The sequence below is a fragment of the Pagrus pagrus genome, assembly GCF_965226575.1.
Source record: "Pagrus pagrus genome assembly, chromosome: 2".
NCBI lineage: Eukaryota > Metazoa > Chordata > Actinopteri > Spariformes > Sparidae > Pagrus > Pagrus pagrus.
Window position 1 is genome coordinate 6,133,279 of NC_140186.1, and position 139,783 is coordinate 6,273,061.

General features: G+C 42.7%; 14 protein-coding genes across 20 annotated transcripts; 4 read left to right on the forward strand and 10 right to left on the reverse strand.

The window, feature by feature from the left end:
- The first annotated feature begins 8,435 nt into the window (after positions 1-8,435).
- LOC311249873 (lysophosphatidic acid receptor 2-like) lies at positions 8,436-27,045 on the forward strand. Of its 3 annotated transcripts, none has more exons than XM_084341231.1 (5): positions 8,436-8,883; positions 16,231-16,731; positions 17,701-18,195; positions 20,394-20,653; positions 24,996-27,045. In XM_084341231.1, exons 2-5 carry the CDS (start codon positions 16,476-16,478, stop codon positions 25,098-25,100), a joined length of 1,116 nt encoding a protein of 371 aa, XP_084197357.1. In that variant the 5' UTR covers positions 8,436-8,883; positions 16,231-16,475; the 3' UTR covers positions 25,101-27,045. The 3 variants fall into 3 exon arrangements, with proteins under 3 accessions (XP_084197357.1, XP_084197358.1, XP_084197359.1); XM_084341232.1 differs by lacking the exon at positions 8,436-8,883 and adding an exon at positions 10,119-10,173; XM_084341233.1 differs by lacking the exon at positions 8,436-8,883 and adding an exon at positions 16,061-16,137.
- Positions 26,664-28,972, reverse strand: LOC311272879 (uncharacterized protein; the record flags this gene model as incomplete). The annotated part of the gene is made up of 2 exons (XM_084379615.1): positions 26,664-27,641; positions 28,882-28,972. The coding sequence occupies 2 exons, from the start codon at positions 28,970-28,972 to the stop codon at positions 27,250-27,252; spliced, it is 483 nt and encodes a 160-aa protein (XP_084235741.1). The 3' UTR covers positions 26,664-27,249.
- Positions 28,973-31,108: 2,136 nt separating this feature from the next.
- Positions 31,109-33,723, reverse strand: LOC311272914 (tripartite motif-containing protein 16-like; the record flags this gene model as incomplete). The annotated part of the gene is made up of 1 exon (XM_084379671.1): positions 31,109-33,723. Exon 1 carries the CDS (start codon positions 32,774-32,776, stop codon positions 31,109-31,111), a length of 1,668 nt encoding a protein of 555 aa, XP_084235797.1. The 5' UTR covers positions 32,777-33,723.
- A 75-nt stretch (positions 33,724-33,798) lies between these two features.
- LOC311251771 (calmodulin-regulated spectrin-associated protein 3-like) lies at positions 33,799-56,427 on the forward strand. 4 transcript variants are annotated; one of them, XM_084344410.1, is made up of 20 exons: positions 33,799-34,232; positions 34,353-34,640; positions 40,019-40,272; positions 40,650-40,790; positions 43,218-43,304; positions 43,439-43,474; positions 44,026-44,073; positions 46,016-46,154; positions 48,595-48,734; positions 49,222-49,315; positions 49,412-49,463; positions 49,713-49,774; positions 49,874-49,904; positions 50,080-52,576; positions 52,685-52,806; positions 52,936-53,225; positions 53,331-53,430; positions 53,981-54,087; positions 54,177-54,295; positions 54,463-56,427. In XM_084344410.1, exons 2-20 carry the CDS (start codon positions 34,505-34,507, stop codon positions 54,793-54,795), a joined length of 4,788 nt encoding a protein of 1,595 aa, XP_084200536.1. In that variant the 5' UTR covers positions 33,799-34,232; positions 34,353-34,504; the 3' UTR covers positions 54,796-56,427. The 4 variants fall into 4 exon arrangements, with proteins under 4 accessions (XP_084200536.1, XP_084200535.1, XP_084200538.1 ...); XM_084344409.1 differs by having other exon boundaries at positions 33,799-34,640; XM_084344412.1 differs by having other exon boundaries at positions 33,799-34,640; positions 50,182-52,576.
- A 1,029-nt stretch (positions 56,428-57,456) lies between these two features.
- soul5l (heme-binding protein soul5, like) lies at positions 57,457-64,244 on the reverse strand. 2 transcript variants are annotated; one of them, XM_084381127.1, is made up of 7 exons: positions 63,977-64,244; positions 63,166-63,225; positions 61,316-61,397; positions 61,114-61,234; positions 60,883-61,022; positions 60,171-60,334; positions 57,457-59,706 (listed from the first exon to the last, which is right to left on the reverse strand). In XM_084381127.1, coding segments are annotated over exons 1-7 (1,062 nt in total). In that variant the 5' UTR covers positions 63,979-64,244; the 3' UTR covers positions 57,457-59,213. The 2 variants fall into 2 exon arrangements, with proteins under 2 accessions (XP_084237253.1, XP_084237252.1); XM_084381126.1 differs by lacking the exon at positions 63,977-64,244 and adding an exon at positions 63,863-63,953.
- A 1,700-nt stretch (positions 64,245-65,944) lies between these two features.
- Positions 65,945-75,458, reverse strand: gpr108 (G protein-coupled receptor 108). The gene is made up of 18 exons (XM_084345667.1): positions 74,871-75,458; positions 74,470-74,589; positions 73,768-73,818; positions 72,684-72,769; positions 72,513-72,583; positions 72,133-72,404; positions 71,997-72,059; positions 71,805-71,906; positions 71,594-71,727; positions 70,816-70,891; positions 70,594-70,667; positions 70,377-70,494; positions 70,146-70,276; positions 69,686-69,729; positions 69,546-69,595; positions 68,967-69,050; positions 68,490-68,611; positions 65,945-67,613 (listed from the first exon to the last, which is right to left on the reverse strand). The coding sequence occupies exons 1-18, from the start codon at positions 74,964-74,966 to the stop codon at positions 67,526-67,528; spliced, it is 1,782 nt and encodes a 593-aa protein (XP_084201793.1). The 5' UTR covers positions 74,967-75,458; the 3' UTR covers positions 65,945-67,525.
- Positions 75,459-77,509: 2,051 nt separating this feature from the next.
- LOC311272983 (pyrin domain-containing protein 1-like) lies at positions 77,510-79,344 on the reverse strand (the record flags this gene model as incomplete). Its single annotated transcript, XM_084379792.1, has 3 exons — positions 79,219-79,344; positions 77,825-78,108; positions 77,510-77,691 (listed from the first exon to the last, which is right to left on the reverse strand). Exons 2-3 carry the CDS (start codon positions 78,099-78,101, stop codon positions 77,510-77,512), a joined length of 459 nt encoding a protein of 152 aa, XP_084235918.1. The 5' UTR covers positions 78,102-78,108; positions 79,219-79,344.
- Positions 79,345-79,793: 449 nt separating this feature from the next.
- Positions 79,794-81,919, reverse strand: LOC311269341 (pyrin-like). Its single transcript, XM_084373425.1, has 3 exons — positions 81,898-81,919; positions 80,463-80,744; positions 79,794-80,321 (listed from the first exon to the last, which is right to left on the reverse strand). Exons 2-3 carry the CDS (start codon positions 80,725-80,727, stop codon positions 80,158-80,160), a joined length of 429 nt encoding a protein of 142 aa, XP_084229551.1. The 5' UTR covers positions 80,728-80,744; positions 81,898-81,919; the 3' UTR covers positions 79,794-80,157.
- Positions 81,920-82,597: 678 nt separating this feature from the next.
- LOC311266311 (pyrin-like) lies at positions 82,598-85,061 on the reverse strand. The gene is made up of 3 exons (XM_084368611.1): positions 84,966-85,061; positions 83,261-83,542; positions 82,598-83,119 (listed from the first exon to the last, which is right to left on the reverse strand). Exons 2-3 carry the CDS (start codon positions 83,523-83,525, stop codon positions 82,956-82,958), a joined length of 429 nt encoding a protein of 142 aa, XP_084224737.1. The 5' UTR covers positions 83,526-83,542; positions 84,966-85,061; the 3' UTR covers positions 82,598-82,955.
- A 1,256-nt stretch (positions 85,062-86,317) lies between these two features.
- Positions 86,318-87,649, reverse strand: LOC311272996 (uncharacterized protein; the record flags this gene model as incomplete). The annotated part of the gene is made up of 3 exons (XM_084379819.1): positions 87,565-87,649; positions 86,680-86,961; positions 86,318-86,538 (listed from the first exon to the last, which is right to left on the reverse strand). Exons 2-3 carry the CDS (start codon positions 86,942-86,944, stop codon positions 86,318-86,320), a joined length of 486 nt encoding a protein of 161 aa, XP_084235945.1. The 5' UTR covers positions 86,945-86,961; positions 87,565-87,649.
- Positions 87,650-88,154: 505 nt separating this feature from the next.
- On the reverse strand, positions 88,155-89,769 carry LOC311269142 (caspase b-like). Its single transcript, XM_084373166.1, has 3 exons — positions 89,733-89,769; positions 88,778-89,059; positions 88,155-88,636 (listed from the first exon to the last, which is right to left on the reverse strand). The coding sequence occupies exons 2-3, from the start codon at positions 89,040-89,042 to the stop codon at positions 88,479-88,481; spliced, it is 423 nt and encodes a 140-aa protein (XP_084229292.1). The 5' UTR covers positions 89,043-89,059; positions 89,733-89,769; the 3' UTR covers positions 88,155-88,478.
- Positions 89,770-95,316: 5,547 nt separating this feature from the next.
- Positions 95,317-101,424, forward strand: LOC311270214 (intercellular adhesion molecule 1-like). The gene is made up of 7 exons (XM_084374958.1): positions 95,317-95,582; positions 98,211-98,400; positions 98,834-98,909; positions 99,808-99,946; positions 100,033-100,365; positions 100,447-100,677; positions 100,891-101,424. Exons 1-7 carry the CDS (start codon positions 95,528-95,530, stop codon positions 100,959-100,961), a joined length of 1,095 nt encoding a protein of 364 aa, XP_084231084.1. The 5' UTR covers positions 95,317-95,527; the 3' UTR covers positions 100,962-101,424.
- Positions 101,425-101,800: 376 nt separating this feature from the next.
- On the reverse strand, positions 101,801-108,137 carry LOC311270204 (ubinuclein-1-like). Its single transcript, XM_084374948.1, has 14 exons — positions 107,880-108,137; positions 107,046-107,150; positions 106,790-106,888; positions 106,348-106,479; positions 106,039-106,130; positions 105,288-105,837; positions 105,093-105,163; positions 104,218-104,347; positions 104,008-104,132; positions 103,652-103,774; positions 103,361-103,504; positions 103,210-103,260; positions 102,475-103,108; positions 101,801-102,151 (listed from the first exon to the last, which is right to left on the reverse strand). Exons 1-13 carry the CDS (start codon positions 108,105-108,107, stop codon positions 102,499-102,501), a joined length of 2,460 nt encoding a protein of 819 aa, XP_084231074.1. The 5' UTR covers positions 108,108-108,137; the 3' UTR covers positions 101,801-102,151; positions 102,475-102,498.
- A 17,329-nt stretch (positions 108,138-125,466) lies between these two features.
- LOC311273241 (homeobox protein unc-4 homolog) lies at positions 125,467-131,279 on the forward strand. The gene is made up of 3 exons (XM_084380191.1): positions 125,467-126,438; positions 127,064-127,239; positions 129,731-131,279. The coding sequence occupies exons 1-3, from the start codon at positions 126,177-126,179 to the stop codon at positions 130,895-130,897; spliced, it is 1,605 nt and encodes a 534-aa protein (XP_084236317.1). The 5' UTR covers positions 125,467-126,176; the 3' UTR covers positions 130,898-131,279.
- The last annotated feature ends 8,504 nt before the right edge of the window (positions 131,280-139,783 follow it).

Consider the following 139,783-nt stretch of genomic DNA (forward strand, 5'->3'; position numbering starts at 1 on the left):
AAGCTGAGCTCGTGCAAAAGGTGGAAATGGCATCTTTTCAAATCAATTTGGGATCTTGAGGCTTTGTTTTACACCAGATGAGTCATTTTATGTTTCCGGGCGGTTGTTTCACATTTTAAAAACATGTTCCAGCTCATTTCAGTCGTTGTCTACGAAACTTCACTTGACCTTCCTTCGGCATGGGGGTGAGAAATGACGAATTTTCATTTTTGGATGAACTGCTCCTTTAAGGTTGAGCTCATTTTGACTGCTTCATATACTGTTTAATTTACAGCCATGCATCCTCTCCTATAAGATCACCGTATGTCTGTCACAGTGCTGTCCTCTGGGAAACCACGCATCTCTGAAAAGTTTCACAAGCTCAGAAAAACATCCTGGAACACTTCCTCCTCCAGTTTATGAGAAAGTTTCAAATTGCCACACTTGGAGACACGATTTTCACCACAAAGATTGTACTCTGACAAGTAACTAGTAACTAAATGTAGTGGAGAAGAGGTACAAAGGTGTAAAACATGGAAATACTCAAGTAAAGTAACTCGAATTTGCACTTCACATTTAACGACTGCAGACTGTGGAGGTGAACATGGTGTCAATGAAGCGCTGATCTGATATTAAAAGTGTAACGGTGAACTTCTCATCGATCACAGTTCTGCTCCGTGGTGGCTATTTAGTGTGAGCACAACAGGAAATAAACAAACAAACAGAAAGGAAATGAAAATGGGTCAAAGTTAAGTGGACACAAGGTTTTCACGAGGTGTTGAAGGAGTCTGGACCGGCGTGCAGGATGTACTTTTACAACACAAAAACAGAGGATGTTGTGGTTGAGGCCGGTTCAAACCAGCTGACGGCAGACAGGAATTAAACAGATCCAAAGCGAGCTCGGACTAACGCTGCTTTGCATTTTGGGACATGTTGCCTCGACCCTCAAGTGCCACACATCTGCACGCTTTGGCTCCAACGCACTGCTACAACTATGCAGACTGTTATTTAAACTGTATCCTAAACTGTGTCTGCTGCGGCCTTGAGCGCTCTGATAATCTGCCCCCTGCACTGATAACCCTGCTGCTGCTGCGAGGATCTGCTCCCTTCAACTGCTCTTTATCTTTACTCCAGAAAGCTTTGCCCCGTCCATCGCCTTTGACTTGCAAATGAGAGCCGTTGTGTATTTTCCCTTCTCTAAAAGTCAAACCAGGGCATGACAGAAACTGACTGCGTGTCCAAAACCCCCACTTGGAGGAGAGGTGAGCGAAACTAAATGTGGGAAAACTGCCAAGCGAGGCCCTGAATTTATCAGGTGAGGATGAGAAGGGGCCAACATTAAGATAAGGGATGGTGCTGATACGCTGCGCTCTCTTGTCCAGATAAGAATGGCAGAAAATATACAGGAGAAAGAGCAATGGGCTTTGAATGTGAAAAAACTGAGAGACCGGGGCCGTTGACTGGAAGTGAGATTTAGAAATGTTTCATGGAAACCAGGGAGCGTTTTGTGGCTTAATGAATAAAGAAGTGAGAGTACGACGGGCGGAGGGATGATGTGTAGTGAATGAATAGCAGAGAAGGAATGAGAAACATTAGTTACGACTGCGTGTGGCAACAGATACTCGAGAGCTGTGAGTGTTCACGGAGAGGTCATGTGATCTTCTCGTGGCGGCAGAGAGGCAGCTCTCTGCATTCTTACGCCTCTTCTGTTCAGGTCCACTTCGTTTTGCGTCTGCCGTCGGAGGACGAAGGTACATTTGCTCATTTTCCGTGCAGGAAAAGGCTCTTTTGGTTTGTGATCCTTTAATACAAAGCAAAGTCTGCTTGTTACCTCATGTCGGTGGTTGCATGAGAGCACTGGTCGTGGCCAATTACACCGAAAAGATGTTTTTGTTTTGGGTTTTCCTGTTTGAGAAGAGGTATAATTATCAAGAAAATAAACATCGTTTTGTGCAGCAGAATTGGGTTAACTGCTTCCTGACGCTCCCTGACCCCTCAGAGCTACTTTGTGATCCCGCGTTGGGAGACACCGGTTTACAAGATAACACTTCCTGCACAAGACTAGAGGTGCCACAGACAACGGGTATTGACAATAAGCGTGCCTCTTCAATCATTTCCGTTACTCTCTGTTCTCGTTTTGTTGTAGTAGGTGACCTTAACACGACAGAAAAAGAAGAAGAGAAAGCTGCAGTTAGAGTGAAGTGTGTCTTGCGGCTCATTGATTTACTACCGATGTGCAAAATCATGTCGAAACGACAGTCATGACTGGTTACTGGTCATTTCTCCACCTCCCTACACTCATATGATGAATCTTATTCATTTAACAAACAAACATACAAAGATGAGAAGAGAAGATACACTTGACTGAGAGTATCTGTCTCTAAATGTCAGCCCTGTGATGAACCGGTCATCTTTCTGGCCACCAGGTGAGTGTGAGTCCAGTGTTCCTCCTCTTTCAGCTCTGTTTTTTAGTCTCTACCGTCTCCTCAGACCGACCTCTTGAGTCGGCTGCCTGTAGGCTGAACGTGGCCCTTTAACAGCCTCGTTCTGGCCACATGGTCTTTCTGTTGGTGGACTAATTAGCCCATTTGTTATGTTGGTTGTTAAGCACAGAAATGCTCTTATTTAATTAAAAAGCTTCAAGGCAGAGGGAACTTACGAGAATCAAACTGACTCTAAGATTTCATTGTGTTCTTTCCTGTAATTCTAATAGTAATAAAGATAATAATAAAAAATAAAAAAGCATTGTTTTAACTCATTTGTATTAAGAGTTTTACACGTCATACTACTCTTCTTAAAGATAGCTGACTTGACTCGTCCGTAGCATCTGGCTCTCGAGATGCTAAGCGCTCCACTTTGTTTACTAGCTTGTCGCTACCTATGTCATTCTGCTTTGTCAGTGAACACGGCTTCCTGTTGTGTCTGGCTATGTGTGGTCTGTGACGAGGAACCGAAACAGTGAAGTTGTGTGCTGTAAAACCGAAAACAGTGAGCTGAAAGACGCTAAAATGCTCCGAACAGCCGAGGATTTGAATAAAAACACCACGTCTCACGTGTCACATATTTGAATGCGGGACTTTTATTTCATTTCCTTATTTCATGCGCGGCACTTTTACTTCTTTTACTACATAAAGAGATTAGGTCACATTTTCCATCCCTGCTGCAGCTCATCAGTCGTAGCAACAATCAAACACATCTCAAGTTGAAGCAATCTTTGTTTAAGTTGAGGCATCTTGTCTCTGCTACAGCAAACAAAACCAAAAATTCCCACATTTCCTCTTGTACTCTAAATGGCATGACCACATGGAGGCCTGCATCCGCTCATTTACATTTCTCAGGAACTGTGATGTCAGAAACAAATGTGTGCATTTGTGTGCGGCGGGGTCAGGAGGGGGATTTTTGAACCTACAGTGCCGCATGCCAGCGGCTCGTACGACTTCCCGTCCAGACTCGGATTGAGTAAGAGGGACCCCGCTGCTGTCTTCCTGTTAATGGCATTAAGAGCGGGGTCGGGGGGGTTGGAAATCACTGATGAGAGCAATCATTGGGACATCAAGGCCCTCCCACAATCAATGCCAGATGACAAATAAGCAGCTCCATGTGGGATTTATGCGCACGCCAACGCACAAAGTCACAATTCTGACTTGAACACGTTGCACAAGACCCCACATAACTCTGACAAACACACACTTGCTGACACATGCTGCTGCTCACACGCAACCCGCTCTCATGCTCTGGATCTTATGTTTTTTACGGCGCACATGGTCGCCTGTGGGAGTCGATCTGGCTGTCATTGAGTTGTTGACTCTGCCGTTCCACCACACACAGGTTGAAAACGTCCACGCCCTCCTCAGTAAATCACTCTGGAGCGCTCTGCTTTTCCTCCGGCGTTGTCTTGGGATGCACGCAACGTTTCCTCTTCCTCCCTTTTCTGCTTCCTGATCTAAAACGGCGCTTCCTTTTGTCCGTTGTGACAGCGTTCCTTCTGGAATAACCTATTGACTTTACTTTTGTATTCTTGTTTCATGACTTCCGTATGAACCCCAGAGTGTATAAATAGCATCAACGCGTTATCGGGAATATCGAGGCTTGCGAGCTGATTGAACAGACTTCCTGAGGTCTGTTCAGTGGCTGATGTTAACTTCTTACATGTTTCACACCGGCTCCAGCTGCTGCAGCGACGGCGACCTGCATCCTCTGGGTTCTGCAGGAAGACCGTGAGGTAGCAAATGAAAAATATGTAAAACATTTGAGCTAAAGAGTAAAAAGAAACAACACATCTGGATTCAAAATCGTTGAGATGCTCATCTTTCAACCCAACTGCCAGAATAAGGTTGGCGATGTACGTGTCTGCAAACCACAGATATGTCGCGAGTTAACGTTTCTTTAGGTCCGACTAAAGTGCTTATGATCTGGTGAGGTTAAGGCACAAAAACGACTATGCTAGGGTCAGGAAAAGATCGTGTTCTGCCATAAAATGCCTGTTTTGAATCCGACCTTTGCCCCTTTTGCTGCATGCCATCTCCTCCCTCTCTCTCCCTGTTTCCCATGACTCCTCACCTGTCCTTTCAATGGAGCCAAGAAAAGGCCCCAAAAAAATAATAATTCAAAAAAGAAAAGTGTCTCCAGCTCATCTGGTCTCCAGAAGCCCCGCATTTCCTTTAACTGATTTGAAAAAGACAATACTAACACCGCAGTAGAGTTTGTGCACCCACTTCAGATGCTAATGTATTTAGCTCAGCAGCTACACTGAAGATTTCAGCTTTAAAAAGGATATATTGCTTCCCCTCCACATGAGGTTGAGCAGATAATGACTGAATTTTTTAATTTTTGGGTGAACTGTTTCCTTTAAGGCAGTTTCGGTGTTGTGCGCTGGTGCAACACCTCACTCAGACAAACCTGTCGCATTGTCCTTTGTTGTGTTCGCTGTGGTCACAGAAGCGCTCAGCGTAGACCAGCTGTGTTGCACTTTTGCAAGCTTGTTTTTGAAACGGATGACTCAAAAGAATACCGAGCGAATCTTTTGCAGAGCGCTGACATCTTTGTTGTGGTTTTATGGTGTGACGAGCGAGACAGAGAGCACACAGAGTTTCAAAGCCTGCAAACTCCCCCTCCAACTGAGCTGGACGAGAAACTGAAACACGTCCGGTTGCAGACGATACTTAGAGTTAACACCTGGACGACTGAGAAGTGAGAGCAAAACTGTCACTGTACTCGTAACCATATGAGAAACCAAATCAATTCAGTTTGCTGCAACAATACTGCCGGTTCAAAGCCACGAGGCTAACGCTGATCCTAGAAAATCATCCCAGGTTTTGTCACAGTCATTTTTCTCCATCAGCTCTGAATGAATCTTATTGACCAATAAGGCGACGTACCCTGCCGTGTAGCAGCTGTTCAATGTGCACTCACACAAACAAACCTGCCATAAAATATAACTCATGCTGCCATAATAACACATTTCAACCCTTCGGTGTGATATTACATGTCTGTCCTGCTGGTGACCCCTGGCCCGGTGGGGGTATTGCGCCCCAACACGCCACATTTGTCGGGCCGCGTTTCGATGACAAACAGGTGTTGAAGGCGTGGAGGGCAATCAGCATCTTCGTCGCCATGGCGGCAGGGCGCGCAGCTGTCCGTGACGCTGAGAGGAAATCGGGGAGCGGAGAGAGGCCCTCCATGCGACAAACTGGAAACTATGACCGCTGGAGCACACCGAGGCTGCACGCTCAGACGCACGGCAGCCGCCCAGCGAGGGGAGCTGAATGTACACGTTGAACAAACACGCCTGTCACATCGCTCACACGCTAACATCCACACGCCCGGCCTCTTTGTATAAACAGGAAAGACCATCCACTCCTTCCTCGGCCCTGCTTCTTCACTCTCGCTCCTTCTCATCGTTCTGTTATTTCCTCCTCATCTCCGCTCGTTTTCATTATGAGACAGCAGTTTGAGGTTCAATAAATCCTTATTGCAGCGATATCAAGTGCAAACATCCTAAACTGTAGTCCTGCACCAAATTATGGAGTACAAACAAGATAAGCAGCTTCTTTTTTTGTTCCTGACGTCATGTGATGACAGCCTCTCTGGATTGTGTCCTGTCACCGGGGTGGTGAGCTCGTGCCCTCGTCTCCTGAATTAAACATGAGAGCCTGAGAGCCTATTGTTGCTGGAGGTTGGTGGTGGTGTTTGTTTCTGTGGCTCGCAGTGTCATTGTTGTACTGTACGAGGGGCAGATTTGGTCGTGATGAGGATGGAGACGAGGTCAGAAAGCCTGATGACTGAACGCTTCAAAGGTAAAGATCTTAGACCTTCAGCGTTTTCAGTTTTTCCCCATGGTATCGAACGCGGTATTGATGTTTTTCAAGGTACTGTATCGAAGTTAGAAACTCTGGTATCCGATTATGGGGCTGACACTCTGTTTTTTTCCGATTATCTGTATCTGTGAGTTTTCTGTCAGATCGCCGCTAAAATACGCTAATTTGAAAATATGCTTCTTTCAATGCAGCATCGTCTCACACAGCTTCGCCCCACAACAATATCTGATCTCAACTAATCGCCTGTAAACTCTGGATAACCTGAGTCTGCAAACTAGTAACTGAACGTGCCGAATAAAGTGGGAGGGAAGTAGCAGAAAAAGGAAAATACTCAAGTAAAGTACCTCAAAATTGTACTTAATAACAGTACTTGAGTAAACTGTGTTTAGGTTTATTTCATCACTGGTTGTTTCCAGATTTTCATGTTCACTGCAAACTGATATCTGTGCCAAATATCTATTTTCAGTCTGCTCGATTTCTAATAATCGGTATCAGTATCGGCCCAGAAGAAGCCGAATGGGTCGACCCCGACCTCCGAGACCCCAAAGTAACGAGTACAGTTTCTGTTTTAACAGTAAAACGAGAAAAAATTTCAAATTAAACCCAAAGATTCAGCTTCAGAGGGAGAATACAGTATTTGCATAAGGACGATGTGCTGAATTGTGTTTCTTAATTAATTTATTCGATGCAGAAAACTGAAGGGACTCGAACCATTAAATGGATTAGTTCAGCCTCATGACAAAAGGAGAGCAGAAGATGCAGCTGCTCAGTGGAGACTTAAAGAAACCTGTAATGGACAGTGGTGGAAAAAAACCACACAGCTTAATTATAATTCTGTAGTGTGGGCACTTTAAGTGGTTGTTTTGGCTTCAAGACTTCACTTACCCTCTGTTAGTTTATTTTAAAGCAGTTGTGTCATGTTGAGGTATTCAAGCTATTTCCCTTCATTCAAATAGTGGACAGTTAAAAAAGGTGACAGGAAACACGGGGGGAGAGAAACAGTGTCCACAGCTGGAGTCCAGCCACAGATGTTGTATATATGTGTTGTCAGTGACCTCGGTCTATTTTTCCCTTCATGTCATTTGTTTGTCTCTGGATTACGATTATTACAGCTCCCATACTTACAGGACGTAATGAGCAATAATTAGACAGAGAGCTGAATTTCCCAAGTCAAAAATGTTTCAGTTTGTCGTAAGTAAAGTCAAATATCATCTAGTTCTGTGTTAAACCTCTCAGTGAGCCTCATCGCCTCGCTCAACACGCGTCGCCGACACCAACACGGCGAAGAAAAGGTATCAGGACCAGAAACAGAGAACTGAATGAATGTTTGTTGACGATGTCCTCCAGCACAGCAGCCCTGCAGTGCATCCTGTCATCGGACGGTTGTACAGTTCACACTGTGTCACACTGTTGACTCAACTCCATGACAGATATCTGAGGCTGTGAATAGTGGTGGCTTTGTGTTGAACTGCAGTAAATTCAAACCTTTCCCACGTTTATTTACACTCACAAGTGGGCAGAGAAACAATGCGGTGACTAATGATTATTGTCCTTATTGCTTAGTTTATAAAACAAGAACAATAGCTCGTTATGTCTTTGAGTTGCCTTTTTTGTAAAATCAAAAGTCTAAAATACAAAAATATGAGGAGAATAATGGCAAATCCTCATCAGGAGATGAGAAAAATAGATGTTTGAGTCTCATCCGAGCTCGTTGGGGCATCCCAAGACACAAACTGGGAGTGAGACTCAAAAATATTCTTCTTCTTTTCTTTTTCTTCTTCACACATAGGACCCTTTAAAAACATTTCTTTCAACATGTCATGTTGTTCCTCACTTGAGTCGGGGCTCTGAGGACAGAGGATGTAGTCCAGCTCACTGAGCTAACTGTGCTTTTCGCTCAACATAAATCAAAATGATTTAGATTTCAGATTTGATCCACAGTCCTGTGGTTTGATGACCCTTCACAGATAACGTGGTAACCTCCAGCTAACCTTGGCCATCAATTATTCACCTCCCGCCGCTGTCACATTCATATAAACCCTCCTGGATATCATCACTGCTGCGCTCTCATTGGCTGCTCTGCGCGCCTCGTCAGCCGGCAGGGGGGCAGCTGTGGGCGGCGCGGAGCCGCTCAGGTTGGCAGCAGCGGCGGAGCAGAGAGCTCCAGGCCGCTCCTTTGTGACAGAGAGGCGGCAGCAGCAGCAGCAGCAGGAGGAGGACCGTACCGTGCCGTGCCGTGCCGTGCCGCGCCCTTTGTGCTCCTCCTGGGACTCACCGCGCGGATCATTGCGCACAGGTAACAACCGGAAGAGACGGGAAGAAAGTCCCAACACAGGTGACCGACACTGCGCACCAAGTTTTTCTGTGAGGAGGAGAGGAGACGCCGGAGTGGAGCTTCTGTAGAAACAGAGAAAAGACGATAATTGCGCTGTAATTTCGTCGCGCTTTTCTTTTTTTTTTTGTTCCACCTTGTGCGCAAGAAAGCGGCGCAGGACGTGACCTCAGGTACGACCGCACATTGTTCTCAACTCGACGAGGACTCTGATCTGGATTTACTTGACAAACGAGTTCACAGATAGAAGAAAAGGTGAGTTCAGAGTGTTTTATTTTTTATTTCTCAGTGTGTGAAACTCCTCTGCTGCGAGTGTGTTTGCGCGTCTTTTTTTTTTTTTTTGTTCCCGTGTTTTGGGGAGTCTGCGCTCCAGTCAGCGCGCTGAGGCATCTGCACCGTCTCAGAGTCTGGACTTCATTACGGCCGGAACATCTTCAGCACCGTCAGTCTGACCGTGCCCTTTTCTCAGAAACGATAACGCAACCAGGCCACTTCTGTCCTCTGAGCACATTTCATCTGTCCTGCCCTCCCTGAGTCCGGGTGTAACCGCAGCACTCATCCAGGGGGCAGACGGGAAGTTATAAAGCGCTTTATGCGTCCAAATAACACGATAAGCTTTTATGGTTCAGATTTTATTTACAACTCAGATGTTGTTGTTTTTTTAAAGTTACCTGTACAGTCCCCTGCAGTAAATCCTGTCATTGTGAAGGTTGTACAGCTCAGCTTGTGTTGACACTGTGTCACACACTGTTGACTCAACTCAACAGTTTTCTGAGGCTGTAAATAGTGGTGGCTTTGTGTTGAACTGCAGTAAATTCAGAACTTTCCCACTTTTATTTACACTCACAAGTGGGCAGAGAAACAATGCGGCGGCTAATGATTATTGTTGTTATTGCTCAGTTTATAAAACAAGAAAACAAAGCTCGTCATGTCTTCAAATTCAAAGTCTAAAATACAAAAATATACAGATTTGAGTGGCAAATCTTCATTAGGAGAATCTGAAACTGGCAGTTTTTGGGGGTATTTGTGCTCAAGAAGTCAAATGGTTACATAATTGTCACAGCAGTTGGTGATTTCATTGTTTGACTGATGACTAATCGACTTATTGTGTCAGCTCTTCATCTCTTACATCCTGTGATGCAGTCCAGTATCATCACTACAGCTGAGTGTCAGAGGTACACGTTTCAATTCAGCTTTATTTATAAACGTTCTGTACTCAGGTAGAAGTACAAATACCTCAAAGTCTTTACTTCCAGGCTCTGAAATGTACTCAATGTCTAAAAGTTAGAAAAGTAACAATCATCCCTCTGAAGGACGTTTCTGTGCACAGCTGACTGAACCTGAGTCTTCGTCACTACCCGCCTTTTCTCCCCGGTCGAGTCTCCCCCTCTGTCTGTTTCCGTCTTGTTGTGTCTTTAACGTCTGCTGTGCGTGATGAGCACTGACAGGGTGAACTCCGTCTGGTGATGGTGGGAAAAGCGGCGTGCAGCGACTGAACCGGGATGAAAACAATCGATGATTCACCTCAAGTGGATTCAAACTAAAGTAAGGATGGTTTTTGAAAGTGTAAGGAGCAGAAAGTGCAGTGGATGTGTTTGAAAAGTTGTCAGAAAAATAGATACTCAAGGAAAGAACAGATGGATGGAAAAAAATGAAAGTATTTTGTACTTCGTCGATAGTTTGGTTCCAGCCGAAGCACCTTTAGTGTAAAACAGGTTCAGTTTTAATCCTGGTTTCTTTTTCTTTGATCGAAACTAAGTTCTGGTGTAGGAATTGTGTTGGCTTCTTTTGTCTGAAGTGAAAGATGTAGAGACGCCATAAACTTGAGTCAGTTTAATGTCTGTTAACGTAAGAAATCATTAGATGTTGCGTCTTTTTAAAAGGGCTTGTTTTGTCCAACCAAATGGTCCAAAACTCAAAAGATGCATGTGTAAATCTTCACATTTGAGAAGCTGGAACTGGAAAATCTTGTTAAAATCAACTTTAACGACTGATAATCAAAGTTGTAGTCAAATATTTTCTGCTGATTTACTGTAAGTGGAGTCATTTGTCGTGTCTGACGTCGAACATGATCGATCCAGATGTGAACAGACGAGTGATGAAGGGAGAAAGACAAGAAATTACCTGGAGGACGAGGGAAAACCCTGACATTATGTACTCGCCGAAACTTACATGTGACCTGATATCATCTAAAATACTTCAGGTAAACCGCCTGCAGGGACGGTTTCATCCTGACTAATAGGATCATCAATGCCAGGGACTTTCTCTGTGCAGTTACCCAGAGCGTACCATCTGCAGCCAGCAGCTTCACCATTAGATTTGACGTCATTCATTTAAAAAATGGTCCCTAATGAAGGTCGATCGGATGAATAGCAACAAAACAGATGTTGTTGTTTGCTCTGCTGCTTTTGATGCTTCACGTCTCTTCCTGAAATAAAAAAAGAAGCCCCTCTCCGGTGGATCGACCTCATTGATGTCTCTTGGAGAGGAAGCGTCTGTGTGATTAAACGGTGATCACTGTGCGGACGACACCCGGTCAGTCCCACCGGTTGCACGTCCAGACTTCACAGCAGGACGGACGCGCTTCAGAGGAGGCAGCTAATTAAAGCCAACGCACCCGGAGAGAGTTCTCCCGCGGGGATGAGCCCAATTTCTGCTTGTACCTGGAATCAGAGGTCACAAACAGCCACTCGCAAACCACCTCCGCTGCTGCATCGGTTTTTCAGTCCCAGCTGTGCGTATGTGGGTGTAAATCTTTCCTGTTGCTGGCTGGAGTTGATGTGCTGAGGCTCCACTTTCAGAGAGGGGAAGGAGGGAGAAGAAGAAGAAGAAGAAGAAGAGGCTCGGGCGTGGCTGCTCTCTGTAATGACGGGTTTGCAATTCAAACTGGTGTTTACTGATTTGGATGGATTCGGCCCAGTCCATTCACACACAAACAGAATCACGATGCATGAAAAACACGCAGTCATGCAAACGCGAGTCGCTCGGAGCCACACAGAGCGAAAGCACCGCGGTGTCCAGAGTCAGGGGGAAGCCGATACTCTGTCAGTTTCTTCTAGAAGGGATACACAGTGAGGTCAGGGTTAGTCATGTATCCAGTCTGAAAATGTGCTGCGCTGGGAACGCTACAGTTAGACATGAGTGTCGTCACGATACTGAAACTTCGATACAATACCCTGAAAAATATCAATATTCAAGACACATCGAGGGCATTAAATTACAGATTTTTATTAAAAGTAATACAAATAAAATACAAATCTGCTCGGCTGGTAGCAGAGAACAGCAGAGAGACTGTGGTTAATTTAAGATAAGATATCACACCTTCGTTTCTAAGAAACGGGAACTATTTCCTCTTTAGATTAGTGCTGTTAAAAATAGTGTGTGAGTGCAGCCGGTTCTTGTGTATCAATACTGCAGAAGCTTTGAGACAAATATTTGGTATCTGTGTATGTATGTGTAGATATTTTTGATAACAACATTAGACTTTGATTGCGAAGCTGCTCTCACGTCTTAAATCAGCGTGTCAAACCCATTTTTGATTTTTTTTTTTTTGTGTGTGTGGGTTTTCAGGGCTGCACAATTAATTTGAAACAGTGTGGAAATTGTGATATAGACATGTGTGATACCCAGATTGCAGAAGCTGCTATGTTATGAAGAAGTACTGAGTTGCTGCAGAGACGCTCCAGTCAACTTCTTGTTTCTCTGGATGGAAACTTGATAAGGGCGCCAACAAATGCCACTTCATCATGACTTTTTTCACCATATCGTGCAGTCCTACGTGTTGTACTCATGAATCTGATGAATGAAATCTGGATGTTCACTTCTATGAAAGCTCATCGTCCTCATTTCGTGCGCACTAGAGACCTCGTCGACTGAGTGGCTACCTTCCGGTCGCGCCCCTCCGCTCACTTGAATGGGAATAAAACGATTGAACAGTGCAGCTCTTCTAGACTTTCCAAATGTTATCGGGTTATCGAGTCATTTTGCAGGGGGTAGTAGTAGTTCGGCTAGCTTGCTGCACACACGGGAGTGGTTTGAATTTCCCCAAACTGTTCAACTCTTCTTTGAAGCATTGTTGTGGTAAGTTTTGAGAAGCAGAGGACTGAACACAGGAGAGAGACGTCTTTTTGCAAGTGGACGCTTCAACCATCAACATGAAATATTTTGACTGAAGGTTGTGAGAACGGCTTCTTGAGGTTTTGCCTTTACACACTCGCACAACCTGAATTTACACATACACATCACCACGATTACGTTCACCTTCTGTGGCTTCAAACCAAGATTAAGACAGGGCTGTTGGTCACATACGCAACAGGAAAACAACTTTAACCAACTTGTTCAGAAATATCTCCGTACCCATATATATTCATATAGGAACCAAGGCTACGTGTCCCGGCTAGCATTCAAGGTCTGACGGGTGATGTAAAGAACGTCACGTGAAGTATTTTCCTACGACGGCATCATTAAGATGAATTGGTAGTCATGTGTCTGGTAACTGCATTATTACAATATGTTTAATTGTTTTACTATATTCTTTCACTTTTTAGCTCAGTTTTGGTCTCCACCAGCTTTTAAGAAACACATCTTCTTCATTAACCGTCATGAACTGCTGTGCAGGTAGTGCCGGTGGTTTCTAGGGCATTTTTGGCTTCTGGAAACGGATGTGATGAGAGCAGGTTTCTGCGGGTATTCTGTGTTTCTGATGGTTCAACATCCTGTTACTGCAGCTGCAGGTGAGCCAAACCTGCAGCTGCATAATCTGTGTTAGGTTTCAAATGTGTGACAAGAATTGTTTAGGATTTAACTACATGTGTGCACACAGGTGAGCAGTGTGCACGCTCTTATTGCTCCTGTGTTTTCAGCCTTTCTGAGCAGCATCCAAGTCTTCAGTCTCTATCTTTATATATTCTTAAGTGTGGCAGTTCAAAGTCTGTAGTTTTGTGACCTTTGGCACAAAAGCTACAGATTGGCATTCACACGACTGCCGTGCAGCTGCTTTAATTGTCTGTTTGCAATGTGCATCGGACCAGACGATCCGAGCCTGTGTTTAGGCCTCAGGGTGAACACTGAAGTGCAACTATTGCAAAGTCAACACCTGTTTTTTTTTTGTGACTACTGATGAAATAACAAACTCTGATCAGCAACAGAAGCCAAAGCTTAATGATGTTAAATGTTTTCTCAAGACAATCAGAACCTATGTGATTAAAAGTGTAGTTAGTTAATTGTATTAGATCGGACTTTTAATGCCAGTTTCGGTTCTTGACAGTTTCTCAAACCTGTGTCATGGAAACATTTTGTTTGGTACCACATGAACTACTGAGGCTCTTCGGCAGCCGGTGGAAAACACAAATGCTGCATTTCCAAATGCCAAAGGATCAAAAAATGTGTTTTGATTACATGCCTTTTTCTTACTTGTGGTGCATGCATTACCCACAATGCAACTTGACTACCAGCACTTCAGTTGGAGAGGAAACGAGGAGCCTGCTGCAGAGGTGTGATAACCTCGATAATTCATACAACACACACATACGCAGAGTGATTCCTGAGCAGCTGGAAACGGTTGAAAAAAAACCCAACAGATTCTTGTGGCTTGACAGACATCAAACACCTCCTGTTCACTGGTACTGATATATTTAGTTTTTTCCGAGATGAAGCGGTACATCTCGGTCTCAGACCGAGCTAGTTTTAGGTCAACTCCAGCTGCCATTTTCTTTATTCTGTGGCCTAACAGGTATATTAGGTCTTCAACGTAACATCGGTTAAAGTTTTGTTATTAATAGGATCTGATGGCGTCAAATAGATTAGATGAATTAGTTGCAAACGCTTTGATTTTGCAAAGACAGTTAAATTGAATGTAAGCTAAAGCATGATGCCCGGAGAGAATTTATCATTCTAGAAGATGAGGCTCGTGAGGCGTTTGAGGTTTCAGTTACCTTACTTGACATCGCAAGTGAGTCTTTGACTACGTGACTCCAACATTGATGCTAACAAAGTGAAAAGGTAAACCGAGGAGTTCACAGTTGTGCGTCCTGGTGTAGGTAGGAAGCAGAGCCGCTGTGTGCACATGACTTTGCTCCGAGGCGGTCAGAGATCAACTAGTGTTTGATGGATGGCTCCTGTCTCTGACGGGGGACGATGGCAATGTGAGAGACAAAACCCTCCAGCGCAACGAGTCCCTCGCTTCCTGCCTGCAAACCACACAGATGAGAATGTTGATTCAGTCACACGTTTGCACACAGACGTACCACAAACGCTTGATTATTATTTGAGGTGATAATATTGTCCTCCGCTGACGGTTAGTTCTTGCGTAGGCTTTCAGTCTCTTGCTACATTTTTTTCCCCCCCCACCTCCCTCAGCTGCTTCGTGCCGTTTCCTTAGTCAAACCCTTTTCTTTCTTGCCGTTGTGTCTCATCCATCATTTCATTCTTAAGCCTCTAAAGTTCTCACTCTCTCCACATTTTTCTGTTTTGGATTTGGCGTCTCTCTCCACACACCCTTGGTAGGAGAGTGGGTCACTGAGGCTCCCTCCCCTCTGCCTGTGTGTGTGTGTGTGTGTGTGTGTGTGTGTGTGTTGTGCATGTTTGGATTGAGATTGAGTTACATAGCTGGATTGTGTAATTGTGAGGTGTGTCTCTGCTGTAGGGAGCCGCTCTGCTGTTTCCATTGTTGGTGAGAGTTGAACTTGGAGCCGGCGGTGCAGTGCGTGTCGTCGTCGTGCTGCGCTGGCTCTTCGCAGGGAAAATGGAGAATGTGTGAGGGAGTGTTGTTGACTCAAAACGCACCATGTGGCTCGTACAAGTTTACCGTAAATAGAGGATTAAAGCGCGTTGTTGTTGGCCACGCTGTCTCGAAGCGAAGGCCGAGTCCTTCCCCGAGCCGTGGTTGGTTTTAATTACAGCTTCATCGCAGTCATAAAGCCTCGCGCGTTCCTGTCGTGACTTGTCAGCCTGTGCAGGTCGTTGGTCTTTGAGCTCAGGAGTAATATGATAATGATGATGACTGCTGCAACTGCTGATCAAGTTTTTCTAGTTTGGATCAAGATTCTTTAACACGACCGCTTCGTGTGTTAAATACTTTCCTTTTTGCATAAAAGCCTGTTTCATAATTACCAAACAGAAACAAAAAACGGTAAAAGTCCTCTGTGTCGGCTACATTTGCTCTTTTTATTTATTTATCTAAGCTCGGTTGGTTTATAATTCATCCTGGTGTGTGTTCAGGGCCTTGAGACACAGAATATTCTGTACCCGGGTTATAAAGTTGACAGTTTGGGCCAGGAATCGAACCACCAACCCTCCAGTTGTTGGGGGACCAATCTTCTTCTTTAACCCTATGAAAACAGACCGCGGGAGATTGTTGTTGATCCTGTTTGAAATAAAAACTATAACAGCTCGAGTGTTTGCAGCAGGAAGCTCAGACTGTTATCTCCGAGCTCATCACTTTGTACGTGCATCATGCCGTGGGATGTACGGTGGAAAAACGGGCGGTGCCGCCATCAGATTGACAAAGAAGTAAACAATAGTACATAACAAAGTGTTGAAATCATGTCATAGGCTTAACAGAAATGATTTGCTGTCTTGAACTAATGTGTCATTTTCCCACAGATTTGCGACCAGCGGATCCAGAGACCCAAACCTCCAGACGGTGAAGGCATCCGACTCCACACTGGATCCCTCCAGTCCTCACCTGTCCAGCTGATGGCATGCAGATCTCCAACCCACCTGAGAGGGCGAGTCTGAATGGCGCCCTAGACCTTCGTCTCTGCCTCCCGTTTGCAACTTCGCTCTTCTCACCGTCTTCTTCAACTCGTCACTGATCCCGCAAAAAAAAACCCGCCGGACGTCTCAACATGGATACGCAGACCGAGGACGAGCCGGGATGCCACTACAACCGCTCGGTCAGGTATTTCTACGAGCAGAGCGGCAAGAACATCAGCGACCACTGGCGCAGACGTGACTACGTGATCGTCACTCTGGGCATGTCCGTGTGCTTCATCGTCATCTTCTCCAACCTTCTGGTCATAGCCGCCATTTTGAAAAACCGACGCTTCCACTTTCCCATCTACTACCTGTTGGGTAACCTGGCTCTGGCAGACCTCTTCTCAGGTACAAGCCTTTTACCTGCTCTCCTCTCATCTATACACCATGTTAGTATAAGTTGTTTTTACTGATGTTAAAGAGAACTTTTGTTTTGAAGGAATCGGACGACTTTCGTCTTTTAGGGTTAGTGCAACACACACACACAAATATGGGAACAGATGTGATAAAAGTGTTGCTTTAATGGAGAGGTGACAGGTGTGGATGCTGGGAAATAACACAGCAGGGTACCTGGACACGTGTACGGTATCCTGCAGTGAAGCCTTCCTGTGACTGAGGGTGTTGTGACTCGCATTGTAGGCGCCTAAGAGGCCGGGATCTGCTTCGCTCATGAGGAGGGAAATGCATCATTTCATGCTGAACGTAGTGCGTGTGTGTGTGTGTGTGTGTGTGTGTGTGTGTCATCATGACAAAATGTGTGCACCTCACACCGCACCATTTATAGGGAGGATTACTACAGAAGCAGTGTTAACCGCTCACACAGGTGTTTATATCCCGTCTGTGGACAGATTTTATCACCATAATAGCGACACAACCTCACAAAGGTGTGTCGTCGAGGCAAGGGTCCTGAAAGTACACATTTATTTTACGTTGTGGATCACTGAGAGCGACAACTAACGCGCCTCAGTTGAACTGGTCGTTAAATGCTCTGATAGCACGTTGCAGGCATCAGATTGAAAACGCCAGCACCACAGAATCAGCAGTATTTTGGGAAGAAGTGGCTCTTTATTTGCAGTACTCATATTCCTCTACACTGACCTCAGTTGGGCCCAAGAATCCCACAACACGCACACACATACATCAACACGTGCAGTGTGTGAAACCAAAACAAAAATTTCAATTGAATCTTGGAGCTGAGTTTCTCTCTGTGTCATCACACTGCCTGCACAGACCTGGAACAGAAACTCGAGAGTTTGTTCCCCTCAGACCTGAAACACAAACATTTCTGGCATTAACCCCTCGCTCTCCTCTTCCCAGGTGTCTCCTACCTCCACTTGATGTTCCACACTGGTCCCTGGACCATCAAGCTGTCTAAGTACCAGTGGTTTGTGCGACAGGGGCTGATCGACACCAGCCTGACGGCTTCGGTCCTCAACCTCCTGGCCGTGGCCGTGGAGCGCCACCAAACCATCTTCAACATGCAGCTGCACAGTAAGATGAGCACGCGGCGTGTTTTCATCATCATGCTGTTCATCTGGGTGGTGGCCATCATCATGGGCCTGGTTCCCACCATGGGCTGGCACTGCCTGTGCAACCTGAGAGAGTGCTCCACCATGGCGCCGCTGTACAGCCGCAGCTACCTGGTGTTCTGGGGACTTCTCAACCTGCTGACGTTCAGCATCATGGTGGCCGTCTACACCCGGATCTTTCTCTACGTGAAGCACAAGAGCAAGCAGATGTCGCAGCACACCACCCAGATGAGACACAGAGAGACGGTGTTCAACCTGATGAAGACCGTCTCCATGATCCTGGGTGAGGAACACCTACTTTATTTTTGACAAATCAGTTTCTTTAAACCTTGACCCTGTAGTCTACTGCAAGTACAAACAACTGAGCACGACATTCAGCTCATTTAAAGTCATTTATAACAAAGGAAATCCAGTCAGAGTTGTCCGTCCTGCAGCATTAATCTTTGCCGTTAACAATGACTCAGATGTTGCAGAAACTGCCTCTGGAGGAATAACCGGCTCGGGAAAACATCTCCTTCATGTGGGCACAGTTTGGCATCAGGAAACACGGCACAAACTAGTCACAGACGTAAGAGAGAATGGAAGTGATGACAGAAGTGTTGACTAATATCACAGCTCGTACTGGAAACATCACGCAGTTGAGATAAAAAGTAGAATTTTGTATCTTTATCGAGCGTTAAAGTTCACTCTTGATCTTTGAAACAGTTGTTTGGCTAAAAGAAAGTAAGTCTCATCTCACAGCCATCATAAGCAGATGGAAATACTGTGTAATATCTCTTATTTTGAAAGTCCTGAAGAATGAGAAGCCGCTTATTTTCATTTAACGTACGTTCTTTAAGAAGACCTTGTTCATTGTAAACTGGTTTGGCCCTTCTTGGTCTTCTTCCAGCATGAAACGACAACATTTGGTGTTTGGGGTCGTAAGATCTGCTCATCTTTTAAACAATACATGGTTCATTTATAGCAGCCTCTCTCAAAGAGCGAACGGTGGTTAAACTGCCGTTGGTGTGAAAGAGTTTGAGAAACGCTGACATATAGTAAATATTTGTGAATAACTAAGCAACAGTCAAAAACTCGTCTTATCTGCCTCTTCTGGGCCGTGCAGCTGTGGTTTGATCAGATATCAGCATGCGCCTCTGTTAATCTGAAGCCATCTTCTTGCAGAGACGCTGCGACATGCTCGAAATCACAAGCGAACCACAGAAATATCTGATTGAAAATTATTCTGCTGATCTCATGCTGCTCATTTTGCACATTGTGCAAGAGATCCGGGCGTTTTTTAAGGGACACGCTCGCCTGAGTCTTCAACGAAACGACAACGCAGACAGCCTCACACATATGAGTGCTCATGCAAGCCGGCATGCAGGCTCCTCTCTTCGCTTGTCTGTACTTGTAAAAACAGACTTTACAGACTTGACTCCCCCCAACACACACACACACACACACACACACACAGGTTCACTCCTTCTCCCGCCGATTCCTCCCTGTTTTCTGCTGAACTGGCCGTGCTCCCTCGCTCCTCTGCTGTCTTTCCCAGCCTCCCCTTCTTCTCAGGCTCTCTCGCATTTTGAACTTTCAATTAAATTCCTCCAAGTTTTCAAAATGTTACTTGTCTCTCCGTCGCTCAGCAGCCGGGATTCAGCACCTCTGGCATGTGAGGAGACCTGAGCATGCCCTGACAGGGAGCCGCATAGCTGAGTTACTGTGACAGAAAACAGCCTCTCTCTGCCCGTATGACACCAGAGTGAGTGCGTGTAGTCTTGTCCTCCCGTGCATGTGAGGACTAACTTGTGTGTTTGACCCTGAGAGTGTGGACGTTTTTGTCAAGTGGGGACATCTCGGCTGTTCCTCACGTCCTCACGTTGCCACATTTTGAGGGTTCAGCTCTGGTTTTAGGTTTGAAGATAAAGTTGCATGTTAAAGGTTATGGTTAGGGGCTGAGGTATGCATTGCACAGTGTGTGTGTGTGTGTGTGTGTGTGTGTGTGTGTGTGTGTGTGTGTGTGTGTGTGAGAGTGTGTGTTACCACATAGTTTTCACATTTCCGCCTGTAGCTTGTATGTGCGCATGTGTTAGCGCTGAACGTGCTGCGAATGTGTGTGCATAATGAATTCCTGCGCAGCCTAATCGAGTATTATGATAATGAAATCTGATCATACAGACTAAACCCAGTCCACACGCTGACATGTTGTGTGTGTGTGTCTGTGTGCGTGTGTTTGCGTGTGTGTGTGTGTGTGTGTGTGTGTGCGTGTGTGCACATTGTCTACAGAGGAATTTACAGTACATGCCCCGTCTCCCTCAGCTCCCCCCTACTTCTTCACATTCTTTACAACTCTGTCTGCTCATTTTCTTTCCTCTTCGCAACTCCTCTTTTTATCTGAGACTTTCTAATGTTATTACAAGTCTTCTAATGACCTCATGTACCCTTGATCTCCCTCTCCCTCCCCTCGCCACCCTCTCTATCCCCCCCCCCCCCTAACAGGTTGTTTTGTGATCTGCTGGACGCCCGGCCTGGTGGTGCTGCTGCTCGACGGCCTGCACTGCGACAGCTGCCAGGTGCTGCGCTACGAGAAGTACTGCCTGGTGCTGGCCGAGTGCAACTCCTTCGTCAACCCCATCATCTACTCCTTCAGGGACAAAGACATGAGGAGGACCTTCAAGGAGATCCTGTGCTTCCTGTGCCGGCGGGACAGCAGCAACACGGGCAGCTCCGGAGTTCACTTTAACACCCTGGAGCACGAGGTACATTCTGACAGCAACGGAGCCGACGACAGCAATCACAAACAAAACAGCCACTCGCACTGAGGACTGTTAGAGATAAACCCCTGAAAAACACACGACGTACGACCTTGACAGCCGCTAGAGAATCAGCTTTACAGTAATGCAAGGACAAACAAGTACAAAGCAAAAGTAAAAACATCCATCTGCCAGTCAGATTCAAAGAAAACCACTCCATCGTTACAGGTCAAACAGCTATAATTGATATTTTTTACTTTATTAGCATATCAAATAAGTTTTGAAAATAATTAGACATGTGAAAGCTGTAGCTTCCCGTCAGCTTTAAGGAGTTTTTTAGTGAGTTTCAGCTCGATTTTCAGCTTTATAGCATTCAACTGTTTCGGTTCACTCTCACCATTCTCATAGTTTTCAGCTATGGCTTTTTTCAGGGATAAAGCTCTGAACGCCCCGTATACACGGCCAAACAGCAGACAGACGCAGTTAGCAAGTAGCTGCTGAACATAAACCCCTTTGTCCTCAGCGTGAATGCGTACAGTCAGCAGTCACTCCCAGGTCAAATGACTCTGCATATTGGGTATTGATCGTCTCCACCCCAGATCACCCGGGTGAACATGCTAATACTCGTCACTCCTTAGGCGCGATGCTATGACTCACGTTGAAGTTAAGGCTGAACCTCCTCTGGATGTATTCTGTCGAGGTATATAGACGGACGTGTCAGTATTTTTCTGTTGCTTCCACTAATCCCTGTTATTCTGGATTCGTGATGATGAACGGAGATGGTAGAGACCAAACCCAGAGCTTAAACAGACTGAACGTTGGTGTTACATTTGTGAGGTGGAGACAAATGCGACTCCAAATGAGTGATAACGTGCTCGTTGTAACTGCTGGATGTGTAAATAAGCAACTGTAGGCTTTAAAACTTTTATCATATCAACTTAATGAGGATATGTGTGATCGCAACGTGTTTCCGCTGCCCCCAGATGGCCAAAACAGTCAGTTATTGCAGGTTAGCAGCCCATTTGTGTTTCTTTAGTTAGACTCTGAGCCGAGGTTTTCACACTCAGTGGAGCGTCTCATTTATTGTAAGGTGCAGCGAATCAACAGGAAACACAAAACCTTTTTTTTAATATGTGCAGGGACATAAAATCCAGTTGAAAAACAGGTTTAAACACTTTGCACACTTCCCACGTCACTACAGACTTGTGAGGCTTGCCTATTAAAACAGGATTGCACCTGATGATTCACTAATGAGAGCAGATCCACTGACGGCAGCCTGGACTACACACATCTGTAATTACATGAAAATGTGGTGATTTATTGTTTGAAAGCGACTTAACCCATGTGTGTCTCACTCGGTCGCTGCTTCAACCGGATATCAACAAACGCCTCTGCTTTTTAAGTGCTCTGTGTGTCTTCCTGTGTGCATAGTAACACTGTTGGATATGAAACCTCCAACTATTAACTCTGCTGTGCTGCAGCGTCACTGTGTGTGAACATGAACATACTGTATGTACCGACTCGTTAATGCTGCATCGCTTCAGCCCGCAGTCGCCTGATGCTTATTTGACTGATGTGACATCGCTGCTTACAATGTGAACACATGTTGCTGAGCTCTGTGCTGCCTGAAAACAAAAATGCATGTACTGTACATGAATTAATGGAGAAACAAAGGGAGAGAGGCTGCAGAGAGGCCAAACACACGCAACACTGTGAGCCTGTAGCTGACACGCGCAAGAAAGAGCACCGACACTGCGGTTACAGATCTGGTTATAGATTGCAGCTAGGTGCCGGTTGCCCGAGACGTATTATCTAACACTGCCACGACCGTCGAGCAGAGATTATTATCATTGCCTTTCCTTATTTCAGTTCCTGTCACACACTTTGAGCCACACTCGCTCCGACCTGATTGGCTGTTTTGTGTCTCAAATCCTAATAATTTGTCTTTGTTTGCTGGTAACTTCTCTTCAAGATACAGTTTGTTGTGCGCAGATCGTCTCAGGATGCGCTCGTCGAGCAGAATCACGACACACACGTAACTCCATACATTTGATCCGGCCACGATGTCAAAATTTCCATGAGTCAGACTTAAGCAAAAACATCCCCCGGTGACCTCAGTCGACCTCATCTAATCTCGTAAACGGAGGCCTTAATGGTCAAACTGCTTCGAACTATAAACAGGTTTCTGTGCTGGAAATACCCGGCCGTCTTATGCAATCGTCACTGAGTTTACAGCGCTAACGTTTCTGTGTTCTCCGTGCCGTTAATGTGTGTGCGTGTGTTAGATTGCGTGCTCGTCTTGTACAGTCTCAAACCGGGTCCAGATGTGTTCTTGTGGTTGGACTGGGTCATGCTCCTCGCCACATTTCCTCTGACTTGTTACTCTGGCATGTGTGCACGCTGGAGATGTTGCACCCTGTCATTCTCTCTCTTACACACACACACACACACACACACGAACCCTGTTATTGCTGCAAGCAGGAAGTGTAGTCATATGTGTGTGTGTGTGTGTGTGTGTGTGTGTGTGTGTGTGGCCTCGTGTGCGCACAGAAAAACGTCGCTTTACACATTTATTGATGGTGACGTGCAGATTACAGAGGCAGGGAGAGGGCCGGGGCACATTTGCATCTGCTCTCGCCGTGTGTTGGTGGTAAAATACGCAGCGAGTCACGCAAATTAAAAAGGAATTCAGTCATTTGCGGATAATTACAAATCGTTTACTGTAAGTACTCTGAAAGGGGAATACTATTACCAGAAGCTATTAAAGGGATATTCAAACTATATTCTTTGTCTTCAGATTTCAGATGCAGGCGAACTGTTTGTATTGTTCAGAAACATTTTCACATTATTTTACCGTCTATTTTTGTACAATTGTTCCAACTCATATGAATAAATGCATTAATCTGCCCACACCTGTGATTTGTTTGGTCATGTCTGTCTGTCTGTCTGCTCTGTCTGCCTTTCAGCATGACTGCTTCTTTGTGATAACCGGTGATATTCACATTCGGATGAACGTGTTTTTTCAAATCTTTTTCCTCTCTTTGTTGCTAGTTTGGACACGACTAACCCATTTTCTCTTCTTTCCTTTTTCACTTCCCGTCTCTTCTTGCTACACCTAATCCCCCGTTCCTTCTTTTTTTCCCCCTCCCTCACCTCACCTCACCTCTTTTTTTTAATTTAATTTTTATGAGTACATACAGACAAAAGACACACAGTACAAACCACACAGCAACAATAACAACAACGAAACACAGACATTTCACAACAACATCACATAAAGGGGAAATATACAGTGCGTGCCAAGTGTGATTTCAGATCATATAAGACACACAGAACAAGAGAGAGAACACAGACACATTTAACTACTTTTGAAGTCCTTCAGAATAACATTTGTGATGATAATAGGCGCTTCCGCACCTGGTTCCAAGTGTCTCTGATCCTGAACCCAGTGTCATTCAACGTGTCTGCCACCCGCTCCATACCCAGGAGGTTAAAAAATTCAGAGACCCACTCCTCCAATGAAAAACATCTTGGTCTATGAACTTTCCAGTTCATCAGAATAATTCGCTTCACAGCCAAAAAGGCCAAACCAGTCATCCTCGTTTGTTCCTTCGTTTTCAGCTGAGCCGCTCTGCGTCCCAACAGACACACAGCTGGACATGGTACAATCTCAACATCAGCAAACCTTGAAATTAATTTACAGACTTCTGTCCAAAAACATTTAATTATAGGACACTGCCACAACATATGAACCAGCGTTCCCACTTGTCCGCAGTTACGCCAACAAAGGTTCGAAACACTGGGATCTATGTTTTTAAGTCTAGAGGGAGTGATGTACGCTCTATGGAGGATTTTCAATTGGATTACTCTACCTCTGACTGACTTTGAAATAGCTTTAAAATCACGCCAGATGTATTCCCACTCTGCAGATGTGAATTTGACCCCTAAGTCAAATTCCCATTGTGACTGGGTTCTTATGTTAGGGTTTGCAGAGGAGTGAAGCAAAAGCTTATACAGACCTGAGACTGCTCCTCTGTTTGATATTAAGGATCGAAGTTTTTTGTCTATCTCATAATTATAATCAAAATATTCCTTGGGGAATTTGGAAATAATTGATTTTAACTGGACATACTGAAAAAAACAATTTTTGTTTAAATCATATCTTTTTCCGAGTTCCCCAAACGGGAGAATTTCTTTGTTCTCTACAATTTGAGAAATGTCAGTGATGTTATGATTATACCACACAGCATTAAACAATGGATTCCCAGCTGCCTTAAAGGCAGTATTATACCACCTCACCTCTACTCTTGCCTCATTTTCTTATCCGTCTCTCCACCTCTGTCTGTAGAACTATAAGTCTCGTACCGCCGAGCCGTTGGAGAGGAGCAACGGGAGGCCCCTCATCCACGAAGGCTCAGAAGACCCGCCTGTCTCTTCTGAGAAGTGGAATTAACTCAAATAAACGTTCAACATACTCCAGACATGCAGACACAAACTTTAACGCTGGAATCTACCGATCTGCGTAAGCTCACATAAACAGTCCTGAAGACCTGTTTCTCCTCAGCCTGCAGGGGTCAAAAACTGTTTATTCTGTTTAAAAACTTGAGATTTTTTTTTTTTTTTTTTACCTCGATGGATATTCTGCATGTGTCTGAAGCTAAGCTAGAAGAAGAAGAAGAAGAAGTGAGCGGCCAACATGATGGTGGACGTATCTTCTGATAAACCAAGTGGCTCATTTGCGCTCCTGCAGCAGACACATGGAGGCGAACCGTCCATAACTGGGACATTTAAACGACATGGGGGGGTGGGGGACACTTCCTGTTTGGACATACATGAACCAGCAGGTTTCTCTAAACAGATGCTGGAAGAAGAAGAAGCAGAACAACTGGGACATGTCGACAGCGTGTGTGGAAGGGATGACTGAAAATGTCGCAACGCAGAAATATGTGCTCTGTCGAGGGCCGTGAGTAATGGATTCTGCTAAAGATGACTCTGCTATTGACCTCATGATGGATTAATGTGTGTGTGTGAGTTAATTGGGACGCCTCGCTGAGACTAACGCAGCCTGATACAGGAGTCCTTTAATAAATCCTCCCTTCATGGAGGTCATGCTGTTGAATCTGCTTCAACTTTGTGGTTATTTTGCACAATCATGTTGATGTTAGAGATGTTACTGTTATCTCACCTACTTTCATTCATAAAAATGGAATGGACAAAATAATAGAAACGCCTCAAAATAGAGTACATTCCCCAAAATGATCGTCTCTTAAAGCAGTTTCAACATTAAAACCATCATGAAAGGAGGATTTATTGCAGGACAGTTGTATCAGGCTGCGTTAGCATTAGCGTGGCGCAGCTAATAAACTAGAAACAGCGTGTACATATACTGAACCACTGGAGATGTGATGTCACCAGGGTTCATTTTAAGGGACGACAGACAAGTTTCAGTTGAAGGCTCCTGAGCTGCATTTTGTCATACAGAGTGGTGTGTGATCTTAACCGGATGGACAAAATAATAGAAACACCTGTCGGTATAAAGCAGTGCAGCAAAATTACGTATATCCTCCAAAATGGCCAAACAGTTGAATCAACACGTCCCTTTCAATATTCAAATTCAATAATATAACCTCCATGAAGGATCTGTGGCAGGACTGTTGATTTACACTGCATTAGTAGTTTTTTAGCTAGGTGTACCTAATGAATGGGCAACTAAGTGTACATGTGTTACTGGAAATAATCTGTTGAATGTCAGAGCGAACACACATCCTGACTTGTATAAATGAATGGATGAGATCATGTCGGTGCCTTAACGCAGTGTCAGTTATGATCCTCTGCTGCAGTTTTTCAACTCATCGTGAACAGTTTCCAGACGGACGCTATAAGCTGTTCCTTGTTTTTTGTTATATATATTTTTTTTGTGTTTTTGTTTTGGTCACCGTGTGTTGCCGTCACTGTGGTGCTTTGCATTGTAAATTGTCGTTGTGCTGGAGTGACATAATATTCATTTGTAAATTTGTTTTTTTGTGATATAAAACTTTATTTATGATCACATTGTAATTGTAGATATTATGTACAGTATTTAGAGGCAACTCAAAAAAAAAAAAGAGAAAGAAAGAAAGGAAACACCTTAAAGGGAAACAGAATGACTGAAATCATTCAAAAATGATCCAGAGCTGTTTGAAAAGGTAACCGCAGGAGAGAGCTGAGCAATAATGAAGCTTTCTGGTGAATGTGTCGATTTGTTGAATATTGACTTAAACTGATGTCACAATCTCTCTCAGATCCGACCATTATGACTGTAGCGCTGTGTTTTGGTTTCCTGTGTCTCATTTTCAGCCGTGATAATATCTGCCTTCAGTAACTGACAGTGACGCCATTAAAAACTTTGAAAACTTGTATCTCTCAGACTCTCCTGTGGCCCGTTTTCTGACATCTTTTCTTTTTGTCTTCCTGCCAAATTCGAGGCTCTTCTCTCTCTCTAAATTGTGTGTTTTCTTTGTGTCATTTTTTTTGGAGAATGGTGGACGAACGGAGGATCTCATGATCTCATCCAGGCTCTTTTCAGCCATGTTTTGCTCCATTGTTTTCTCCCTTTGTGTCCTTCAGGCTCGCAGAGGGAGAGACAACCTCTTTTTAAGTGCAGAGCTTGAAAGTTTCCTCTTCGTCTGCTCTCCTGCTTTCTCCAGCCCTCCTCCGTCCTTCTCCTTCCTCCCTGGTGAAGCGGTCTGAGTCGACCCCTTCCTCATGTTACCAAGAGAGAGCCTCTTCAGCGATATCGGCTCTTTCTTGTCTGTTGGCAGTGAGAATCTCTTCTGGGAAGCCTTCTCCCTCTTGTCCAGGTTCAGTTTATCCAGGATGTTCTTCTTCTTACGTTTCTTATTGGGTAGCGCCCCCTTCAGCCGACTCCAGGCTTTGTTCAGAGGAGTCTTCTTCTTCTTCTTCTTCTGCCAGAAAAAGGTACTTTTGGAGGAGGAGCCACCCATCAGGAGGTGACCTGCAGGAGGGAGAAAACACCTGATAAACATGATAACAGAAGCTGTGGTGAAGGTCGGATTGTTTTTTACAACAAGTACGGACGCAAGGAAACGCCATGAGGAATTAAAAATGTATATAATCATTTGTGTGGTTGGAAAACAGCCTATTTTTCATTTGTAGTTGGGAATTTCATGTTTGAAAAACATTTCTCAAGTTCAGATTTTTGTCAAATTAATAATAAACTATATTCAAGATGTTTAACTATAATTATCATCCAGAAATAGTAAATTTTCTGGCTGATGGTCACATTTTTTGTATGCAGGATGATTCGAGCATCAGTAAGTTACTTGTACTTTTACATTTTGACATGTTCTGTAGTTGTGGCCTTTGATTCTGGACGAATGATGATTGAATAGATCCTCTTCTAAATAAACAACAAGCAAAAATAAGATTTCTTGTACACTGCAACCAGCAAAGGTGTACTTAAAGATAATTGATATAGACTGATGAAAATATCAAACCACAAAACTGCACAGCAATTTGATACCAGTGCACGTTAGCATCAAAATAAGTAACACTTTTGTTAATTATATCATCTTTTATACAAACGGACCCCAATGCAGTGTCACACAAGAGGTTATTAAAAAGAGAAAGGGACACTAGGAACATTTTATATTAAGGGTACAGATGATTTACTGAAAGGAAAACTTCACCTTGAAATTAAAATGCTGTCAGCGTCGCAGCGTTGTCCTAAACAACCGAAGTAGATGGGAACTTGTTAGGAATGTCAGCAAACACCTCATCTGACCCGTCTTTTCAAATCAGTTTGGGTTCTCTGGGCTTCCGTAGACTTGGATTATACCAAATGGACTGTATGAAGCCATTTCATGTTTTGTTGTTGTTTGTTTTAAACCCAAGTCCCCATCTACTTCAGTGGTTTAGGAGAACGCTGCAACGCTGTTTTGCTGTGAAGCTCCAGAAATGTTTTGTTGACTACAAGACTTTCCATCAGCATCGGTGCGAGGAGATAATGACTGAATTTTCATTTTTCGGGGTGAACTGCACCTTTAAGTAATGCTGACAAAACTTTAAACTTAAAACAAATCGGCTGACCGAAATAACACTAAGTAAAGAAAGGATCCAACATCAAAGCTCAGAGGATGTAAGTCTGAGTTTAGAGGGAAAGACGTCTGCTCTTGTTCACACCTCACATACACACAAACACACACACAAACATAAACAAAAATGTGCATACACACCAAATTTTCCTCCGTTGTTGTTCGTGTTCGTCCTCAGTCCTGAGCTGAAAACTGAGTCTGAAGATAAGGAGCCTGTTTCCACCTTTATCATGGTGTGAGATGTGAGATACACCTACGTTGCCTCCATAAGATCCACTGAAGAGCTGGTGCAGCCTCGCTGACGTGAGGAAGAGGACCAACTGGTTCTGTGACATTCTCCTGCTTCAGTTTCTGCTGACTCAGACGGACCCAAACTATTTGGCTCTATAAAGGTCAGTGGACACATGCAGAGCATATATATATTTGTGTACATGGAGACTCCACATGTTGAACAGAAGTTTCAGGTGTGTTTTAAATCTAATGGGCCTGAAAATGAAGCAGCTAAATGGTATTCAGCCATCCTTAATTTCATTATTTACACATTTATTTTTCCTGCTGTGACATGAAAAAAAGGCACAAAAAGTTTCAAAGTTGTTTGATTCACACCAGTGTTTGTACAATCCATCAGAAAAGGCAATATTACAAGAGAAAATAAGTTAAAGGGCCGTTGTCCAGGTGCAGATCACAGTCAGACTAGAGGGCACTGTTGGTCTGCTGGTTACTTTACAGGACTAACGGATGTACGGAGTCATTTTGAAGTAAGCTTTGAATTTCGTTTGTATTTGCTACAGAGGCTGAGAAAACATCAGAAACTATGTAACTTAAGGAAGTTAATTAACAACTACTACCACCAAGATGGAGATACACTGTTCAAATTTAGGAACTGTATTCAAATCTAAATGAAATTAAAATTAACTTGTTACTTATATCGTATTAATTTTTATTAGCAAATATTAGCATTTTTAGCAAATATTAACATTTTAGCTCAATAGCTTCCAGGTCATGTGATCAATTGACTCAAAATCATGTTGGGATCATGTAACTACACTGGCTGCATGAGATACGCCTCTTGTTTTTACTTTTTACATCTCTAAATATTTTTTATTAATTTTTACATGTAAATATTATCATTATCACATTGTCATGATGTATTTTCCAGCTGGCCCAAGACGATGTTTTAAAGAGTTTTGGCTTAAGAAGTCACCCCACAAAGGAAGACTCTTTCAGTTTATCACAAATATTAGCATTAAATCATCATTTTGAGGGTACGTGGTTTTCACTGGGCAGAAAGTGTTTGAATTATGTAACCAGCAACGTAAATGATGTACAGTAGTGGAGTAGAAAGTGCAGTATTTGCCTCTGAGATACAGCGGAGCAGACAAAACTGAAGTTGCATGAAATCCTAATATGTCTACGTCAGCACTTAAGTAAACATACTTACACTTCACCACTGGGTAAGAGCCTGATACTGTGTTTTGTGTGTGTTTGTTTTCAGAATGAGGGAGAGAGACAATGTGAAAAAGGGACAGGAAGAGAGGGACAAAAGGTAAAACAAATAATACATGTGTATTCTGTTAAAATGTATGTATCTGTATAATTGACCTGTTGTTTTGTGTGTTGTCTTCTCACTTCAGAGGGCCCCATGCCTGCCTTTGCCTTGGGCCCCAAATTTCTTAAATCCGCCACTGATGACACCATGGAGAAAATGAGTTTGAATGAAGTTCGGATTCAAACTATACCACCCGGGAATTGTCTCGCTGTGAGGTGATGGAGCTCAGCTTTGTATGAAACCCTGGAATTAGGACAAGTAGAAAATACTTTGCTGATGTTTGTTTATTCATTATAAACCTTCAGTTCGTTAACCCATCCCATCAGTAGAGTCTGTTAAATGACTCTTCTACAACGATTTCATTCACTTCATCCACACAGACAGTTTGTTTGAGCAGAATCTCAGCTATGTACAGGAAAATAATGAATTATGATTATTACTTATTGAAGTTATTGGTTTCATTATAGCTCATAGTGCCTCATTTCTACATCGATTTAGACAACAACATTTGGTCTGCTAAACAATTAATGTCTAATTTCTTAAGAAATGTACAACGTGGTGAGAACAAAATAACGACAGTGAAGGAAGCTCTTTCTGAAGACTCATGTATTGGGAGAGAAACAATCTAAATGCATCAACACAAATATTCAACATTTAGACGTTTACAGTTTAATGCAGAAAAATGTCAGTTCAGCTCAACAAAAGTCATCATGAGCGGCGTTAGCCTCCATGGCTATAAAGACACAGGATGGAGCGCCGCCTGAAGAAACTCAATCATCGACAGAACAGCCAATGAGGAGAGGTCAAAGTGACTTCTGTCTATTTGAGTATACAGAACTCAGCAGTGTCTCCATAAGAGTGAATGTTCAGTCCGGCATGAAGCGGCTGAGTGAATGTGGTCTGGACCCTGTGGAGGAGAGTCATGGTTTCACAGATGCTGTAGAAGGACAGAATTCCTGCACTGTGATCCAGGTACACTCCGACTCTGGAGGACGGAGGACCTGAGACGGGAGTTTCGACGTCATTGTACCAAAAGGCGTAACTATTACCGTCACAACATAACCCCCAAGATTTATCATTTCTTCCGAATATACTTTCCTCTGACCGCCTTGCTCTGCTGATGTTCTTGTATGCGACTGCTACAAAAACCCCTCCCCCTCTCCACTCCACCTCCCAGTAACGACGTCCGATCAGACTCTCTCTACTCAGGACCTGGCACCACCTAGTGAATCTGTCTTGGAGATCAGAGTAACACTGTTGTTCCCTCATTCTTGTTGCCTTTCGGTTCCCCTTAGATAACAACAGGCGCAAGTGAGCCGTGCTCGGATCCAGTGTGATTTCACGTGAATATTTTAAGAATTCAGCTCTGGTCTTGGGCTCTGACGGTAAAACATCCACTTTAGTCTCTGTCAGTGAGATGTTTGTCCGTTTCTGTCTCAGGACGTCCTGTAGTTTGTCTCTGACCTCTGACACAGCTGCTGTCACATCCTCAAAGTACCTCAGAGGACGGATGTTGATGCTGGATGAGTGTGTAGACTCACTGAGTGCTGACAGTGAGGGGCAGTTGTGTAGAAACTGGTTGTGATCCTCTGTGTGTGAGAGCTGCTCCAGCTCAGCGTCTTTCCTCTTCAGCTCAGTGATCTCCTGCTCCAGCTTCTCCTGAAGCTCTTTGACTCGACTTAGTTCAGATTCCTGCTGCGATCTCACCTGCTGCTTCACATCAGAGCGTCTTTTCTTCATGAGACGGATCAGCTCGGTGAAGATCCTCTCACTGTCCTCCACTGTTTTATAAGCAAGGCGATTTATAACCACCACCTCCTGTTGAAGCACCTTCACATCTTTCACTCTGTCTCGGATTCTCTGCTGGATGTTTCGTCGACTAACCTGGAGCTCTCTCTGCCTCTCAGTCCTCTCTGCTGCAGCTGACACTGTGTCGTGGCCTTTATGTTGATCCATGGAGCAGAGATAACAGATACACTGCTGATCGGTACGGCAGAATATCTTCATCACCTCATCATGACGAGAGCAGATGTTCTCCTGGAGCTTCTCAGAGGGATTCACCAGCTTGTGGTTTTTAAATGTCAATGATTCATAATGAGGCTGGAGGTGTTCCTCACAGTAAGAGGCCAGACAGACTACACAGGACTTGAGGGCTTTCAGTTTTCTCCCAGTGCAGAAATCACAGGCCACATCTTCACGTCCAGCGTAGCAGTGATCAGCAGGAACAGCTTGGAGTCCAGTCTTCTTCAGTTCCTCCACTAACTCTGCTAACATGGTGTTTTTCAGCAGGACAGGCCTCGCTGTGAAGGTCTTCCTACACTGAGGGCAGCTGTGGTTTCCCTTTGCATCCTCTGTATCCCAGTGGTTTTCAATACAGTTCATGCAGTAGTTGTGTCCACAGGGAATAGTCACCGGATCCTTCAGTACATCCAGGCAGATCGAACAAGAAATCATTTCCCCGTCGAGCTGAAGTCCTTTCTGCGCCATTACACCTTTTCGAGTGTCACTTTTTTAGAGCTAAAACTAGTTTGAGTTTTGATCTAATAAACTTGTACTTGACACTCTCCTGCGCTTGGTTCTTCAAACTGTAGATCTGAAGGGGAGGGAGCAGGGAAATATATGGAAATAGTGGAGCTCACTGTGTTTGAGATAAGAGAGACGAGGGAGTGGTTGTCGACCTACGATCCATGCAGGGACAGGAGCAGCTCTGTGAATCTGACAAAGACAGCACATAAACAAAACATGTATGTAAATATGTATTGACATTTTTACCAGCAACAACTGCATCGACTGGTAACGACTGGATTGTTGTTAGCACGGCAGCATCACAACCCTCAAAGATGCTGCCACAAAACTTTACAGGTGTGAAGTTGAGATCAAAATGAAGGCTGAGATTGAAGATAAGTCTGATCCGTGCGTCATGTTGTTGAGAATTACCAAAAAATAAATAAAAAATTGCCTATGAAAGTCTGAGTTTAAACTCCACCTTAGGTCAGGTGTCTTTTGCATTTATGCCTTGATGAGGTCCTTTACTGTATGCCTGCCTATGATAATTATTCAAAGGTTTGAACGCTGTTAAGTTCATATAATTGTTATTTTACAACACCGGGGTGTTGACGATGAGTTCAGGAGTCTCACAGCCTGTGGAAAGAAGCACTTCTCTAGTCTGGTGGCACAGCAGTGGATACCTCTGTATCTTTTGCCCGATGGCAGCAGGGTGAACAGACTGTGGCTGTGGTGGATGTCTCTTTTAATATCTTAAAAGACAACATGGAGTTTTAGCTTGTTGCTGATGATGGTGGTGTCGTTTGCACACTTAAAAAATAGAGTTCTCCTTGTGTCTCGACGATGTACAGTAGAGGAGGTGTGACTGCCAATCCGAACTGTCTGGTTGTGAGGAAGCCCAATACTCAAGTCCAGAGTGTCTTCATGGGTGAGACAATTAATTAATATTAAATGCTGAAGTCAACAAACAAAACTGATGTAGGTGTTCTTCATGATTTGATTAACACAAACCTGCTGGAGACACTTGATGTGATGGAGCTAATACACTGAAACCAACCAGGATTTGGACTCTGTGGCTCAGACTCTGTGGTGTGTTTGTTTGTGTGGCCTCCATTGCTTCCACTGACTGTGTCACCTGGTCAGTGACAGTGCTGGGGGTGAAGCTGATGCCTTGCTCGAGGGCTCCCCCATGTGGAAGAAGGGGGACACTGTCACTGCCATTTACATATATCTGCAGCACATTTATGAAACTCTTATCTCAAAGGTTAAAAACAGTGATAATTTTTATTCCTCTGCACATTTATCGACTCGTTTTTGCTGCTGCTGCCTTCACGTGTGTCGTAAATCTGAACCTCGGAGCAGTACTTCACTGTGACATCCCCATTGGCCGGCATGTGACGTGCACGGGGGCGTGGAGCCGGCTGACAGCCTGCGTGAGGTATTTAATCTCCATTAACACGTCTCTGACTCATTTCTATTGACATATCGAGCCTCATCTTTCTGTTTCCATCCTCTCTGTTTGACTCTTCCTCATCGTGTCATCATCTGTATGTTTCAGTCTGCATCACAGGGTCCTCCTCCCTCTCTCCTCCTCCTCCTCGGTGTCTCCTCTTCCTCCTCCATCCCTCCTCCTCCTCCTCACATTTCCCCGGTGCTGCTGCTGCTGCCGCCGCTGCCTCCTCCGTGTGCTCCGTGCGTCGCGGCGCGGCCATGGTGGACTCTCCCAAAGCGATGAAGAAGACCTTCTCGGTGCCGGAGATCAAACCGCTGGACCAGTACGACTTCAACCGGGCCAGGATCTGCGCCAGCGTCCGGTGGCTGCTGTCGAAATCGTACGGCTCTGCAGGTAGTCTCACCGCCGAGGGGGGCTGCATGGGTGGGGCGCTCAATTATTAATCCCGCTATATATGAAGCTCTGAGCTCGGCTCGGCGTTTTATTTCGCGTTCACGGGAACCTCCAGCTTCATCCTCCAGACCTGCACAGCATCCATCCTCATGAGCCGCTTGCACCGACGCTCCTTCTCCTCCTCCTCCTCCTCCTCCTCCATGCTGTGCAAGCTTTAACATCTGGGTTACTGACGAGGAGCCAATTAACGACACGGTTATGAGGCTTGTCAGGAGGAATCTCCTCCGTGGTGCGTGATGCATGCGTGGACAGCAGGCTGGCTGTCATCGCTGCAGTGCAACAAAGCCTTTTGTCAGAGTCGGCGGCCACGTCAGGCCCGTGGAGGGGTTCACCCACCAGCCCGCATATAACCCGCACAGAAAGCCTCTGACTGGTTTATAACGTGTGCGCAGTGTCGTGTGGAAGAGAGGCCGTAAATGGGTCAAGACGGCATAATATTTGTGTCAGTGTTACGCGCGCACGGCTGCGCGGTGCTAAAGCGCGTGGCAGCGTAGTGAAGGTGACATAGTGTTTTTAGACAATGGAGGGTTTCTGCCGACAGCTGCTGCAAACACATCCACTGATACGAGCTTCATTTAGAGGAAGTGTCCAGATGTGTGTCGAGGAAAAGCAGATGTTTACTATGTGTGACCGACACACAGCAGCAGCATGTAGGATCTGCTGTTATGCAATCCAGAGTAAAAACTGTGATGATCAATGAGGCTGATAGTGTGTCAGAGTTGGTGACCCTGTCTGAGATGTTGTCTTTGGTTAGTGGTGTTACTGCATGACTTCATACTGTAGCACAGAGCTGCAATGATCAGTCGATTAATTGATTGTTTCGGTCATTGTTCAAGCAAAAATATCAAACATTTGCTGTTTCCAGCTTCTTAAATGTAAGAATTTGCTGCTCTTATTCATCTTTTATGGCAGTAAATGAAGAGTTTTGGGGTTTGAGACTGTTGGCTGGACAAAAGAAGCATTTGGAAGATGTCACTTTTCTTTTTTACTAGTGTGCTTATAGACAAAACCATTAATCAATTGTTAAAATAATCCCCAGACTCATTAGTTCAAGCCCTGTTTTAGTGTGCTGCAATTAATGATCATGTTCACTAGCTATCACAACTATCTAAAATCCATAAAAGGTCAAGAAAATATGTGTAAATTAAAAAAGTTAATTGTGAAAATGCCCCAAATGACGTCTTTAAATCGCTCATTTTGAGATTTATTGCATTTACAATCATATAAAACAGAGAAAAGCACATTTGAAGAGCTGGAGATGCTGTTATATGGCGGTTTTGTTTGATAATTGACCCAAACAATTAATCAGTCATCAGTAACTGTTGTTGATCCGCTCATTGTTTCAGCACAGTTTCTGTTTAACAGATCAGCTCCTTTTCAGGGTTCAGTCTCTGCTGACTAACACAATGATGTCGCCCTGTAGGGAATAATACCACACAATGGTAACGTTGCGAGTCTTTATGTAATGATCCATGTTATTTTGGGCAGTAGTAATAAGCTGAGACAGACTTTCATGTTATATTTGTGTGCCAGTCAGTGGGACAGGAGAAGAGAGGAGCTCTCAGCAGGGAGCCTTCATTGTTGCCAGTCAACTGGAAAATGGCCACCGGGTGCCTCATTGAATTTTAATGGCAGCCGAGAAGAAAATAGCACTAATAAAACCGCACATGTGATCCAACATGCACTGATTCTACATGACGTGGCCAGAGGACGACTTCTCTTTGAGTTTTTATGGTATCAATAACAGGTATTCAGAAAACACAGATAAAACATAACATATATAAGCAATGCTTCCGATTAAATGATATAAATAAAAATATATATAAAATATGATGAGAATAATCAAGGATGGCACTACAGATATGATCAGAAGGATAATGTGGAACTGACAAAATAAATATACAGAGAAATATAAAACTTAACTTATTAAAAATAAATATATGAACTACATTAATACAAATATCCTTAAAAAATACCACAGATGATCACAACAAATCCTGGTATAGCTCTCTGTTGAGATAATGAAACTTTTTTCTAGTTTTTAGTCTCCGTCCACCTTTAGGAGTCATTAACCAAATTAATTACCAAAAAAAATAAAAAATGTTTTGTTGTTGTGAAGCTTTGTAATTGGGACATTTCTGTGGTAGAAAGTAGTTTTAGTAGATTGTCAGTTTCTGGAAGTGACAAGAACATTTTGAATTCTGTGTACCTCCACTTCGTTGGGGTGGAGGCAGAAATGACCAATACTATAATTAAATGTAACTTTAAAGCGGCTTTGTCGATATTGTAAAATTAACAAAAGTTTATCTGATTATTACCCACTTGAGTCACTCATGTTTATGTTTTGCCAGCTCGGTGTTGTTTACTCTAAGAGTTTAAATAAAAAACTGAGTTTTTCGGTCTCAAAACTCAAAGTTAGAAAACTTTGTCAAAATAGTACAAAGTTAACCGCTAGCTAGTAAACGCAGCGGAGCATTTAGCGGCTAAAGGATCAGATATATCCTTCATTAGGTGGTGGAGACCAAAAATAGAGCAAAAAGTCTGATGATGAGTGATACTGTTGCTCTGTAACAGCCGGATGTATAAATAGGAAAATGTTGCTAACATGTTCATCATATTGCAAAAGGCGATGCTGGAAAGAGGTAGTTGATTGGTCGGTCTCATTCCCAGGTCTTTGGGTTGGTATGTTGGGCTGGCCACCAACCCAAACTGTCAATATATGACAACCTGGGGATGAGCAATAAACGATTAGTCATTTGAATCATGTTAGGATTTTCTTTTCTTGGCTTTAGATGAGAGTCAAGATACTATTTTTGAGTTTTGGACTGATGGTCTCAAAAAACACAGAATCTGAAGACTCCAGCTTGGGCTCTGGGAAATTATAACAGGCATTTTTAATGGTTTCCGGACACTTTATAGCCTATAAGGTTGTCACAATACCCAAATTTTAAACTTTGATTAAAAAATTATGAACACCTCGTTCAATACCACGGCAAAAAGTAAAGAACTAAACTGTTTGGAGTGCAGATATTATATCATTTGGTAGTGAAGTATCATGTTATCTTGTTAATAACATACAGTTTGGGGGTATTTCTATCACCTGATACTCATAAAATCCAAACGATGTAACACTGATTGTTGTTGTTGTTGTGTTTTAGCTGCACAGGCTGTGTCTGTTTTTTTCCTGATTTAATTAGTATTATGCTAAATCGGTTAGCTGCTGGTTCCTACTCTGCAGTCCAGTCTCATCGCCTCGGCTGCAGAATGGCTGCTTTCCATTTCCACCATTCCCATGGTGACGGCAGTCCTATTTCCTCCCAGTGCTGCAGAGTGTGAAAGGCGAGGGTTTAACCCCTAAACAGTGTGTGTGTGTGTGTGTGTGTGTGTGTGTGTGTGTGTGTCACACTGCAGTGGAGTGTGTGCTTCAACTGTTGTTTATGCAGTGACACAGACAGACTTTCATTTCAAATCTTTATGTGGTGATTTCTCTTCTCTCATTTGAGCAAACAGAGAAAATGAGGAAAGGAGGTTTTACATAAGAAAACAACAGAAGGTTACAGAGAGAAAGACGAGGAAGTTGTAGCCCTCGTTACGAGTCAGAGTTTGATGTGTGAGGACAGATGAAGGAAGAGAATGAGTTTAAGGGAACGAGGATTGACTGCGGTGGTAAATGGAAGAGATGTCCACTCTGATATTCCCTTTGAGAAGTCCACTCCAATCTCCAGGATTATCCCCGGCTCCTCGTGCAGCCTTCCAGGGGCTGCAGGGTTGGAATATGGGTCAGTCAGGGAGCTGTGTGTTTCTGTGTCCGGAGCGTGTATGCGTCTATGAAGTGACCCACTTGTCGTGGTCTGAGCTTCTTGCACATCATAGATAGTCATAGATTACTCTGCATGCACATGCACACACACTTGCACTTTGAGCTATTCATGCAGATGATGACATTATCTTCTCCTGCAGGCTCCCTGCAGTCACACACTGTCGCATACTGTCCCCTAATTTATAAAAAGTGGGAACACTTCTCCACTTTTTATCCTGCAGTTTAGGTTTTCTCTCTCAGGACAGATAGTACGGTGGAGCTGCATTCTCTCAGCAGCCGACTGTGTGACTTTTGTAACGTTTTCCTCGTGGGACAATGTGTTGACGAAGCACTTCTCTTTCTCAGAGAACAACGCAGGGAAGCTGACTCATTATCGCCTCTCTTATATCTGCAGCAAGGCAAGAAATGTCGTACAACTGCACCACGGACTCCATGCTTTTTATTTGTCCTCTCATTCAGCTCAGAGAGCATCCTTTAGCGGATGAGCGAGTGCCTCCTCCCGGTAATTATCTCTGCCTGCAGATAATGATTGAGAAGACTCTTTACAGCTTACGTCATCCACTGAAATATTAATTCTGAGCTCTTTTGAGTTCACAGGAACAGTTTAAATCGTCCACAGCTCTGCCAGCAGCTCTGTGAGGCTGCACTAAAATCATAACTTCAGCATGCTAACCACGTTCATGATGCTAACGTGCTGCTGATGATGAGCAGGTTCACCATCTTAGCATGCTAATATTTGCTAATTGGCATTTAAGACAGAATTAAACTGAGGCTGATTGAAATATAATAAGCTTAACAGGTATTTTTTGCCATGAACCAAAGTGTCAGACACATTTAAAGTTCAACCTCATGATGACACCAAATGAAAGTCGGGGAATCATCAAAGTCAAGGATTCGTCTTCAGGGAACCTCGAATGTCTCTACAGAAGTCTGCAAATCCATTGAGAAAATAAGTAAAAACTTTGAACTGCAGGTGGCTCAGAAAAGTTTCAAGAAACTTTCAATTTATTGAAATAAGAAATGGTATCTAGGCCTTTTTAGATAAAAGAGATTTCAACATTAGCTCGGAAAAGTCATTTTGAGCCATAACTTAACAGTATTATCACGTGTTGTGTACCGTGATTAGCCTGTAATGCTCAAAAATAGTTTTTCTTTACCTCGAAAAGTAACTTTTTGTTTTAACCCTCCATGTAATCTGCTTCAATTCAAGTGTGTTAAAGTTGTTTAAAGTTGTGTAATAGTGAAACTGTTTTTGAGTTAAGATCAACAACTTGAAATGAGATTAGAAACCGAAATGATGTCTTTCAGTTAGCTGGAAATGGTCATTTAGTGTTTGTTGAAGTGTAGAGGAAAAGTCGGAGGACTTCATCCTCTCAGGACCGTGAATGTCTGTACAATATCCACGACAATTCATCGAATGATTGATGTTAGTTTCAGTCTTGATATCACCATTCAAGCTCAACAAGACTCTCCTCTTGTCCTCTTCTTCCTTTTTCAGAAAATGTTCCTGTTGAGTTTCGGGAGCCTCTTTACAAGGACCAGTATGAACAGGAGCACCTCAAACCGTCCGTCTCCAAGCTGCTTCTCTCCCCGGAGACCTACTGCCGGGCCCAGGCCCTGCTGGCCCAGACGCAGGGGCCCCCGGCCGATAACTCCGCCCTGCTGCAGTTCCTCATCAAGAAAGGTTTCGCTCCAAAGGTCCTGGATGCAGACGTCACCGAGGAGGACCTCAGCTACGTCCCCATCAAGACGGTGGGTGTGTCGCCTTGTGTGTCGAGGAGTGTGTGGCCTGTAGTTTCTATATTTGCAATTCATCCCTCTTTGATTTTCAACGGCTATCGTGCCTTAGGTATTTATTAAAGGAAGTAGCACAGTGGAAAAAAGTGAAGAAAAGTCGGTCAGGAGAAAACGACGCGATCCTTTATTGTGTCAGTTCTAGTAGCAGTAAGAACAGGAGCAACAGAGGAAGCAGAAAGGACAGCTGGTGAGGAATAGTAGGAAAGAAGGAAGCAAACAGAGTTGTATTTAGCAAACAACATAGTAGAGAAGGTATTTCTGTTCGCCTCTGCTGATTTTAGACTTGTGTGACCAGTCAGATGGTTAAACTGTCCCTCTTGTGATTGGTGCAGAAAGCCCACCTCGCCATGATCGACGCCCTGATGACACTGGCTGCCAAAGAGACGGTGGGCAGGGTGAAGATGGCGGTGGAGGCGGAGCAGATGGGCGTCGGGGCTCCGTGGGAAAACGCTCTGCTCTTCTGGGTCAACAGGGTGAGACCACAAAACCATGGCAACAACACTGATGTCACTTTAAATAGCTGTTTGATTAAAGGACAGGTTCACTCAGGGTTTTCATTCAAGACCTCATTAAGATAAGCTTTACCAACATTTAACATTACTCACCTTGATTGTTTTTGACATTCAAAAAGCAGGACAATTCATATCTCAGGAAACTGGTCAGTAAACCCAGAGAGACTTGACATTTTCCCAATAAGTGGTCAGAAGTGGTCTTGTCTAAAATGATATTAGACATTCCTTTTTAACTTTATTATTATAATTTATTATTATGAAAAATAAAAAATAAAAAATTCTCCTGAATTCTCTTTTTCCGTCTGTGTGTGAATTTTTTTTTTCCCATCTGCGAAAACGTGAAAAAAATGCAGAAACTTTCTGTAAAAGAGATCATTTTTTCCATGAGATTTTTTTTCTTTTTTTATGTGTGAAAAATTCAGGTGAATTATATATATATATTTTTTTATATATATATATATATATAAATTCTGGGGGGGAAAAAATTTCACACATGGAAAAAAAAAAATCCTGAAAAAAAAGAATTTTTTTTCATGTCTGAAATGGAGCATAAAACAAAATCAAGACAAATTTCAGGTGTAAATTTCTTTCTTTTTTTTCAGTAGTATTTTTGTTTTTCTCATCTATGACAGCATGTAGCAACTTTCTGGAAACTTTTTTTCTCCACGTGTGAAACAGTGAAAAAAATTCAAGTGAAAATTTCTTTTTTTTCTTTTTTTCCAGTAGAATTTTTATTTTTACTTTCCCATCTGTGAAATCACATGAAAAAAAAATCCAGAAACTTTTTTTCTCAGTGTGTGAAACTGAGTGAAACCTTTTTTTTTTTTTTTTGTTAGGCAAATTTTTCATTTGTGAAACGGAGTGGAAAACATTTCAGGATAATTTTTTCTTTTTTCATATATGACACCAAGTGAATTTGTTGTTTTTCCCCAAGAATTTTCTCGTTTTTTCATGTTTGAAACAGTGAAAAAAATTCAGATTATTTTTTTTAACTTTTTTTTCCAGTAAAAAAAATGTTTTCCCCATCTGTGACAACATGAAAAAAAAACGGAAACTTTTTTCTCTCCACATGTGAAACTGAGTGAAAAATAAAATCTTCAGGAGAATTTTTTTATGTATGTGTAAAAAAAGATCCAGGGGATTTTTTTTTCATGACTGAAAGCGACTGAAAAAAATCATTTTTTTCATGAGAATTTTTTCTTTTTTCATGCATGAAACAGTGAAAAGAAATTATTTTTTTTCCTATCTGTGAAATCATGTGGAAAAAATTCTAGAAACTTATTATTAAAAATTTATTTTTTTCATGTGATTTTTTTTTCATTTTTCATGTGTGAAAAAAAAAATCAAGTGAAATTGTTGTTTCTTTTTTCATTTGTGGAACAGAGGGGTCATATCTAACACCAAGTGAATTTGTTTTTTCCCCCGAGGAGCGAGAATTTTTCTTTTTTTTAATGTTTTTTTCCAATAGAATTTTTATTTTCATGTTCCCATCTGTGAAATCATGTGGAAAAAAGTCCAGAAACTTTTTTTCTCAGTTTGAAACTGAGTGAAACTTTTTTTTTTTTTTGTCATTTTGTCAAATTATTTTTCATGTGTGAAAGGGGTTAGGGTTAGTGTGAAAAAATATTTTCATATCCAAAAAATATTTTTTCACAGTTTGCTTTTTCTTTTTTCATGTGTGAAGCGGACTGAAAGATTTTAAGTTGTAATTTTTTTTGTTCAGTAAAACTTTTTTCCCCATCTGCAATGATGCGAAAAAAACACAATGCCAACTGTGTGAAAAAAGAAATCTTCAGGAGAATTTTTTATGTATGTGTGAGGTGAAATCAGGTGAAATTTCAGGTTAATTTTTTTTCTTTTTTTCCAGTAGAATTTTTATTGTTATTTTCCTATCTTTGAAATCAAGTGTGTGAAACTGAGTGAAACATTTTTTTTTTCGTCAGGCAAATTTCTTTTTTCATGTTTGAAATGGAGTAAAAAAAAAAATTCATGAGATTTTTTTCTTTTTTCATCTTTGAAAAAAAATGAAAGTGTGAAAAAAAATTTTTTTTCAAAAAAAGGAAAAGAAATCTGAATTTTTTTTCACTGTTTCACACATGAAAAAAAGTTCAGATAACTTCTTTTCTTTTTTTCCAGTAGAATTTTTTTTCTCCCATCTGTGAAAACATTAAAAAAATCCAGAAACTTTTTTTCTCCATGTGTGAAACAGAGTAAAAAAAAAAGTTTTTGTTTCCTTTTTTCATGTGTGAGATTTGACAGGAGAACTTTTTTTCCCCCACTCGATGAAATTAATAAAAATAACTAAATAACAGAGGCGTTCATTCTGTCTCAAATTTTAATAAGATTTGGGTGAGAAAATAGTGAACTGATCCTTTTCACCCTCTACAGCTGAACCAGAAGTTGAGAGAAATCACAGAGGACGACGAGCCCCCCAAGTCGCAGACATGTACAGACCTGCAGCCTGCTCAGGACGCGGTAAAACACACACACTCGACACACTGTACGCATGATGTTTTGTGTCTCACGCTGCACCTTCTAACATCGACCTTGCTCTGCTTCTCTGTTTTCTCCCCCTGGTTTTGTCTCTGTCATGCGTCGCTCTCTGGCAGTGTCAATCCACCCGTTGGTACTGGAAACTAGTCCCCGTAAGTGTAACAACTCTCCTGTCTATCTCTGAATCTGTCCGTCTGCTATGGCTGACGTTAATGTGCCTGCTGGAAATGCCACATAACTCTTATCTGTCCCGTTAGGCCCCCCTCTGTGTATGTCATTAAAACGTGCTGACTTTTACAACTGACCGATTAGATGCCACTGAAAATGTAACTGCTTATTATTATTATTATTATTATTATTATTATTCTGAGCTGATGATGTTGTGGACACTGGGGTGTTAATGACTTCATCCGGTCATCAGTTTTCATCTCAAACTGCTCAGATGATCAGAGCCGAGGGGGAGGAGGAGATGTTGGAGAGGAGGTGAAATCACTTCCTCGCTGATTATTAAACTGCCTCTGCGCCCTCTTTGTTTATCCCCCTCTCCTCCTCCTCCACCTCCTCCTCTTCCTCCTCCTCCTCCCCCCTGTCGCTCCTCTCTCCCTGAGCAGTGCCATGTGACTTTGTGGTGTGGCGGTTCCCATGATGACCGGCCCCCTTGTCATTTATGCTTGTTTCCCTCTCTCTGCCATCCCCCATCCAGCATGCTATCGCTTTTTGTTTGAAGGAGTCGGGGAATAAGCCGCCAGTGGTAACGTATAACACCTCGCTCTTTTCTCACCCTCATCCTCCACGTCTCCCGTAGCAACGCACCCGACTGACTGACGGACGGACAGACTGACCAATCGCCACACCAACGACTGACTGACAGACTGCAAACTAATCGCTCTTCCAACCCCGAGGTTGGACAGATCAACTAAAAACTCATTAGCTTTTAACTATTTCTCCATATTTATTGTTTCTTCCTGCTTTTCTTTAAAGCGTATGTTACAAAGCCATGTTATAGGAGGCACAATCACACTGTTGACGTTTAATATCTCTTCGTCCTCCTCCAACAAGGCTGCGTAACATCCTTCAGCCTCAGTTACAGTTGATGCACATGCAGCAGTTTGTTTTGTTTTGGGTGTATTTTATCTCTGAGTGCTGCGGTTTGATTCTCATTTTGATAAAATTCACTTTTTCTTACGTGATTATGTGTTTTTTTTTATTATGTTTTTATACCTGATCAGAATCGAAGGCTCACAGTGTCGTCAGTGCCTGTTTCTGCTGCATGGACACCGGAGGACAAACAGTCCTCATTTTCACTTTTAATCACTGACATTAGTTTTTCCTTTCATTGTGTATTTTTTTATTTTTTTTGCAATGTTTTTAACCTTCACACCTCACCTTCTTGTGTGTTTGTGTGTGTGTGTGTGTGCGTGCGTGTGTGTGTGTGTATGCGCTCAGCAAACATTTGGGTGTTGAGCATCCAGCCAAGACGTCCTGTTATACTTAAAAAATAGTGAGACTTTACCCAACCATCAGCTGGAGGTTTCAATTCAGCAGCTTCATACGTCCTAAAACTGGAAATAATAAGACGACTGAGTCTGAAAACAATAAATTAAAATTGATTTACACAAGATTGAGATTCACAGGCTAAAAACAGTAAGACAGGAATATAATTTACATGTAGGTATACAGAAATGGCATGAACGTGTTTTTCATATTTAGAAAATGGACCAAACTGCACCCAAAAAAATACATCAACGCAACACTTTTGTCTCATTTTTCACAAGTTGAAGCAAAAGATCAGATGCACACAAAAAGATGAATACTCCAACAGTCCATCCACCTGCAAGATGTTCTTCTCGGATGAAGGGAACATGAAGTTGTCACTGTGGCGGGCAGATGGCAGACTGTGTGTACGGCGTCGTGTTGGCGAGCGGTTTGCAAATGTCAACGTTGTGAACAGACGCTGTGCCCCATGGTGGTGGTGGTGGTGGTGGTGGTGGTGGGCTCGTGGTATGGACAGGCATACTGTAAGCCACGGACAACAAACACGGGTGCATTTTACTGATGGCGGTGTGAATGCACAGAGATACCATGATGAGATCCTGAGGCCCAGTGTCACGGCGTGAAAAACACGTGTTTCATATATTTGCCGAGTGTAATTGTTAGTCAAATATAGCCAGCTTTGTAAGAGAGAGTCTGACTGGACCGTTATTGGACGTGGAGACGACGTCACTATGTGGCCATCCACCTCATTAACACATTGAAGTTAAGGCGTCGGACAGGGACTTTTACCAGGGACATGACGTCACTGTCCGACCAATGTTTGCTGGGTGTGTGTGTGTGTGTGTGTGTGTGTGCGTGTGTTAATTGAGGCTCTGCTGGTCTTGCGCTTCGTCTCTTTTAATTTTCTTCTCTGCAATTTTCCTGGAGTTTGGCTGGCGTCATACTTTGTGTCTCTGGTTTTATTTATTCTCCGTTAGAAGGACAACCCTGGCTGTTTGTCACTGTTCTAACTCTTAAACCTTTATCTATTTTCATGTTTGTAATTTTTCTGTATGTGCCTTATGATCCTTCCTCTCCTCCCCTCACTTGTCCATTTGCTGTTTCTGGTTCCTACCTGTCTTTGCAAATACTCTTCCTCTTTTTACCCTCTTCTCTCTCCTCATCCTTCTCCTCCTCCTTCCCTCTTCTTTCTCCCGTAGATCCGCTATAGGAAGGACAAAGTGCAGTCTAAGCTGACTCCCACTTTCCCTCTGGTGTGTGCGGTCAAAGATCTGTCTAATGGCTGCGCTATAGCTGCTGTGTTGCACTACTACTGCTCCAGCCTGCTGCCTCTAGAGGGTACACACAAGTACTCAGACACAAACACACATGCACACGTACACATTTAATGATTAAATATTTATATATATACATTATACATTATCTGATGTATGTTTCCAGACACTTAACGACTTAAATGATGGTCCCATAATTTTTTTAAAAAGGTTTCCAATAGGTAGAGCATTTCTACGGAAGCCCTGAAGGCCGAGTGAAGAATTTCTTTTTCTGGTGATCCATTTTCTAAGTCTAATGTAAATTGTTTTCTCTCTGTGTTTATGACTTTACACTGGTGGGAAAAAAGTTTTGCCATGATAATCTTTAATCTAAGTCCCTTAATTTTTTTCCCATCTGTGAAAATGTTATTTTTTCCAGAGAAAAAAGCAAAAAATTCACATGTGAAACAGAATGAATATGGTGACGGAAAAATTTCCAGGAGAAATAATTTTTTTCCCTGGACAATTTTTTTCATGTTTGAAACTATGTAAAAACAAAACAAAACATTTTTTTTCAGGAAAAGGCGAAAATTTTACGGGTAAAAAACAAAATGAAAAAAAAATTGCGTGAAACCAAGTGGAGGAATTCCCAGGATTTTTTTTTTCATGTGTGAAAAAGAGTGATTTATTTTTTTTTTTTTTCAAAAAAACAAACCTTTTTCTTGACAAAAAGATGTGTAAAACTTGGTGAAAAAAAATTCAAGATATAATTATTGTTATACTCATTTTGACCACAAGAGGCTCCTCTCCTGTGTTTATGACCTGAGAAGTGGTGGGAAATTTTTTTTTTTCCCAAGGTAAACTTTCAGGGTTCCTTAATTTTTTTTCCCATCTGTTTTTTGTTTTTGTTTTTCTGGAGGAAAAAGCAAAACTTTTACATGTGAAACAGAATGAAAATAGTGACAAAAAAATTCCCAGTGAAATGTTTTCATGTTTCATGTTTAAAACAAAAATGTAAAAACAAAACAATTTTTTTTTCTGTACAAAAAAAAATGTATTTGTGAAACTGGGTAAAAAAAAAAAAAGAAAAAGATTTTGCATGTGTGGAACAAAATGAAAAAAAAAGTTTGGGGAGGAGAAAAGACTTGAGATTGTTTTTTTGTTATGCTCATTTTGACCACAAGAGGCTCCTCTCCTGTGTTTATGACTTGACAACTGGTGGGAAAAATGTTTTGCCACGATAATCTTTAATCTAAGATTAATTAATTAATCCTTAATTTTTTTCCCATCTGTGAAAATGAAAAGCAAAAATTTTACGTGTGAAACAGAATTAAAGAAAAAAACTAAAAGAAATTCCCAGGATTTTTTTTTTCACGTGTGAAAAATATTTATTTAAAATAATAATTTTAAAAAATGTGTGAAACTGGGTGAAAAAAAAAAATTCAAGAGAAAAAAATGTTCCTGGACAATTTTTTTTTCACGTGTAAAACCAAATGAAGAAAACATTTGGGGAGAAATTTTTTTTTTTAAGGCTCATTTATTTTGTTTTTGTTTTACTCATTTTGACCACAAGAGGCTCCTCTCCTGTGTTTATGACTTAAGAACTGGTGGGGAATTTTTTTTTTTGCCAAGATAAACTTTCAGGGTTCCTTAATTTTTTTTCCATCTGTTTTTTGTTTTTGTTTTTCTGGAGGAAAAAGCAAAACTTTTACATGTGAAACAGAATGAAAATAGTGACAAAAAAATTCCCAGTGAAATTTTTTTCCCCAGGACAATTCTTTCATGTTTAAAACGAAAATGTAATTTTTTATTTTTTTTCTGGAGGAAAAAGCAAAACTGTTGCGTGTGAAACTGAATGAAAAACACATTTTCCAGGAGAATTTTTTTTAATGTATGAAACAAAATTTTAGGAGAAACTTTTTTTCCGAATTTTTTCTCAGAAAAAATAAAATAATGAGTGGATTTTGGTCTTTTGTGAAACTGAGTGAAAAAAAAATTCCAGAGAAAGAAAACACTCCTGAAAAAAATGTTGATGATTATAATACATTCTCCGCTACATGAGGTAGTGGTGCACTTCACCCTTTTGTGGCTGATAAGTATAAAAAACAAACACTTAGAAAAATGAGCCTTACAAAAAAATTTGTTTTCTCCTGCCCAAACTGTTTTTTATTTGGTTTCACACCTGAAATAAAAAAAAAAACATTGAGGAGCTCCAAAACTTTTTTTCCATCAGTTTTCAAGTCATAAATACAGGAGAGAAAACAATTTATATCAGACTTAGAAAATGGATCACCAGAAAAAAAAAAATGTCTTCACTTGCACCTCAGGGCTTCTGTACATTTCTTCTACATCTGTACAAACATTTTCTATTAATATTTACATACATTTTAATATTATGATGCTATATACATATATATATAAATATCTACAATGAATTTAAAAGTATTAGCTACCTCTGACACACACGTCCAAACACAAAGATTACATACAACATTTTAATATGTATTTTTCTCTGCTCCGTCCAGATGTGTGTCTGAAGGACACCATGTCAGTGGCTGACAGTCTCTACAACCTGCAGATGATTAAAGAGTTCTGTGAGAGCAGTTTACAGAGCTGCTGCCCTCTGGCTGTGGAGGACCTGCTCTACGCTCCTCCGGTTCTGCACGTAAGCATTATGACCGCTCACATTCATGCATCAGTACAGTCAAAGTGAGGAGCAACACCACACTAAATCATCAACGGAGGAAAAGGCTCTAGTTTATCGGATGCGATGGGGTGGACAGAAATTGGCAAGTTACTCTAACCTGGGCGCTAATGAAAGGAACCTAAACAAGCAGCTGTTACCTTTTCTTTTGCAGTGATTCAGCCATTTTAAAGCCTCAACACGTGCACAACAAGTTCCCCTGACAATATTTTGCAGGGGCACCATCACTGCATCCTGGGTTTAGGGCCGCCCAAGATGATTATGATTGGTTTAAAGACATGCAAACAAGCCAGAGCACTTCTTGCTCTATTCCAGAATGAGAATTGGTGCAGCCAGACATTTCTCCAGCAGAGTGCTGTGGACAAAAGGTCAGAGACTAGAGTGGTCACTGAGTGTGGTCACCCTTTAAGATTTTGACAGTGGTAACCCAATATGCTCTTTTCCTCAGCTGAATATCATGAGTTTCATAGCCGAGCTGCTGGAGTGGTTTGAGGTCAAGAAGCCTGAATTCGTCAAGCCCATACAGCCCGTCGACCTCACAGGTCTGTGAACACGTCCATGTCTTTGATATTATGTTGACTGTTTGAAACTGACGATCAGCCTCTGAAACTTTCCTGTCTTCTTTATATGTCTTTCAGATGTCTCAGGGTTACTAGACTGTACAAGTCCTGTCAATGGAAACAGCAACAGGTACCAGCGTCCCACTAATACCACCCACATGAAAATGGTCAGGGTAGAAAATGTAGGCATGAGGCAGGAGTCTGATTTGCAACCTGACATATACCGTATAGTGAAATAAGACCTGGTTGAGCCACTGAGGAAGTTTTAGAGAAGATTTGCCATTGGCTGACTCTACACACACACAGAGAAGTGTCACATTTTTACATTTCCCTTGAAGAGTTGTGAATGAACCACATTTTACTGTTTTTTCTGTTCCAGTGGTTCCCCTTCCTTCATCTTAAAACAATCCTTTGTGCCCATCTCCTCCCCGGTGTCGCCAGGTAAGAAATAGAAATAATTGCACAAGGTTTTTTATTTCAATGGATTTAACCAAAATAGACTTTAAAAGACTTTTTTTTAATTATTATTTGTCTTTCCAGAAAACAAAAGTTGGACGAAGAAACAAATCAGGTAGTTGTCCTGAACAGCTTGATGTGATTTATATAGTAAATGTTGTGTTACATTCATATTTTATCTTAATTTTTAATCTTCTTACTTTGGCTTCTGTGGTTTCTGCTTTTCCATTCTTATCCGGCACAACCCCATCCATTCATCCATCCCTCCATCGTCATCCACCTCTCTGCAGTCGTCCTCTGTCAGCAGTGACTTTCAGCATCCCATTTGGGCTGGACAGTGATGTTGACATTGTCATGGGAAACCCAATAGATTCTGTCTTTCGCTCTGCCAGCACTGACAGCCTCACCACAGGCATCCCTGCAATGACTTCACCGGTGAAATCAGCAGGGATGAATCATGTCCCGTACAGCCCTCCGGAGGACTTCAGCCACCTGGTCAGTGCTTCTGCACCATCGCAGCGCTCGTCCTGGGGCCCTTACTCACACACAACACCACTGGGAGAGCTGCCGACCATCGAGGAGGCGCTACAGGTGGTTCATACTCCTGGCAGCAAAGATCGGCGGAAGGGAAGGACAGCAGAGAAAGCAGGAAAAGTAGTGTTGGGAGGAAGGCCGGAGCCGAGGTTACGTCCTGAAGGAGCCCCTTCTGGGTTCTTCCTACACTCCCCAGAGGAGAATAATCCTCAGCTCAGTAGCTCGGCTCCGAGTCGCTCTGGAGTCCTCTACCGGCCTGTTGGAGGAGAAGTGGGTGATACTAAAAGGCAAGGAAGGGGAGAGAAGAGGGACAGACCAGATCGCACCTCCGATATGTCTCGTGATGACGACTCTGTTCTACGAGATGGTAGCGTTGACTCCTCTGAAGCATCCGATGAATACGCTAGAAACGCCCCGGGTAATATGCGACCCAGTAACGGTCGCCAAGGAAACAACAGTACCAGCAACAGTCCTCGCATGACAAACTTTGCCGAGCGACGAGACAGCAGACGAAGACAATCTGCCGCTCCCGGGGAGGAGGCGGCCTCTGCTCCGACCCCAACAACCCCAGGCACTCCACATACACCCTCCACCCCAGGAGGGGCACCTGGCCGCCAGGACAGCCCAGGTCCCAGAGGCCCTGAACCAGGATCTGAAGCCTGGGAGTTGGGGGCTCGTCTAGAGGAGAAACGTAAAAGCATTGAAGCTCAAAAAAGACGCATTGAAGCCATCTTTGCCAAACACAGACAGAGACTTGGAAAAACTGCTTTCCTTCAACTGAAAAAAGAGCAAGGAGAGGGAGGAGGAGCGGCAGCAGAGGAGGATAATCTTACCCTGGAGGAGCGTCTCACATGCATGGAGGAGCAACTGAAACAGGAGGAGGAGAAGGAAGAGAAGGAAAAGAAGGAGACAGAAAAAGATGGAGAGAAGGAGAAAGAGAAGCCATCTGTTTCCAATCCTCGGTTAGAGAAGCAGGTCACTTTTTCTATTGAAAGTAAGAAAGGGGCAGAGACAGTAAAAGGAGCAGAGAAAGAAAAGGGAGCAGAGAAAGAGAAAGGAGGTGAAACTGCCCTAGTGGAGTATAATGAAGTGGTGCAAAAACTGAGTGAAGCCCTGCAGTCACTACAGAAGGACATGCAGAAACTTACAGAACAACAGCAGCATCTCATGAGCAACCAAAGACCGAGAAATACACCCAAAACTACTCCAAAATCAACCACCAGAAGTAATGCCAAAACACAATCCAAAACTCCTCCTCACACCCCAACAAAGACACCACCGAGAACCCCGACAAAGACACCGACAAGGAGTACCACTAAGGCTTGGGTTATTCCTGCTACCCCCTCCGCCTCCTCTCCGTCACGGCGTTCTCAAGTCCTTGCCTCCCCAAAAACTCAAATCATCTCTTCCTCCTGCCCGGCTCCTCGCACTAAGATCCACTCGTCCTCCACTCCCCGCAGCCCCAAGCACCACCCGCGTCCCCAACATCAGCCTCACCCACGGCCTTCCGAACTCAAGTTCCCGCCACTCAACCGGGTCTTGACACCAACCCACAATGTGGACACCCTCCCCCACTTGCGCCGTGTGTCCCCCAGCAAGTGTCAGGTTCAGACCACCTCTTCCTTCCGTATCGGCGGGCCTCGGACTCCTCAAGAGTCACCTCAGCCTGTCCAGCAGCCACAGCAGGATGAGTGCGCCTCAGACACAGGCTCGAGTGAGACACCAACTCAGTTCAGCCTGGAGCTGGAGCAGGAGGAGATGGAGGCAGTAGGAGGGCTGCCGATCTTAACACAACCCAGGAATGACCGTCCGAGGGGTGCCGGTGGAAGCAGCTCCGGAGCTCCTTCCGAATGCTCCTTTGAGAGCGAGACTTTGTCCATTTCTGCTGCCTACAGCGCAGCAGGTGAAGGCGGGAGAGGCGGAGGTGCAGGGAAGCGATGCAGCCTGATCGAGGTTTCATTTTCATCTCATGGAGGGCCCGAGGCGAGCAGCGATGAGCCAACTGATGAAGGGCAGGAGTTTTCCTCCGATTCTATGAGCGACCACACAGAATCGGCTGTGGAAGCTGCTAGAGGACTCGCTGCAGAACCTCTAGACCCCATAGAGCGGCTGGAACTGGCCATGGGAGCCGCCGACTTGCCAGAACAACAGGCTGAATCCAAAGAAGAACAGCAAAGACCGACTGAAACTTTGGAGCCAAGTGGAGAACAGAATGAGCCGGGAACAAAAGGAGGAATTCAGTTCTTCTTTAAGGTGAGTGCTTGCAAAACAGAATGGATGGGGAAGAAGAGTTTTGTTTTCTATGGTCATTCATTCTGTCAAAGTATTTTGGTTAACAATCTTGTGCTTGTGTGGTTGTAGGAGGCGGTACATGATGAAGAGGAGATGGCCCAGCGTCGAGCTTTACTCTTGGAAAAACAGCAGAAGAGAACCGAGGAGCTGAAGAAGAGGAGACAGTGGAATGAGCAAGAAAGGGAAAACAGGTAACACATTTATGAGCGCACCTGCACAAAGTTGATGCATACACGGTTCTATGCATTTGTACAATCGTGAACAAAATCCAAAGCTGAGATACAATCATGTAAACATAATCTATTTTCTCTTGGTTTCAGGCCAGATTCCTCAAACAAAAGAATGGCGTCTCCCTGCAATACACCTCCTGCAGGCACAACTTCACCTTCACCGACACCTCCTGCTACACCAGCCCGCCGAGGAGGCTTTACGCGAGAGGAGTATGCGCGGCGACAGCAACTCAGGATCATGGATGATTTGGACAAAGTGCTCCAGCAGCAGAAATCAACCAATCAAGGACGACCTTCCGCTAAGAAAACCCGCTCCCGGCCTCGCAGCATGACCAGGGAGGAAACAAAGCTCTCTCTGAGTCCAGCCAAGGGAATTCCTGGTACGGTCGAAAAATTAAAAAAAGTTGTCAAATACTTAAGAGTTGTGTGTTTGTAGACGATTTCAGTGAAGCTGTTTTAATGTCTTTATATTTATGTTTCTCCAGGAGCTAAGTTGACCAAAGTCTACTCTCACTCCTCCCTCAACCTGGCAGCCACGGACGAGCCAGGGAGCAAATGTGCTGACCGCACAAAGAAACCCAACAGGTACACTGCTGGTAGTTCACCTGCCTCTTTGCTCTCATTTATACAGTTTTTAGCTACATTGTTAGCATAGCTGAAGAGCTGGTTGGTCACATTTGGAGGGTACCAAATTACTGTGAAATTGATGCTGACATGCTAAAAATTTAATATTAGTAGTTAGTAAATTATACATTTTAGCAGTGTTGCTAAACATTCGCATGTTACCAGTAACTGTGCACATGTAAACATGCTAACATTAGCTGAACTTGAGGTAAATGCTTGCTGGATGTTACAGGTTTAACTTGAGATTGTTAACACACAAAGTTGTTAACATGCATGTAATCAGACCAGCTGCAAGCTCTGGATAATATTGTGTCGCTAGGAGAACTAAACTATCCATAGTTTTGAAGATACTGACTGTAGAGATGTTTACCTTACTAAGCTAGCTAATGCTAGCCCAGGGAATTGAGGAGGTTGGTGCTCTCTTCTTCATAATCCAACTGTGAATCCAGTCTCCAGTATAATACAGATACAGTCAGAGGTGATGACGCACTGGTTCATATCTCTCCAACAGCCGTCCTGGTTCACCTGCAGGCTGTATGACACCAAGTAAACTGGTAAATCAGAACGGGGAATGGGAGAGTGGTTCCAACGGTACCTCGCCTGCCCCAGAATACACAGGTACGGTATTTACACAGTACAGTCTCTTGTCAAAATGCCTACGGTTGTACAGAAGGGTTAGCATTAACAAGTGTGTCCGTGTGTTGCAGGTCCAAAGCTCTTTAAAGAACCGAGCTTCAAGTCCAACAAGTTCATCATTCACAACGCGCTCTCTCGCTGCTGCCTCGCTGGAAAGGTCAACGAGACCCAGAAGAACAAGATAGTGGAGGTAGAGGCCACTTTGCTAATCATTTAAATCTTCTTGTGAATCCCTTAACTTGTGCATTTGTAGGCACTTAACTAGCTCACGTGTATGTCTGAAGATCCTAGAAGCAGAAGAAAACTAAAACACTCAGCCAATATGATATTTTGGACTCTTCTTTCTTCCAACCACAGGAGATGGAGAAGAGTCCGGCCAACCACTTCCTCATCCTCTTCCGTGACTCCAGCTGTCAGTTCAGGGGCGTTTACACCATGAACACCGACTCCCAGGAGCTCGTGCGACTGACCGGCGTGGGCCCACGGACAATTAGCTCCGCCCAGGTGGAGTCCATCTACAAATACAGCTCAGACAGGAAGCAGTTTAGCGCCATCCCCTCTAAAACCATGGGCATGAGTGTGGACGCCTTTACCATCCCCGGCCATCTTTGGCACGGAGGAGGAGGAGGAGCGGCGGGCGGAGGAAGCAGGAGAGCAAGCATCACTAAGAAGGCAGTAATTTCCAAGTGAGGAACGTGACACATCACAGTGACCGACAATTAAAGAAGAAATCACTGTAATCACACTGTAATTAGAGTGGAAACTGTTGTAAAGTATGAAATACAGTAGGAGGACGAGGAGGAGGAAGCAGGAGAGTAAGCGTTACAAAGAGGGCAGTCATTTCTTTTTCCAAGTGAAGAATATAACACATCTCAGTGACACATAATTAAAGAAAACACTATAATTATAGTGAAAACTGGAGTCACATATAAAAACATGCACACAGTCGAGCCTTTAGCCACGCGTGTGCATACATACACCTTACCTCTCTCGCCCTGGGACTTTACTACAAACACAAAACATTAAGAAATGATTTGTACTCCTCCTTTCTGTGCATGAAAAAGTAAAACAGCACAGCTTTCCTTTTCCTTAAACAGACGCACTCACATCCAGAGTGCACAGAGGAAGGTTTTGTAAACATGTTCAGTCGCACAAGGAAGTTACTTTTAAAAAGTCTCGATACTTATACTTTCATTGTTTAAAGTACGAACTCAAAAATGACTTTTTTTTCTTTTTTTCTTTTTCTGTCCGAAGAAAAAGGAAAGTTTACGAAGCTGTTTATTGAAAAAACACTGACTTTCATAAGACACACGATTACTGTCTGTTCCCTGTCTGGTAGTAGAGCACCAGTTTTGTACGTTAAGCCAAACAACAGAGAAAATGCCTTCTCGTGTCAGAGTGACTGGCAGGACCTTTTATCTTGTCCGAGTTACGACTGTCCATAGGTGGATTAATTAAAGCACATGTGTTTCTGCAAAAATGAAAGATAGCCATAATCATATGTCGCAGAGAGCAGAAGCGAACGTCTAACGTCTGTAAAGGTGTCCGTGGTTTTTCAGAGATGACGACCACAGCATGGAGGGTTATTTACTGTATGTGGTATAAAGCTTACTTCGAAAACAATATCACAGTGAACATTGAATGTTTGATGAAACTATGTTGATAATGGGTATATGTATGAGTTTCAGATGCCAATTAAACAACGCTGAGCTAATAGCATATTGAGGATGACGTGTCATGCCAAACTTACATTTAGAAGTACCTGCATTGTTGCGCTCTCTGTTAGGGATGGGTCCTGATGGCTGAATCTAGTTCGTATCCGGTTCAAACATTGTAAAATAATCAGATTCGTGAAGCTCTGCAGCCAAAAAAAAATCCCTTATTGAATCCAAGTTTCTCATAAGAAACGTATCAGTTTCGTCTTTGCATGTACGTTGTCTACTATAGTACAACGTACATGCAAAGAAATTTGATATTTAGTTGATATTTGCTGGATGATAAAACAGAAGAAGGAAGATAGAATTATTTCCACTGTGTTTTTTAGCTTCTGCAGCTCCAGTGAGGAGCAGACGCTGTTTTCCTCCACAGCAAAAGGAAGTTCGAGTCAGGATCGGGTTTGAAAAAACAGTACATGTTTTAACTAAAAGATGAAAATAAGGGATTTGATGAGCAGATTCAGAGCTGGATCCAGATTTGATACAATGCTATCAGGCCTCATCCTTACCTTTGTTAGAGTGCACACAATTATATTGGTGTGTTTCAGACCAGCATTCATGTATGAAATAACAAACAGACTGGATTAAACTCCACTGATCAACTGTTTCTCTGTCGTTTTTCTTTTCCTTCCTCTCTCTTGGTGTATTGTTGAGTTCCTCCTGGTTTCCTGCTCCACCCACATGTCTTATTGTTTTCTCTAAATGAGAATTTGTTATCAGCAGTCCGATGATGATTATGATAATGACGCCGACCTAACAAAGCTAGGACCGACTGTAAGTGAACAAATCGAACAATGCCTGACTTGTCCCTGACGTAGTGTCAGTATTTGCAAGTTAACGAATGGCTTAAGGATTAAGAAACATTGTAACTACAAGCAAGCTATGACTTTCTCCAACAAGTTTACTTTGTGTTCTGAAAAGATGTGAATCTGCAGCTGTCAGACATTTGCGATAAATTGCTGCTGCCGAGGTCTGATGAGGGATGAGGAGCGTCTTCTGGAGCTCAGGTTTAGTAGTAGAGCCAGGGTTGTATAAAAATAGTGTGCAGAGCTAACGGGTCTGAAAAATGAGGCCAATGCAGAACTGGTTGCAAAAAAAAGTCAGACTGTATGTAAGTTTATGAGAAAATGAGCCTATTTCTCACTTGATTTTTTTTAACTGAGTAAACAGTTTCCTAATGAGTTTATGGTCTCAAACTCTAGTTTCAATGGTCATTTTGTGAATGACTGTAAAATACTTTGTGAGTGACTCGTCTCCACAGCGCTGTATCCTCAGCTTCTCAGTCAGATCCAATCGGGAAAATCCACCCAAAAACCAACATGGCGAAGGCCGTAATGTCAAACTTAAGGCTTCCAAACAACCCAATGGGCGATGACACTGTGGGTTTACCCTTCGTTAGAGGTGGGATTATTACATTTTTGGCCACTTGGAGGCAGCACAACAAGTTAAAATACCGTATAAGAGATAAGAGAGAGCTGCTGTTGAGCCAGTGTTATTCTTAATCCCACTACCTGATGGCGAAAAAGGAAAGATTAAACATAAAACCAATACATTCAAGGACCTGCTCAGACAAATCAGAGTAATTATTCTCTCGGTTAATTAAGTCCAAAGACACCAACAATGAAATGAGTCCAACAAGAGTTTGTTTTGGTTCTTTATTGCACCTTCCTCAGAACATACAGTATGTAGCTCAGCATAGATAGAGAACGTTTTTAATTTATCGATGTAATTCATATTGCATTGGTTGATCAGGCGTGATTTTTCGGGATCTTTGGGGCAGTCCTACCACTATACCAAGAACAAAGATTAAGCTTTAGGGATTGTCGTGGACTGATTTTTCTTTTAGATGCAGATATTTACAAAGTTTGTCCAGGATTTAGCATTAGGGCAGAAGAATTAAAAGTATCCTGCAGGATTTTCTTTGGAAACTCACAAAGGTTTTGTTTAACATTCAAGGTCTTTTCTGGGTTTTTTGAGTCCTGCATTGTGAAGACGGCTCATGTGGCTCTATATGCATCATGTTACCTGTGACTTTGTGCCATATACAGGTAGAAATTATGGAAGAATACAACATCACGCTACAGTATCACCAGTCCTCAGAAGCTCTACAGGATACTTTTAATATAATATTGGAAACATTAAACACGGACTTTTAGAGGAAAAGTGAACGGAAAATTGATTCACAGTACTCAAAGGAAGCAGAGCTGTGCTTATGTGTTTGAATCTCACTGTTGTCTGAAGCAAAGTTGTCATTTTATTAATTCCTGAAGCATTTTGGTCGAAGTTTCTACACTTAGGTTTGGATTTGACTTGTGTGGAACAGATTCACGGTGAGTCAAAGAAGCTAAAACATTTTATATTTTAACTTTTTCTTTTTTATTGCTGAGCCTTTAACAGTGAAACTGAGGGAAAATCTGAGGGAAAACAACAAGCCATTTTCTGATATACCACAAATTGTGGTATAATCTCAGGTTATATTATTGTAATAGTGTTAATGTTCATTAAATTCACAAAATATGATCAACTTGCTCACTGCAATTACCTTAAAACTGATTTAAAATACTGGGACAATAAGTTTCGCAAAACATTTTTACAGGCACTTTTGAGCACAAATACTGTCAAGAAGTTTTAGTAAAAAAAGAAATAATAATAATTAGGGAAATTTCATAAACTATACTGTTCTTAAGAGCCATACAGTATCAGTCATCAGGTTTAAGGCTGCTCCAAAGATCCCAATAAATGTGCACACTGAAGTTATAATGATTCACCAACATGTTGCCACAAATATCATCAAATTAACCGACACGAATATAAACGGAGAGTAGAAGCTGGTTGGACGTTATGGCTGGAAACTATTGACAGAAATCACTAATTACAGCATCAAACTCCATTTTGAGGTGCAGCTAGAACACATTATGATAGTTAAGTTTCCTCGGATACATCGGCCTATACTGTGGTTAGTCCCAGCACACACTTTTATAATCTACCAGTTACAGATTTCCATTGAAGTCCTATTAGATGCTATGTTAGTTTTTAGCGTTAAACAGACGTTAAACGGCATCTATCCCTGCCTTCAGCTGTAGCTGGATCAATCAACACGATAACCATGGACTCTAACTTTCTAACTAATACATACACCTTTACTTAACTCTATGAGCGACAAAGTGGACGAAGCGTGTGTGTTCGCTGTTACAGGAAGCTGCTGGTGCAAAGCTGTGATAGAAACATATAGTTAAACACTAAGTGCCGTAAGAAGGAGTTGGTGTAATACATAGGAATAGAGAGATTAGGAGGAAGAGAGCAGCTTCTCCATCTATCACCCACCTCCACTGCTTCTTTTCTGTTCAGATTCCTTTGTTAATATACCTGGAGGAGCTGCTTGTATCAGTGTCGCTAATGAGCGTCGTCTGGCTCGACCTCGGCGTGACTGTCAGTATCCGGAGAGCTGTGGGCTGTGCTGTTCCACAGGGAAGCGTCAGACTGGGGCTCCAGGGACGGGCTCGCGGAGGCGGGGTCGGAGGAGTTGGAGGAGTTGGTCGTTGGGTCCAGCGGGATCTGGGCGGAGGTGGGGGTATGGCTGTACGGGGCGTCAGCGGGCATGTTGGATGAAGGACTGGGTGGAGCATCAGAAGGGGAGAGAGCTGGGGTGTCGGAGGGCGTTTGTGAAGAGGAGTTGGATGTTGTGTTTGAGGAAAGGTTGGCGGGAGTGAGTGCGGGGGCATCGGAGAGTGTGTGTGGGAGAGGCTCGGACGCAGAGTCTGTGGGCGAGCCGGTCATAGTCGGCCTGGGGGTGTGTGCAGGGGTCGGCTCCTGGGGATCTGTGCAGATCGGCTGCCCCTCGGCCACGTACCACACCTCGTTGTGCCTGTTTAACAGCTTCAAGGGACTTCACAGAGGGAAAGAGCAAGAAAGACAAACACAACCGTTAGAAGTGAGTGACGTGAGCAGTGATGTGCGTCTATATACTGGATTGTCCTGTATTGTGCTGCTTTCAGGGCGTTTCTGGGTGTAAACCTTTGGGCAGTGGGTGTGTAGCCTCCAGCCAATAACAGCACATGGCCTGTTATGGATATATAAAGAGCTGCAGGCCTGTGTGTCTGTTTGACTGAGGGCGGGGCTACACACACAGAGACACACAGAGCACAAAGGCAAACAGCAGACAGGATGAAGCGTGCTCTTTGGTTGCTTTCGCACAAAATCAGGAGGAGCTAGTTTACTTTCTAGGTCACTCGACCACTGCTGATCTCTGACTCTGTCTCAACCGTTGAGCCAGGAGGAGGGGCCATCTTTGAATGGCATGCTAACCAATAGCAACAACAAATCTTGATTATTCACAGACGCGTGTCATACCTGTCATAGCCGACGCCATAGTGGTAGCTGTGGTTGTAGGAAGCTCGAACTCTCTCCAGCTCTTTAGTCAGCAGGTGAGCGTGAAGCCTGGAGGTGACCGACAGCATCCAGCCTCCGTAGCTCCTCACGTAGACGTCCATCTCTGGCATCTCAGTGAAATACAGCTGTGGAGGGGACATGGACACAACATTAGCAACAATAACTCGTGTTGCATAACAATAATTAGTTATGGATGTATAAAAACAACAGCCTACAGTTAGCAGATGTTAGCAGTTATTCTGATAATATGCTGCCCCTATTTGTTGGGAGTATTAATTCAAGGGGGCTGATTCTTACGTACTGCACCTTTAAGGCACAAATAAATAATTAAATGTTGTTTGAACTTGTTGATTTAATATCTGTGGATATCTACAGCCTATTTTTAGATGAAATACAGATACCAGACAGCAGCACTGACACCATCATGACGCAGCTCAATCCATTTCTATTTCACCGAGTCAGTGAAAGCGGCGCCGGAGCCGGCTGCTACATACTGTGCATCCATCAACCCTCTCTATTGATCTCGGAGCAAAATTCTCAATGATCAAATTACTCACAGACACAGGAAGGATAAAAGCATTTGACCTCATGACTGGCAAGGGCAACGAGCTCACAGACTCCCGGAAAAACCGCCTCACCCTGCACCCTCCCCCACCTGTCAGGTTCGGCTCACCTTGTCATTGGTGGGCGCGGGCGGTTTGTCCTGATAGGCTGCCGGCAGCGGGAAGTTGAGCGTGTAGACAGCCGGCTCCCACATCTTGGTCTCCTCTGGGATCTTGACCAGGACAGGGGCGGTCATCTCCATCTGGATACCTGTGCAGGAAACACACACACACAGTATGAGACACACAAAATGAACACACCCTTGATGAGCGCTGATTTTCTGCCGCCGTCCGGTCCTCACCTCCTTCATTGGCTCCAGTGATGTACTGGAAGAGTCTCCTGAAGGCCATGGCTGCACCCACGCCCATAAAGTAGGCTTCGGCATCTGTTGACACCCAGCGGGTGGGGCTGTAGTGTCTCACCTGAACACACACAAACCAGAACGAGTCACCTTCATGTGTAAGGTAAAGTCTGTATATGCTGTTTGACTGGGACTCACTCACCTCATATTCATCTGTTTTGCAGACCAGCTCATATTCCAGACACTCCTTTGACTCTGTGCAGAAGCTGGTGTTGGTACTCGGTCTGTAACAGAGTGATAAAGGATAAAATTTTAGTATCAGTACACACACTAACAGGCCAAATGTATCTGGACATGGTAACTAACTACTGCGTACTTTTGTTTTTTTATTTTTTGGGTGCAGCCACAACATCCTACAGTGATATTTTAGACTTTAGTGTACTGGGGCAATTTTCCTGTTCCTGTTCCTGAATGTTTTTCTTAGTGTGGTGCCTTCACAGAGGCCTGACGTCAACCGTATCTAACACCTCTGTGATGAACTACAGCCAGACTGCATCACCCAACATCAGTGGCAAGCAAGCAAACTAGCACTTCTTAAAACAGAAGCTACAAAATGCAAAAATTGAGCGAGAGAAAAGACAGAATGAGACTCAGTAGACTGCATATCTTAGCCAAGTCCCAAAAGTCCACTTTCAAAATCAACAAAAACTCCCCATCTCGCTTTGTTGAAGAAGATTAGAAAAAAAAATGATTTGCTGGAGGCTGATTCAGCAACAAAAAGCACAAAAGGAAAATCACTATTAGTGTTCAGCCTTAAAATTCCTGCTCTGAAGACTCAATGCTCCTCCGTGTGGTCAGAGGACAGTACAGTTGATGTGAGTGCAGAGGGACATGACAACACAATGCCTTGTTTGCGATGCAGCCTGTTAAAAGCCCTGCTAGGAGAGCGGAGGCTGGTGTAGCAGCAGATTAAAGCCCTTTGTCTTGGAATGAAGTGTTCAACAGTAAGATCACATGTGGAGGCTGTAACTCAGGTGTCATGGGCCCCCACCCACACACTGGACGTTTTCAAAATGATGCAGCTCTTATGAAAATCAATGCTCTGAACCGAGAAAAGCACATCTGACACGAGGGGGTTTCTTAGACAACAAGTGCTCCACCATGTGGCGGATCAGGTGGGTGGAGAAAAAGAACGGTGCCGAGTCCAGATGGAAGGTCGAAGCAGCAGCGGTCCCTCAAAAACAGCTCGTCATTCACGGCAATGTCACCATTACAGTTAAACAATGTGCGACACATGAACATCTACGAGGATCAGTCACCCACGTGTGTTGGATTACACACAGTACACTTGTAGCTTGTGCAGGTTTGATTTATAAATGTAACTGTAAATAAAGAATATTTGTTGAACTCAAATTTGTGTGACTGCATCTTTTTGAAGTACTGTACTTCAGTAGACTACAATTTTTAGGTACTTGTACTTCAGTATTTCTGTTTTCTGTTCCACTACATTTACTTGATGACTTTAGTTACTAGTTACTTTGCAGATTGCTGCATCAGAGCCAAAGCAGCGTATTTTTAAGTTAATGTATTTTATCAGATATCAAATAAAAAAAACAACATTATCATGATAATCAGAAAAATGCTGAATATCTGATCTGATAATCGGTTGACTCATAGTATAAAGTTTATACATAAATGTATACTTTTGATTTAAAGGGCTTACTTGTTTAAAGTACAAGTGCTTTGGGATGTCGGCCGACCGGTCCAACAATCTCAAAGCCTCATTATTTGAGTTGGGAATGAGACTGAAAAATCAACTTTTCTTACAAATAGGACCTTTAGTATCAGATACTCTTACTCAAGTACTATTCGTATGGAAGAATTTCACAAAATTGATATCACATAACATTTTAACACGACATCTTTACTTTTACTCAAGTATGACACTGCAGATAAAAGTAATCCGACCCAGCCCTGGTAACAGTCTAACAGTGTCCACATACTTTTGGCCATGAGCTGCATCTTACAAGTCATCCGCAGAGACAGACTCACCCGACACTTCCTTCAGAAGAGACCACCAGGGCCAGAAAGGCCAAGACTGAGATGAAAGCCCTGAGGAAGGACAAAAGACACATCTTCATTTCAAAACGCGCTCAGCCTGCAGGGAAGCAACACAGAGACTGTCCACTGAGACAGACACGGTCCAGATCTGTTCAGATTCTGGATTTAAACATGTTGGAGGAAAAGAAAAATGTTGATTGACAGATGTGAAGCAGCTGTGACAGGCTTCGTCTGTGTGCTGCAATCCGCTGTTTGCACTGCAGAGACGAGATGAAGAGGAGAGAGAGAGAGAGAGAGAGAGAGGGAGAGAGGGAGAGAGAGAGATCTGCTGCATCATCAGCCTTTTCACAATCAAAGGCGTTTTGAGGTCACGGATGAACATCGATCCGCTCATTACATCCTCTTCATCAGCTCTTCATCAGAGCATCTGTGACTGTTTGATTTAACAAAATCACCTGATTTACAGAAAACACCTTGATAGAAAAAATAAGATTATTTATCGACGGGATCATCTTAGAATAAAATCAGCAGCTCAGTTTCATGTCTATCTGCTGCTGTATTCGTGTGTTTGCACAAGTGTTGCAGCAGGATGTAAAATATACTGAATAAAATCAGATTTCCATGCACGCACGCACGTCCGATCGATCGATAATGGCGCAAAAAAAATAAAAATAAAAATCAACTTTACCTGTCCATGACGCGGCGGAAAAGTCACTCAAATACGCATCAGCTTCAGGAGAAAATGCGCATTTTAACCTGTGTGATTTAAATTTAACATTAATATGTAAGAGCTGCTACTCACATTGTCCCGGCCCCGCGTGTGTCGGCGTCCTTTCCACCTGCCAGGGGAGCGCAGGGAGGAGGAGGAGGAGGAGGAGGTGTGTGATGGAGACTGCAGTCTGCTGCGCTCTGACGGGCGCCGGTTGGGTTTTTACTGCGGACTGCAGTGAGGACCAGCGTCCGTCTGGAGCTCGCTGCAGGAGGGAGGGGCTGAGCTGGCACAAGGCTGCACAACTAGTGGAGCAGCCAACCCCGGACAGACGATATGTGCCAGTTATAACTGAGAGCTCACCTCCAGCGTGCTGCTGCTGCTGCTGCTGCTGCAGAGAGGCGAGGGAGTCTGTTCAGGAATCCGCCATCATTAACCCTCAATGTTCAGACATGAAGGGATGGAGACGAGCCCACGTTTAAACTGCTCTTCTGATGTGGCTGTGACATCTGTAATACAGCCAACATGACAGGTTAAAATGGGAGATGCACCTTAACTAGACAGCTCACTTTAAAGGACCATACCGCTGTAATTGGGGTGTTTTCCTTCTTAAAGGAAAAATTCACCCAGAAATAAAGATTCAGTCGTTTTCTACTCACCTTCATGCCGATGAAAAGTCAGGTGAAGTTTTGAAGTCCACAAAACATTTCTGGAGCTTCAGAGAAAAACAGTGTTGCAGCATTTTCCTAAACGACTGAAGTAGATGGGGACTTGTTTTAAAGGTGCACTATGTAGTTTTTGGGGGAGATATTTCAATCAGAAGAGACAGATCTTCATTGTTTCATGCCTAAAGAAACTAAATAAACAAACTGACCTTAAAACAGCATGAAATTGTGTTGTACTTTGTTTATATGTGGCGGACCCTGCCACCTTTCTAGCTTCAAACAGTGTTCTGGTGACCTCATTTTCCTCTGAGAACAGCTCGTTTATTCAGTTATGGAAAGTTTGTGTTATCACCTCATTAATGCTGTAAATGTTACAATTCTGAGTTTGGATGTCTCCTCAAAAACTACAGTGCTCCTTTAAAAAGTAGAAAAACACTGAAAATAAAAACAAAAAGGCTTCACAGCTCATCCAGGGTAACAAAAGTCTCTGGAGGTCCTGAGACCTCGTATTGACTTGAAATAACGTTATCTTCATCCTCGATGCACGGCCACGTTAGCATCCACTGCAGAGAAACTGTGCACCAACGCTTTCTGGCCGAGCAGTGACACTGAAGAGCTCGGCTGAAAAAAGGGTGTAAAATAACGCACACTTGCTCTAATCCTCTTCTATAATGACGGAGCTTTATAAAGTCTGAGGAAAACATTTGACTTTATGTCACTTTTCCAGGCTGAAAACTAAAAGAGGACAGAGCTGTTACTATCAGGGCCCTGAGGCTCTGGGATGACCTGCAAAAAGAAACAAGGCTGTCTGAGTCAGTGTCTACTTTTAAGTCTCTACTTTTGTCGGAAAACACGTCCTGATTCGATCTAATCTGCCTGCATATTTTATATGTTGTATATTGTTTAATAATTTAGGTCTGAATATTTGATAATTGATATTTTATTTCATTTAATCTAAGTGTATGAGTGTATAAGTGTTCTATATATTATTATTATTGTTAAAAGATATGCATGATGGGATGTGTGGATTCAGCGTTTATCTTTTTAAACGTTCCTTTTCTTTATGGAAATGCAAAATGAGTTTTCTATAAGCTCAGACTTAGAGGTGCAGTGTGGAGGATTTAGGGGGATCTATTGACAGAAAAGGGGCAAAATATTAATAATTATGTTTTTGTCAGTGTATAATCACCTGAAACTAAGAACTGTGATGTTTCTGTTACCTTTCAATGAGGCTTATGTATCTACAGAGGGAGTTGGTCCTCTACAGCAGCACAGAACAGACAAACTGGGCCCTTCTCATTATTAACGGCTGTCCTACACACTGGACCTTTAAAAAGATAAAATGCTTTAAGACAAACATGACATACTGTATACACGCACACATAACAGCTTCATGTGAGACCTTTCCAGAACACCAGCTTTATTGTGACAATTCACACAGATATCAAACAGCTCTCTGTTACAAGCACAAAATTTCCTCTGTTCAAATGGTTTACAGACTGGTTACGCCCGTCCCCTCAGGTACACAACACCGACACCTGGAGACACAAGAACAGTCTGTAAACACTGTACAGGAGTGTCTGTGGTTCTCAGTAGTCTTTTTCCTCGATTCCACGCGTTTTCTCGTCGTCTATTAAAAGGAATCCAAAAAAATCTCATCGAAACTGAACCTGTGTCATTACAGTCTGAAGCACTGTCTAGAAAGCCTCTACGCAGTTCTTATGAAAGTGTTTATGTGCCTCCTTTTAGTATCAACAGTCTTCTTCTTCTGTAAATTATTTACAAATGGCCGTCAACCCCCCGCCCACCGCCCCGGCTGCACATGTTTCTGATCTTTCATCAATGAGTCGTTAATAAAATAAGCTTCACATCAAGAGCAAGAAGGTAAAACCAATAGCAGAAAATTAAAAATAAAAAAGATCAGTTAGGTCACTTCTCCGCCCGGACTGGAACAGCATGGCCATAAAAAAAAAAAAATAGTAACACAAGGCCGTCGATGAACACAAGTAGGGGCCACTGCTCTGGTTATTTCAAAGAGTGATGGGAACACCTGCACATGTCACCGTCTGGGCTGAATTCACAGAGATGTCAACTGACCTCAACCAATCAAAAGCACTAAATTACAGCAGCGGTCCACCGTGTGACGGACTGGGACTCTCCAACACAAACAATAATACTGAAATATAACATTTCAATATGCAAGAAGTAAATATATTGAAATATACACCCTCTTAAGTTAATATATTTCAATATACAAATCAAATATATAAAGAACAAAGTAACTGCACTGTACTATGTGGTGATGAAGGTGTATAATGACCGATGGGACTTTACTGACCTCTGAACTGTGGGAAAGAGAGTAAGATTGTTGTCTAAATTTTAAATACATACTGATTAGCCTTTTACCTGAGTGTGGGCCATTGTCTCCAAAGGGAAGAAGGAAAAAAAAAAAACCGCTCTGTCCAAATCTTGTGTCGTCTCACATTCACACACACACGTACTCACTTCACACACGACAAGGTACAGCTAAGAGGCAGAAGTACCGTTTTTTAAATATCCGATATAAACACGACGGAAAGCAAGTCTTTCTCTGAAATGATAATTATCTTTGGAGAGAGAGAGAGACAGAGAGAGAGTATGAGAGAGAGAGAGTGAGAATGAAAACTAAAGATTTCCTTTCCATATCTCCACCCATCTGTGTGGCAGGAGTCGTCTCCTTCTGAAACCTTTCAGAGTTTCTGGGTGGAGGATTTCCGAGGAAACAGAGAGCGTCCGACAAAGTTAGTCTTTTATTTTTTTTGCATAGCCAGACAGTGGCCACGACCACGACCACTGCAACCACTTAAAGAGTTTCAAAAAAAGGAAAGCCGTCACTGGGGGTGGGGGAGCCTTGGTCCGTGTGCACCCCTTTGTATCAGCTGGCCTGGGGATGATTTGTTGGGTCCCCCCCGCTCCCCCCGAAGATGCAGCTTCCCGCTCACAAGGTGGATTCTTTCTGGCGATCGCGTCCGTTACACGTTTTCTTGACTTTGGAAATCCCCTCCAGTGCGCCTGACTCAGTCACTCTGGACGCAGGGAGAAACAGAGAGGAGCATTTTAATTTAAGATTTAGCCTTATTATAGATCTTCAGCAATACAAGTGGTGCAAACAGGAAATGGTATCAGCTGATGCATGACTTTTCATTAAAAATGTAATAAAATGCAGGCTAAAATAAACAGCGTAAGCTAGGTGTGCTCACTGTCTCCATTATCTAGCTGTTCATGACACCCTGAGCGTGATGGAGAAGGATCTCAACTATTTATATCCATGTGTTAGTAGGTTTTTAATAGAACTGAGACTCTATTAGAGCTATTCTATGGAGACAAAATATCACGTGGCGTCCTAACAGCTCGTCTACACTGTTACAGAAGCAGCAGATTAACTGCTGTAGCTCAGGAGGTCAAGCAGGTCATCCACTAGTCTTGCATAGCCAGAACTTTCTCCACAGCGCTGAGTCGGCCCTCGAGGAAAAGGTCTGGTAGATAACAGCTGCTTGCTTGTTTAGGTGCTTACCATTACCAACAAGGTTAGGGTTAGGGTAACCTGCCATTTACAGTGTGTAGTTTGAAAGCTCTGAGGTTGCTGTTGTTGCTTTCCACAGCGATTGGGACTTTGACACTGGTGACATACAGATAGTGGAAGGGGGGAGAATGCTCCAGTGTGCCAACAGTCTACATCTGGTGAGTCAGACTATTTTTCCCATTAATCCCCTTCTGCCACATGTTGAAGTGTCCTTGGGCAGGAAAAGCACTAAAGCCCAGGCCAATAATCTTTGCCCAGTAACTCATGTGCGAATGAGTGAATGAGAGGCAAACTGTAAAGAGCTTTGGATAAAACAGCTTTACAGATGAATCCATTTCCTGTGTGGACGATGTGTAAGAATGGAAGGTATGTAACTTACACTTCGTCCATCTCAACATCCTCCTCGTCCAGGGGAAGCTGGAGGTAGGGGTTATTGGACGCTGGTCTGAACTTGTAGCCCGTCAGCACGAAAAAGATCAGAGTAGACACCTCCACCAGAAACTGAAGAAACAAATGAGTGTGTTAGAAGACTTTTTAAGAAATGTGCACCAAAGCCAAAGCTGCTCATTGTTGACCTCGTTCATAAAGTCGATTTAATCAGTGCAGCTTGAAAATGTTCCTTAAACCTCCGATAGGAAAACGGTGTTCATGACGAATGGTAAACAATAAAGGGCTTTTAAATATTGAATGTGTTTGCAAACACCATACTAGCACACATTCAAATAAAACTTGCAGCCAACTCAGCCCGGTCATTTCTGGCAGAATAAGGAACAGGAAGTCTTTTTTCTATAACAAACAAGTGCTCTTCACAGTAATAAAGTCAGATTGATATTGCAGATAGTTGTTCATGTCTTACCTCGTAGCACCACTGCCACTGGAAAGGCATAGTGACCTTGAGCAGAATGGCTATGATCCTTGTAAAGTAGATGTAGCACACGATCTGAAAATGATGAAAACAGCATTTCAAAAACCTGCAGTTTGACTTGAAGTAACACAGTTTTTATTCTAAGGAGAATTTTCCTTTTACCAACTTGCTCAAGGTCAGTGAATCTTGCTTTGTGACAAAGTATAATGGGAGACATTATCACAAAGGTCAAACAGTGTGTGGGGTTTGTTTACAAAGCCTTTGTTCTGGCTCTGCAGCAGTGACTCTGCTGAATGAGAAGCACCGAGCTGCCGTGCCAAACACTGTGACTCAGTGTTATCTGTTGTAAGAATAAGGCTCGACATCATTCAAAAAAATCTTCAAGCCACATCAGCAACATCATCAACAACTTCAGCATTAAATGTTGCCAACACGAGGGGATTAAGATGTCAAGCTATCAAGCTTGTGGTTGGCCATTTTAATTTCACTGGAAATCTAATAATGGTGAGATCTTCAGGATGGGAGGGTGGATGACAAGAAAAATAGAGCTGAGCTCAACTGTACTCTTACCATCACGTAATAATGCCGGAAGAGCTTGAGCTTCTCCAAATTCATGGCGGCTGAAAAAGACATAGATCAAGTTTAATTAAAAGCATTACAGTGTGTAGGGCGCATAAACTCTTTTTACTGTAACGGATCAGGAGTCTTACCTTTGCCATCGGTGCTGGAAGCCTCTTGTAGATGACGGATGGACCTATAAAGACAAGAATATTTGAGAACAGCAAAGACGGATGTGCACAGACTGATAATATGGGCTGGCTGAGAAGAGGGCTGGACTAACTTCTGTCTGGCTGGTTATGCTGCTCATCCAGCCCATCATCACACCTGCGTTCAAGCCTTTTGGTCTCCTGGTAATCCTACTACTTTCTTACTAATGTCAGTAAGTTAAATATATTTATTAGTTTACAAAATGCACTGAATATGGGCAGTTTGGCTGCTGTACCGTACTAAAAGAGTGCCTTTCTGCCATAAAGATCTTCTTATCCCAGCTAGCCTCTGTGGAAACAGCCAGCTGCTCATACACTAGTCTCAAACTAATCTATTTTTTTAAATTGGAAAATGTACCGGAAACATATTAAACAGACCGCACACACACACACACACACTGACCAGACAACAGGGAAAAGGATGGCTCCGCAGCAGATGAGGTCGACCAGAAAGAGGATCTCCTTCCACAGATAGTATTCACTGGAGCCTTCCTCTGTAGACTCGATGATGATGTAGGCGACATTAGCCAGGACCTGGAGGACGGCAGGTGAGAGGGTCACCAAAACAAATTCACTGAGTGTAAAGACTCATACACAAGTCGTGTTTCTCATGCACACACACACACACACACACCTGCAGGGGGATGACGATCATGAAGATCTTCTTTTCCTTGTCAGACAGGATGTATTTAACAAAAGCCCAGCCGGTGCCAATCAGCGCCAGGGTGATGAACAGGAGAGCCCCCTTGAGCCTGGAAAGAGCATCAACTGTTTATATAATAATAATAAAAACACACAAAACAGAATCGTTAATAACTGTAGACTTCATATCCTGAGGAAATTGTACTTACAAGTGTGTGATATAATACATGACGGCCCAGCCTTCAATAGGATGCCCCTTAGTGTTGATGAAGTGATAGTTGATCTGAGAGAAGTGAATAAAATGACAGAGTTCAGGTGTGGTGTGAGCACAGTGAGCACTACAGACAGAAAAAAACAGAAAATGCAATAAAAGCCAAATACGAACATTAAGAAGGACACAATAATCTGCTCCATGGTGACGGTGCACTTACACTGTGGAAGACCAGTGATATGGACTTGGTGAAGGCCAGCGCTGCCATCAGCCAGTGGATCTTAAACACACTGTACCTGTAAACGAGCACACAAGAGAGGATGTATTTTATATAGTGAAGGGTTTTTACACATAGTGTGAAGTCAGTCTGACTGCTCAAGTGTCAGTATGGTTTTGCGGCCTAAGAATGCTGTGTACTAACAAAACAAAATAACTGTCACACCTCGAGCAGAGACATTTTGTTTTCCCTATGGCAAAAAAAAATACAGTCAGACGCACTAGTACTTTCTGACATTTACTGCACTGCTCTGTTGACGTGCAGCACCAATTTTGGTCCAACAAGTATTTAAAAAGCTGGTCTTTCAGTAGATTGGGTAGATCTTCACAGCAGAAATTGAAATGACTGTATTCCATGTCATGGAGATAGCTCAAAGGTCCTGGTGTTGGGCAGACAGGCATACTGAACTGAGCCATCATTGAATACACTTGTGCTTTTCCTGCTATGACAAGTGTCCTCTGTGAAAAAAAGGTCTACTAGGCGGAGATGGATGGACATTTTGTACAGACAACCATGTTACTGTCAGGATGATAGTTGCTGTAACAACTTAACAGGAGGTGTAAAACATGACACTGCAAATAGTGGGCGCAAATAGTGAGGTAGCCCTGAGAGGCAAGCGTCCGTGCCTTTCACCGACTCTGCAAGTTGATCTTTAAATAAGGAAGGTTACAATATACTGATACACAACACCGCAAGCCTCCATGTGAGTGCACCTGTGTACCTGTGCTTCATGAGCGTGTACACCCAGATCATGGCAGCAGTGAAGAAGACTCCAGCCATACCAATGTAAAGGCGGGACAGAGGAATTTCTGCTGCAGACAAGTAGCCGCCTGGATTCTTCTCCGTCACTTCCAACTGCGGAGGATACGTTCAGGTTAACGCGAGCACACACCTGAAACACGCACGTACTAACACAAAATCGCTCGACTTACAGCGAACGAGTAGGGCAACTTGATTCCAGGTTTCCTGTTCTGACAGTAGTGGAACTTGAGGCTGTACAGACCCTCCGCCAGCACGCCGACCACCATGTGAAACTTTGGACGAAACAACAAATGTCACGCAACAGGACACCACATCAAACAATGTTTCCTAGATCATTTAATGGTTAAGAAGGGTCTACTTACACTGAAGTTGTAGGCGTCGTTCATTTTGTCCAAAGCTAAAATCAGTTCGCTGTTCTTTACCAGCTAGAAGAAAATAAGAGATTAGAAATTGATTTCATGAATAGATCACACAAACAGACACACAAACACCTCTTACCTGGAATGTATTAGTTTCCGTCACTTTCTTAGCCTCTACTGCAGGCACTGACTTTTCATTTTTTTCTTCTGGCTTGTCTTCTGGCTTGCCTTCTGACTTCTCTTCCGACTTCTCTTCTGGCTTCTCTTCTTTTTTCGCTTCCTTAGGTTCTTCAAGCACATTGTTCTTTTTGTCCCCGTCCAACTGACTGCCTGGTTTATCTGCACTTTTGACCACATTGTCTCCTGGTTTATCAGCAGGCTCAGCAGGAACATCCCTGGTTTTCCTCTGACCTACAGGAAACAAACACAGGTCTATGACACACCAAGCTACATGGCATATTCCTTAGCTTTCAAAAGGTGGTGCTAGACTCGAGCTATTTAAGTGTAAGCAACACTAACCTTTAGGAGGTTCAGCCTTTTGCTGTGCGGTTAAGGTGTTGTCTTGCTCACCCATAACTTTCACCTTGACACTACACAAACACAACACACACATATAATACAGTCAACCTTCACATTAGCTGTCAGAGCACTGTAATACACGTCTCAACACTGGTGCAGAAACATACACACCTGAGTGTGTGGATATCAATAAGAAAAAGAATGAGAGGCTCGTTGCTTTTTGTGATGGTGAGCGGGCACGTCTCTGTCTCCTCGGCCTGGAAAAAATAAAGTCACAACAAATAGTCAAATGAAATATTTCAGACCACTAAACATAACCTGTAATATCCTTAATCTGATGTATTCAGAGACGAAGGCACTTTTAAACCCAGCACAGGGATGTATGTCAGACACTGGCCAGGCAGGTTCGTGACAGTTGACCTGCCTTCCTTTAGTGGAGCGTCAACTCTCTAGCTGGGATGGAACCAGAGCTGGTGCGGGAGGTGAAGCGGTCCCAACTCGATATAGTTGGGCCCACCTCCTTGCACAATGCCGGTTCTGGAACCAAACTCCTGGAGAGGTGCGTGACTCTCTCCTTTTTTGGAAGTTGCCCAGGATGAGAGGCTTCGGGCATGTGTGGGTAAACTCATCAGCCCCCAGCTGAGCACTGCTGTGTTGGAGTTCTCCGAGGAGAGCAAGAGGGTCACCTATATGAGAACACGAATTGCTCTCGATATTCATGGACAGGATCTCAAGGTGCTGCAGTTTAAGTATCTCGGGGTCTTTGGTGTGGCGGTTTGGTGTGGCATCAGAAATTTTTGTGGCTGTTCCTACCCTCACACACTGTCATGAGCTTTGGGTAGTGACCGAAAGAATGAAAGTGTAGATATAAAAGGCCGAAATGAGTTTCCTCTGTAGGGCGGAGACTCTGCCTCAGAGAAAAGTCAGGAGCTCGCACATCGGGAGGAAGCCTGAAGGCACTGCTTTTTCAAAAGGAGCAAGCTGAGGGGGTTTGGACATTTGGTCAGGATGCCAACCAGGCACCTCCCTTAGGACTGGGAGGAGATTCAGAGGGAAAACATATCTAATCTGGCCTGGGGACGCCTTGGGATTCCCTAGAAGCAGCTGAAAAGCGTTGCTGGGGAGAGACATTTGGACTACCCTGGTTAGCCAGCCAGCAACCACCACAACCCCACCCCAGATAAGCAGAAGAAAATGGAGGGATGGATGAATGATTAAAACAAGATTATAAGTTTTTATGATTGAATGTACTCACTGTGTAGGACAAGACTCCATTCACACGTGACCGGGAGAGAGTGAAACCAACCTAAAGAGAGTCAGAAATGTGGTCAGTCAGTGTGTGAAAAGCGCCACCGTCCAAAGGCCAAAGCAAAATAAGCAGTTCAAACACTACAGGTGAAACCATCCACAAGCTAGAAAGCAAATTACTGTAGTTCCCTTGTTGTGTGCTGATGAAACACATCATCACTCCACCAAATGACCTCAGGGGCAAAACCACCAAAGTGTGCCCTTTGAATACTCAAGACAAATAAAGGCAAATATTAAATAGAGATTTTCATTTTAAACCTTCATTAGACAGTAGACACATGAAAGCTACAGGTTGTTACTGCACCAGGACAGTGTATGTAGGATCGACTCAAAAGCACCCATGTTCATGGTAAAACATGAGTAATGGTGTGTTTTTAAAACGGCATGAGTGGAGTGAGTGTACATGTCAGAATAAGTTTTATCAGGCTTTGGCTACACAAGCATCACTTACGTAGGCTAAAAGTATTGTTGGTCTGGGTATTTTGCAGGATTAACTGATAGAAATAAAATTAGAGAACATCACCAGCCTTATCCTTTAAAACTAATATAAATGCTCATTTTAAAGAGCATGAATCCACCTCTTGCAAACAGTTAAAGTTAGCTGCAGCTCTCATAAGTACACACAGGCACAAAAACAAACTCTCCTTACAGGGTGCGTGCTGTAGTTCACCAGCTGTTCTGGGATGCGCAGAGACACCAGGTTGACGTCCAGAGTCCCATTAGCATAGAAACCGAAGTTGTTGAGGTCGACGGCGAAACGTGTTTCATTCTGGGAAGAGGCACAAACATAAACAGGAAGAAGTGAGCTGCTGTGGCGGACAGTTACATGTTAAGTTAACGGGCAGAAAAGCTCCGTTACGTTACGTTAAGTGGCGTTTAGTTCATTTTCTTAAAGCAGAGTTTCATAATGTCACAACAGCACGACACTATGTTTAAACCATCGCCTGTCAGAGCTAATTAAAGCAAACTACTTAGCTAAAAATGACGTCTAGCGTAATACTACGTTAGCTCCCTAGCTAGCGTAACTCTCGGCTGAAATAGTGGCCTTACCTTTAGGGTGAGCTGGTGTATCCTTGCTTGACACCCAGCCAGCAGTAGTAGGAGTAAATATCCAGCCACGACACAACCTCTATGTGCCACAGCCATCGCCAGGCAGTAACCAACTTGCTAGCGGCAACTAATGCTAACGTTAGCTAGCGACAATCTTGCCAGATGGCTAAGTAGCAAGCTAGCAGGCAGTCCCAGCAGGATACGAGTACGAGCTACAGTGATGCTAATCTGTAAATTCAGTGTATCGGCGCACTAATTACGTCGTTAATCATCAAGCTAGAAGAATAAACGTTATGTTTTCCGATTCTTTTGTGCTTTCATCGCGCAGGGTAACGGCTAGCCTGTAGATGGCAAACTCTCGCTTCCTGGTCGTGAACCCAAGAACAAAACATTGACCATGGTGCGGACAGATGCGTCACCCGCCGCAGGCTCGCATCCGGTACACGATTCAGAGCGAACCGTGCAAAAATAAAATCCACAAAAAGTAGGGAAAATGTGAGTTACAAACGTCTCTCGACAAGAACAGCCTGCAATCGTGTGTTATTTCTCTGTCAGAGGGTCGAGTTTTTCCCCTCCGCAGTACTGACTACACCTTGAACTACTAGGCCTAGATACGGCTACTTCCGGCTGGAGCTGCTCACGTGACGCCCCTCCACGTCACATGAACCTTAGAGTTGCCATGTATGCACAGATGATGTTCAACATGACTGACACGTGGAGCTGAAGTTATTTTACATTCAAGGATTTTTATAAACAAAAGCTTTACATTTGTTCACTGTGAAGGACTTTGTATTATTACTTTAATTACTTTAATATTGCAAATATTTAATTTTTTAGTTTGAAGTTCTTTCTCCAAAACTACATCGTGTCCCTTTACATTTTGTTATTTGTACGCTAAACTTCACATACATCGCTCATGTGCTAAAGTTGGATTTGGTGAACATGACCCCAAAAAATAGAAAGCAGCCAACCACATAGACAGACGAACAAAAACAACTGTGCCAATCCATCGTTTCATGTTTTAATGATTTAAACCTGCATTAACTGATTTTCTAGAAAGATGAAACACGCTTTTATAATTGACATAATACAGTAGCCTACCGTCTTCGCAAACATTTTTGTTTATTTTTATATAAAGCAAACATGGAGCTACATTGTGATTTTCTTGACACTCATAATAATAATAATAATAATAATAATAATAATAATAATAATAATACTGCATTTTATTTAAAGGCGCCTTTCAAAGCACTCAAGGACACCTTACAAAAACACACATAACATAACAACAGTACATCAAACAATATAATCAGGTAACATTGGTGCTTGCCACCTGATGAATTTGAATGCATCTCCTCTCTTTTAGCTCAGTTTTGGTCTCCTGAGGAAAACATCTGACTCTTCAGCTGCTTATTACTCCACTGAGTTCACCAGCTAACCGTTAACTTTCTCTGTCATTTGTTGCTGAGCAGATTGTTCGGCCTACAGTGGGTTTGAAACTGTAAAGAGCTGCCTGTGCCGACTGAAATCGACGTTGATGAGAGTGGTGAACCAAAATAGTATTGCTGCAGGCTGTAAAACCAAAACAAACAGCTCAAAGAGGCTGGAGTGCCCTGCAGCTTGTAACTCCCCAACATGAAAAGTGTGACACTGATATTGAAAAGTCCCTTTTTCACAGAAAATGCATTTTAATAACATCATTAATTGCTTCACTGCATTGCAGTAATTGCTTGCTTTTGTCATTAAAAACGCTCTCTCCCCTGCTGTGAAAATAATCTTTCATCTCATTACTCTGGGAACAGTAGAGAAAGTGCTCGAATGCTGGCACGACTACCAAGATTCAGGTTAGCAAGATTTAGTCAGAAAGCAAAATGACATAAAGTGCAAACAAGGCAGTTTTCTGACTGGAATGAAAAGATCAACAGGAGGCCACAATATGAGGAAGCAGGAGACAACACGTGACCTGGTACAGTTTATTATTTTTACTTTCTGTTATACTCTCATGACATAATGATTGAAATGTTTATCTGTGACAACAAGCTAAAACACAGAGTAACAGCAGAGCATGAGGAGAAAGGAGCCATAAAGTCATTGAACTCAAAGTTGTCTTTTATACAGTAATATTTATCTCATGTTTGCTAACATTAGCCACCGTTACAGGTCTCGTGGAGTACTACTACGTATGTAACAAAAAGTAGTATAAAGCTTTCGTGGCTCCAGAGGAAGCTGCATGAAATCTGATAAATCAGTGGCTACATTGCATTGTGGGTAATGTAGGTAGCAGATTTGGTAAAAGCCGTCCACTGGCCTGTGTCGCACTCCTACAACACCGTCGGACTCATAATTCATACAGCAGAACCAGAGACACCTTTTTTACCCCCACGCATTCTTGTTCCTTTACAAAACCTGCCGCCTACATTACCCACAATGCAACTCAGCCACTGGATGACATCACTAGAAGCAATTTCTAGCAATACATGCAGCTTCCTCTGGAGCTACAAAAGGTTTTATGCTACTTTTTCACACATGCAACATTATTAATTCAGCAGTTTAACTAAGAGTAACAGATGAGGCAACTCGAAGAATTAGTTTAAAGTTTTATTGAGGTGTAAAAACCATTTATCATCAACAACAGAGAGTTACTTTGTGTTTATGTTCATATTAAATGATACACCGGACGAGGTGCCTTGGATGTTGGGTGCGATGATGACACTTTTGCCCTGGGCACAAACTGAGGCACCAGCAGCAGGAGTCAAACCAGAAGGAGGAGGAGGAGGTTGGTGTCCAGGAGGAGGGTTGCAGGATGCAGCTGATGATCCCCCTGGTGATGAAAGACAGAAACAAAAAGGATCATTTCCACTTGAAAACAGGGATTTTGTAGAATTATGCTGACGATGGAGGAACACCAGAGAGGAACTACAAAAGAAAGTAAAAGCAGCAATTTAAAGTCATACCATCCTTTCCGCCTGCGTACGCCCTCTTCAACTTCTCCGCAGCGTTGTTGTGGTTCATCCTCCTCAGGATCTCAGCGGCCATATTTACAGCCACGTCTTCACCGTAGCTGTCGATCATCTTGTTGACGGTGTCCGGCCGGTCTGCGTTCTCGAGCTGGCTCTTACGAATGGGCTGACATCCATCCAGCACCGGCTGAGTGAGGTGCCACCGAAACCTCTTGAACTCGTCGGCGCCCAGCTCGTCCAGAGTGTCCAAGATCAGCTGTGAAACCGCCATTTCTGCTCTATGGAAAGAGGAAAGAAAATAAGCTGAATAAGCATCTGTTTTGTTGAAACGCTGCAGAGCCACTTTTGATGCTCAGTTGAAGGTGTGGTTCACTCCTGCAGCTTTAAGTTTTCATTTATTTATTTGTTTGAGCTTATTTCCTTGTTGTGTTTGTTGGATGCTTGCTATGAATTTGCTCATGAAGAGTTGACAGTGAAGTACATTTACTCATGTGCTGTACTTTACTTGAGTATTTCCATTTTGTGATACTCTATACTTTAACTCCAATATATTTTTTGAGGCGAGGATTCTTGTTAGAAATATGTTTAATTTTGGATCCAATCCGATAAATTTGTACATACATGTAAATATACTGTATGTACAAATGTACTTTTACTTTCCCTTTGATGCTTAAATACATCCAATATCAGATACTTAATGACTTTTAGTTAAGTACTACTTGTATGGGTGACTCTCACTATCACCCAAGTAACATTTTAACATGATATCTTCTAGGTTTGATCTATCTATCTAGTTTTTTGTACTTTTGACAGCACTGATTTCAAGGATTTATGTCTTTGTTGCTTTGTTACACCATGTTTTTTTTAGTTGTACCTGAATCATTTTTGCAGACCGTGGTGTAATGTGTCAACACATTGTTAACTCAACCTTTCCTGATACTACCAGTCAGTAAAAGGCGTACATGCTAGTGTTATAACACTGTCCCTTCCCCCATGTTTCCTGTCTGTATCTCTACTTTCAACAAGGAAGCCAACAATAACCAAATAGTGCTTAAGTTGTTCTAATATGTAGCAACACATGCACATCACTGTATAACACTTTTATTCCAGCTTGGTGTGTTAGATATTTCAATATGTGACAGATCAACAGGGAAATGGTGTTTTTTTTAAAGTATTAATTTACATTTTTAAATCACAAAAGAAAACTAACTTGAATATTGTTCTGCAGGATGAAAGGGAACACGCACAACATTCAACATCCGATGATAAATGTTGAATATAATCATAAAAATCATCACTGAACAAACACATTACATCACATCTTTGATTTCACCAAGTTTCACCAAAAGTCAGGACTGTTTTCTTAAATGTCTCGGGAGATGTCTTACCGTATCAGCTCCAGAAGTGAATCTACTGAGAAAATGCAGCAGCAGCATCGTGTCTACTTTTAGTTTCTAACTTAAGACTGCTGAAAAGGAAGTTTGAAGCTGCAAAACCACGAGAATAAGTTCAACTTCGTGTTACAAACACAAGACTGACCAAAGAACTGAGTGTAATAGTTTCGCTATGAAAGCTCACGTCTCTAAGAAAGACGCAGCACGTATGCTGACCACAGTGAGACCTTGACTGTTTCTCTCTGTGCATGTTAAATCACGTTCTTCCCCAAAAAGCCCTCTCAAAAGGTCATACCAGAGTTTTTCAGTGTTAAAATTTAAACAACAGATGCATATTGCTGTAACTAATTGGAAAAAAAACTTAAGTGTTGACATCTTTTAGCTCAGCCTGCACAGCATCACAAAGCAAAGGCAACAAAACAAGAAATAATGAGACCTGTCTGCTCTTCAGTCCAAGTGCTACATGTGTCCTGAGTACACCAACATTAACATCTGCAACAGGGTTGAAAAAGCACATGATGACACTGTGTGTTTGTTGTTGTTTATTTAGAAAACTCTTCAGGCACATTTAAGGGTCAAATATTCTGTTACAATCTGCTGAGGGCACTTAAAAGTTGGATATTTGATTTGAAAATGTTTATTCTGCTCGACCTGCTGTCACCATTGTTGTGGTCATGGACATTATTAGACTTGAACATGCTCCATGAGACTTATAACCAGCATCACATGTGAGTGGAGCCCAGTCAACAAAGACTGTGACGTAAAATATTGTGAATTTATCGCGTCAACATGTCAATATACTAAACTCAGTGTTTCTATAATATGAGAAGTTATAATTTTATTCTAATGGCCGGCAGATGTTCCTTCAAATAGTGCGTCTACAGCTGGAGGACTACAGGTTAAGTTGTCTCGGTCTGGTTGTGTTTCACAAGTTTATTTATTGATGGTGATATTCCAGCCTCCAGATGTGCCACTGGTGATGTTTGGGGCGAAGATCACAGATCCCTGCTGAGCTGCCATCGCTGCAGGAGCAGCAGGAGCAGCAGGAGGTGCTACAGCTGAGGAGGAGGAGGAGGCAGGTGTAGCTGGTTTTTCCGCTGCAGATGCAAAGATACAGATGCAGAGAATTAGTATAGAGACATTTTGCTTTATCTCATAACATCCGCTGCACCTGAACTGTGAGGAACAGTAAGAAACTTTGAGAAAAACAACGATTCAGTCCTCGCCTCATACAGCACCTGCGTATCTGCGCTTTAACTCCTCTGCAGGGCCGTTGAGGTTCATCTCCTTCAGAATCTCCACAGTGACGTTCACAGCCGACTCTTCTCCGTAGCTTGCTATCATCTTACTGACAGTTTGCATTCGGGATGCTTTCTCCAGATGAGCCTGCCCAATTGGTTCGCAGCCGTCCAAGACATTCGATGAGAGGTAACACTTGAGTGTTTCGAAGTCGTCTTCGCGCAGTCCTTCCAGAGTCTGACGGAGGAGCGTTTTGACCAGCATGTCTGCTCACTGAACAGCTGGAAGAGGCAGAATAAGGTTCCAGATTAGTTTTAATTAAGAGTCAACACATCTAAAGTTAGAAAGGTTAGTAGATCACCAGTCTAGTGCCTCCTAGTGTCAAGTAAGCCGTCAAGTCTGCAGTTTTAAGCAACATCATGTGACTTTGTGACCTTAAAATAACAGTTTTAAAGTCATGTTGATGGTACAGTGTCTCGTAACAGGGTGATGGTCTCTGTCTCTGTCACTTGTTTCTGCACTATGTAACTTCAGTGAGAGGGTCGGATCACAACGTTACATACATGTTTACCTCAACATACATGTTTTAAACACAGACCATGGAGACGTGATGACTTCTGTGTGTAGTTAGCAGCTACATTACGTCTGACAAACTGTTACAGACCTGTGGTTTGAATTTACAACAGTGGTGTTGCACTCAGAAACTGTGGGGGGCGCCAAATCCCACAAAATGCCCATTTCTACATAATGCTGCTTTAAAGTTGCAATATGTTAGATTTGGCAATAGGCTGTTTTTTGTCATTCTTTCGTTACTTTTGTAACACTTTACGTGACATAATTGTAATCTTTTACTGAAATATTAGTAACGCGTTACTTTTGTCACTTTCATAAGGTGTTACTCCAACACTGCTCACAGGCTACAGTGGATCTATAGAGCATTAGTATATTACTTCTCGACATTAATAAACCCATTGATTACTTTTTAAAAGCCTCTTTTATTAGAAAGTTGTCACCGGAAGTCCTTGGAAACATGAACACACTCACACCTGAGGTGAGGACTCACACATGTTCCTCTGTATATCTGTAACACGTTAGTGAAATCTGTTCACAGCAGAAACACAAACCAACAAACGGGACTGAAAAGATCCAGAAGAAATAAACAAGATGAGTGATTTAAATCCATAAATGTGAGAACCAGCACTGGTACTGTCAGCACCAGCACCGGTACCGTCAGTAAACACATGCTGTCACATCACAGTCAGTCAGTCTGCAGGGTTTTTACTCTCCTGCTGAAACTTTGATCCGCTTCTTCATTTGATGAAGATACAGAGGAAAGCAGAGCAGCAACAGGCGGAACCACACCAGAACCGCACCAGAACCACAGAGGCCACAAAGCTGCTTTTTATCTGAGCCCTCATATATAAAGAGACTTACCGTGTCGACAGCAGCCTGCAGTTAATGTACAGAAAATGGCGGAAATAAGCGCTTTTGGTTTCAAACTGGTGCAACAGGAAGTTCACAGCTCAGCAGAAGGGGCACAGTCAGAGAAGATCAAGTGGTTTATTTTTTTTAAATGTTAACACAACCTTCTGTAAGTACTTTACTTCAGTTATGATCAGCAGCTACAGAGGCTTTTATTATTTCTCAGTTCACTTGAAAACACAAATAAAATCAGAAATAATCTTTTTAACGCCAGGAAAACTCAATGTTAGAGAAAAGGTTCAGGATTTTATATCTGATCACTGTTTGTTTCTCTTGTCCTTCATTGTGGCCCATTGACTCTCAAAACAAACAACAGGCCTAAATAACAATAATAAGAAATGGCATGTTGAGCATCAGTTCAGATTTTAAATGGATATAAAACACATTTTTTGATCGTGTATATCGCTGCATTAGCAATATCAATATAATGCACCTACTCTGTTATTGTTGACTGAACATCTTTTAGCTCAGCCTGCACAGCATCACACAGCAAAGGCAACAAAACAAGAAATAATGAGACCTGTCTGCTCTTCAGTCCAAGTGCTACATGTATCCTGAGTACACCAACATTAACATCTGCAACAGGGTTGAAAAAGCACATGATGACACTGTGTGTTTGTTGTTGTTTATTTAGAAAACTCTTCAGGCACATTTAAGGGTCAAATATTCTGTTACAATCTGCTGAGGGCACTTACAAGTTGGATATTTGATTTTAAAATGTTTATTCTGCTCGACCTGCTGTCACCATTGTTGTGGTCGTGGACATTATTAGACTTGAACATGCTCCATGAGACTTATAACCAGCATCACATGTGAGTGGAGCCCAGTCAACAAGAAACTGTGACGTAAAATATTGTGAATTTATCGCGTCAATATACTAAACTCAGTGTTTTTAAAATATGAGAAGTTATAATTTTATTATAATGGCCGGCAGATGTTCCTTCAAATAGTGCGTCTACAGCTGGAGGACTACAGGTTGAGTTGTCTCGGTCTGGTTGTGTTTCATGAGTTTATTTATTGATGGTTATGTTCAAGCCTCCAGATGTGTCACCGGTGATGTTCGGGGCGATGATCACAGATCCCTGCTGAGCTGCCATCGCTGCAGGAGCAGCAGGAGCAGCAGGAGGTGCTACAGCTGAGGAGGAGGAGGAGGAGGGTGTAGCTGATTTTTCCGCTGCAGATGCAAAGATACAGATGCAGAGAATTAGTATAGAGACATTTTGCTTTATCTCATAACATCCACTGCACCTGAACTGTGAGGAACAGTAAGAAACTTTGAGAAAAACAACGATTCAGCCCTCGCCTCATACAGCACCTGCGTATCTGCTCTTTAAATCCTCTGCAGGGCCGTTGAGGTTCATCTTCCTCAGAATCTCCACAGTGACGTTCACAGCCGACTCTTCTCCGTAGCTGTCTATCATCTTACTGATGGTTTGCACTCGGGATGCATTCTGTAGATGAGCCTTCCTAATTGGGTTGCAGCCATCCAAGATCTTCATCGAGAGGTACCACTTGAGTGTTTCCAAGTCATCGTCACGCAGCTCTTCCAGAGTCTCAAGGAGGAGCTGTGGGACCAGCATGTCTGCTCACTGAACAGCTGGAAGAAGCAGAATAAGGTCCCAGATTAGTGTCTCTGATCAGTCATAATATCTGAAGTTATAAACATTAGTAGATCATTTATAAAGGATCACCAGTCTAGTGCTTTCTAATGAAAAATAAGCCATCAAGTCTGCAGTTTTAAGCAACATCATGTGACTTTTTGACCATAACATTATGATGTTATGAGTCTTTTTGTAGTTAGCAGCTACATTACGTCTGACAAACTGTTACAGACCTGTGGTTTGTATTTACAACAGTGGTGTTGCACTCAGAAACTGTGGGGGCGCCAAATGTAAGAATTGGCCACCTTTCATATTCATACTCAAACAAATAAGGGGGGCAGCATATCGCCAGGGTAACCGCTAACTGCTGCTAACTGTAGCTGCCCCAGCTAGTTAGCTCAGTTAGCTGTGCAGCTTGCGGTTTGGACCGGGAGCTTGAGAGTGTTGGTGTTTACACCACTAGCACAGGAGCTCTGGACTGTGACTGGTCTGGTGGGGCTAGCTGGTTAGCATGCTAACCTCAGCAGATATCTCTGCAACACAATACAAAGACATCATAATGTCAGAATTGTGATTTATTCACAAATGAATAATTTTAGTTAACTTTTGCATCCGTTCAGGTAAAGTTCTTACATACTGCCCCTTTAAGTGTAAATGTATAAACTATTATGTCCTGACAGACACGAAGCTGGATGTGAACCTGAAATAATATTGTTTTAATAAAACATATAACATTAACTTATTATTGTACATTTTCATACCGTGGCATTCCTTGACAACGGTATGCAGCTCCAGCCCTATCCAAAAACCCTTGTTCCTACATTTCCCATAATGCAAGGTGATTGCATCTTTAATGAAACAATCATGGGATGACATCAGCAGGGTTGTTCTTTTCAGACTTTGGACCACAGAAGACATAAAACTGTTCTCACAAGCGGAGCAGTGACCTACTCCCCATGTCATGTGTTTAAAGAGCGGAATACCCCTTTAAAGAGTTAGTTGAAGAACACTGATTACTTTTTAAAAGCCCTTTTTAATATAAAATTGTCACCGGAAGTCCTTGAAAACATGAACGCACTCACACCTGAGGTGAGGACTCACACCTGTTCCTCTGTATATCTGTAACACGTTAGTGAAATCTGTTCACAGCAGAAACACAAACCAACAAACGGGACTGAAAAGATCCAGAAGAAATAAACAAGATGAGTGATTTAAATCCATAAATGTGAGAACCAGCACCGGTACCGTCAGTAAACACATGCTGTCACATCACAGTCGGTCCGCAGGGTTTTTACTCTCCTGCTGAAACTTTGATCCGCTTCTTCATTTGATGAAGAAACAGAGGAAGCAGAACAGCAACAGGCGGAACCACACCAGAACCACACCAGAACCGCAAAGCTGCTTTTATTCAAGACTTACCGTGTCGACAGCAGCCTGCAGGTAATGTACAGAAAATGGCGGAAATAATCACTTTCGGTTTCAAACTGGTCCAACAGGAATATTAGGAGAAGTTTACAGCTGAGTAGTGGAGGCGCAGTCAGGGAAGTCCAAGTGGTGGAAGACACTATGACGTCATTTCACCCCAAAATACATTAAAAAAAATAACAAATAAATGTTAACACAACCTTCTGTAAGTACTTTACCTCAGTTATGATCAGCAGCTACGGAGGCTTTTATTATTTCTCATTTCACTTGAAAACACAAATAAAATCAGAATAAAATGAATTTTTTCTCATGTTGAGCATCAGTTCAGATTTTAAATGGATATAAAACACATTTTTTGATCGTGTATATCGCTGCATTAGCGATATCAATATAATGCACCTCCTCTGTTATTGTTGACTGAACATCTTTTAGCTCAGCCTGCACAGCATCACACAGCAAAGGCAACAAAACAAGAAATAATGAGACCTGTCTGCTCTTCAGTCCAAGTGCTACATGTGTCCTGAGTACACCAACATTAACATCTGCAACAGGGTTGAAAAAGCACATGATGACACTGTGTGTTTGTTGTTGTTTATTTAGAAAACTCTTCAGGCACATTTAAGGGTCAAATATTCTGTTACAATCTGCTGAGGGCACTTAAAAGTTGGATATTTGATTTTAAAATGTATATTCTGCTCGACCTGCTGTCACCATTGTTGTGGTCATGGACATTATTAGACTTGAACATGCTCCATGAGACTTATAACCAGCATCACATGTGAGTGGAGCCCAGTCAACAGAAACTGTGACGTAAAATATTGTGAATTTATCGTGTCAACATGTCAATATACTAAACTCAGTGTTTTTAAAATATGAGAAGTTATAATTTTATTATAATGGCCGGCAGATGTTCCTTCAAATAGTGCGTCTACAGCTGGAGGACTACAGGTCGAGTTGTCTCGGTCTGGTTGTGTTTCATGAGTTTATTTATTGATGGTTATTAGGGCTGCAGCTATCGAATATTTTTAGAATCGAGTATTCCACCGACTATCCCATCGATTAATCAAGTAGTCTAATAAAAAATAATTTTGCATTATGAAACAACAATACCAAATAATGCATAATGAAAAATGACAGGCCTGTTAAACAGACCAAGCAATTGGCTTTTATTCCTGAAAAAAACATACAGGTATTTATTCCAACTCCAACTCTTGGCTCCAAAACTAAGCCCATTTATTACAACTTAGCCATTTAATGGATTTAAGTGTCAAATTAACCTAACACCTAAAAATGATCCCTGAGCTAAGCAGGCCACATTACGCAGGTGATAGGAATTAAACGAAGCCTCAAAGCAGAAATTCTGGTTCTGAGTCTGATTCTGAGGATGTATCTAGGTGTATTGGTGTAAATGGACCTACTGGAATTAATTTAGTTTCTTTAGTAAACACATATCTGCGCTGAGCTACCATCCCTGCAGGAGCAGCAGGAGCAGCAGGAGCAGCAGGACGTGCTACAGCTGAGGAGGAGGAGGAGGAGGAGGAGGAGGCAGGTGTAGCTGATTTTCCCGCTGCAGATGCAAAGATACAGATGCAGAGAATTAGTATAGAGACATTTTGCTTTATCTCATAACATCCGCTGCACCTGAACTGTGAGGAACAGTAAGAAACTTTGAGAAAAACAACAAGTCAGTCCTCGCCTCATACAGCACCTGCGTATCTGCGCTTTAAATCCTCTGCAGGGCCGTTGAGGTTCATCTTCCTCAGAATCTCCACAGTGACTTTCACAGCCGACTCTTCTCCGTAGCTGTCTATCATCTTACTGACAGTTTGCATTCGGGATGCTTTCTCCAGATGAGCCTGCCCAATTGGGTTGCAGCCGTCCAAGATCTTCATCGAGAGGTACCACTTGAGTGTTTCCAAGTCTTTGTCGCGCAGCTTCTCCAGAGTCTCAAGGAGGAGCTGTGGGACCAGCATGTCTGCTCACTGAACAGCTGGAAGAAGCAGAATAAGGTCCCAGATTAGTTTTAATAAAAGAAAAGGCTGCAAAAGTTGAGATTCACTGTAAAGAGTCATAATATCTGAAGTTATAAACATTAGTAGATCACCAGTGTAGTGCTTATTAATGAAAAATAAGCCATCAAGTCTGCAGTTTTAAGCAACATCATGTGACTTTTTGACCATAACATTATGATGTTATGAGTCTTTTTGTAGTTAGCAGCTACATTACCTCTGACAAACTGTTACAGACCTGTGGTTTGTATTTACAACAGTGGTGTTGCACTCAGAAACTGTGGGGGGCGCCAAATGTAAGAATTGGCCACCTTTCATATTCATACTCAAACAAATAAGGGGGGCAGCATATCGCCAGGGTAACCGCTAACTGCTGCTAACTGTAGCTGCCCCGAGCTAGTTAGCTCAGTTAGCTCCTGCTGAAACTTTGCTGAAAGCTCAATCTTCATTTGATCAAACAGAGGAAGCAGAGCAGCAACAGGCTTAACCACACCAGAACCACACCAGAACCACAGAGGCCACAAAGCTGATTACCACACCAGAACCACACCAGAACCACAAAGCTGCTTTTATTCAAGACTTACCGTGTCGACAGCAGCCTGCAGGTAATGTACACTGAATGGCGGAAATAAACGCTTTCGGTTTCAAACTGGTCCAACAGGAATATTAGGAGAAGTTTACAGCTGAGTAGTGGAGGCGCAGTCAGGGAAGTCCAAGTGGTGGAAGACACTATGACGTCATTTCACCCCAAAATACATAAAAAAAAAACAATAATTAAATGTTAACACAACCTTCTGTAAGTACTTTACCTCAGTTATGATCAGCAGCTACTGAGGCTTTTATTATTTCTCATTTCACTTGAAAACACAAATAAAATCAGAATAAAATTAATCTTTTCTCATGTTGAGCATCAGTTCAGATTTTAAATGGATATAAAACACATTTTTTGATCGTGTATATCGCTGCATTAGTAATATCAATATAATGCACCTACTCTGTTATTGTTGACTGAACATCTTTTAGCTCAGCCTGCACAGCATCACACAGCAAAGGCAACAAAACAAGAAGTAATGAGACCTGTCTGCTCTTCAGTCCAAGTGCTACATGTGTCCTGAGTACACCAACATTAACATCTGCAACAGGGTTGAAAAAGCACATGATGACACTGTGTGTTTGTTGTTGTTTATTTAGAAAACTCTTCAGGCACATTTAAGGGTCAAATATTCTGTTACAATCTGCTGAGGGCACTTAAAAGTTGGATATTTGATTTTAAAATGTTTATTCTGCTCGACCTGCTGTCACCATTGTTGTGGTCATGGACATTATTAGACTTGAACATGCTCCATGAGACTTATAACCAGCATCACATGTGAATGGAGCTCAGTCAACAAAAACTGTGACGTAAAATATTGTGAATTCATCGCGTCAACATGTCAATATACTAAACTCAGCGAGGACTACAGGTTAAGTTGTCTCGGTCTGGTTGTGTTTCATGAGTTTATTTATTGACGGTGATATTCAAGGCTCCAGATGTGCCACTTGTGATGTTCGGGGCGATGATCACAGATCCCTGCTGAGCTACAATCGCTGCAGGAGCAGCAGGAGGTGCTACAGCTGAGGAGGAGGAGGAGGAGGCAGGTGTAGCTGATTTTTCCGCTGCAGATGCAAAGATACAGATGCAGAGAATTAGTATAGAGACATTTTGCTTTATCTCATTACATCCGCTGCACTTGAACTGTGAGGAACAGTAAGAAACTTTGAGAAAAACAACGAGTCAGTCCTCGCCTCATACAGCACCTGCGTATCTGCTCTTTAACTCCTCTGCAGGGCCGTTGAAGTTCATCTTCCTCAGAATCTCCACAGTGACGTTCACAGCCGACTCTTCTCCGTAGCTGTCTATCATCCTACTGATGGTTTTCTCACGGGGTAAATCCTCCAGATGGGACGGCCCGATTGGCTCGCAGCCGTCCAAGATCTTCATCGAGAGGTACCACTTGAGTGTTTCGAAGTCGTCTTTGCGCAGTCCTTCCAGAGTCTGACGGAGGATCTGTGGGACCAGCATGTCTGCTCACTGAACAGCTGGAAGAGGCAGAATAAGGTCCCAGATTAGTTTTAGTAAAAGAGAAGGCTGCAAAATGCCCATTTCTACATAATGCTGCTTTAAAGTTACAATATGTAAGATTTAGGCTATTTTTTGTCAGTCTTTCGTTACTTTTGTTACTTTTGTACGGCGTTACTCCAACACTGCTCACAGGCTACAGTGGATCTATAGAGCATTAGTTTATTACTTCTCGACATTAATAAACCCATTGATTACTTTTTAAAAGCCCTTTTTATTAGAAAGTTGTCACCGGAAGTCCTTGAAAACATGAACACACTCACACCTGCGGTGAGGACACACACCTGTTCCTCTGTATATCTGTAACACGTTAGTGAAATCTGTTCGCAGCAGAAACACAAACCAACAAACGGGACTGAAAAGATCCAGAAGAAATAAACAAGATGAGTGATTTAAATCCATAAATGTGAGAACCAGCACCGGTACCGTCAGTAAACACAGGATGTGTTACATCACAGTCAGTCGGTCCGCAGGGTTTTTACTCTCCTGTTGAAACTTTGATCCGCTTCTTCATTTGATGAAGAAACAAAGGAAACAGAGCAGCAACAGGCGGAACCACACCAGAACCACACCAAAACCACAGAGGCCACAAAGCTGCTTTTTATCTGAGCCCTCATATATAAAGAGACTTACCGTGTCGACAGCAGCCTGCAGTTAATGTACAGAAAATGGCGGAAGTAAACACTTTCGGTTTCAAACTGGTCCAACAGGAAGTTCACAGCTCAGCAGAAGGGGCACAGTCAGAGAAGATCAAGTGGTTTATTTTTTTTAAATGTTAACACAACCTTCTGTAAGTACTTTACCTCAGTTATGATCAGCAGCTACAGATACTTTTATTATTTCTCATTTCACTTGAAAACACAAATAAATTCAGAATTAATATTTTTAACGCCAGGAAAACTCAATGTTAGAGAAAAGGTTCAGGATTTTATATCTGATCACTGTTTGTTTCTTCTGTCCTTCATTTTGGCCCATTGACTCTCAAACAAACAACAGGCCTGAATAACAATAACAACAAATGGTGTGTTGAGCATCAGTTCAGATTTTAAATGGATATAAAACACATTTTTTGATCGTGTATATCGCTGCATTAGCAATATCAATATAATGCACCTACTCTGTTATTGTTGACTGAACATCTTTTAGCTCAGCCTGCACAGCATCACACAGCAAAGGCAACAAAACAAGAAATAATGAGACCTGTCTGCTCTTCAGTCCAAGTGCTACATGTATCCTGAGTACACCAACATTAACATCTGCAACAGGGTTGAAAAAGCACATGATGACACTGTGTGTTTGTTGTTGTTTATTTAGAAAACTCTTCAGGCACATTTAAGGGTCAAATATTCTGTTACAATCTGCTGAGGGCACTTAAAAGTTGGATATTTGATTTTAAAATGTTTATTCTGCTCGACCTGCTGTCACCATTGTTGTGGTCGTGGACATTATTAGACTTGAACATGCTCCATGAGACTTATAACCAGCATCACATGTGAGTGGAGCCCAGTCAACAGAAACTGTGATGTAAAATATTGTGAATTTATCGCGTCAACATGTCAATATACTAAACTCAGTGTTTCTAAAATATGAGAAGTTATAATTTTATTATAATGGCCGGCAGATGTTCCTTCAAATAGTGCGTCTACAGCTGGAGGACTACAGGTCGAGTTGTCTCGGTCTGGTTGTGTTTCATGAGTTTATTTATTGATGGTTATGTTCAAGCCTCCAGATGTGTCACCGGTGATGTTCGGGGCGATGATCACAGATCCCTGCTGAGCTGCCATCCCTGCAGGAGCAGCAGGAGGTGCTACAGCTTAGGAGGGGGCTGAGGGCGGGGGGGAGGGGGAGGGGAGAGTTAGGGGTAGAGGTAAAAAGGGGGAGGGGAGGGGGATGGAGGGGGAGAGGAGGAGAGGTAAAAGGGGGGGGAGGGGTAAAGGGGGGGGGAGGAGGAGGAGGAGGAGGAGGTGGAGGGGGAGCGGTAAAGGTGGGGGGAGGGGGAGGGGGGAGGAAGAGGATAGGTAAAGCGGGGGGGGGAGGGGGAGGGGGAGAGGCAAAGGGGGGGGGAGGAGGAGGAGGAGGTGGAGGGGGAGGGGGAGCGGTAAAGGGGAGGGGGGACGAAGAGGAGAGGTGAAGCGGGGGGGGAGGGGGAGGGGGGAGGAAGAGGAGAGGTAAAGGAGGAGGAGGAGGGGTGGGGAGGAAGAGGAGAGGTAAAGGAGGAGGAGGAGGAGGGGGGAGGAAGAGGAGAGGTAAAGGAGGAGGAGGAGGAGGAGGAGGGGGGAGGAAGAGGAGAGGTAAAGGAGGAGGAGGAGGAGGAGGAGGAGGAGGAGGAGGGTGTAGCTGGTTTTCCCGCTGCAGATGCAAAGATACAGATGCAGAGAATTAGTATAGAGACATGTTGCTTCATCTCATAACATCCGCTGCACCTGAACTGTGAGGAACAGTAAGAAACTTTGAGAAAAACAACGAGTCAGCCCTCGCCTCATACAGTACCTGTGCATCTGCTCTTTAACTCCTCTGCGGGGCCGTTGAGGTTCATCTCCTTCAGAATCTCCACAGTGACGTTCACAGCCGACTCTTCTCCGTAGCTGTCTATCATCCTACTGACGGTTTGCATTCGTGATGCATTCTCCAGATGCGCCTGCCCAATTGGGTCGCAACCGTCCAAGATCTTCATCGAGAGGTACCACCTGAGTTTACTGAAGTTTTCTTCGCGCAGCCTTTCCAGAGTCTCAAGGAGGAGCGTTTGGACCTTCATGTCTGCTCACTGAACAGCTGGAAGAAGCAGGATAAGGTTCCAGATTAGTTTTAATAAAAGAAAAGGCTGCAAACGTTGAGATTCACTCCAAAGAGTCAACACATCTAAAGTTATAAACGTTAGTAGATCACCAGTCTAGTGCTTTCTAATGTCAAATAAGCCACCAAGATCACAGGGTCAGATCACAACGTTACATACATGTTTACTTCAACATACAAGTTTTAAACACAGACCATGGAGATGTAATGAGTTTTGTTTGTAGTTAGCAGCTACATTACGTCTGACAAACTGTTACAGACCTGTGGTTTGTATTTACAACAGTGGTGTTGCACTCAGAAACTGTGGGCGGCACCAAATGTAAGAATTGGCCACCTTCCAAATTCATCCTCAAACAAATAAGGGGGGCAGCCTATCGCCAGGGTAACCGCTAACTGCTGCTAACTGTAGCTGCCCCAGCTAGTTAGCTCAGTTAACTGTGAGGCTTGCGGTTTGGACCGGGAGCTTGAGAGTGTTGGTGTTTACACCACTAGCACAGGAGCTTTAGACTGTGACTGGTCTGGTGGGGCTAGCTGGTTAGCATGCTAACCTCAGCAGATATCTCTGCAACACAATACAAAGACATCATAATGTCAGAACTGTGATTTATTCACAAACGAATAATTTTAGTTAACTTTTGCATCCGTTCAGCTAAAGTTCTTACATACTGCCCCTTTAAGTGTAAATGTATAAACTATTATGTCCTGACAGACACGAAGCTGGATGTGAACCTGAAATAATATTGTTTTAATAAAACACTTATTATTGTACATTTTCATACCGTGGCATTCCTTGACAAAAACCCTTGTTCCTACATTTCCCGTAATGCAAGGTGATTGCATCTTTAATGAAACAATCATGGGATGACATCAGCAGGGTTGTTCTTTCAGACTTTGGACCACAGAAGACATAAAACTGTTCTCACAAGCCGAGCAGTGACCTACTCCCCATGTCATGTGTATAATCAGTGGAATACCCCTTTAAAGAGTTAGTTGAAGAACACTGATTTCCTTTTAAAAGCCCTTTTTATTATAAAGTTGTCACCGGAAGTCCTTGAAAACATGAACGCACTCACACCTGGGTGTGGACACACACCTGCGGTGAGGACACACACCTGCGGTGAGGACACACACCTGCGGTGAGGACACACACCTGAGGTGAGGACACACACCTGTTCCTCTGTATATCTGTAACACGTTAGTGAAATCGGTTCACAGCAGAAACACAAACCAACAAACGGGACTGAAAAGATCCAGAAGAAATAAACAAGATGAGTGATTTAAATCCATAAATGTGAGAACCAGCACCGGTACCGTCAGCACCAGCACCGGTACCATCAGTAAACACATGCTGTCACATCACAGTCAGTCGGTCCGCAGGGTTTTTACTCTCCTGCTGAAACTTTGATCCGCTTCTTCATTTGATGAAGAAACAGAGGAAGCAGAACAGGAACAGGTAGAACCACACCACAACCACACCAGAACCACACCAGAACCACAGAGGCCAGGCTGCTTTTTATCTGAGCCCTCGTATATAAAAAGACTCACCGTGTCGACAGCAGCCTGCAGATGATGCACACAGACTGGCAGAAATTAGTTTTTGGTTTCAAACTGGTCCAACAGGAAGTTCACAGCTCAGCAGACGGGGCCCAATCAGAGAAGTTCTGAGTTTTTCTAAAGTAATTTTAAAGTAATGTATTACGTTAAAATATTACTGTCTGCATTGAGTAATATATTACTTATTACATTTAGTTACTTTCAACAGAACAAGGAATGTGTGGTGTGTTTCAAGAATGTAAATCAAAGGATCAGGCTTCATCATGAGGCTCGTTACAGTCACACAGGGACTGAACAAAGAACTTGTAGGCTCGACTGTACTATATTTATATATTTTGTATTACTTTTGTTACTTTTGTAACGCGTATCGTGACATAATTGTAGTAACTCCCCATTTCATGTGTATAATCAGTGGAAAACCCCTTTAAAGAGTTAGTTTAAGTTCACTGATTACCTTTTAAAAGCCCTTTTTATTAGAAAAATTGTCACCGGAACCACACCAGAACCACACCAGAACCAAAGAGGCCAGGCTGCTTTTTATCTGAGCCCTCGTATATAAAAAGACTTACCGTGTCGACAGCAGCCTGCAGATGATGTACACAGACTGGCAGAAATTAGTTTTTGGTTTCAAACTGGTGCAACAGGAAGTTCACAGCTCAGCAGACGGGGCCCAATCAGAGAAGTTCTGATTTTTTCTGAAAAGGCTAAGAATAAACAATAGTCAAGAAAATATCGTCTTATATCTCATCACTGTTTTTTTTCTGTCCTTCATTTTGGTCATTTTAGCAGGAGGAGGAAGACACAAGCTCCACCTGAGCTTCCATCCTGATATAGGATCATTAAATGGAGGTTAATTGATATTCACCTGTCTATTAATTGATATCTAATTGAACAATATAGAGTAACAGATCATGGAGGTTATTTAAAAAGCCAATAAATAAAGATAATCTGCAGTGAGACTGAAACATACAAAGAATATAAAACCAATAAAACGACCTTTGAGTTGAAAATACAGGTTTTTATCAGGCAATCAGACGGAAATTTGCTTTTTTCATTTTCATGTTTCCTTTGCTTTTCTAATACGAAGCTGTTATCAACACAAATATTTGTAAAATCTTATAATAATCATTTCAATTAACACTTAATAACTGTTTATGTGACACATGTTGGCCTCCGTGTTGAAGGAACACTCAGTCTTTGGGTGTTACTGGTTATAAAAATCAAACCGTCTCACACGTCTGCACAGACACACTCGATTGTGGCCACTCGGGGGCAGTGCAACGAGCTGTAGACACAACACTGACATCACAGAGTTCATCTTTTACACATGCAGCAGACACAGCGGTGAGGAAAACATCTGTCAGTGTCAACAGCTGCAGTCACTAGTCTGCTGTTTGTAGCTGGGCAGGTTGCGTATCAAGGTTTTGTCAGAGGTTTTCACTGAAAACACCTGCCTGCTGACTCTCCACCAGCACATCAGGTGAGGAGACAATGACTGAACTTTCATTTTTGTAGAAAACATCTGGGGATGCTTGATTAACTCAACAGGAATGACAGATTTTTATTTTTTTTATCAAAGTGGTGGAAGTAACAAACAAAAGAGAAGCTGAATCTATCTGTGATAACACTTTATCTGTGCATCTACTGTTTTCTCAATAGTTAGCTACTGTGTGTAACTGCTCACACTCACACACACTCACACACAAACACAATACGCACTCATTCTTGCCCTCTGTGCTGCAGCACTTCACTGCGTTATTCTTGACCCTCCCTTCCTTCCTCTCTTGATATACCAACAGAGAACGCCCATGGTGGGTTTCAGCGGCCAAAGCAAAGGGAACTGCCTGATCATCAGCTTCAGACACACACACACACACACACACACACACACAAGCAGAACACGTACACACACAAAAAAAAGCACATACATACACACCCACACTCCCATAAAAACCTGAAGTAACTCCGTGTTTCCTCAGAAGTCTTGGGCCGTGTCTCACTGCCAGCATCACGCAGCCAGAAACTGGTGTTTGAGTGGAGGAGCATCACATCAGCAGCCAGAAACCAGAAAGTGAGGAAGGATGTGGACCTCTGGACGGCCAATCACGCTTCTGCTGGTTTGCCTGCTCGGCTCAGGTGAGTGAAATGACGGCTAATTGAAAACCCGCAGTGTGTTCGGGTGCGACGAGATGAAAACGTGATGAGAAAACAGTCAGGGCAGAGCAGCAGAGACTTATTTTGGCTTGTGATCCCTGTGATCAGCTGTGAGGGGATGTGCTTCTGAGCCCTCGTCACAGGTTGCGACTATCAGTGAGCAGCTCAGCCAGAGAGTGGTTTTACTTTTTAAAGATGTTTTCAGAGGACTAAGGAGATGAAACAGGGAAAACAGCTTAAATCAAAGCAAAGAGATGAGCTTTGTTGTTGGGTTTTAAAAACCTTTCAACTGAAAAATCTGAGAACTTCATGAAAAATATCTGGACCTCCAGGCTGGGGACCACAGGTAGATCACAAAGGGAAATACATCAAGGTGAAACTGATCTAACTAATCTCTTAAAGCCACTAAAAGATACTTTAATTTTGTTCTGATTCTGGCTGCCCCCTGTGGACACAAGATGATGATGATGAGAAGTTAACTTGGTTTGTTTTTGTGCTGCACCACCAGACTACAGAGCAGCTTCTGTCCTCGGGCTGTGAGGCTCCTCAATTAATTCTGCCATAAAAAAAATAGTTTTCATTTTTTGACAGGCGTTACAAATAATAACTCTATAGAAATAGTTAATCTCGTCACTGATGGTTTTACTCGCTTGCAGAGGTCATAAGGAGACATTGAAACTGCTTGATAAACAGTTAAAAGTTCCTTGTAATATGTTCAAGTATGATTTTGAGGTACTTATACTTTAAATTCAAAACTTTTGGGAGATAAGATAAATTAAGATAAGATAAGATAAGATAAGATAAGACGTATTAATCCTGAAGGAAATTCTTGTGCCAGAAAATGTTTAAAAAATACAGTAACATCAGAATAAAATAGAAAAAACGATAGACTAATAATAAAAAGTGTGAAAGGAGTAATTGCTGACATCAGTGCTTGAAAGAGTAGCAATCAAAATAAAATATTTATTTATTTATAATTCTTAAAATAAAAGACTATAAAACAACGACATTGAGAAGTAATTAAAGGTAATATAGCAGTGTTAAAGCAGTGTTAAAGGAACAGTTCACCCAAAAATTAAAATTCACCAGCAAGACATCATCGCAGCAAGAGGGGAAATAGATGGGGACTTATTTTAAAATGTAAAAAACAAACAGACAAACAAACAAAAAACATACAACTCGTCCGGTGAGTCTCGAGATCCCGAATTGATTTGATATATTTTGGCTTTAACAGGTGTAAATAATATCTTTTCACATCAGTTTGGGTCTCGGGATTTCCAGAAAGTTGGATTATGCTGTAAGAGCAATTTTATGTTCTTTTTTTTTAACTGTAATTTTTTAAAACAAGTCCCCGTCTACTTCAGTTGTTGAGGAGGATGTTGCTGTGATGCTGCAGAAATGTTTTGTGGACTACAAAACTTCACTTCTTGACTCTTCATCAACGTGAGAGTGAGGAGAGGATGAATTGAATTAATCTGTGAGAACACATCATCTTTAAATCTACTGCTTTCTCGATAGGTAGCTACTGTGTGTAACTGCTCACACACACACACACACACACGGTCATTCTTGTGTTTGTGTTTACATCAGCAGCACAGGAGCCTTACAATTATATGTGTCGGGGATGGCTGGTTAGCATGTATCTTTGCAAGACAATACATAGATGTTGATAATTTCAGCATTTAAGTGTTTAAGTTGGTGCTTGGATGCTTTTTATCTTCAATTCTTACATATTGCACCTTTAATTTGGATACTTTAAGAGTATTTTGCTAACAATGCTCCATTGTTACACTGTATTATTGTTACTTCTACGTCAGTAAAGGATCCGAGTGCCTCCTCCTTTACTGAAAAACAAAAATCAGTAATGACAGATTCACTTTGGCTTTTGACGATGTTCAGCTCTGTAAATGTGACTGACAGTTGTCTCATTTTGCAGACTTCCACGTGAAAAAGCATCACTATACATTTTAAAAAAGTCCACTATGCTGACACACACAAACTTGTGCGCTCCTGCGAGTGAGATCATCCGAGAGGCGGGAGAACAACCTCAGGATTCGGTGGAACAATGGTCATAGAAAAAGAGGAGCGAGCTCTTTTGACTTGGGCAGGGTGTCCTTCCTTCCTCAGAGGAACACACTGGGTGTATTCAGTGCGCTTACAAAACAATGGTTCACAATAGATCAGCTAAAAAAGAGTATTATTTCAAGAGATGGCAAAATTCAATTGACCCTCGCCTGTGTTATGTAAAGACAGGGGAGAAATGACTCATAAGTTCATGCGGCGTACAGTACAAATACAAACAAACCAAGAGACACATCATTTATTTCCTCGAATTGGATTATCACTGAGAGCAGAGCCCTTAACGTTTGTATTTTGAGATCTAATCTGTATTCACTGTTTATACTTTAGAAGAATAACAAAAGTAAAGTGTTTTATTATGAATTTCTTGTATGAAAAATAACCTTTACCTGTTCTGAAACGACTCCTCTAGTCCACAGAGAGGAGGGAGCCTTTAGGAGATTTTTATTTATACCTTTTACATGTTTCAGTGACTTACAGTATTGTGTCATTCTTCCTCTCCCACTCCCTGACCTCCTCCTGTGCCCTCAGCCACCTCATCCCCTGTTTCCATCTGCACAGCCGCTCCGCCTCTTCTGTCGCAGATTTCACCTCCCTCTCCGGCTCCAACAATCCTCCCATCTCTGCCCTCTCCTTCCCTCGGTCTCGTCAGCACCTCCGGACCGTCGGCAGGAAAGGGCAGCTGCCAACTGACGGTGTCGCCCTCCACCCTGGTGGTCAGGTATGTCAGTGATTGAAAAGGGGTTTTCTGAGCCGAATTCCTTTCCTTTCAAAATAAAAGAGAAAGCAGTGGAGGAGATGTATAAAGTGATCGAATGCATTATGTAGCATTGGGAAAAGAGTTGTAAAGTAGTGGATCATCTTTGTTCATCTCTTTCTCAGCCCCTTCTTACCAACATCCTCTACTCTGACTATTATCTGTGCTTGTTTAGCAGCTGATGCCCGCTTAAACAAGTGATGAAGAAAAAGGAGGGAAACCTTGCAGTGCAGAAAAATTTAACGAATTTAATACAAAAAGTCGAGCATATGCAAAAAAAAGGGCTCAGATGAGCAGCTGCTCTGAATGGATCCCCTCCTTTTTCTTTGTGTTTTTTCCCTCTATCTGTCTGTGTAAATTTGTGACAACTAATCATGTGTAAACTCTCCATTCACAGGTTTGGAGATCCAGTCACAGCCAACTGCTCTGTACAAGGGATGGATTATTTTGGTCTCGGCTGGGAAGTCTCAGTGGTAAGGGGAATCTGTGCTCAACTTCAAACCCCGAACACAACCCTGATTCCAGAAACAGTTGGGACGCTGTGTAACTGGCTTTTTGACATTTACCCAACTGAAAACAGTACAAAAGACGATATATTTCATGTTTTACCTCATCAGCTTCATTGGTTTTTGCAAATGTATTCTGAATTTGATGCCAGAAACGTGTTTTAAACAAGTTGGGACAAAAGACTGGAAAGTTGTGGTCCATACTGGACAGTCAGGGCCTAATGAAGCCAGCCATAAACAATATGATATACACACTTTTTTTGCAGTGCTCCCTCAAATGAGGTTATCAAACACTTGTGCTGCTCGGTGGTGGAAAACTGTGTCCCTCTGGCTCTCATCAGTTGAGGGATCTTGACCTTTCAGAGTCGTAGAAAAGTCTTGTGGCGGGATATCTTACAGTTTAACAGTGAAAAATGGGAACCAACAACTTCGTCTGCCGGTCCACAAACGGTGTCCCTGAGCTCCACGCAGCATTATAGATCCTTCAGCGTCTCATGGTGAATCTCATCCAACCCTGCACGTGCTGCTTCTGACCTTTTTGACTACTTCACTAACCATCAAGGAAATGGTTATAGTTTCCTAAGTCCTCCGGCTCTGGCTCCTTCACAAAGGGCGTATCAGTCAGCGTCAGCAGTTAATCAAGAAGGTTCATTCCACTGTCCAACAATGTCCCCAGTCCTGCCGAAAACACCCCGCGGACGACCTCGCTTTCCCATCCTGGACTTCAGGCCAAGTCAAAGTCCTTCTCCATGACACTCCCAAAACTCTTCCCACACGGACTCTCTCCAGGACGACGCCCAGACTCCGAGAAGACCAGATATTATCATCTAATATTCTTGCTTTGATTTGTGTTTTACAACTCCAGGCAAAACCTGAGATCACTATGAAACCTTTTATCGTCTGGACTGTGGACAGGATGACTAACTGGAGCCTCACGCCTGTCTGCTATGCACTATCTCAAGAGGGAGGACCGTGCCACATTAATCTCCCTGTGATAGTCTACAGTGAGTTACTAATTTTATCTTTCTGACATTTTAGAAAAACCTCCATCCTTTTCCTGTGTGGTTTACCTGTTGATGCGTTTCCACAGAACCTCCAGATAACGTGTCCATCAGCCTGGTTAATCACACCGGACCGATGTTGGAGAACCGTCGGTACACTCTGCAGTGTGCGGTCGAGGGTGTCGCTCCCGTTGAAAACCTCACCGTGACCTTCTACGGAGGACAGACGGCGCTGGGTCAACTACAGTCCAACTGCAACAGATCGAAGGAACCGGTGACTGAGATCTTCACTTTAAACTTCACCCCCAGTAAAGAAGATGATGGAGCAGAGTTCTGGTGTGAAGCCAAGCTGCAACTGGGACCTGAAGGGCCACAGCCTCCTCCAGTGGTGAAGTCGCAACACATCACTGCCACGGTGCTCTGTGAGTGACACCGCTCACATTTCTACCTGTGAGAAGTTTTATCTTCGACCTGCATCACTCTGACTTTCTCTTCTCTCCCAGTCGGCCCTCAGCTCGGCTGTCCGACAAAACTGCAGGTGAGAGAGGGGGAGATCCTGAGCTGCGAGGTGAGAGGGAACCCCCAACCGTTAGTCACCTGGTACAGAGACGGGCAGGTGGTCGCCCTGCCCACTTCCTCGAGCAGAAAGCATGCTGGGACGTACATGGTCTTGGCGAGCGGTCCTCTGGAACATAAAAACTTTACAGTGGAGGTGGAGGTCCTCGGTGGCGGTGGTACGCTTAACTCTGTAAACTATTTTAATCATGTGTTGTTTTGAAAGAGATAAGTTCTCATTACAAATGTTTGAACTTGTCTTCCTTCCTGAATGTTTGTTGTTTTAAGATCTCACATGATCAAAAGGGGGATTGGAGTAAAAATGGAAACAGAGTCAAAAGTTCAAAGTCGTCCTCTGTTAGTGGAATTAATTTGTCTCTTTCTCTTTCCAGGAACTGCGAACAGCTGTAACGGACATTTCCTGTTGGCCGTCTCAATTATTCAGATGATTAACTGGCTGTAAAACCCAACAGGATCTTTCCTGGCTGTGTGGATGAACTGTGTGAGAAGCGTCCGTCAGGGACGACTCTTTGCTTTGCTTTTGTTCAAACGGATCCGTATTTTAACTCTCCACAGAAAAGAAGCACATAAAAAGATGTCTTTTGGAGAGCCGCTGTCCAGGTACATTTTCTGAAAGTTTCCCTGACTCTCTAGCTAAAATCTCAAGAAAACCGAAAGCTGCTCTGAAAGAAATTCACCTTCGAGGTTTGTACAACATAATAATCCACAATCATACCGTCTCTTCTCGTTCCTGTATCGTCTGAACCTTTTGTCGGTCTTACAATGTCTTAAATGTGTGTGTTACATTTTCTGTTATATGAAAAGCTACCCGAGTGTGATGTCAAGTCTTTAAACATTGTGAAGCACCAGGTCCGCTTCGTCCAAGATTATGTTCTGTCTGCTGTACATTAAAGTGCTGAACAATCTCGTGTCCGTCAGCTGCGAGTTCTTGATTTAGACTTGAAGTCAAACAGTTACTGCAGTGGTTCAAATACAAACAATTGGCAAACAATGTGATTAAGTGTTGATATTGTTTTTTTTTTTTTAAAGTATGACTGAAAATTAAATTCTGCTGGCCGGAGTTCACACCGAGACCAAATCACATCCTTGATTTAGCGAGTAGCACCAGTAACAGAAGGTAAAAAGTTTAACATGTTTTGTTTGGAAATACAGTCAGGTCACGTTGACTGTGCATCACTTTCAATAAATGTATTAATATTAAAGCTTCGAGCCTCAGAAGTGCTTCATTAACTGAACCTCACATTAGACAGTTAAGCTGAAAACAAATGGCTACACAACATGTCAGCTCTTTATTATTTATTCATCCAAAAGTAAATCATTTACATTTCAAACAAACAAAGCCTTTCCAGGTTTTTATCCCCACCGATTCTTTGAGTCACAGAAGACGTTACTCAGAAACAGGTAAGGTTGGATGTCAGCTCGCTTCAACGGTCAAAACCACGAACGGTACCGTCTTTAGTGTCTTCGTTTCAGAAGACAAGCTCAACACAACTAAAATGACAGAGAGAACATGGCAACACAACTTCGGCTGAGAACGACAGCTTGTGTAACATCAGTTTTTCACTTTCACAGCTGATTCTGTCACAACTCTTCCCATCACGTGTCAGTCCGGCTCAAGGAGACTGAGCCACTCTAGAAAGAAAAACACAAATGCATACAAGATGTCTGGTTCCCATCCATTGACGAAATGTGTGGGTTATCTTGCAGCTGTTATTATGTACATTATATACATTAAGGCAACAAACGTTATTAAATGATGAACGTTTCGCCTCTGTGCATCGTCAGTCCACTCTGATGAAGAAAAGCACGTTAAACTTCTCCGTTCACCTAGATTTATTTTTTTATCCGTCTCTCATGGGACGGTAAACATCTCAAGTAAACATTTTGCCATCTCAGAATAAAGAAACTGTAAAAGGTGACACAAAGTTTCCACTGCAAAAATAAATAAAACTTACTGTAATAATCTGCATTGGGAGTTTTCATGGTACAGGTTTGTCATGATCGTCATCGTCAGAGATGACGAACACCTCTCCAGCATCCGCGTGCTTGGCGTGGTCTCCGATCTGCAGCAGTTTGGACGAAACAACCTGACACACCCCGCTCACCGGGAAACCCACCGGGCTGGACTGAGGAGGCGGAGGAGGAAGAGGAGGACTTTCGGCGTCCACCCCAAAGCTCCGGTGCTGAACCGAGCGTTTGTATTTGGCGACGGCTGCTGCGAGGAGCTCCTGGGACACCGAGAATGGTTTCTCCCGAGCCAGCGCTTGATCGGCGAGGAGGTCCAGAAGCGAAGGAGTCGGAGCAGGCGTGACTATGACCTGAGGCTCGTCCGACCCTGCAGGTGTGGAGGAAGTGGGATCCGCTGCCAGCCCTTCTCCGGGCTTACCCTCCACCTTTTTCAAGGCAATGACTTCCTTCTTCACAGCACCAAGTGGAACAGAGTGAGAGACATCTGAGCCCTCGATAAAGACACGGTCTACCTCTTGGGGGAGTCCTTTCATTGACAGACATCCCTGGAGAACACTGCAGCCATCTGATGGACATCCACTGATCGATGACTGCTTCTTCTCAGGCTTGGCCCTCTTCACTCTGAGTGCACATGTGAGACATTGAGTTAGTAATTGGACATCCTTTGACTTTTCATAAGATCTGGAGCTTTTGCTAGGAATGAAACTCTTCACTGAACTTACGGTAATGACGTGAAGAGGTTTAAAATGTTCCTGCTCTCCTTGATCAGCACCCTGCAACAACACATGTCGAGAAAGAGCATGTCTGCATAGACAATCAGGTGAAGAAGAACTTTTAAAACAAATGAAACTCTTCTGCACCAGCGTCACATACCGAGACTGCATCCACCCTTTTGGCCAAAGCGGTTTGACCTCATTGTCCAACAAGGTTTTCAGGTAGTCGTCCATCTCCTGGCTCCCTTTCCTTTCCTTTTTATATCGCTCCATTTTCACCTTTAACAAGTGACAGAAGCGCTCCCTGCAGGAGAGACAATGTATGCATGTATGCTTGAGTTCAAACAGGAAGTTATTCAGCCTCCCCTCTGTCACGGACCACAAAGCCTGATATTTCAAAGCCGAGAGCGAAGTATGAGAGCATGTTAAATAATCTGATGATGTTTCTGACCTGATCTCGTCGCTCCATTTAAACAGCTTCTTCGGACCTCCTCTTTTCCCGCCTTTCTCCTCCACGTTGTCCTCCGGGCCGGCGTTCACCTTCTGTTTGCCTTCTTTCTCCTCCTCCGTCGCTCTGACATGAACACGACCAGCACAAGACGGGAAAGAAATACATTTCAAGTGAACCAGAACTAGAATTGTTCTTTTATACAACTTTTTTGCCTTACATGATGAATCAAATTACATTTTTGAAAAAGATTTCTCACAATGTTCATTGTCTTGAAGCAATCTATAACAGTACAATCCAGTATAGAAAGTGATGTTTTCCCTAACTCATTAACCTCAAACATACACTAATGAACTTACCTCAAAGTCTTGACTTGTTCGTATACTTGGCAGCTCTCGTGGAAGCGTGCAATCTGCTCGGGCATAGCTTTTCCAATGGCTTCCTTGAGTTTGTGCACTGGATCCTCCGCATCAGGTGGTTCCTCCTTATCAGGAGGCAAATTCAAGAAGCGAGTCACGTGCAAATATAAAAACCTGAACGACCCATTCTGCACATGAAAACACACTCACCATGTGTGTGAGCAACAGTTTCTTTACACGTTTGAGGAGTGTGTCTCTGCTGCAGGGCAGGAAAGACGACAGGTGTGTGTACACCTTGGAGCGCAGCTGGCCTCCTTGTTCCCGACACTGCAGCTCAATACTGGACAGAGACGGTGAGAGAGCTGACATGAACTAAAACGGTGCAGTGTGTAAGAACTGACCACCTGTCGCATTCATACTGAAACACATAGGGGGCAGCATATCACAAGAGTAACCGCTAACTGCTGCAGAGTGAGCTGCCGTTAGCTTGTAAGCTCAGTTAGCCGTGCAGCCTTCGAGCAGGACGGGGTGGGTCGCTTTACAACACTTGTCACATTCACCATTCATACACTGAAGGCAGAGGCTGCCATGCAAGGTGCTAGACGACCCGCTCCACCTCCTGAGCTACAGCCGGCCCAAAAAGGAAAACTATTCAACTATTTTTTTGTCATTTCATCAGTCATTTTTAAAAACAGAAATGTCAACACCTGTTGGTTCCAGCCTCTTAATTGTGACGATCTGCTTCTTTTCTTTGTCATTTATGACAGTAAATGAAGAGTCTTTGGGTTTTGGACGGTTGGTTGGACAAAAGAAGCAATTTTGAGACGTCACTTTGACATTTGATGACATTTTACAGACTAAACGATTAATCGATCATGAAAATAATCATTTGCAGCCCTGTTGTCTAGTATCTCATCTGCAAGTGTGCAGGATTTGACTTCCTTGACTATCAACTGACAAAATGTTTGATATTTACGACTCGAATCTGGGCGGATGTGACGTGACATTTTTGACCAGTAGTAGCACTGTGGGTCCTCTTTTTTTTTTTTGTTGCAGAGCTTCATCTCTGTTGTTGGACAACTCACTCGAGCAGGATCGAGTTGATCTCCGGCGTGAAGAACTTGAGTTTTGACTCGCCCTCTGACGTCTTGGCAGCCTGAAAAATAAGTGTAAGTCATCAGTGCATCCATCGTACGCTCCATTGAGCATCGATGCTGAATTTTGTCCACGAATGCAGAAAATTAACGTCAACAAACACAAATCACAAAATTCAACCTTACCACCGTGAGTCTTCCAATGCTGTCTTCCAGTCCTGGAGGAAGTCCCTCTGGCAGCGGGACACACAGATGAGAACTGGGTTGTGACTGGACCTGGACGTGTTCTGAATGAGGCTTCAGCTTTGTACTCGGAGGCTGGACGAGAGTGTGATCTTCTGTTCTGGGTTGAAAGAGCTGCGTCTCTGTGGCAGGTTGAGGAACCAACTTTGGAGACAAGGTCCCTTCGGTGACGTCTAATAAAGAGTCCAGATCAATATCGAAATCCACTGTGTTGGCCGCTTGGATCAGAGCGTGGTCATTGATGGATCCGATTAAACTGAGGAGCGGGTCGGTCAGTCCCGAGCCTCCCCCTCCAGCTGCATCTGCGGGGCACAGAGGGATTGTGGGTACGCCCATGATCGCTGCCACCTTCTGTGCCTTCTCCACCTTCTGTCGCTCCTTCTCCTTCTCTCTTTGAAACTTCTTCAACATGCTGGTGACGCTTAATGTGCCGATGGCCTTCTTCTTCTTTTTCTTCTTTATCTCACCATCCGGTCCAATTTCAGACAGAGTGCTACGAGATAAGCACATTAAACATATGAAGAGATCTATATTGTGAATGTAAGGGGAGGTACACCCAGGCCGTTTGTGATTTCTGTGTTTTGAGAACAACAGGAAGATACAAAAGCTCTGGAAACTGCATAAACAATAATCTGAAAATCTCCAATCTGTGATCTAAGACTCATAAATCCAACACTGCTTTGGTCGGCCTCACCTCGACTTACGATCCACTTTGCTCTTCACCTCTCCATCTCCTCTGCACGGCTTCTTCTTTGGTTTATCCTGTCCACCATTGAGTTTACGTTTCTAGAAAATGTTTGAACGTGTTACATCTTAAATCACGTATAGTTCACATTGAAAACCTAGAGATGTGACACACTGGTGCAAAAAAACAGCTTTGGCATTCACTCATAGATGAAAAAGCATCAAAAACATCCTCTTAAAAATTAAAATGTGCTCCCTCAGACTGATCAAACATTCATCTCAACGCTCTGCATGCTGTTTTTTAAGATGCACGACTTACTTTTGAGGGCTCGAGTGTTTCTGCTGCCGGTTGGTCCTCCGAGTCGGAGGCCTGGCGAAACTGCAGCACGCCGGAGTTTATGTAGAAGCCACCGAACTTGGTCGTGATGGAGGCCGGCACGAACTCGTCATACTACAGAGACCAGCAAGAAGATTTTATAAGTTAGAAAAATATTAAAATATGCCTAAAAAAAAAGGTTTAAACAGATTGTTTAGCCTCTGAATGTCAAACTGCCCTCACAGTGAGTCACTGGTCCAGCTGTGAAGATATCGAGTCAGTGTTGACTGAAATTATTTACTTAAAAAGGCAAAAATGACTGAAAACTGTCAATATTTCCTTCTTTATTTTGATACTTTGTCTTGTGTGGAGTGTCTTGATTGCCTCTGGGTTATGAATTAATAATTATTTGGCAAAGCAGATGTGTGACTTAACACGGACTCACAGCTTCAGAGTTGTCGATGAAGGAATCCTCGTCATCGTAACCGTATCCGATGTCGATCAAGTCCTGAATGCGGTCCTTCTTTTTCTTAGGTTTGCCACCCTGCAGAGAGGACACACAACATCGTCGTGCCGTTTGTGTATGACGACATTTAGCGAGAGATTGATTTTACTAGATGTTGTCATTAAAAAGACAAAAATGATTATCTGGCATCTTTACTTATAAGTGAGGATTGCAAAAAAAACAAAAACAAACTCACATATTTCTTCTCAAACTTCTTTGCCAGAGCAGCGGCCTCGTCGCTCGCTCTCTTGTCCTCGTTTTCAAATCTGCTCAGAGGGACTCCATCTTTTGTGTGCTTGACCTAAAAACAAACGAGAAGTCTCACATCAATCATATGTTTTACACAAAAATAAAGACAGTTGTGTGTTGCTGAGGTGTTGAGGCATGTTCAGGTTGCCAGGTTGTCAAGAAAACAAGCAAAGATGATCAACAATTGAGTCAGCGTCTCTGTGATTTGTGTATCTTAAGAGGAAAAAGTGGAAACCAACACAAATCATTTACACAAAAAGGCTAAATAATCTTACTCTACTCAAAATGAGTTGTGTTGATGTTTCAGTGTTTCACTTGATTGTTTATTTTGTGAAAACAAGTAGATCACATCGCTCCAGTTCTCAGATCTTTACAGAAGCTTCCTGTCAGTCAGAATAGATTTCAACATCCTGCTGTTGGTTTATAAAGCGCTGAATGGTTTTGGGCCTAAATACTTAGATCTGCTGCCACGTTATGAACCACGCAGACCTCTGAGGTCGTCGTTATTATGAATTACTCCTTTACTCCCAGAAAACTGCAGGTCTGCTCCAACTCTCACCTCTTTTAAATAAAGAAGACCTTTCTGTTTGCCACAGCCTTTCACTGAAGCAATGTTAAGGCTTTGAACTGCACGGTGACCATGTGATCATGACCACTTTGTACATTTTCTATACTATGAGGGTTGATCTGGATGTTTTTAAGCTCTATACAGCAGCTGTGGGACACGACTGAAGTCTGACTGGGCTCAGTGATCCTCAGCAGAAGTCAGATTTAAACCCACCTTGTTGTCAACGAGCTGACTGTAGCTGAACTCTGGGAAGCTCCTCTCATCAGGCTCGAATAAAGTCAGCACCAGTCGGACTGTGTCTGTGTCTGCGGGTCGGTCTGGATGGTTTTCCTTCACCTGCTGGACACCTGAGGGAGACCTGTCAGCTGCAGCCGGTGTGTCTGAGGACGGAGCTGCGTCACAGGACAGGGTGGTCAACTGAACCCTGCGAGACTCAGCCATCACAGCTCATCACACAGCAGCAGACTGTTGCTACAAGACATGAAGGTTTCGTTAAGTAGAAGTACACGCAGGTGTGCTCAGCTTCTGCTCACATGACCAGCGACAGCCAATCACCTGCATCACACTGTTTGTACCAGCTGACCTCATGAGTTTAGTCACTTTCCTGTGAGGTTGGTCCTGTTAGCTTCTGCCTCACTCCCATTTTATCTTTAAATAAGGGAGTCAAGTTTTACAACATCATTTCAGACTTGTTTACAACTTCAGTCACAGGCGTCTAAAGAACTTCTTGTGGTTCAAAATTAAAGTTTTTATGACGGCCTAATTTTGCTACATGCAGCAGAAACTACAAGCCTCGCCTCAGTGGACTGCAAGAGGCAGGTACTTTACCTGGTGAGCTACTTATCAGCTGTATTACATACCATGTTTTGGTCATCCAAGCTTCATCAAGTAGGCTAACGGTCCAAGGGTGGATGAGTAAAACATCTTATTTAATAAGGTTGATAAGCAGCTCACCAGGTAAAGCAACTGCCTCATGCAGGACACTGAGGTTGAGGCTCAGGGTTCAAATCCTCCCTGTAGCTTTTTGCTGCATGTAGGAAAGATTGTAGACATTTAAAAGACATCTAAAGACTTTCATTCTGGCTCTCCACTGGACGTCTTTTGGATACGTTCGTGCTCAGTGGCTCCCTGACATCTGAAGGGCCTTAAGCAGAAGCAGAAGTCTCTAGTTACTAGATGTCTTATTTTACAGTGGCTAACTTCTCTTCCTCAAATTAAGTTAGTCTTATTATTTATGCAACAGACAGGCTTAATTAGACAAGTCCAGCCTGACATTTTAAGACCAGAGTCTGAGGCCAACACTAGACTTAAGCTTTTAAACAGTTTACGCAACAGGTACCTCAGTGTGCTGATCTGTTTCCTTCCTTCTTTAGCGTTCACTCAGTTAAATATATAACATATATAACATATAATTAACCCTCATGCAACTGATTAAAATTCAACTTTTTTGTTTACTCCAACCACATTTAGTACAAAAAATACTACAATACAACCAAAAAGATCCAAAGTTATAAAAACATGTTTTCAACAGTTGCATGGGGGGTTAAGAAGTGTTGACGCTGCCCTGCACTGCACCTTGTTCACCACACGGGGGCGCTGGAGATCCACGATGCTGAGCTGAGCAGAGCTCCACACACTGAACACTTGATTGGCTCATATGTTGTTTGATTATAAAATAAAGATTTAATCTCAGAAGACTTTACTACACATGATGAAACTTACCGGACATTTCCAGCCAGTTGTTTTTATGAAATCACTGCAGATCTGTGTTCAGGAAGAGTTGAGCAGAATCTTAAATAAATAAAATAAAATAAAATAAAAATGTACTTTCATCAGATGCTTAAATGCTCGATCAAAATATGTTAATTAATAAGTGATAAATAAACAACCTTTCACTCCAGCAGCGTGCACAGTGAGGACACTGGGTGTGTTTCAGAGACAGAGGGTCAAACAGGAAGCAGAGTCCAGCTCGTTCTCATGCAGCCTGCAGAGAATCGACTCTGACAATTACAATAACGGGATAATTGCAATCTGTCACTATACATTCCGTGTTAGCATATCACAAAATAACCAATCCGAGCCACACACATGTCCCCTGATCTGCATAACACACACAGGACCCCGCTTTGTAATTATAAATGAATTTCACGGTGCGAAGCTTTTAATGCAAATAATATGGATCTTTTTTTTTTTCTTCCTCTTCCTCTCTCTGACCAACACGACTCTATGTGTGTGTGTGTGTGTGTGTGTGTGTGTGTGTGTGTGAGGATCAGATTGCGGCCAAGCTTTGTTTGACTAGCCTCCCCTCTCAAACGAGTTAATGGGATGGAAGTTATTTGCCACCCCGAGCTGACGATGCGAGGTCGACCAGAAGCTTGAATTAAAAAAAAAAAAAAAAGAAGAAGAAGGCGTCAATAAACGTGCTGGAGACAAAGAAGTAAAACACACCCGAGCAGGACAAAGACAGACAGATGGAGACTGCAAGGGGTGTGTGTGTGTGTGTGTGTGTGTGTCGTGCTCTGCTTGCTGACAGGGACCCCATCAGTGCAGGATCAGAGTGGGGAAATTGGAGGACAATGTTGGGAGAGAGGGGTGAGTGGTGTTGGGGGGGATAATTTAAAGCGATTGGGGAGGCGGTGTCCCAGAGGTGCATAATTCACTCATTCATTAACTAGACCAAACAAGAGCCAATATTAATTAACTCGTTCCTCGTGCCGGGGGCCTCCCCGAGTCGAGTAAAGCGCGTGCTTTGTTGTCAACTGTGCCCACAACAGTTGTTGGAGGTGAGGCTTCGCGAGGAGAGGGACACAGCTGCAGACACTGTGTGGCTGAGGGCAGATGTTCATGATCAGGACATGAAAATAACTTTTTTTTACTCGAGTGTTCCCATTTTATGACTCAAGTCAGTTTTATTTATACAGCCCAAAATCACAATCACATCCTCTGTCCTCAGACCCTCGATTCAAGTGAGGGAAAACTTGTCATACTGAGAAAAAAACAAACTTTAACAGGTAAAAATAAAGATGGAAGAAATCTCAAGAGGAGCCACAGAGGAGGATCCCTCTCCCAGGACAGACAGACAGACGTGCAATAGATATCACATGTACAGAAACAAGTTTACCAAACTGCATTAATATCTGATCCAAGTAAAATATATAATATATAAGACACCGTGTACTTTAACTTCATTACATTTCAGAGGCAAACGTTGTAGTTTTTACTTTATTTGACAGCTGCATTTACACGTTGTTTTGAATATTGAGGTTTACATACAGAAAAATAAAGGTTAAGGTCACAGTATATGGTAACGCTTTATCATAACATCATTAATATATGTTACATTTATAGTAAATTAAACTCGAGTGAATAATTATTTCACTCTTAACAATGAAATGCTTTATAAACTGTTTATTTAAAGGTGCACTATTCACCCAGACAGGTAATATTTACATTGTTTGTACGGTAATAATACAAACTCATAAAAATGTATTTTCTCCATAACTGAATAAACACTGTTTGAAGCTAGAGAGGTGGCAGGGTCCGCCACATAAACAAAAGTAAAACAGTATGAAACTGTGTTGTCCTTCAAGGTCAGTTTGTTTATTCAGTCGTGAAAACAAAGTCCAGTAATCGCTCTCCCTTGACACTGACAGCATTAATAATTATAAAGGTAATGATAACACTCAGGAAGAGGCCAATCTGCATAAAGTGTAGTGGCACTGTAACAATCATCATCATCATCATCATCATGGTAACTCAGTACATTCACTCGAGAGCTGTACTTCAGGATCATTTTTAAGGTACTTGTACTAAAGGCTGGATTACCAAGCAGACAAAGAGGCCCCGGACCTCCAGGGGGCCCCGGGGTCATTGTTTGAAAATTGTTTGTTTAATCCAAAAACAATCTAAACCCTCGGGTATTTACAGGACACGTGTTTAAATAACTTACCAGAAATTCAGGCCTGTGACGTCATCAGCCTCCCTGGTACAGCAGAGCTGAGTTATAATCAGCTGGTTGTTTCTTGATACCTTCAGCAGCTCCTGGTCGTACAATAATACTGTAAACTACCTCAGTGGATCTCCAACTAATGTTATACTTTATTATCTGTAACCCCAGAATATCCCAAGAGAGGCAGCCAACATCTCAGACAGAAATATATAATATTAATCTGCAGATTTAGTCACTTTGAAGCAGTTTTAATTAGCTCATCCTCGTTGCAGGTCTAGACTTCACTCTTTACTCACAAAAAGCTTCCTGTGATCACCTAATGAGCAGGATTAGGTAAGAATCAATAATCAAAAGATTTTCCAGTGTCCTTTAGGGGGAAATAAGGCGAAATGTAGCAGCGTGTCCATGAGTCCCTGAGTATTTCTATGAGGGTTTATGGGTATAACTTAACAAAAACACACCGACCCCTTGTGACTTAAAACTGAGAAAAAAAGGATGTAAAGAAAAACTTGTGCTGAAGCCTCTGATGGATAAAAAAATCAACTGATCTGTGCTTAGCTCAGCCAGTAAGTGCTGTAAAGGAGGAGAAGAAGAAGAAGAAGAGGAAGAAGAAGAAGAGGATTAATAAACATAAAAATTAAAAGGTAATTTCTTCTCATTCATTTCCCTTCTAAGTCTTATACATAAACTGGGATTGTAAGTAAAATAAATAAATAAATAAAACTCGAGGGCCTCCTCCTTCCCCTCTCCTCCACCGGGGGGCGCTCCTCCACTGGGCCTCGCTCTGCTGTCAGGCCCTGCTAACTTTGATTAAGGTTTAAATTGGCTGAATTTAATGAACGTTGCCTAATTAGGCAGGATAACAGCTTTAATTGATAAGTAATTATCTGCCACAAATTGTTATTAATTCTCCGGCTCTGTCTTATAGTGTACCGACTCTCACTCTACTCCTCCCCCCCCCCCCCTCTCTCTCCCCTCCCTCCCCTCCCTCCCTCCCCCCTGCAACATTTTGTATTTATGTAAACAAGCAGTAGTAAACAATTAGACATATGTTAGGATGGGATATTCCAGAGGGTATCATCAGGCTGTGCTTGGACTGGCAGTTTATCTGGAATTATTTCACTCACTGACTGATATCTTTGAGCATTAATTGCTTAAACTGTTCTGTCATTTTGGCCGCGTGCCATCGAACCGCATGCTGCCACGACTGCTGCTGCTGCTGCTGCAAAAAAAAGGCTGCAAGAAAATAGCTCCAAAAGTGGTTGTTTGACTAATTAAGAGAAGCAAACGATAATTACAGACTAAAAGAGAGAGTGCTTTGAGTGCTTTAATTAGGCAGTAAGTAGTAATTGTGTTATAATCCTGCAACCAGAATATTTATGTTATAACTTCGGCGATTATGCACAGTTACACCCTCAGTTTCACCGCGTCATTTGAGTCTGTCTGTAAGTCACACTTACACATTGTGTAGCGACAAACGTAATAACGTCATGATGTTTAACCTCACGTGCGTGGCATGTGAGTGACTCTTTCTATGAGCGTGCATCTGTGGAAAATTGTACTGACGGCATTTTTAAAAACTACAAATCAATTCCTAAAGCAAATGTGAGTAAATGCATCAATCAGGTTTCACTGTGAGTGAAAAAACATCACAATTTCAAGATGTTCCTGCAGCAGAAGTGACGCTTTAAGTTAATCTTACAGTGTTTCCCATACATATGCTTACCCAGCATGCAAGAAAACAGTCCGCCTTAAAAGTGGTTGTTGATAAAGAACAGCACAAACACACAAGTAATGCAGGGAAGCAGCAGCCCGAGTGTTTGGAAACTCACTGAAACTCAAAATGAAATGATGAGGCTGCAGGAAGATTTATCTTTACATTTGCACTGCCCAGCCCTGACTGAGCTGTGCACACTTACAGATATACATACGAAAAATGTGTCAGGGATTATGTTAATCTACCAGGTTGGGCCCAAGAGTCACCATATAGGTGAAGCCATGAACAGCTGAATGTGCTAAATGTTGGCAGTGTGCTGTGCATTTCCGCAGATATGTTCAAACTTTATATTTCTGTAGGTTCAGATTTCAATTAACGACACTGTGCTTATGCTCTAGTTTATGATAGGCACAAAAAACACTTGGTAAAATATCATGTTTAGCTTAAAATATCTGGTTTTGTTGCCACAACCACAGCTGGATAAAAATATTCAGTGGTCTGACGCTTACAAATGTTGAAACGCGGCCTAGTTTAGCATCTTGCCCCTCTGTAACTCCACCAACATCCCCTTCTCTAGACATGAAAGCCATCTCATATACCTGTAATGCGAACAATATGACATGTACCAGTGTCAGAGCTTCACATGTTTAATCGTTCACACAAGCAGCCTGATTGTGTCTATTTAGAAAACATTTACAGATTTAGTGCATGTGAGCATTTTCATGAGGATTAGCAATAATGTCGCAGACGCTGACTTTTCGGCACGATCACTTCGCTCTGCTCAGTAAATTATGGACAAACTGATTAAACTGCTGCCATCGAAGTCTAAAGATGACCAAAAGAAAAAAGATTCACTGATTTTCCAGCTTGGTAGATTTTACATTTCTTTATCCAGTGTTATGTGCACTGCCTGAACTGATTAATCATGTGTCAGATTAAAGAGCACAGATAGAAGTCTTAATGATGTATTAACACATCTCTTTCAGGAATTATTACTAATCAACAGAGCAGGTCTGAGGCAGAGGTTTTATATTAACTATATATATATTTATATTACTTGGACTTACTTCATGGCACATTTAGGAATCACTGCTCAAAGGGAGTCAACAATAAATCGGGTAAAGCCCAACCTGCTTATACCTGAACCGACTATTGTTACTCTTAAAACGTTTGATCATTACGCTGTGTTCAGGCTCCTCCATATTCTTTACATATATCTTATAATCTTCTTGTAGCAGAGATCGTGTCTAAACAGGGCCGTGTTAAATAGATAGATAACACCGGGCTGACTTTATTTCTCGGGCCCCCCTTAAAATGCACATTTTGATATTTGGTAAACAAACACAATGACTCAACTGACACATAACTTCTTTAACTTAGTTAGGTATATTTTTATATTTTGGTATTCATACGTAACTGTTTAATCGTGTATTTAGCCTCGTATTATACATTTCATTTATACGCATTTTCCTTTCAGATCAATGTGTCCTCACTCAGTCAGATTTACATATTTAAATGGAAAACTGACATTTACAGATGGTTCCTGCTGCTTTCGATGAGGTGAAACCACTGAGTACTTGTGCCTGAACACTGAAGCTACCACTGTGCATGTTTAAAGAAAAATAATGATTAAATAGATATTTAAACATTGAAATAACGTGTTAGAGATTTAAAGGTGCAGTATGTAGTTTTGAAGATCTTCATTGACTGATTTTTTTTATGTCTAAACAAACAACTGTTACTGAATAAACAAACTGACCTTAAAGGACAACACAATTTCATACTGTTTTACTTTGTTTATATGTGGCGGACCCTGCCACCTCACTGGCTTCAAACTGTGTTCTTGACCTGATTTTCCTCTGAGAACATCTCGTTTATTCAGTTATGGAAAAAATAAATATTTCTGAGTTTATATTATTACCTCATTAATATTGTAAACATTAAAATTCTGACATAAATACCCTGAAGATTTCCCAGCAAGTACAAAGAAACAGAAACGTATCAATTTCTGCTTGGTACAGGCAAAACGTGTAATTGTATTAAAATGGAAAGATGCTATAAGACAGAACAATCGACAGAAACAGTCGATAAAAGATGTCTGTGATTGGATAATTGTGCTTTTATTCTCAGTCTGGTTTTACTTGTGAATTTGTGCTCCAGCTCAGGTAACTCGGCTGTAAATAATAACTTGGTTGTTAGAGATGACTAAATTGCTTGTTGTTGTTTTTTCCTTCCTTTTTAACCTCTAACCCTCTGTAAATCTATTTTTATTTACTGATTGATTGATTTTATTCAATCAAAAATGTTTCCCTTCTGTATATTCAATGAACAAAAAGCCAATAAATATATTGTATGAAAAAAAAATCTAAATTCTGAGTTTGAATTTCTACACAGTTCCCCTTTAAGACATTTAAAAGGTTTTTTGTTTATATTAAAATAAATAAAATATTTAAAATGTATACCACTCTCGCGACTCTCTGGGCCCCCTAGTGGCAGGAGGCCATATAGCTCCTGCCCAGGGTCTACAGACAGAGGGTGTTGTACTCTGTCCACATCGTAAATCCTCCTGAGATGATGTGACTTGCGATTTTTGGGCTGTATTGACAAAGTGCCCCGACTTGAATGGTGTAATCCAGATGTTTCACGGACACGTTGAACCGTAGAAACATCTGTATTTGCACGAGATTAAACATATTTGAATATAAACTGAGACGTTGTAAATTGAAAATCACGAGGGTTAGCAGATACGAGGGCCCTGCTGAGTTGAGAAAACACAACATGCACCAAAGTAAACACCTTTGTTTCAGCCGGCGCCGGGCCTCTCATGTCAGCGCACACGGGCCCACTCTGACTAAGCTATTCATTAGAGCGATTTAAATGAGATGCGCGTGAACTTGCTTCCTAATTAAAACATCTTTCCTCGTTTACAGAGCCGGCTTTAAGCTGAGCTCTTTTGTGGGGGAGGGAGGGAGGAGGCGACTCTCTCCTCCTTCCCCTTCCCCATCCACACACCCCTCCACCGGCAGATGGTTTTGTTGGGCTCCAGTAGCCAGCCAGTGGCCGAGTATAGGGCCCATCAGATCTGAGCATTTTGTTTTTTAACACCCCTCCTCCTCCGCAGATGATTAAAAGATGAGGAGAGGAGTATTGATTGGCCCCGTGTAAAATGTATATGCAAATATACCTCGAGCCGGGTGCGTGAAAAATTGGCGCCACCATTCCTCAAATGATATCATTACTATATTTTGAAAATGTTAATTTGCATAGCGGATTTCCCTGTGGGGAAGGGGGGTTAATTAGGTCTATTTCTGTGCGGCTTGTGCCAAGACAGCCAAGGAAAAAGAAAGGGGGGAGAGAGAGGGGGGAGATCCGAGTGGCTGATAACAATTAAAATGGCATTTTGGACTCTTTCAAGCATTGAAGATTTTTTGGCATATCGGGCACGTTTTTAGGAAAAAAAAAGGTGATAAGTCACTTTTAATTGAAATGGAATTATTGCTCCAGAGGAAAAGTTTTTTTTTTGCAACACTCACTTTAAATATACACGGGGAGACGTTGAAGGACTTTAATCTATCATACAAGAGGTGAATTAAAGAACTTTAAATCAATCACAATTTGCATTTTTTTTCTCCTTCCTCCCACTGTTCTGTCAGAGGCGCGATTACGCTCATAATTAGATGGAGAGGGAAAAAAGTTTTCTAATTGCGTGGAGAGAAGGAGCTGAGACGCACTCGCCTGGAAATGGGTTCTTTCCTTTTTCTTAAATTATCAAAGCTCCCCATTATGTGTCAGGATTTGTGGGGTAAAGAGAAGGGGGAAAAAAACAAAACATCAATACGTTAAATCCCTTTACTTTTAATTGGAATCGCATCCTTTTCCTGGTTTTAAGGCCGCACAAAGCAGCACTGCAGGATCAAAAAAAAAAAAAAAGCTCCCAACAATTAATTTAGATTAGACTCTTAATTATCAGCCAATCGTCTAAATAATGACTGACTTCATTTCAGATGGTTAAAAATTAACTTGTACCAGTAATTGAGTAATTAACTCTCCACTGCTTCACCTTAGTTTGCTAATTAAAACATAAATATGACTTGATTCCTCCTCTCGAGAGGCATGTGGAGGGTTTTGTGGCTCGAAATAGGTTCTTATTCTTCTGTGGAGTAACCTACATGGTCAGAGTTTATAAAAAGGAGAGTTTTCTTGCCCATCAGAGGAGTTAATGTCCTTTTTGGCAACGTAAATGTAACTGCAGGGAGCTTAAACGCTTGATTGTGAGAAACATGTATCCACATAACCTCAGGTGAAGTATAGCCCACCTTGTTCCTGCACACGTACGGGCAGTTATGCTAAAGAACACACATGAAATGTGAGTTTAAAAATAATTGAATTCAAATAAATTAAACCTTATATACTCCCCAAACCTCGCCTCAAATTAACCCTGGTTAGAAATTGGATGAATGGCCTGAGTTTTGCTCTATTTTTGGGCGCTTATTTGCTAATGTGTGGTCACAAGCTTTGATTTTTTGGACGTATAGGGGATATAAATGGAGTCTGGTTGGTGGCGGTGGTCTATAAATATGAGGGAGGTTGAGTTGTGACTTGGATGTTTCTGGACCGGCAGGAAAAAACGGGGGAGGTAGTAAAAGATTAAATTCCTCCAACATCCCCTTCTCATTCCTCCCTCTGCACCCAAACTTCTGGTGATTTTGAGCAAAGATTAAAACTCTGAACTCCCCCTTTGAGGCTACGATGTGAGACTGCTGTACTGCACAGCCCCTCCATGCTGCTCCTAAATGATTTACCTGCATCGAGCTGTGGCCTAACGTGATGTAGGGCCATAACAGGTAAATGAGTGTTAGCTGGCACAATGAATAATCTAAGAGGAGTGAGAGTCTACAGCCATGCTAGCAGCTCTTTGCAGGGTAACACGATGCTCAGCTAATGTGCTCGAAGTGCAAAGTACAGCTGAGACTGAGGGGAATGACATTATTGTGCTAAAGTGATAAAGATTAAGTGTTGGACATATTTCAGTTTTGTTGCTGACAAGTTAAAGCTGCTACAAGGAGCTTTCAGTTGTTGTTGATTCTGGCGCCCCCTGTGGACAAACGCTGTATGAGCGCCATCGTAAATATCTTTATCTGGCCAGCACAGTGCATTTTGTCTTGGAAGCAAGTAAAATAAGACAGAGACAACATGTTTTTAGGTGTATAATACAGCTCTTTACAGGAGTTAATTATCTATTTGTGGCGATGTAATATTAATAATGTTTTAGTGCCGTACCACCAGACTTCCTCATCAGTACGCCTTAAGAAATACTTATAATTTGATAACGTATTCAGCCTGGATAAGTTGGAATTTAGACCCGATGACTGCATTAAGAATAAGTATAATAACAATATAGAAATATATAGAAGCATCAATATTGAAATGAGTTTCAAAAGTTCCTTGTAGGACATCGAAGGGGATGATTTGACAAGATATTCTAGTTCACGGGGAACATGAAGATTTCATACCAGTCCAGGAAAGGTCAGGGGGTCACTAAAGTCATTAGGACACATCATCTGGGGACCATGAATGTCTGTAGAAAAGCTTGTGGGAATCCATCTAATAGTTGTTGACTCCGACCTCAGTTTTTTCAGGGTTTTACGTTTCTAACTAGTCATCCAGTCAGTTCCTGATCTCAATGCTGAACATGTACGGCGGCTATTAATAAGTAATTGGAAGAACGAAGCATCTAGCTTACACAGTAGCCTAGTTTTTGCTGATAAGCATCAGTACGTATCCTGGGCCTGGGTTACTGTCTGTTTCAAAGTTATAACTCACCCTCAGTATTCAGGAGACACCTGCAGAGAGAAGAGTTTAAAGTTTCAAAAGACATCTGACAAGTTGAGAGAGGTTAGGGGCCAAAATCAGACACTTGTGAAGGCGGGGTCTCAGCTTTAAGGGACAGTTTTAAAATCAGCACTTACTTCAGTGAATGAAGGTACAATAACCAAATAAGAACGAAATAAAAAATGCGATGTTTTCACTGGAGCGCCCCCTTCAGGTTGTTTTAATCTTGGCTGAATTGTGTATTCAACCCCAGCGTGCTCTCCAGTATCTTAGTCACGAGTATTACAATTTATTGTCACCATTTAGATTTATGCCATGAGACACAATATAAGAGGGAACTGAGGAGGTTTCAGCTGCGTGACAGACTCATTGGTCCAATTATGGATCAAGAAAATATCTGATTTCATTCAGGCTGGTCTTCAGTTAGGGATTCCCTGTAGCTCCTCAGTGCTTGTGACTGTATTTTTACTAAACTAGAAAATATAAGTGAGAGTCACGATAGGCTACAAAGACCTCAGAAGTTATCACCTCTGTAAGAACCAGTGTTTTGTCTTGATTTTTTGTGGGATTGATTGTGTTGCCTGCACAGAAAGATGAGAGAGGGGAGAAAGGCTGGAGGCGAAGCAAGCCAAACCCTGGCCTGCATGTGAGTCGCCCATCTTATTATCAAATTAATTAAAGCTAGCATCTGACAATGTCACTCGTGCCCAGCAAAAGGAAAAAAAAAAAAAAAAAAAAAGGAGGAGGAAGGAAGAAAAGCGAATTTAAATGCTGCGGTCTCTTAGGACCTCATGTCAAGGGCTGCTTTTCATCGAGCACTGCATGTGTTTGGCTCGCACAGCCACTGGGAAAGTGGAGGGGAGGAGGGAGGGAGGCTTTTTTTATTTATTTTTTTTGTTAGAAAAAGGAGCTTTTATAAGCAAATGACATGAAGGCGTTGGGTTTTGATGTTCAAAAATGGCAGCAGGATAATAAATACACATCAGAAAGAGCAGCAAAGAAATAAAAAAAGGGGGGATAGAGAGAGCAGAGGAGGGAGATAGAGACGGGGTGACATCAAAAGCGCCTCTCAAGCCGTTCAAAGTTGCACTAAGATCGGGGGGGAAAGGGGGTTTTTATAACAACCCCGACGACCAGCCGACATTAAAGAGTCCATTTAAAAAACTAGACATTGAAATGCAGAAAAGCCTGCTCGCGTGTGGACTCGGGGTCAAGTAACTGAGGGATTATATGGTTCTTCATAATAATATTAATTAAACAATTTACATGCTAATAAGGTAACAATTATCGGAGCTTCTGGTGAAAGATTCAGGTTATTACAACACGCCAATCCCAGGGCTACGGGTCACAGGCAGAACAGCAGAGAGAAATCTCAACTCAAATTAACATTCTGTCAGCTCCAGAAATTGGATAAATAAAGTCGAATTAATTCACAGTAATGGAAGAGGGAGGGGGGGGAGGCACTTATTCAACCAGCTCTGATTACCATTCAGTATTCACCAGCACGCGGGTGGCTTTCTGTCAAGAAATTTAACACAAAATGAAGCAGTCACCGCCTCGGGCAAGATTTGGCCCCTGCGACACCGTTTACAATTTATATGTATAATCTCTCCCCCCCTCTCTCTCTCCCTCTCTCTCCCTCTCTCCCTCCATCGCTTCGCCCAAAGATGTCCACCTGGACACCCGGTTGCTCCTGGCCTGTGCCATGATTGTAAATTTCCAAAACCTTTCATTTTCCAGCGCGCACTTCAATTCGAGCACCGTTTCCCCTGCATTAGACGAGACCCTTAACTCGATAGGATAACTCGAAATTTTAATTGCGGTTATCTTCTCTCTCTTTTTTTTTTTAATCTCCACCAGACAGACACTACGTACATTTCTACATGCTGTTATCAGTTTTGCTAAAATGTTTTGTTTTTGTTCATTGACAAAGACTGTCCATTGTTTAAATTTCACTTTATGGTATTATTATTTCAGCGGTCGGTCCACCGCTTTGGCACAAAATGAAATATCTCAACATAAACCTCGCACTAGACGTACAGTATGTGTCTACATTCATGGTCTCCAGAGGGTACGTGCTACATTCATTTTGTTGGTCCCATGCTTTTCCTTTAGCGCCTCCACGTGGTTGACATTTGTTGTAATGTCTCGACAACTACTGGATAGATTATCACGAAATTCGCACCCAAACAGGACGAACTAAAATAACTTAAAATGTTAAATTTTTTATCGACCCAATACTTAAATTTTCAAACCTTCGTCCTATATCTACAAGTTTTGGTGTGTGAATGATTCATACTTACCAAACGTTTTGGATTCGGTCCAGTTGATCACCTCAGCTGGCTGCGACAACACAGCTGCAACGGCTCCAATGTAATCCTATTGGGGCAACTCCGACCGTCAAATGTACGTCCCCTAAAAGTGCTTGTTTTTGCCACTGAGAGAGTAAACATGGTATATGCATCAGCATGTGAGCATGGCGGATCCGGCCATGTTAACATGAGACGTTCAACAGGACTTCCTCATAAATCCCGTCTCCACAAGTTAGCTCTGGTTCTTTAACCGGCTCCGATTCTTTTAAACAGCTCATCATAATCAAGGATGTTTGGTTTATAGAGGGCTTTGCACAATATAACAGATAAGTTGTCATCTTACCTACACCATCCTGCAGAATATGACACAACCATTACGGTTCCCTCTTCAGGTCAAGGGAAACCTGCTAATCTGCTGCTTTTGGGTCCAGCTGCTGACACTTTTTGGGTTTGCAAACCAATTTCTTTTTTACTGAAATGCTCGACGTTGGTGTAAAAGGAGTATCATTGCATTTCATTGTGGGAATGCAGATTAAATGACCCTTGAACCTTGAGCAGCTAGCTTGGCTCTGGACCCTCATGCTGGAGTTACATTTCTCCAAAGATGCACAGAAATGTCACCGCCGACCTACACAGAGAGCTAACATTGATGAGCTAACATGCACATCTCCCAAAACTCAAAGGCGGGTTTTACGGACCCAAACTATTTAATAAAATCTAAATAAAAAAGTAAGTACCCCTAAATTAAAGAAACATTGGATACTGATGACGTACGTTTGTTGGCTACGTAAGTGTTTTTCTGAAACTGTATAATGTAAAAATGATAGCAAATGTTCTGTTCAGTACATCTTTATGAATGTGAGTGATCTGAAGAGGAGAATTAATTTGTGTTTTGTACCAAAAAATTACTACAACTGAAACTGTTCTTACAAACCACTTTGAGAAGAAGCCGCTCAAAGACTTGAGTTGATTGTCGTATATCTTTTGGGTTCTCCCGGCCCGTGAAGACCATTTCATCTCTTTCAAATCGAATTTCTTTGACCCATCTGCCCAAATTATTAACAAGGGTTCTTGAAAATTGGACCCATTTGCTCTTAGATATGATTTTCTGCTCCTCCTCAGAGATCATTATGGAGAAAATTTGATATTTCAGTGTCTATTTCTGGTGAGTACGGAAAGAAGATGTCCAAAGAAAAAATGCTAAATAAACTTAAACGCTACATAACGACTGTACATGGTGGAGCAAATATATTTTCCGACTTAATACAGTACCACCAGGACCCACTAACTCCATTTCGCTCATGTTTTTTGTTGCTATTCATTCACCGCTGAGCCTTCATGCCTTTTAAGGCTTTGTGTCCATTATGTGGTTGATCTTATTCAAAGCAGATCATCATTCAGAGAAGAGGCAAGAACACTTAGAGGAACACAAACCTGAATTCAGACGTTATTAACCTCAAGTGGCTCTAATAAAGGTGGAGCAAGCTGAGAAACGGCTCGGCTAACCGCATCCAGAAGCTCCATCGACAGGAACGTCTGTGAGGAGGCTGCTCCCACTGTAATATCTGTCTCTGTGTACTGTGTTTAGTGTATGAAACCCATGTTTGACATAATATGGTGTTTAACACCGTGAGCCTCGAATAAAAACTCATCCTCATTCAGTCACAACAGCTCTCGACTAGAACAGGAAGTTTGATGTTTGCAAACCCGCGTGACATGAAAGTAATCTATTTTAATTGCCATGCTTTAACTGTTGCTATAAGTTATTATTGTAGGTTTATAATCAATCGGTTATTCCAGGTAGTGTGTGAATAAACAAGTAATTATTGTGTGTATTTACATATAAATATAAAAAGTGTCAGAACAATATACTTATCAGTCATGGCAGGGTTAGAGAAAATGTAAAACAAGTCTCATCTGTATGATTTTTTCTTTATAGAGGCCAGTGTTGTGCACGTTATTCCTCTGGTTGAGCTGCCGAAGTCCCTTCCAGTGGACCGCCATGGGACCTGATTTCAGAAAGAAAATATGTACAGTAGTGAACTGAGAAAGACAAATAAAAATGTGATGTTTGTCAATTTAAAAGATAATTTTCCATGTCCAAAAAGATGCAGCTTGTCATAAAAATAAATAAATATAAGACTGAAAATCTGTAACTGTACAGACCACACAGCCAACAGTCGCTTTAGTGACATCGTCTCGTTGAACAATCAGCAAATCCCGTAACTTAAACGTCGTAGAGCTGCGGCGGCCATGTTGGTGTCGGTGACGTATGTTGAGCAAGTTCACTGAGCTGTTTAACACAAAACTAGATGAAATCGTACTATCTTTACGACAAACAGCGACGTTATGGACTTGAAATATTATGTGTGATTCATGGCACAATTCAAACGGTAACGAAAAGTGTATTTGTCTCTCCGCACTGACTGCTGCACATGTCACGATGTGGAGACTTAAAGCTTCCAGATCACACACACAGATTGGACTTTACAGTGAATTACACATTTTGTGTTCAGCAGTTAAACTTGTGAAATGATCAAACATTTGCATTTTCAGATATTCTGGAGAGGAAGAAGGAATATGTGTCATTTTGAGGATTTTATTTTCTCAATAAAAACCATGTCAGACACATATGAGGGATTTTTTTTATAAATGCCTTAATACAGTGTGGTGGGGATCTTTTGTTACTTGTTGATCTTTAACTGTTTGTTCTTTATTTCAACCCAATCGGCAGATGTCAGTGTCAAATGTCAGCAATGTACATTACTATGAAAACCACAGATAAGTAAAACTTTCCTTAAAATACATTTTCTACTTCTCTCTGTGCTAATGGTCTGGTTAGGTTTAGGCTCAAAAACCAGGTGGTTGGGGTTCGGAAAAGATCTTGTTGTGGCTTGAAGTAGCTGTTCATGTGGCCACAAACACGGCTGGAGATGTCCCGACTTCCTGTAAAAATTAGTTTTTTCTCCAGTTATGGCTTTAAAATCGTCACGAAGCCTCCATAAAAATGTCCAGTCGGCCTTTTGTCACGCAGGCAGGCAATGAACACGCACAGAAGCCTATATAACCTATGACACGCATGTTTGGACGTACCTGAAACGTTAATTGACATTTTATTTTGGGGATCGAGCAGTTAATTTCTCCCTGATTCAATGTGTAAATTGTGTAAAAGTTCAGTCGGTGTACGTAGAATAACTTTTCAATCATTATTGTTGGCACAGTAAAATATTTATCCATCAATATTTATACATTTAAAGAATATTTTTAGTTAATTTGCACCGCTGCTCTCTGCTCCCATCTATTGGTAGAAGAACATTTTTTAACTGAAATAGCAGAAAGTCACTGGTTTGAGTTTTTAGTGACTGAGATTTAAAGTTTATTTAGATTAAAACGATCCCACCTGGAGATCCATATATCTGTGGTGGAGCTGGATCATAATCACATGATCTTCATGAGCAGGTGGAGTTTGACCAAGTGTCACGTGATACTCTCCAAAACAGCTGCTACCTGGACTCATTTACTGTCTCTCTAAGTCTTGTAGTTTTTTTTTTTTATGCATATATTTGACTTTTCTACATAACCTTATTTGAGGAAACCAGCAAACATGAAGGATCCCTGCTCATGATAATGGACCAGAGAGTGAAAACCTTAATAAACTGGCTCTGACATCGTCCTGTATCGATACACGCGCACTTTAATGGCGGCTGTATCGACTTCCTGGAAACATCATGCACAACTAACTCCGGCCGTCATTTACAACTAAACACGGGTGTAAGCTGCTCAGGTGAAACACGGAGATAATGGTGCGGAGTTTGGCGCACGGTGGATATGTTGCGTGTGTGTGTGCGTGTGTGTGGAGGTGGTGGGGGTGCCTGGGAGATGGAGAGAGGCTTGTAGTTTAAAATGCGATGTGACAGCTCAGGAAAAGGGGGGTGGGAGGGGGGGATGATAAAGGCGCTGTTATTGGATCAATCTGGCCCTGAATGCCCCTGTAAAACACTTACACACGCGGTGCGGGAGCGCGCACGCACGCACGCACGCATGCATTCACGCACGAGCGAGAGAGAGGAGAGAGAAAGTTGGAGGAAGACGCGTTTCCTCAGAAGGAATAGACACAAAAAAAACAAAACCACGCGGGTTTTATTTGTGAGATTTTAATGGAGTCGCGCGGCTGTTTGCACGCGCAGCTCCCGCCTCGTCCTCGTTGTTTTGACAGGGCTGAATTAAAGGAGCGCGCGAGGTGTAATTAGCGATCGATCCGGATAGAAATCTCTCTCTCTCTAACTCTCTCTCTCTCTCTCTCTCTCTCGCTGCCTTCCGTTACTCCATTAACCGCGTCTCTGACGTCACAGGGCGATTAACGTTTCTTATTGGTCCCGCGAGCAGATGGAGGAGTCCTAATGAGCTGGCTCGCGGACGGAAGGAGCAGGGTTGACATCTCGGCTGGACCGTAAACGTGAATACCTCGCACAGCCCCGCTCTCCCGCTCTCCGCCGCCGCCGCCGCCGCCGCGCACACACCGCACCGTGGCCGCGGGAGACGACCGTCTGCCTGGGTTCCCTTCTCTCCCCCTCCGCCGTCACCTCCTCCTCCTCCTCCTCCTCCTCCTCCTCTCCCTGACTTTGTTTCTGTGACTGCATGTTCAGCCACACTGCCTCCCTCTGCATCTTCACTTCGGCCCCGCCGCAGCCCGGGCGAGCATGGACAGTCGGGTACTCGAGCATCCTCACGCCCAGTTCGGAGGCTCCTTGGGCGGGCTGGTTGGCTTCCCGTACCCGCTCGGTCCCCATCACCACCACCACCACCATCACCAGCACGTCTACGAGCTCGCCAGCGGGCACCAGCTGCAGTCCTCGGCCGCCGTCCCCTTCTCTATAGACGGATTACTTAACGGCTCCTGCTCGGCCTCGGTGGTCGGCTCCAACCCGCTGCTGTCCGACAGCCCGCAGTTCAAACTCTCAGGTAGGCCCGGCTCTTTCCTCACCGACACACCTGTGTGGAGACAATGCTTTGTTATAGAAACTGTGAGCAATGGACGTGGGTTGTTTTTATTTATTCAGTGGACTTTGAGGGTAAATGTAACTGTTTTCAGCCTTTAAGGAAAGACTTGGAGGGAGAAAGTGAGTTTAGAGAGAAAACAATGTTGTTTAAAAGTTTGAGAGCTCAGTGAATTTAATAAGAAATGCAGGAAAAGTTCATGTGCAGGCTGATTTATTAATAATCTTACTGCAAAAACTCCCTGTACGTTAAAATACAGGTAGGAATTATCTGTTATTTCGATAACATGATTATTATCTGCTGATTGTTGGTAGGCAGCCAATAACAAAACTGGGTTTAACAATTATTTTGACTTCCTTTAAAATATTAAATATTAAATAAAGTTTATTTGAGGCCTAAATGTTGAGAATATTTGTCAGAGTTCAGCAGCTAAAAAATACATATTTAACAGAAAGGTGTGATGACACTGAGCTGGAGCTTTATAAGCAATTTCTTCCATGACAGTCTCTCCTCTCTCCCACTCACACACGCACACACACACTCTCATAAACACGCTCACGCACATACACGCACACGTCGACCCATGCAGATTCTGGGGACCCGGATAAAGACAGTCCCGGTTGTAAACGGAGACGAACGAGGACCAATTTCACCGGGTGGCAGCTGGAGGAGCTCGAGAAGGCTTTCAACGAGAGTCACTATCCAGATGTGTTCATGCGGGAGGCGCTCGCGCTCAGGCTCGACCTCGTGGAGTCCAGGGTTCAGGTAAAGACACGAGTCAGACCGTTTGTGAGGCATTCAGTCATTTTATCCAGCTGCTGGGGGAGAAACGGATTTGAGTTACAGCTCTGATTTTTTAAGAAAAATAATCATTTTCATCTCAATTTTATGTCAAAAATCCACAAAACAATTAAAGTGAAGAAAATATGAGAGGGGCGTTTTGTTTAGTGACGCTCCTGGAGGCCTGCCCCAGCCTCAGACAGCTATTTGTCAATTATCAAAGCATCAATAAAGGTTCTCCTTTGAATTATGCATGGAGGCAGACTATTGATTTATGGGTTAATAAAAAACAAGGCTATTTACTGAGCAAACCAAGGCGTGAAAATGGAAACTCTTCCTTCACATTCAGTTTTTTTTATTAAGCTTTTATCCAATTATTCGACAATTGATTCACAATTATACCCACATCTTCTTTATCTGCTGTCTATTATAGGTTTACAATAGTTTAAAATGAAGGAAATATTATGCTTTTATTATTATTATTATTATTTTATTTCCTATTATTATAATTATTATTTTTATTATTATTATTTTATCTCCTATTATTATTATTATTATTATTATTAAGATATTGTAGAAGTAAGCTACGATGTTTAATGGATGATGCTTTTTTGTTTTGAATATATATATATATAACACTATTTATATAATTTAACAGATAATAATAATAATAACAATAATAATAATAATAATAATAGATACCAAGAAGGAGAATAATAATTAATTAATATTTTAACAAAATACAAGAGCTTAAGATTTTATCTGTTTAACAATAACTTTAAAGGAACAACACAGAGAAAGTACTGTATATATATTTTCAAAGTTTTTTAAATAATATTCGATAATTATTCGCATTTAGCCTAATTAAAAATAATAATATTAATAATATTAATAATAATAATAATAATAATAATAATAATAATAATAATAGTATGCAGGTGTAGTTCTGTGCTCAGTGTGTAATGCTGTGTATCCATTGACGGTTGCTGTGTGTGATTGAACGCGTCTTCGTGTATCTTGAACACATATAATTCTCGGGTCGACAGAAGCGCAGCTCGCCGTCGCTGGATGTTGTTTGGGGGGATTTCGCTCCTAAACCTCAGATTATTGTTCCCTCAAGCTGCTTAGCGCGCCTTTATCACCAGGTTTGCGGGGGGAAAAGATATAACCCAACATTAACAATTCATAAGAAGCGCCATTGTCGCGCGCTGATGTCGGTGTCCCCGCTCCTTATTATGCAACGTTCCCGCTCTCCGCGTGCTAAACTCCTGCCGTTATCAGCGCCGAACACGCGGCTCTGAGCGCGCCCAGAGGCCGGCCGGGGAGAGCTCTCAGGCGGCGGGGGAAGCTCGCCTCTCTTGGCTCGGTGCGGAGGGAGGAGAGCCGGGGAAGTGTTAAAGCCCCACATGTGAGGAATATACTGTACAGCTACGGCGCAATTTAAATGCAATCGGCGGTGGTGCCCATTATATACAGACTCTTTGGTAATTAACACCAGCACGTGTGTGCATCTGCTGGTCCACCTCTGTGACCCATTAACCTAATGTACTGTAGGTGTTTAGAGCTGCAGTAAACACAGGCAGGCAGGCAGAGAGGCAGACAGGACAAAGGTTTCTCTTGTTTCAGGGCTTTTGTGGAATTTGTTTGGATTTGCAGGCAATATGGTTTTGTCCTTACCATCTGATAACCAGTGTGACACTGATTTATCGTGGTGGCAGGTGTGAGGTCTGTTGTCTGAGGTTGTCTCAGCACACGTCACAGACGTTTTGTCTAATGAGGAACACCTCGAGCCAAGATAATGACCCAAAACACACAAAGTCATCCTTAAAATCGACCGCGGATTTTAATCAAATCATGAATATTATCCACGAAGCAGTTTATTGCAGGAATATTGTGTTGGATTACAACAACATGAGGAGATGTTCGTGTTAATGGCGTGCAAGATGAAGTCTCAGAGGTCCAGCGTGAGATAAACGTAGGCCCTGTTTTATAAAATGTTCATTGTTGTCCCAACTGTGACAGTTACGTTCACTGCAGATTAAATGATCCATCTTTTTATGATTTCGTCCATGAAATGTCAGAAAATAGTGAATCGTGCTCATCACAGTCCTCCAGAGCTGAGCTGACCTCTTGAATCAGCTTTTTCTGTCCAACCAGCAGACGAAAACACAAAGATATCTGATGTACAACGACACACAAAGCGAGCTAATCTGGCATTTTGCCTCCACAAATGATTCATTGATCATCAAAATTGCTGACGATTCCTTATCTGGTATATCAGAATAATCAACTGATCCATTAATCAGCTCAGCTCAGCCCAAATCCCTCAAACTCAAAAACAAACTGTGACATTGTGACTGAATATGTGACCTCAGAGATGATGTTTCACAGGTGTTGACGTGGAAAAGAAAACTCATCTCATGTGTCACTTTCCCACCTGTGTCTGTGTGTACTTCATGTGTGTGTCTGTGCGCAGGTGTGGTTCCAAAACCGACGAGCAAAATGGAGAAAAAAGGAGAACACAAAGAAAGGGCCGGGCCGGCCCGCTCACAACTCCCACCCGACCACGTGCAGCGGCGAGCCCATGGACCCCGAGGAGATCGCACGCAGGGAGCAAGAGCGCGCCGAGAAGAAGAAGCGGAAACATGAGAGGAAGCTGCTGAAGTCGCAGAACAAACTGCTCGCAGGTGACAGTTTCCACACACCTGGAGGGTCAGAGAGCGACAGCGGGGTCTCCCAGTTCACTGACAGCGAGCAGCAGGCTTCCAGCGTTAACGGGAGTATTCACATCGAACTGCCAGCAACAAAGGGTGCAGGAGGACACCAAACTGAATCCAGCTGTGACCAAACACGACACGACTTCAGCCAACTACAAAACCACCAAAACCAAAGAACCGCAGGAGAACCGGAGCAGGTTTCTCCAGGCAGCACGCACAGCTCCAGCCCTGGAGGCCCGAGGTCCTCTGCCCTGCAGAAACGCAACCCCTTCAGCGTGGAGAGCCTCCTCTCCGACGCCACGCCTCGACGCAAATCTCAGCTGGACTTCCCCTCGTTGCCCAGTCAGAGGACTCTGGTGGGCAAAGGTCACTTCTTGCTTTACCCCATTACCCATCAGCCCTTGGGCTTTCTAGTGCCCCAAACAGCCCTGAAGGCCTCACCGTGTCAGGACAGCAGCATTAACAGGCTCAGCCTGGGACAGAGGTGTGTGCCAAGTGAAGGGAGCCCTGCTCCCTCTGACCTCTCCAGCTTTGTCACTAAGCCTCTAAACTCGGATCCTACGGAGCATGACACGCAGCATCACCACAATCACATTAGCAATAGAGTGGATGGAGCAGACGCGGAGGAGTGTGGTGGTGACTGCAGTAATGGAAGATTTCCCGTTTCTCCTCCACCCGGCAGTGTGGCTGCTCAGACGGCTCTGGCCAGGCTGAGCTCCGCGCAGTCCAGTGACAGTAGCGAGGAGAGGAGTTTGAAAGTTCGAACGGAGGCAGCGACCGATGGCTGCCAAGTTTCCGAGCTGTGTGTAAAAGAGAAGGGTGCAAGAGAGGAGAGAGCGTCTCCAGGCCTCTCCGAGCGTCTCAAGGCAAACACAGACTGTCAAGAAACACCCGGAACAGATGGAGAGGATGTCGATATGGACTAACACTTGCAAGGAGCAAACATAAACAAAGGACCAGGAACAACCGCTCAGACTATTCAAACATTCCCAAAGCTCTGCTGAGACACTCTAAAACATATCAGGAATCAGGAGACTTAATTCTCATCTATTTTTTAATCATAATGTGTGATCAATCCAGATGGCCCCACCCCCCAACCCCCCGACAAAGCTGTGGCCGTCCTCATATTCAGGCTTTAGGCCTCGACACCTTCTAGAAGCAGGTTCTTTCTCTTTTCTGGTGACCAACTTGTAACGAAAACTAGGCTACAATAAAACATCTTACACACAACAAAAATCCTCAGATATTGTAAAGAAAAACGAGAAAAATGATATTTATATGTAAACATTTTGATAAATAAAGTTATTGTTTAAATTGAACGGGTGTCTCTGAAGGGTGCAGGAGGGGCGGCTGCTGTGTGGCGGAGGCTTGGATCATGGCGGCTGGAGGTTTCTCGTCGTGTTCCAGCAGATAAATCCTCCTTTTTCTCTGTGTAGTGAGCCGGAGCTCGGGCTCAAGTCCGTCTGGCTGTTTGTATTTATTGCTTTAACAAATTTATTCATTTGAAAGGCCGAGCTGGAATGAGGTTAGTGGCCGCGGGCTATAGGACCCTGCGCCTCCTGCTGAGTTTTGATATGAAAGTAATTATTTTCCCACTGGCTGCCGCGGGTCTCCAGGCAGTTTTTTTTTTTTTTTTTTTTTTTTCCCCCCTTCCTTTCAGCCCAAAGGGTTATTAGACATTACCGATTTCTAGTGATATGGAATCACATAAACTTCCTACAATAATAGAATTAGCATGAAAGGCAGGGGTGTCAAATTGAAATGGGGAAATAATAGCCGCGCCAGCTGCATCGTGTGTGTGTGCGTGTTTTTTTTTTGGCGAGACGCGTGCGTGAGTGCGCATGGTGTATTGAGCGCAGGAGGAGGAGGAGGAGGAGGAGGAGGAGATGGCGGCAGATTCGTGGGGCGGAATTTTCATGAGCTGCCGCGGTTGTCAGACGGCCCTTGTAGTCGGCTATATTAAGATAGATGCTCGATGATATCCCTCATTGTTCTGTCGCTTATATTGATGTTGCTGCGTTATCGCCCTATTGATCATGTGTCGCACATAATAGGACAGGCGCGCGCCCGTCTGCCTGCGCCTTTTTTTTTTTTTTTTTTTGTACAAAAGCGCCCGGGCCCCTCGTCATTTGTTCTAATAGGACTGTGAGTCCCTCGGGGGTGGGTGAGGAGGTGGGAGGAGGGAGGGGAGGGGAGGGGAGACAGATAAAGATATAGGAGAGGAAGAGGAGGCGACTGATGTGCCAGGCTCGCGTTAATATATATATTTTTTTCTTTTTCCATCAATTGTTTGGCTCAAAAAAAAAAAAAAAACTAAAGGTGGGAGAAAGTGAAGAATGGTTGAATTAGAGGATGTTTAGGGACAAGAAGAGAAGACGGATCCTCCTGAAATGTGCAGGTGTGTGTGTGTTAAAGAAAAGAGTGTGTTTAGCTTATGAAGTGTAAACGCCACCAAGTCCCTGGAAACTGAAATCCCAATTATTAAAACCATTAATTCTGGCGAGCCGGTGCGCGCAGGAGCGCGTGTTGACAGCCCGGCTAAATATCCCTGATCCCTCCCGGTCACCTCGCCTTTATTTGCAAATAAATTGAGGGGGATCCGAGGGACAGAGCTTTACTTTGCTGCCGCCGACCTAAAATGAATTTCCGTGCCTGAGTCCCTTTAATAATATTTACATAATTTTCGCTCAGTGACTCTGCTATTTGCGCTGTAGGAAGCGGGGGGCTTATAGGAAAATAATTAGACAAGAGGACGAGGAGGGAGCGAGAGGGGAAAACAGCAGGAGGAGGAGGAGGAGGAGGAGGAGGACGGGTTAAGACCGGAGCTGAACACTAAATTCCCAGACAGCTAAAATCAATGAAAGTAATAACCCTATTATTTAATTCATAAGGACATTATTTTCCCATAAGGCCTCAGGAAACGTCCCCTTCGACCGAAACAATCACATTAAATCGTTCATTCCGCGTGCGCACTGTGAAATTTCTACTTTTATTCTCCTTTTTTTTTCTTTTTTCTTTTTTTTGGGGTGAAGCTGGAAACGCTTTATTATAATCGGTTAGTTTCAAGAGTGCGATTAATTAGAAAATATAGGTTTGATGTGCCTTCAGCGAGGCCTCGTGGAGAGACAACGAGAGCGTCAAACGCGCCTTTCTCACAGACTGTGGACATTTTTTAAAGTTAATAATTAAAGAAATAAAGTGAAAACAGGGTTTGAGTTTTACAGTTAATAACACTGGACACAGGGGAGGCCTGTGTGTTGTCAGATGACACCCTCACGAGCTCTTTAAAGCGATTTAAAATCCAAATAAAGACGCAAAAGTGACCACAACATTAACGAGGCACATCTGGAGTGCGTAATAATGAGGAAACCTGCATCTTAACTCTAATTAAAGTTAATGTAACAGATTGAAGTGTGATTTAAGTTGCTCGTTTTGGTGTTTTCAGTGTCGATTCTGACTTTCAAGTGGATAAAACATGTCAAAACAAGACAGATATCACTTTTTCTTCCCCCCTGCAGATTGTGAGAAAATGCAGAAATCTGTCCATCTCTGTTGCATTGAGTTCAATCAGAGTGAGTGAGGGAGAGGGAGGGAGAGAGAGGGAGAGAGAGGGAGAGGGAGAGGTGGGGTGTTTAGGTGGCACCAACACAAACGACCAATCGATCACGCCGAGCCTGGACCGGGCGGGCCCTCCCGCTGTGTCCGTGCCGCTCATGCATCACACTTTATGAATTCAATTTCAACCGGGAGAAATTTTCAATTTGAGCGCGCGATCATTACGGCGTGGGGGGATAGCGTAAATTGTTTTTGCTCTATTATGCATTCGGACGCCATCATTTTTCTTTCTAATTACCGAGGTGTCAGCGCGGCCTGTCACCCGGGCGCTGATTTTCAATTTAACTGATCATCATACATTCATTTTCCCATTTGATAAATCTGCTATCTAGACGCGCCCGCCATGCCCGGAATATTAAGCGGCGCCGGGGCGCAGTAATAGGGGGATGTGTATGCGGCAATGAGCGCGGATCAGCCAGCTAATTTAGCACCTTCCACATTCCCCGTCTCCATCCCCCCATTTCCAATTCTCAAGAGGAGGCGAGGAGGGGGGAGAAAAACCAGGAGAGGAGAGGAGAGGAGAGGAGAGGAGTCCAATGGCTGCCTGTAACCTCCAAGACTGAAAGAAGAAACAGCCCGAGGTTAGAAGGAACCACAGAAGAAGAGAAAGTCCTCCAATCCGCCTCGTGTGTTTCTTCTTCTTCCTCTTCTTCCTGACGCAGGATTAATTAACGCTAATTGAGTTCTTCAATACGTGCTATTCTTATTTAATAGGAACAAATTTGCACAATTAATTATCGACGTTAATTTCAAGAACCTATTACAAACCCAGCCCCTCCACCTCCACCTCCAGCCCCTTCTCTGGCTCTCCATCACCTCCTCCTCCTCCTCCTCCGCAGTAAATTAGCAGCTTTTGTCATTAACTTCAGGCATCTTTGATCCGGACTGAGCGGGCCTGCAGCCACAGTCAGACACCATGGATCCTCATATATGCTGACATACGAGGGCCTGAACGCCTCATAGCAGACGACAGTGGACGCTTAAAGGGGCAGTATGTAGTTTTGCAGAAGAAATTCACACTCAGAATTTAAATATTTACAATATTAATGAGGTATTAATACAAACTCAGAAATGTTTTTTTTTTTTTTTAAATAAATAAATAAGCTGTTCTCAAAGGAAAATAAGGTCCCCAGAATAGGTGGCAGGGTCCGCCACATATAAACAAAGTAAAACAGGATGAAATTGTGCTTTTCTTTAGGATCAGTTTGAATATTCAGTCATAAAAAAAAAAAAAATCAGTCAGTGAAGATCTTTCTCTTCTGATTAAAATGTCGTCCCCAAAACTACATATTGCACCTTTAAAGGAAATACGCTCATTTCTAAGGAAGATCTTTAGTGCAAAAACTCATGAAATCACTTTAATTCAAACGTATCAGTACTAATAAAGATTTAAAAGGCTAAACGTGGCTTTAAAAAGAAAAAAACCTCAAGGTCCACTTTCAAGGTTTTCATCACTGCTAAACAATAAAGATCTTTGTAATGTTTTTTTGTTTTTTTAAGGTATTATACAATTAAAGTTGTATTTTTGTCAAAAATGAACTTTCACGTTTTTTTATGGGGAAACAAAAGTGACAAATTTAACAACAACAACATAATAAAATAATAATCTGACATTATATTAAATCTCTCAGGCCTCAGTCAAAAGTATCTTACAGCTCAGAAGCAGCTGATTACTCACCGTTTCCAAATCAATTTACACTTCCTACACACTTCATTTGTGGAACTAATTAAAGGTAAACCTAATTAAAAGTAGATAAATTAAAGACTTTATTAGCGAGTTAGCCAGACCTCAGAGCTCTGTGGATTATTTGACGTGTGGCTCCTTGAGACTCCTAAACAGCTCTAAATCCATCCTGCACAAATACTTTAAGACTTTTACTAATTTAATGAAGATTGCAAATAAAATAAAGATTTTAACCGACATTTTTTGGAAGTCAGGCGGAGAAAATGTCACATTAAAGTCCAGTTAGGCTATAAAACATGTTTTAACACGACACATCTTCCTCAACTCTTTATTTTATTGGTGTCGACAGTCTGTTTAAGCAGCAGCGACCCCTGAAGTATTGATATTTCTGTTGTTTTTTTAAAAAACAATTGAAAGACATTCAAGTCAGATCCATTTAAGAACATTTAAAGATTTTAGGACATTTAAAATGTTTGTTACGAGCGTGTCACCATGGCTTCTTATGGGTTAACAGCAATATAGAGGTAAAAAATGATGTAACATAAATATAAATAATATCTAAGCCCATTAATTTTTCTTTGTTTTGCATAAAAAAAAAAATCAATGCTCTTTTTTGTCCTCTAATCAAATGTTCAAGCCCAGTTTGTGTCTAAAAGAAAGGGAAGGCCCACTTTAATACTTTAATAGGTTTTAAGAAAATGTAAAAAAAAATATTATATTATTACTTAATTTTACACCTCAAGCTTTGGGACCCTAACAACAGGGATGAAGTTAAACCCAGTGTGAGCAGACAGAAGGCTTCGCTTCCACTTTATAGTTGTGGTTTTTTTAATCGTTGTTGTTTTTCCAGCTGCTGACTGAGACACATCCCAATAAGCCCACCTTGTTTAAATGCCAATAAGTACAGTCAGAAGCAAGTGTGTGTGTCTGTGTGTGTGTGTGTGTGTTGCGGTTTAATGAACGTTTATGGGCACAAAGCAGCTTTGGTTTTTGTCGTGCTCTTTGTTTCATTAGCCCAGTGGTTGTAATAAATGCCAACGAGCCAACGGGATAGATTTTAATTAAGTCAGTGAGAGATGAGTGGAGTGACACAGAGAGCGGGGCCGGGCGGGGGGGAGAGACGGAGGTGGAGGGGGACAGCTTTTCAATAAATCGGTTCGCTCAGGGGTTAGTCGGTGATTTCCTCGGCAAAGTGTTGGGGCCTGAGCAGGACTCGCAGTAATTTGGTTGATAAATCAGCGGCGTTAGGGGCATGAAGCTTGCCGCTCGACCGGTTGGTTCTGCGCGTGATTTATGTGTTACCCGGGGGTCGTACACAAGCCCATGACAGTCCGGGATGAATTAACCAGGAGCCGGCGCGCTGCTCCTAATGAGCGGGTATTATTTCGCACACACACCTCTCCTTTAAAAAAAAAAAGAAAGAAAGAAAGAAAGAAAATAGTGTGAAGAACGAGCCTGGCATACGACCCTCCCCTCCTCTCTCCCCTCCCTCACCCCTTCTCCTCCCCACCGCCACCACCTCCACTGTGCCATCCCTGAGGTGTCGCATTGATTCAGCATCAGAGAGTTAAACACACACACACACACACACACACACACACACACACACAGAGAGAGGTGGTGTGTGTTATTTATCTACAGTGTATGAGACAAATTGTTCAATACAGGTCTGGCACCAGCTGATTGGGGTTAACTGAAGCATAGAAGTGACAGACACATGTCCTGACAAAAGAGTAAAACGCTCAACTATTTCAGCTGATATTGATCACCAATAACTGACCCTGTATTTTTTCTTGGCCGTGTTGCCTTTACAGCAGAGCAACAGCACTGTGAACACACTGCAGACTGACTTCATAAGCCTTTTATATCGAAAATATCAAAATACAGTGCAGAAAATCAGATCCTTTACGTCAGTATAGGCCTGAAAGCAGCTATAACACAGAGTACAATACAAGGAAAGGCCTGCAGAACACAGAAATCTGAAATCCTTTTATTTGTTATATTACTGATGCATTCAAGTGTAAGAAGCATTTTACTGATTTAGCTGGAGCTAATTTTAAAGGATAAGTTCACCCACAAACCAAAATTCAGTCATTATCTCCTCACCCTCATGCTGATGGAAAGTCGGGTGAAGTTTCAGAGTCCAACAAACGTTTCTGGAGCTTCACAGCAAAACAGCGTTGCAGGGTTCTCCTAAACAACAGACGTAGATGGGGACTTGTTTCAAAACGTAAGAAAACTAAGAAAAAAAGGTGTCAACTCAGCCTCCAGAAGCCCAGAGATCCCAAATGTACTTGAAAAGATATTTCAGACAGGGTGCATTGCGCTTTTAGCTCAGCAGCTACAACGATTTTAGCTTAAAAAACAGTGTAAATGACGTCTTTTCAAATCAATTTGGGATCTTGGGCCTTTCCTGAGTCTTGGTTTATGCCAGACGAGCTGTCTGGCATGTTGTTTTTTAACGTTTTGAAACAAGTCCCCATCTACTTCAGGTATTCAGGAGAACGCTTCAACTCTGTTTTGCCGTGAAGCTCCAGAAAGTCCTGCTGAACTTAACCCGACTCTCCATCAGCATGATTGTGATCAGATAATGACATATATATATATAATGATAATGAATTTTTGGGTGAACTGTTCCTTTAACTGCTGTTTGGCAGTTTATTTTAATATGATAATCACATGTTTGCATATAAAAAAAAGTAATCTGCTAAATAACTACAGATATTACGTTCATGTAGTGGAGTCAGATTAGTAAGTAACATAAAATGGGAATACTCGAGCAAAGTACCACAGAAGCACAGTACTTTTTAAAATGTACTTATGTGTAGCTGAGGTTAAACTAGAGCCAGACTGATGTATTGGTTGGCCGATATTATCAGTCGTTATTGGCCTGTCAAGGATATAATGTATCGCCGTATGTTGTTCGATATGTGAGATTTTAATGCAGTAAAAGATGCTTTATTCTTTCAGTCTACTGATGTGATTTTGGAGGATAAAGGTCGTTTTATTAGACCGTAAAATATCCATTAACACGGTGGAGGGATCATCGCAAAAACTGTGTGCGGAGAAATCAATATCAGGATTATTTACTCACTGAAATCAAGTATCAGTCGAGCTGTAGATGAAACAGGCGACTGCTGGATTCATAACACTGTGTCATATTTTATTTATTGATCACATGTTTTGAAAAAAAGTAACAAAAGCTGCCAGATAAACGTAGAGGAGTAAAAAAGTAGCATGAAATGGAAATGCTCAAGTTAAGGTGGCCTGTTCTCTGAACTGTAGTGACGTATAGATACAGATAAGCGAGAAAAAAAAGTACTCAAGTAAAGTATAAGTACCTCAAGTTTCCACTTAGGCACAGTACTTGAGTGAATGTGTTCACCTACGACTCTGATGTGAATATTTCAAATGATAAACCGACTTATTTCTTCAGCTCCACTCAGCCCCGGGACGGCACTGGGAGGTGATATTGATACATACATTACAGTAAAAAAGTTTTCAAATGCATAACTGGCCGGTAATGTGTGTCCTCAGCCGCCGAAGAGGAACGTGAATCAAAAGCCGGCAGTCAATCAGTGCTGACTCAGTCGCTTTCAGCCCGTATGCTTATGAACCTGTAGCTGAACGGCCTCCTAACCTGGAAACTGGATTAAAGGTGATTGGATTTAATAATTCATGACCAAATACAATTTTAAAGCATGAAAAATTTTCACTCTGTATAATCACCTTGCTTTGGTTGAATTGAATGTGCGGTGGGAGCGGCGGGCGCGCAGTGTCTTGGGTCAATGCTATTTATGCAGCCGTTGTGGAAGTCTTTCTGCTGTTAGCTCGTGAGGACGTGAACCTGACGTGAACGCCAGGGAGGAGAAGGGACCTCTGCATTCATGAAGACATTTATCATGACGGACAGGTTTATTTGCGACGCCACAAACACTGTGCACGGACCTCTGGTGAGACATTCAATGTCGAGAGAGCAGCCAAATGTTGTGTTTTCCCGCAGCCTCTGACAAAATTATTCATGTTTCCAACCCTCACCGTCTTTGTGCTCGAAATGTCAATTTCAGGCCTTTTTATCGACACTCCCTCGAGAGACACTTTGAAATCGGAGCTTAAATAACCTACACATTGTTTAGAAATTAAATTAACAAGCAAATTAATGTATAAAAGGGCATTTAAGGAAAGGTTTGTATGCTACAGTGGTGAGTCTGAGTGCAGTGTAGGAGGTGCGTGGAGATGCATATTATGCTAAAAAGCCACTCCAGCACCAACACAACAAAAACACTTGATAAAAGACAAAATTGAACGGGAACGTGTTTCGCTAAGCTTGACCAACGTAGCCAGTTAGGTTGATGAGAAACAACTGCACCCCTCAGCTCAAGATTTCTATTTGGGGATAACGACGCCAAGTTCCCCATAATTTGGGCGTCTGCGGATCCAAACAGGAAGTGTAATGTTGACATGAGGGCGGTTATCTTTGGGCTACAATTTAACCCCTTTATCTCCTGAATTT

Bases quoted from the DNA above. Each gene is read 5' to 3' on its own strand.
- LOC311269341 (XM_084373425.1), bottom strand. From the start codon at position 80,727: ATGCTGGTCAAAACGCTCCTCCGTCAGACTCTGGAAGGACTGCGCGAA. The intron at 80,322-80,462 runs GTGCTGTATGAG...TTGCATCTGCAG, and splicing joins GTTAAAGCGCAGATACGCAG to CGGAAAAACCAGCTACACCT.
- gpr108 (XM_084345667.1), bottom strand. From the start codon at position 74,966: ATGGCTGTGGCACATAGAGGTTGTGTCGTGGCTGGATATTTACTCCTA. The intron at 72,405-72,512 runs GTTAGTGTTGCT...TGTTTCCTGTAG, and splicing joins AAAGGCTGAACCTCCTAAAG to GTCAGAGGAAAACCAGGGAT. The intron at 69,596-69,685 runs GTAAGACTCCTG...TGTCTTTTTCAG, and splicing joins TTCCAGCACCGATGGCAAAG to CCGCCATGAATTTGGAGAAG.
- soul5l (XM_084381126.1), bottom strand. The intron at 61,235-61,315 runs GTGAGTGAGTCC...GTGTGTGTTCAG, and splicing joins GCAAAACAGATGAATATGAG to GTGAGACACTACAGCCCCAC. The intron at 59,707-60,170 runs GTATGACACGCG...CCCTCTGTGAAG, and splicing joins TATGGCGTCGGCTATGACAG to TCCCTTGAAGCTGTTAAACA.
- LOC311251771 (XM_084344409.1), top strand. From the start codon at position 34,505: ATGGTGGACTCTCCCAAAGCGATGAAGAAGACCTTCTCGGTGCCGGAG. The intron at 53,226-53,330 runs GTACGGTCGAAA...ATGTTTCTCCAG, and splicing joins TCCAGCCAAGGGAATTCCTG to GAGCTAAGTTGACCAAAGTC. The intron at 53,431-53,980 runs GTACACTGCTGG...TCTCTCCAACAG, and splicing joins CGCACAAAGAAACCCAACAG to CCGTCCTGGTTCACCTGCAG.
- LOC311270214 (XM_084374958.1), top strand. From the start codon at position 95,528: ATGTGGACCTCTGGACGGCCAATCACGCTTCTGCTGGTTTGCCTGCTC. The intron at 95,583-98,210 runs GTGAGTGAAATG...CTGTGCCCTCAG, and splicing joins GGTTTGCCTGCTCGGCTCAG to CCACCTCATCCCCTGTTTCC. The intron at 98,910-99,807 runs GTAAGGGGAATC...TTACAACTCCAG, and splicing joins TCGGCTGGGAAGTCTCAGTG to GCAAAACCTGAGATCACTAT.
- LOC311249873 (XM_084341231.1), top strand. From the start codon at position 16,476: ATGGATACGCAGACCGAGGACGAGCCGGGATGCCACTACAACCGCTCG. The intron at 16,732-17,700 runs GTACAAGCCTTT...TCCTCTTCCCAG, and splicing joins TCTGGCAGACCTCTTCTCAG to GTGTCTCCTACCTCCACTTG. The intron at 20,654-24,995 runs GTACATTCTGAC...CTCTGTCTGTAG, and splicing joins TTAACACCCTGGAGCACGAG to AACTATAAGTCTCGTACCGC.
- LOC311269142 (XM_084373166.1), bottom strand. From the start codon at position 89,042: ATGCTGGTCCCACAGATCCTCCGTCAGACTCTGGAAGGACTGCGCAAA. The intron at 88,637-88,777 runs GTGCTGTATGAG...TTGCATCTGCAG, and splicing joins GTTAAAGAGCAGATACGCAG to CGGAAAAATCAGCTACACCT.
- LOC311273241 (XM_084380191.1), top strand. From the start codon at position 126,177: ATGGACAGTCGGGTACTCGAGCATCCTCACGCCCAGTTCGGAGGCTCC. The intron at 126,439-127,063 runs GTAGGCCCGGCT...CGACCCATGCAG, and splicing joins CCCGCAGTTCAAACTCTCAG to ATTCTGGGGACCCGGATAAA. The intron at 127,240-129,730 runs GTAAAGACACGA...GTCTGTGCGCAG, and splicing joins TCGTGGAGTCCAGGGTTCAG to GTGTGGTTCCAAAACCGACG.
- LOC311270204 (XM_084374948.1), bottom strand. From the start codon at position 108,107: ATGGCTGAGTCTCGCAGGGTTCAGTTGACCACCCTGTCCTGTGACGCA. The intron at 104,348-105,092 runs GTGAGTTGTCCA...GTCTCTGTCCAG, and splicing joins ATCAACTCGATCCTGCTCGA to TATTGAGCTGCAGTGTCGGG. The intron at 103,505-103,651 runs GTCAGAAACATC...TCTCTCCTGCAG, and splicing joins AAATGGAGCGACGAGATCAG to GGAGCGCTTCTGTCACTTGT.
- LOC311266311 (XM_084368611.1), bottom strand. From the start codon at position 83,525: ATGCTGGTCCCACAGCTCCTCCTTGAGACTCTGGAAGAGCTGCGTGAC. The intron at 83,120-83,260 runs GTGCTGTATGAG...TTGCATCTGCAG, and splicing joins TTTAAAGAGCAGATACGCAG to CGGAAAAATCAGCTACACCC.